Source organism: Adiantum capillus-veneris, chromosome 12, assembly GCF_014529385.1.
Source record: "Adiantum capillus-veneris isolate H3 chromosome 12, ASM1452938v2, whole genome shotgun sequence".
NCBI lineage: Eukaryota > Viridiplantae > Streptophyta > Polypodiopsida > Polypodiales > Pteridaceae > Adiantum > Adiantum capillus-veneris.
In genome coordinates, this window is record NC_140942.1 from 161,315,828 (window position 1) to 161,460,006 (window position 144,179).

Below are 144,179 nucleotides of genomic sequence, written 5' to 3' on the forward strand. Positions count from 1 at the left end.
AGCTCTTTTTTAGTTGGCCCGAATCTTTGAGAATTCTATACTTGGGCTTCTCAAACCAATTTTTCGCAGATTCTCGTGTTAGTCCTACTAGGCTATGAAATCTATGTTAGACTAAAAAATTTCCCCAATCGAATTCCTGTAGCTCATTTTGCAAGAATTCTACAAAAGTAGGTCTGGCGGCCTAATTTAGGCTTCCCGCTTCCATCTGCCGATTTGATTGAAAAATTTTGTGCTTGTTTGTCTTGTCTTTCTGATCACAAGCTTGTCTTCAGTTTTTCCATCTGAGCTCCTATGCTATTTATTATTAATTTTGGCCTTGTTTATTGGAAAATTCAAAGAAAATAACAAAATGCGCTAAAAAAGCAAAGTGAAAATCCAATAATTAAGAAAATCCATTGAAAAACATAGCTTTATTGTTTTTTGTTGGATTTCTCTATTTTTAAGTCTGACAATCGAGAAAATGATGAAGAACAACAAAAAAGGACTATTTTTTGATGATTTTTTGATATATACACTATTTACACTCATCGGGGAGATATTATCAGTTAAATTTTCCCTGTAGATGCTCAAAAAATCATAAAAAACAAGAAAACAAGTGTTTGTGGACACTTTCCACCACCCCATTGCATTAGAACCTAGGAGTAGGGTAAGTAGGTTCCGAGGTGGATTTCAGAACATTGCTCTCTCCAAAAGAATCAATTGTGAGTTGTTATTTGAAGTTGCAGAATTTCATGTCTATGGCTAGATATAGCACGAAAAGACTCCAAACCACTCAATCCAACTGGAGAGTATGCTTAGAAGTTGTATGAACTAGTGGGTAAGCTCAAGGACACATTAAGGTAAAAATTTCAAGAGTTTGCAAAAACTCAGATTATTTACTTTTTCTTGACATTTAAGTCCAAATTAAGTTTTGACTTGATTCATAGGCTTAAAATAGCTCATGAAAAGACTGTCCATTGAAAAAGTGCAAAAAAATGTTCATTTTAGGTCTAAAGTAAATAATCACGATTATTTACTTTTAGCTCAAAACTAACCAAGCTTGATAATAGTGACTCATTGCATGTGTACAAACAAATTTTGTAAAGGACCAAAGAATTTGGATCACCAAATTGACCAAAAACTAGGTCAAAACTAAAGTCTGTACTGACTTCCGGGAACTTGAGTGTAAATCGGAAATTTTTTTGTTCAAACTCAATGAAACTTGGTTCATAGTCTTATATTGATGTGATAGACATGTGTATATGCTCAGTTGACCAAAAAGATGCAAAAATTTGCCAGAAGTAAATAATCGTGATTATTTACGTCTACCCCGTTTTTCAACGTTTTTGACCAAGTTAGCATACCACTAGCTTTACCATGTTATAATAAGCCCATAAATCAAAATTTCTAAGATTTGGATCATTGGATTGAAAATTGTGGCCAATTTGCAAAGTCAGTCTACAGATATAAAAGTGATGACCATTTGAGCCAAAAATTGTCCAAACGTGATCAAACTTGGCTAGGGTGCTTAAGTTGAGATACCTAACAGATCTATGTCAAGATTAGGACAAAAACTTGGAAACACATAGTTGGAGTAAATAATTACGATTATTTACATTTGATTCAAAAATTGATAATCTTGCACATTTGAGTATACCACAAGGTCAAGCATATCAAGTAGACCACATAAATCAATTTTAGTGAAATTTGGATCACAAAAGTGAGACTTAAGCCAGATTCTTGAAATCAGAGTCTGCGGGCACGGAACAGTTGCTAAACTTAAACACATTTTGTCCAAACTTAGTCAAACTTGTCCAAGGACCTTAACAAGTTGAATACTTGGCAAACCAAGCCAAAAAGTGAAAAAATTTGACAAAAAGTAAATAATCGTGATTATTTACTACTGCAACAGAGAGACACCAATTTTGGCTTTTGAACTTGTAAAGTGTTAAACCAACATAATACAAGGCCATCGGGAAATTTTGGGTTCAATCGGATCCAAACGAGTACATGTTCGCTCAGTTTACAGATTGCATATTAGTCCTTTGAACTTTTGCAAAATTAGGGTCTGAAAGTCTCCACTGCTGACTCAATTAGCTCGATGTGAAGTGATACATATAGACCAATCACAATAGTTAGCAAAAACTATACAATCTTTGCGAAAGAATAGCTAACTTGATCAAAATTGATACAGGAATCAGGTTGCAGACAAGGAATTGGTAGCTTGACAGAAGTTGCAATCAAGTCAAGTGGAAGAAGTTGACAACAAGTCAATCCAACAGTAAGTACTCTATCCAGGGCTTCACAAGTCTTTATGAACCTTAGATCTGGTCGTGTACTAGGAGACCCATGCATATTTGGAGAAACCTCCAGTAGAGTATCCACCAAAGAAAGTGTGAATCAAGGCAATTACTTTCACACTATCCTTGAGGAAGTCTCACACACTTTTTCAGATTCAACATCTGAAATGTCTTCCTACTCGACTCACTCAAAAATCGGAATGACAATTCACTATAAGCATATACTCTCTTTTTATAAAACTAACCGCCATGGAGCTCAGGTTTACCTAGATCCTAACGAAGAGTATGCTATTCGCATTGATGACCATGGTATTGAGTTTGAAGAGGAAGTCACGGAAAACAAACAAGGAAAAATGTACATGGATAGAAACAGAACTCAGTATTTACAAGTCGAAAACCCTGACATGATAGACAAATGGGGGTTAGAAGTAAACACCATAATTCTAGATATGGCAGCAAAAGAAGGACCACCAGCTTTATAATTTGAGGGATACGATCAAGTTTATTTAAAGCCTTTGGAACGGCTTAGTACGGATAATCCTAGGATCGAAGTCTATTGTTGGGAGGATAGAAACGTAAAAGATCTTCTATGGACTTCGCATGCCAAATCAGGAAAACTAACACCCATGAAGATCATCTATATCTTCAAGATCAAAGATAAGGGTTCAACAAATCTATTAACCTACCTGTTTAGGAATTGTTATAATAATAACTTTGTTATGATGACTCTTGAGGAGGTAGAACAAACCAAATACCAAGGCTACTCCATAAGGGATTGGATGTTGGGTCAAGGACCAGAAACTATTCCAAGAGATGAACACCATGAGAGGTCTTCCAACAGTAATGTTAAGAAACCAAAAACCACCTCATCACAAAGAAAACCGGGTGACACTAAAGCCAGTCCAGGGCTACATGAGTCACTAATTCCAACAGACTGGTCTGAAGGACTCGGAATGGGACCAACTGCCAGGAGACCGAGAGTTAAACCAAATAGACACGTCAGACCAGCTGATTTTCAAAAATGGGTCAAAAAATACATTGGATCAAGGGATCCATATGACCACTTAGCAAGCTTTACGCAAGTGCTAAGAGCAGAACACATATTTGACTTCCATACTCAATTCAAGGGGTTTGGAATGACATTAGAAGAAAAAGAATTGACATGGTTCCAAAACATTCCACCAAGGTCAATCATGGATTTGAATACATTAGCTCAAGGATTTGTAGCTGCATGTTTCTACAGCTTTAAACAGAAACAAGGTGAGTATGTTAGGGATTGTGCAACTTGAATGAAACATTACATTGCCAGATGCCCAGAGCTAGAGATACCTATAGAAGAACGACTAGTATCATTGTTTCTAGAGGGACTGCTAAACAAAAAACTTCATGCTATACTGTATAGCAAGAAGCAGACAACCCTAGAAAAGTGTGTGTCAGATGCTTTTGACTTAGGAGACAATTGTGATATTTTCAAAACCAATACAAGTGGAAACGACTGCTACAACACCACTTTTAGCCATCGAAGACATGCTCAAAAGTATGAATGACATGATAAAGAACATGCAAAAAAGCACCTATGAGGGGACTAGGGCAAGGGATACCTCAACAAGGACAACCAATTAGGTCACAAAAATGGTGTGCAATAGAGGGTAAATGGACCAACCATGAGACCAATGAGTTCTATTACTGACCAAAGTATGATGGGAATGTTCAATACGTGCCTATGAGGCCACAAGGACAACCCACGTACAAATATCAACCTAATATGGCCCTAGCTCAAAGACCATCGATGGGTATGGAAATACCTCAACCCGTGTTGGGCCAACAACCTCCATATCCAACACATAATGCAGTGCTTGTAAAGTACATGCATCTAGAGGGAGTCATAGATGAACAAGCACTAGTGCCTGTTACACCCTATGCTGAGCCTAGTCCATCTACAGTAATGGTAGAAGGAGAGTGGTATAATTCACATCTACCACCTATGGAAGAACCTTTGACTTATACTCCACCAGAGCTTGCATCAATGTATTATGTAGCTAATCAAGGTGTTAGACCTCCTATGGTAAGACCCATTATTAAGCCGAGAACTGAAAACTCTCATAATTGTGGTGCAAGTGATCATTGGAAGAATGAATGCCTAGAGCTTGAAAAAAACCTCAAGCCAGTTGAAGCTTATTGCATACAATGTTGTAAAAAGGGAGGACACTTCCCAGAAGATTGTCCTAAAAATCCTTTAAACAAGGGTAAAGCAATAGTGAATGTAGTCCAAGTGATACCTAGTAGCTCATCTGAGAGCGAACCGATTGTTCCATTTAAGGTAATCACCAGAGCCAGGGTAAGAAAAAGAAACATAACTCCTCTAATGATTTGGAGAATACAAAAAATTCCTCTCAAAAGACCAAAAGAAGTAGAAACAAAAGGCATAAGATGAGAAAATAGAAACAACGGGCAAAAATCGAGGAGAAAGCAAAAAAGCTATTCCAGGAAAAGGTGAAAGAAACTGGAAGTGAAATCAAAGAAACCATCGTGAAATCCGGAGGATCAATTTTGGTTGATAAAATTTTGGAGCCTATTAATGCAGCCTTGGAAGCCTACCAAGCAGGTCTTAAAGCAGGCCAAAACATGGAAAACAAATGGAAAAACTATCCTTCTCTAGACATGGAAGTAGCTAAGCTTGAAGCTTATCAAAATTTGGTAAGAATCACGCAAGAGATGTTGGAAAAAAAAACCCAAGCTTGAAAGTATGACAAAACCTGAGGAGCTTGTGGAAGGAAACAATAAAGAAAAATCCAAAGTGGTGGTAGAACCCCACCTAGGAACAAAAGAGCCAGAACTTATAGTACCAGACATCGAAGATCCTTAGATGAAATTCCATTCGTAGAGGAAGACTGTCCAGGACACTTATGGGAGAAAGTTAGAGAGATTAATGATGGGAGTTTAACGTTGAAGTCAGCTCCTATAGAGGAAGTTTGGTTAGACAATCTACCTCCTGATGTGGACATGGATGTACAATCCTTGTATGGGCTTTGTGGATCTGAAGCTTCAGGAATGTCTAAACCATTGACCTTGAAAACATTACCCTCTTACTGGGGAGATAATAAAGATGAATCCATAGTGTGTAAGACCACGCAATTAAAGAGAGCAGAACAGACCCTAGAAGTAGACAACATCCATTCAATCATGTCTACACCCATCTAATGCACTCTTACTCTTAGAGAAATATTAAAAATCAGACCATATTTATGGAATGATCTATAGAAAACTCTAGAGAAGGTCAGAATAACGGGGCTAAGCGCATTTTTTTTGGGAAATTGAAACACGAAATGGATAACAAAGAGATTCGATCTGTGTTCCAATGAGCAAAGTCAAAGAATACTACGAAGGGGAAGAAGGAAACACGACCCTTCTAGTGAGGTATGATGATATAGAAACCATGGCAATACTGGATAGTGGGGCAGGCATAGCCATAGCCACAAAATCAGTATGGGAATCCTGGGAACAATCAGCCATTATACAAACGCGAATGGAATTGCAATTGGTTAATGCACATATCGCAAGACCCTTAGGACCGCTGGAAAAAGTGATAGTTAATTCATGTGGGATTGAATATCAACACACTTTTGCCATAGAAGACTCTAGAAAGGAACTCAATTACGAAATCATATTGGGAAGACCTTTCATGTGACAAGTACAACTCATCCAAGATTGGGGAGACAATTATCTGTACTTGAAGCAAGTGGGATCAATAACAAGGGTTAATCTAAAAGATCACACTTATAGAGATGTCATGAAAACTCCTGTACAAGAGTTTGATTCAGTCTCTTCGGCTGAAACTAATCTTCCATCTTGGTTGAACAAAGACACTCCTATTTGGATGTGTGGAGCTTCAAAAAATGGGAGCTTAAAAAGAGAAGAATGTATCTTAGAAAGGGATTGTACAGATCAAGCCTATGTACATGAACCCTTTCCAGAGCATTTATTTGAGCCATTTGAGTGGACTCAAATCTTAGCAACAATGGATGTATGTGTAAATACGTCTATGCCTACTCAATTTTGCAATGAGGACGGCTATGACATAATTCCTATACAAATGATCTCAACCCTCCACATTGAAGAAAAAATTCCAAGATCCAAGGACTTGATGAAAGCTCAACAAGTCTTTTCAAACCTCTACTATGATGCAACAGATGAGTTAGAAGAACATTCAACTACCTCAGATGATTCGGGGTCAAAAAAAGAACATGTCAGAGCTAAGCTCATGAAAGGAGGGGAGGAAAAGTTTTTTGACTTTCTAAACAAAAAACTGAGCAAACAAAAATGGTATAGACGAAAAAGAGACACCAAAAACGTGAAAGCTAGACCTATGCCATCAATCTCCAGTAGAACACAGTTCTTGATGCAGATAGATGCACATGATTGTGTCAAGGACAAATCAATGGTAGATATCCTTCAAACAAAGAGCATGAAATGACAAAAACATTGAGAAAAACGCTAAGGAAACTCAAGAAAAGCCAAAAAACAAGACAAGGGTTCAACCATGACACAAGTTGAGTGGAAAAAGAAGTATCAAGAGTTGAAAAAAATCTCTAAAGGAGATATATACGACCAAAATGGAAACCACAAAAGAGGATGGTACAGCTGTAATGAGTCTTCCATCCCATTACAACAAATATACTCTCCAGAACCAAAAAAACATAGTTGAACAACCTGTCAAGGAACAACGAAAACAGGGCGAGTCCTATGAAGGACCTAAAATTGCAAACAAGATAGATTTGGTCGAGCCAGGAGAAGAGCCTAGATCTGCCTACATTGCAAATGACCTAACAGAAGAAGAATAAGTGCTTTTGTTAAGCTTACTAAAAGAATACCTTGGTCTTATGAGGATCTCAAGGGTGTTGATCCAAAAATCTGTCAACATACCATACCTATGAGAGATGATGCAAAATCAAGTAGACAAAGGCCACACACATATAATGATACATTTTACAGAAAGATCAAAGAGTAGATTAAAAAACTAAAGGAAGCCAAATTCATTTATGAAATTGAACACACAGATTGGGTGTCTCCAATTGTGGTAATACCCAAGAATAATGGAATACTACGGGTTTGTGTCAACCTCAAGAAAGTGAATGAAGCTACCATTAGAGACAACTTTCCTCTTGCTATCACTGAGCATGTTTTAGAACGAGTTGCAGGTAAAGAAGCTTATAGATTTTTAGATGGATTTTCAGGATACAATCAACTTTTGGTTAACCCAAAAGATCAATATAAAACTGGCTTTGCAATAGAACGCGGTATTTTTGCCTATCAGGTTATGCCTTTTGGGTTAACTAATGCTCCTTACACCTTTCAAATATTGATGAGCCATGCTTTTAAAGAATATCTTAGGAATTTATTAGAAGTATATATAGATGATCTATGCGTACATTCATCAGTCCGGGCTGATCATTTTGAACACCTCAAAAAGGTATGTGAAAAATGTAGACTTTATAGGATTTGCTTAAATCCTAAAAAGTGCACATTTATGGGTGGACAAGGAAAAATTCTTGGACATTTAGTGTCTAAAAATGGCATAGCTACTGATATGAATAAAATTCATGTTATTGCTGATTTGCCTAAACCAACAACAATCAAGAGGGTTCAAGCCTTCATGGGACATTGTGGATATTACGGATGGTTCATTTACATGTACACTATAATTGCAAAACCCATGTATAGCTTGATTACACACTTTGAATGGACTGATGAGTGTGAAGAATCTTTCATGAAGCTTAAGCAAGCTCTCACTTCATCTCCAATATTGAAAGAACCAGATTGGAATAAGATATTCTACATACATGTAGATACTTCCAATTTTTTCCTCGGATGTATACTAGCTCAACCAGGAGACGGGAAAATTGATTTTCCTATTTCTTATGCTCGCTGAGAGTTGAACATGGCAGCAAAGAACTATACCACCACCGAAAGGGAAGGACTAGGAATGATCTATGCCGTGAAAAAGTTTAGACATTACCTATTAGCTAACAAATTTGTATTCTTTGTGGACCACCAAGCCTTATTGTACTTGTTCAACAAGCCATGCAACACAGGAAGAATAATGAGATGGTTCATCATTCTTATAGAATTTGATTTCACTGTAGTTGTGAAAAAGGGCACTACTCATCAAAGAGCAGATCATTTGTCTAGGATTGTTTTGGGGGAACCACCTAAAGGAGTAGACAATGATCTACCAGATGCATATCTGTTCTCCGTGGAAATGATACCTCAATGGTCGGAAAATATGGTATCATTGATGACCATAGCTCAAGTGGATTTGTAAATACCACTTCCTATTACAATCGATTAATTCAGCCATCGGCTATGTATCCGTTACTAGCCCGTTACTAGCTGGTAGGCTATACAAAAGAAATCAATATGGAATACTACTATTGTGCATTAATCTTGAGCAAAAAGTAGGATCTATCTGAATGTGCTGAGGAGCGTTGTGGTAGTTGGTTAGATCCTGTGGCCGCTTGTCCAGCCACTTCTACCTCCACTTTGGCTAATCTTCAATGAGAGCTTGAGCTTCTTGAGCTGTCACTGCTACTCCTTTGTAATCTCCATCTTTGTTTCGTGGCATGGTCGGCCGCATCTTTTCCTTCCATAGGATTGCTTCATGGCATATCAAGGGAAAAGGTAGGTATTCATGGCCAAACCCCTCCACCTGCTCTTCAGGCTGTAAGAACGCTAGGGCCACTGACTCCATTATCTTCTTTTTATACATCATGTAATCTTTTGATGGCCCCTCTGGCATGTCCTTGATGCTTTCAATGAGCTCATCTCTAATATCCAGGCCGGCCTCGGCCTATCCCTGTCCTTGTTCTCCGTGGTGGGATGTTTCTGGCAAGTCTGGCATTTCTTGTTCCGAAAGCAGCTGTTGCACTTGGGCTGCGTCTGTCCTGATTTGCTGTTGAGAAATCTGGTCTTCTTTTTCCTTCAGCAGTGTGTCATTGATCTGTTTCTGAGTCTCTAACTCGGTCCTTGCTTGTGCGAGTTGCAGCTCCAACTCTTTTACCTTTTGCTCATTGGCCGCCGGTCTAGGTCATCATTCCTGATAAGAGCAGCTGCCTCTGCAGTCTTTCTTGCTCTAGCTCCCCTTTCAGCGTTGCTAGGGTGTTCACTGCTGTGGCATTGTCTGACGTGGAGACCAATGCCCCAGCAGGTTCCTGATTAGCCATCAAGGTTGTCACAGTACTTTTGACAGTGAGGTATGAACTGCTAACTCTCTGAAACCTTGCGCTTTCGTAAGTAAGCTGCTCCATTGCTTTCTGTACCTTTTCTGTCAATCCTTGGCATTATTTCTCCTTAGTGGTCAACTTTGTCCTGACGTCCACCAGATCTTGGATCAATTCTTTCCTAGTTTTTTGCTTTTGTTGGGCTTCCTGTACCTGCTTTTCTCTTTCTCTCAGCACCACGTGCTGACATTGGAATTGTCTTTCTAAATCCTGTAAGGTTTTCCTGTAGTCAAAATAAAAAATAGCCTGACAGGCTTCTTGGTACCCTATTGCTTCTATAGGAGGCAATGACTCTTTTTGTGAGGATGAAGGAGGAGGAGGTGGCGGTTTTTTGGTTGATGGAGAAGGAGGAGGAGGAGATTTCGACGAAGAAGAAGGAGGTGGTGATTTAGGCAAGGGAGGAGGATGTGATTTCTCCGCTTCTTGTTCACGCCTCTTCTTAGATGCGTCTTCCCTTGGCTGTGAAGCAAAAGCTTCCGCTTTTCTTTTCTTTAAAATCTTTATGATCCTTTGGCGGGTCAAATCCGCCGCCCGTCGCGCTTCCACATTCCTCTCTCTTTGAGTTTTCTTTAATTGCTCTGCTTGGTTCATATCATCAGCCGCATCTTTCTCCTTTGTTCCTTCAGTGGACTGCGAAGAAATGTCCACTACTGCAAGCTCTGTTGTTCCATAAATAGATAGCATCGCCATCCAAAGCCACTGAATATTACGTTTAGTCCCCGCCTCTTGCACAACACTTTGTTTCCCAATGCATTGTCTCAAACATGAGGATAGGGCCACATTACACGGCCGTGCATAGACACAAATTTCAAAATCCATGCACATGCACACGACCTTCGTCCGGGACGACTCAGTTTAGGAAGGGGGGAGTAACTGCTGAATCTAACAGCAATAAGGACCATTGAGGGGTCCAACGTGTATATATGTACATAATGCGTGTGTTTGTTGTGTTCTTCACTTTTTAGAGTTCAATTTCGAACAAATTTGATCAAAATCTGGCAGTTTTTAGCGTTTTAATCATCCAACCAACATCATAATGAGTTGGAATGACAAAATCTGGAGCATTGGGATGCTTCTAATGAAAATATATGCTTAGGGGTGAGTATAAATTATTTTTGGCTAATTTTTGCCACTTAATAAGTATTTTCAATTTATTTCATTTGATTTTCGTTAATAATCTTCCAAAAATTAAAAAATATCGCCCACAGTGTCGGAATCAAGTTCTAGAAGCAAACGCCAAAGTATCATGATAAGGTTATCAAGCATGGAAGATATGAAGCTAATCTGAAGATGTCGAATTTCATCCTTAGTGAGCATGACCACATTTTGCCAGAATCGCATCAAATGGTCATAGACGCCAGAATGACGAACGGTTCAACCCACAAATGGTATGCAAATTATCTCGAGATCAAAGGTAAGGAAAATCAGCCCTATGTCACGAAAACCTCGGGGAGATATAGCTCAGGTAGGCCAAAATTCTAGCTCATTGTTCATTTTCACATTTTGAGAGAGAAGAAGAGAGCTTCTTGACCTAGAGCGAGCTGCCACATTTCTACCCCATACGGACGGTCAGAGCCAGCATTTCGTACCAGATTTCATAGGTATGTTCCTTATCAAGTAAAGATTGGTTCTATTACGCATGCAAGCACGAATCATTGCATAAACGGGCGAATGGATCAAATCAAAGTTGGATTGAGTCAAATAGGTCAAGGGCCCTTAGAGGCATAATTTTTTTTTTTTTGAAGCACAAAACACATCAGTGTGCTTCCCACAATGCCAGGAACTAGGCCATATGATCAATTCTGACCAAACTTGACACAGAATTTGCAAAAAACCTCCCCTCAGCTTCGTCAACAAACTACAGGTGTCAGAATTCAATTTGGTAATTATGGTACGATCGCGATCGGTGCCCCCAGATGCAAGTTTTGAAAATTTTGGCTTGGCCCAGGCTTAGAACTCAGTGAAAGATACATTCTCTTGAATTTTCATGGAAAATGCACAAATTTTTGCTCATAGAATGGGTCAAATTTATCAAACACAACCAAAACGGGAAAATTTGACCTACAACTAACCAAATTCAACAGAAAATTATGACAGGTGGTTTAAAAGGCATACCTGTCTGACTAGGAGTCAGTACAGTAGTGGAAAACCCCGAATGTATCTCAGAGTCTCCTACAACAACGCAGATGACCATTTCAGTTTCGAGTGATCACACAAGGGAAGAATTTGGCCGAACTAATGTCAAAGACTAAAAGGCGACTTAGAGATACCCAACTATCCCATTGGTATCCAAAGAATACGTGAAAAAAGCACAAGTCTGGAAAATCTCCAAAGATGGGGTAAAAAGTGCATGATCACGTCAAAATCAGACAGCAGAGTAGGCTGGTGATAGCAACACATTATGGAAGCAGTACAAGCTCAAATACTAACATCATCTAACTCCAGGCTCCAACCAGAAATCATCAGGAAAACCAAATATGGTTAGACTTAGTAAAATAAGGTCAAACAGTGAAAAATTGCTCTAATTTGTTCATTTTAAGTCCAAACTTGAAAATAAATCATCAGTGGGCTAGGCAGGCATAGGGGACCAAGGCCATCCAGTTTTCACCCAAAAAAGCCCATGTACTACGATCGCGATCGGTGTACCTCAGCATCAGAATTTGACCAAAACCTAACAGATCCCTTGTACACATCTTGTTCAAGTCACCCATCAAGTTTCAAACCAATTAGACATCAAGAACCCATGAAAAATCAAAGTCTAGTCTAAAACTCCCTTGTAACCCAAAATTGGGACTTACAAACTCAAAAGTGGTTCAAATAAAACACAGAGTGGATCAAAATGACCCTCTATCTATCAGCAAACCACTCATGTGATCACATCTCATTTTGGCCTCTAGACTACGATCGCGATCGGTGTACCCCAGGCCCAGATTTGGCTCAGATTTCAATCAGTCTTAGCTCTAGTCTCCCTAGTGCCACTGGTGAAATATGGACAAGAATGGATGAAATTTGTTCAAGTTATGATCAATTTTAACTTTTGAACTGCTTTTTACTAAAAGTCTAAATGCTACTGGTTGCGAAAGGAAAATCCTGATAGCTTGTGATTCTACTGACACAGAATGCCTCGCCAAAAGAAAGAAAGGCAGTGGAGAGCTGCACCATATGAAGTGGATGAGCTTGCTACAAATGAAAAAGCTCACATCTCGGATGAAATACTAGCTCAGATCCCGGTTGACATTTTCATCGCGAAGTTTAGGGATGCTGATGGTGACATGGTAAAGACAACTATCATGCCACGGGAAATATGGAATCTTTATCGAAGGCCACAGGTCACAGAATCAGTGCATGCTATACATTTGGAGCAGTTTTTTAGATTGCAGCCATGGGGAACACACTTCATGAGGGCCCACGAGCTCATGAGCTCGATACAATATGATGGGCAAGCAATGCTCACCGACAAGGATGGTTCGAAGGTAAAGGTAAAGATCACAAAAGAAATCATCAACGAAGCTTTACATTTCCTTCCACGGCAACACGACTTGCTGGCAAAGACAAAGTCACTGGATAACGAGAAGGCATTCATCAAAGCAAAAGGAAACAAGTACAAATACAGTGACATGATATACGGTGAGCTAGAATTACCAATGAGGTTGATCTCTTAGCATTTCAGAGTACAAAAGCCTTCTCGCTACACCGAGCCAATCCTGCACATCGCCGTGGTCATGGCTCTAGCAACAGCTAAAAATCAAACCATCCGCTGCGATTATGGTTCTTACATCTTGGAGAACTTGATCAAAGCAAATTTAAAAAGCTCGACAAAGAACAAAAGCTACATGAGTGCAGGGCCAATGCTAACAAGAATAGCATACCAAGCTTTGGGAATGATTGAAGATCTACCGGCGGCTTATTCTCAAATGGCCCTGATTCAGAAAGCAAAGCTGGTTGCTCATTCAGTTAGGACGACCACTAGCGCAACATCATCGCGCTCGGCCAAGGCATCCAACAAGAGCTCAAGCGATGAAGAAAAGACGGAGACTGAAGATGAAGAAAACTCTTAAGGGTCTAAAGACAAAGGACCATCGTAGTTTGAAGAAAGCGAGGAGGAAGACACCAGCACACCACTTGAGAAAAGAAAGAGGGAAAGAAGTACAGTGCCACAGTCTGACCTTCAAAAAGCATATGCAGAGGCCCAACAAAGAGTTGAGGAAAGAAGGACCAAGTTGCGGGCTCACAGACAGGCAAGGGCTGTCGCAACAAAACAAACATAAAAATGAAGGTTTGAGAAGGAAAGACAAGAAAGGATAGAAAATGCAGCTCGCATATGGGCTGAAAAGCAAAGGTTAGAAGCGGAACAAAAAGCTGCAGAAGTGGACATTTCTTCGCAGTCCATTGAAGGAACAAATTAAAAGGATGCGGCTGATGATACAAACCAAGCAGAGCAATTAAAGAAAACTCCAAGAGAGAGGAATGTGGAAGCGTGACGGGCGGCGGATTTGATCCGCCAAAGGATCATAAAGATTTTAAAGGAAAGAAAAGCGGAAGCTTCTGCTTCACAGCCAAGGGAACAAGAAGCGTAGAAATCACATCCTCCTCCTTCGCCTAAATCACCACCTCCTCTTCCTTCGCCAAAATCTCCTCCTCCTCCTCCTTCTCCATCAACCAAAAAACCACCACCTCCTCCTCCTTCATCCTCACAAAAAGAGTCATTGCCTCCTACAGAAGCAATAGGGTACCAAGAAGCCTGTCAGGCTATTTTTGATTTTGACTACAGGAAAACCTTACATGATTTAGAAAGACAATTCCAATGCCAGCACGTGGTGCTGAGAGAAAGAGAAAAGCAGGTACAGGAAGCCCAACAAAAGAAAAAAACTGGGCAAGAGGAGTTAGAGAGCCTACGGGCCCACTTGGAGCTCACAAAGAAGGAAAGAGACAATGAGCGATAGCAGGTTCAGTCGCTGATCCAAGATCTGGCGGACGTCAAGACAATGTTGACCACCAAGGAGAAAGAATGCCAAGGATTGATAGAAAAGGTACAGAAAGCAACGGAGCAGCTTGCTTACGAAAGCGCAAGGTTTGAGAGAGTTAACAGTTCATACCTCACTGTCAAAAGTACTGTGACAACCTTGATGGCTAATCAGGAACCTGTTAGGGCATTGGTCTCCACGTTAGACAATGTCACAACAGTGAACACCCTAGCAACGCTGAAAGGGGAGCTAGAGCAAGAAAGACTTCAGAGGCAACTTCTCTTATCGGGAATGATGACCCTGACGGCGGCCAATGAGCAAAAGGTAAAAGAGCTGGAGCTGCAACTCGCACAAGCAAGGGCTGATTTAGAGACTCAGAAACAGATCAACGACACACTGTTGAAGGAAAAATAAGACCAGATTTCTCAACAGCAAATCAGGACAGACGCAGCCCAAGTGCAACACCTGCTTTTGGAACAAGAAATGCCAGACTTGCCAGAAACATCCCACCACGGAGAACAAGGACAGTGATTGGCCGAGGCCGGCCTGGATATTACAGATGAGCTCACTAAAAGCATCAGGGGGACAACAAAATATTACATGATGTATGAAAAGAAGATAATGGAGTCAGCGGCCCTGGCGTTCTTACAGCCTGAAGAGCAGGTGGAGGGGTTTGGCCATGAATACCTACCTTTTCCCTTGATATGCCACAAAGAAATCCTATGGAAGGAAAATATGTGGCCGACCTTGCCACGAAACAAAGACGGAGATTACCAAGGAGTAGCACTGACAGCTGAAGAAGCTCAGGATGTCATTGAAGATCACCCAAAGTGGAGGCAGAAGTGACTGGACAAGCGGCCACAGGATCTAACCAACTACCACAATTCTCTTCAGCACATTCAGATAGATCCTACTTTCTGCCCAGTCCCAAGAAGATGCACGTGGAAGGATTTTGCCACATGGAAAGGCTGAAGGCAGCAAAAGTTGAACTACCCAGTCCTACTTTCTGCCCAGTCCTTAGAAGATGCACGTGGAAGGATTTTGCCACATGGAAAGGCTAAAGGCAGCAAAAGTTGAACTACCCAGTCCTGACAGCGTAGCATCCTCCTATAGTAGCGTATGTAGTCAACACACTGAATTCAACAATCATGTTGCTGCGGGATGTCCCCGATGTCAGTGGCATGTCAGATGCTAGTAAAGATAGCCCGGATGATCGTCGCCTACATCCAGGTGTTCAAAGACACTGAAGGCAACGATTACCCATGGAATCTGTTCTTGGAAGGGCATAGAGGGATCTTCTAGAATCTCCAAGATTTGCCGCCACGACATATACTGATGGCAATGTACTCAAGGCTAATGTACCTGCCTTCACACTACTTGCAGACTTTTGAAGAGGCCTTCGTCACAGGTTTCTTTGAAATCGACTCAAGGATCTTCCACCCTATGGCGAAGGACCTCAAGGCACGGTACGTAGCATACCAGCACACTTTAAGTGAAAATCCTTTTAGACAGCATCAAGAAGCCCTAGAAGCTGTCCTACGAACACGGAGCTTTTCGACAACACTTGCTTCCTTGGAGCCCCACCAACGACCGAAGCTCTGAACATGCACGAGGGCGTGCAAGGATAAGGAAGGGGGGAGTGTTTGGCGAACGAAACGACGAAGCTGCGGTTTCCAGAGAAAGAGTCACATTTTTCAGGGAATCTACATTTTTGCGGAAATCTCATCCTTTGTAAAAGAGCTTCTCTGAGCTGAGAACTTGTAAAAGAATTGATGATTATTTTTCTAGGAGAAATTGTATAGTAGAGAGCCAGTTAGAAGTTTAGGAGCTTTTTGGCCGGACAAGACATTTGTAAAGACCTAAACTATAAAGGTCAATTTTGTAAGTTTGAACATTATCTTTTTTATGGGAAACTGAGAAGACAACGTACGTTATGAGAGCTTCTTCTTGCTCCAACTTGTAATCTTCGCTACTGTGGCTACGGTAATCCAAATTCAGATTCGTTTATTGCATTATGTTCCTCATACTTTGCTCTTCCATTCAAGTGTAATCATTCAAGATTCGGTGTAAGTTCTTGACTACGAGTTTGAGATCATAAATCACTGATTTGAGTGCTTATATGCGTATTCTATGTTGTTTTGACCCTAGGAGAGGCCTTTCGGACCCTAAAACGACCCATTAGGATCACCTGTTCGCTGTTTTTGCTGAATTTGGGACAAACGATCGCGATCGTTGTACCTCTCTAGAATTTTGTGACAGTGATAGGATATGGTCTTGATAGTCCCCTGTAGCTTCCCTTCAAGTTTCGTGCGAATCCGACATGATTTGCATGGTAAACAGACGTGATGACTATAGAGTTGTGTAGAAGGACATAGGTAGATTAATTGGCTTTAGTGTGTTTGATTTGCTTGTAGAGTTAGAAGCTGCATCTCTTTGAGTTCACTTCATTAGGACTGACACCCTAGTGAGTTTCCATGCCTCATCATGGTCGCTTCCCGTGTATTGATATTTTATGTTGATGCGTGAGAGCTATGCTATGGACATCCGTCGCAGCGATGCAAACAGAGTATTTTGGCCAACTATGAGGAGTGATGTTTTCTCTTTTGTAAAGGATTGTCCTCAATGTCAAAAACAAACACCTATACCTCATGTAGCATTGTTTCAAATGTCATTTGTTCCTAAGTGGAGTAACTATCTAGTCACTTAATTATCGAGCCAAACATTTCCTGAGGATATGAGTACACATCATCAAAGAGCAACTGAAATTCAAGAAAAGGACTATGCTCTTATTGGAAACCAATTGTATCGAAGAGGTAAGGATCAACATTTGTGTCTTTGTGCAAATGAAAACGAATACATTCCTATTATAGAAGAAGCACATGCTGGGTTAGCTGGAGGTAACGTTTCTAGTGAGACCACCACAAGAGCAATCTTAATGGTAGGCATATGGTGGTCAACACTTTTTGTAGATGCCAAGGAATATGTTTGGAGGTGTGATGCTTGTCAACAAGAAAAAATGCCAAACCGTGTGGATAGCATGCCCTTAAGACCAATGATGGGGGCTAGAGCTTTCACAAAATGGGGTATAGATTTTGTTGGGCCAATACAGCTGCCTGCTTATAGAACCCAATCTAAATATATCATTGTAGCTATAGACTATTTGATCAAGTGGGCTGAGGCTAGAGCAACTCAAAATAATGATGCCAGAACCACTGCTGCATTCTTATATGAGTATGTATTCACAAGATATGGACTGCCAATAGAGATAGTCAGTGATAGGGGAACTCATTTTCTCAATGAGGTAATTGAGTATTTGCTTAATGAATTTATGGTCATCCATAACAAATCAGCTCCCTATCACCCACAAGCAAATGAACAAGCTGAGCATACGAATAAAATTCTTAGCTCGGTATTGACTAAAGTGGTTAGTTCAGGGAGGACAGACTGGGAAATGAATATCCATGCTTCTCTATAGTCTTATCGAGTTTCATTCAAAACGACTTTAAATGCTACACCCTTTAACCTTGTTTATGGTCTTGATGCCATACTGCCAATATAATTTCTATTGCCAACATTAAGGGTAGCTAAGAATCTTGAGTGGAGTGGACATGAATTGTCAGAGAGACTTGAAGATTTAGAAAAGCTAGATGAGCAAAAGCTAACTGTTGTAGCTCACATCTATGCACAAAAGCAGAAACAAAAGTAGTTTATTATTCCCATCTGATAACAAAAATCTTCAAAAAAGGGGACTTAGTTAGTCTATTCCCTTAAGCAACATATTCCCAAGTTTAAGAAAAAGGAAACAGAGCGTTTATAATTGAAGATGTATCTCCAAGTGGAGCAATTTAGTTGTCCACCCAAGATGGTGAACCGATGGCTAATTGGATTAGTGGATGTCGTTTAAAGAAGTACAACTTGCCACTGACCAACGAATTGCTAGAAAGAATGCATGCAGCTAAGCAAAGAAAGATAAAACAACAATAGATTATTGATGAAGCCCATGAGGAAGCTCGGCTTTGGATACTCAAAAGGAAAGATGCTCTCAAGAATCAACAAATAAAAAAGTATAGACATTACCTATTAGCTAACAAATTTGTGTTCTTTGTGGACCACCAAGCCTTATTTTACTTGGTCAACAAGCCATGAAACACAGAAAGAATAGTGAGATGGTTCATCATTCTTTTGAAATTTGATTTCACTATAGTTGTGAAAAAGGGCACCACTCACCAAAGAGCCTGAAGTCTTGTGTATTTTTCCAACGCTAATAACTTCTCCATTGTAAATAAATTCAACGTGTGCACCAACATCCCTGTTCTTGTCCATCTTCTGCTTTAGACGTTAATGCAAAGATAGAAAACTATACAAATCAACCAAAAGAAAAAACCATAATTCTACTTGTAAACATAATACAATATGATTTTTTATCATTATCTCAATAGAGAACAATCGAGACAAGGGGAGGGAGGTATGTCACGAGAGAGAGGGGGATAGTGGAAAATTCATTGATAAAGAGTGTATACAGTGAAGCTAACTTATTCACAGCCGCTTGATACTTACTTGGATGACTCAAGAATCTCCTAAGCCATACCCCTCTCTATACAATTTCAACCTTGTGGTATCCTTGATGACCATAGCTCAAGTGGATTCGCAATTACCACTTCCTATCACAGTCGAATTAATTGAGAAATCGGCTATGTATCAATTAGTAGTGGAAGGCTATACAAAAGAAATCGAGCTGGAATATTGATTTTTTGTATTAATTCTGAGGAGAAAACCCAATCCCTAAGTCAAGCACATATTACCATAGTGGGACTTCACTTTGCGGAATACCAAACTATGCAACTGATCTTGAGACTTGGAGTATTTTGGCCAACTTTATGAGGAGTGAAATTCACTCATTTGTAAAAAAATATCCTCAATGCTAGAAACAAGCACCCATACCTCATGTGACATTGTTTCAAATATCACTTGTTCCTAAGTGGAGTAACTTTCTAGTTACTTACTTATCAAGCCGAACATTTCCTAAGGGTATGAGTAAACACCACCAAAGAGCGGTTGAAACTGAAGCAAGAGACTATGCTGTTATTGGAAACCAATTATATTAAAGAGGAAAGGATCAACATCTGCGTCTTTGTGCAAATGAAGACGAATATATTCCTATTATAGAACAAGCACGTGCTATATTAGTTGGGGGTCATTTTTCTAGTGAAACCACTGCAAGAGCAATCTTAATGGCAGGCATATGGTGGCCAACACTTTTTGCAGATGCCAAGGAATATGTTCAAAGGTGTGATGCATGCCAACGAGCAAAAAATGCCAGCCTGTGTAGATAGCATGCCTTTAAGACCAATGATGGGGGCTAGAGATTTTAAAAAATGGGGTATAGACTTTGTTGGGCCAATACAACCACCTACTTATAGAACCCAAGCTCAATATATCATTGTAGCTACAGACTATTTGACCAAGTGGATAGAGGCTAAAGCAACCCAAAAGAATGGTGCCAGAACCACACCTGCATTCTTGTATGAGAATGTGTTCACAAGATATGGACTGCCAATAGAAATTGTCACTAATAGGGGAACTCATTTTCTTAATGAGGTAATTGACTATTTGCTTAATGAATTTATGGTCATCCATAACAAATCGGCTCCCTATCACCCATAAGAAAATGGACAATCTGAGGATACAAATAAAATTCTTAGTTCAGTATTGACTAAAGTGGTTAGTTCAGGACGGACAGATTGGGAAATGAATCTCCATGCCATTCTATGGGCTTATAGAGTTTCATTCAAGACAACTTTAAATGCTACACCCTTTAACCTTGTTTATAATATTGATGCCATACTGTCGATAGAATTTCTATTGCCAACACTAAGGATAGCTAAGGATCTTGAGTGGACTGGACATGAATTATTAGAGAGGCTTGAAGATTTAAAAAAGTTTGATGAGCAAAGACTAACAGCTGTAGCTCACATCTGTGCACAAAAATGGAAACAAAAACACTTTTTTGATTTCCATCTAGTTACAAAAATCTTCAAAAAAGGGGACTTAGTTTTATTCTATTCCCTTAAGTAACAGCTTCCCAAGTATAAGAAAAAGGAAAACAGACCGTTTATCATTGAAGACATATCTCCAAGTGGAGAAGTTAAGTTGTTCACCCTAGATGGTGAACCAATGGCTAATTGGATTAGTGGTTGCCGTTTAAAGAAGTACAATTTGCCACTAAACAATGAATTGGTAGGAAAGATGCATGCATCAAAGCAACAAAAGATAATATGATAGCAGGTCATTGTTGAAGCCCAAGAGGAAGCTCGGCTTCAAGTACTCAAAAGGAAAGCTGTTCTAAAAAATCAACAAATACCTATTCCCATCAACATTCTGGAACTAGATGAACGACTATGGGAAGTATAGAAAGATGCAGTGTCAACAGATGGGATGGTTAGATGGAATGGACCTTCTCATCAAAGTACAACTAAAAATCATAGCACAAATGTGTTGTTTGATATAGGAGCTTGAGTAAATGCAGTCAGTTATTCCTCGTACAAGAAAGCAACGAATCAGTCTTTGACTTCATGAATATCGACTATTAGAGGATGCAACAAGAACCCATCACCGACACTGGGAATAATCAACTTAAATGTGATAGTCCATGGATGTTCATGACCAGCTCATCAATTTCTATGATTACCTGACAAACACATGAATGAAACAATGATTCTTGGAATCTCAGGATGTGGACGTATAAGGCAGTACTAGATTGGGATACCAATCATCTCAAGCTATCACCTAAAGGCGGACAACTCATTGTTCCAATTTCACCGAGCAAAGAGGAATGGAAAGGAGGTTACCAGCAGAGTAAACCACAAATCAATCAATCTTCTCCATCCTATAGCCAAGAAAATGCTACAAGTAGCATGCAAGGAGTCAGGAAAATCTGGCTGCCCTAAACATCATCTACTGTACCAAAGACGGTTCCAAGGTTCAAAACACAAAGACAAGAATCTTCGAGCAGGGAACCTAAAACAAAATAGATTTGGAAGAAAAAGGAGCACTTATCTTCTCCACAAACTGTAAAACTGATGAAGCAATGGAGGGTTAAGCCTCAAAACACTCAACCACAACATTTTGTTGAAGAAAAACCAAGATAACAATGGCGAGTTAAAGCTCGACAACCATCATTATTGATACCGACAGCTCAGGAAATCAGTGAGCCAAAGCATCTTGACTGTACAATAAAGCAAAGAGCACACAAGCTACAAGATTTTCTCTTTGGGAGACAACAAAAGAAAACCTCGACCTCAGAAACCCTTGAGTTAATTACTCAAGACCCAACTCTTGCACAACATAATGGTTTGAATTTCATTGATCTTCAAAGCATGGTAGAGCCAACCAAGGCTATGCATAGACACGATTGTTCAACCCATACACACAGTCGTCCCGGAGTACGCCATCTAGGAGGGGTGGAAGAGAACTAAGTAATTAAGGGCAATGTTTGAAGAGGGAGGAAAAAAGTTGGATGTTAACGTGTGATTTTTTGCAATATTACCTAATAATTCCTTACAAAATCATCAACATGAGAAATTGAGCTGATAACATCTCCTTGATGAGTGTAAAATAGTGTATATACTATCAGAAAATCATCAAAAAACAATAAAGCAGTGTTTCTCAATGGATTTTCTTAATTATTGATTTTTCACTTTGCTTTTTTAGCACATTTTATTATTTTCTTTGATTTTTTTGATAAATCAAAAATTACTAATAAATAGCAAATGAGCTCAAATGGAGAAACTGAAGATACGCTGATGATCATAAGGACAAGGTGGACAGGCACAGAAAAGTTCAAATGAATCGACAGATGGAAGCGGAAAGCCTAAATAAGGCTGCCAAGGTCTACTTTTGCAAATTCTTGTAGAATGAGCTAACGGAATCCGATTGAAGAAATTTTTGAGTCTAACATAGACTTCACAGCCTAGTAGGATCAATAGGGGAATTTGGGGAAAAATAGTTTGGGAAGTCCGAGTATAGATATCCAATGCAACCAAAATCACCTCATTTCTACTAGTCACTCTTGGAGGAGAGAGCTCTCAACCTTCTTCGCGCGCGATTTTGGGAGTCCACAGTCGTCCATTTACAACACCGTCTCACACGAGACATGAGGGGAGCAATGCAAGCTGCTGAGAAGGCAAAGAAAAGGGTGTCCTAGAAAGAAAAGTTGCAAGAGTTTCCACCTTACCAATTAGATCCAAGGAAATCCTTGGATCCTCTGCTCCTTTCCTTGCAGGTTCTTGGTTTTGGGTTCCCTTATATATCTCGGACTCCATCTTTCATGGTCCTCACCTGCAGCTTGGCGAATTCTTTCATAAGTTTGCTTTTCTCTTTCAAACCTCACCTTCTTTTGTTGAGGTTCCTCTTGGTGTGCTGCTACTGCTTTCTTTTTCATTTCTTCAATTCTTGCTCGACTTTCCTCATTCTCTCAACTCTCAGTGCTATGAGCTTCATGGGAGCTTTTTGAAGATTCTTCGTTTGACTTATACACTCTCTTTGTTGAACGCGTGGTTCTTGGAGACGGTTGAGCAGACACAATCCAGGTGTTCTGATCTGGGGTTGGCAAAAAATTATCGGCCATTCCAATAGCATGATATGCTATTCTTGTCAGTACTTCAGGAGCATCTAGATATGTGATTTTTCCTTCTTTCTTTGTGCCTTTCAGTGTTGTCAGCACATACGGTGCATGATCAATTGCCTGCCTGGTTGTCGACTTTAATACTTGTGTGAAGGTGGTCGCAACCGCATGGTTTGGGGTGGTGTACCGTGGCGGTATCTTTGATAAGAAGTGGAAGTGTTGATGGTAGAGGTGAGCTGGTTCTTCCACTTGCCTTTAGATGAGATCAGAAAAGGTGGCAGCAGTAGTCTTGAAGATGAAGGAAGCTTAAGAAGCTGAAAGGAAAGCAAAGGAAGAAGCAGCCGAGCAACAAAGACAAGTAGAGGCTACAAAACAAGGTGAGTCACATCACGATCAGGGGGATGTGTCTCCAAAACCCACTTCACCCACTACAGAGCATGAAGACCATCCAATGCCAAGCCCGAGCCCTTCACCAGCTAAACCCAAGGAGGGCGAGGAAGCCAAGGGAAAAGAGAAGCAGCATGCAGAAGCAAATTTTGAACAGCCAAAAGAAATAGAACAAACTGAGGCATGACCTTCTACAACAACCCAACCAAAAATAGTCGAGGCATCCACAAAGCCTCAAGCAACAGAATCGGCCTAGGGAACCACAATTCCTCAAGAAGGAGAAGTAGAACCCCCGCCACCACCACAAGCAAAAACTATAGAACCACCTAAAGAACCACAAACAAAAACGGTCAAAACCTTTAGACATCCCCAAGTAGATCCTGTTGAATGGGAAACAAATTACGAATTCATCATGCAAGTCAATCAATATGCCAAGAAGATGTAGCTAATGACAGACAAAATGCGAACATCAGTACATCCGCAGTGCTAAGCCTAGGGAACTTGAACTCGTCATTGATGCTCTACAAGGAGAGCTGGATGATAGAATGAACATTATTTCAAATCTCCAAAGACAGATCAAAGAGCTGAAGGATGAAGCAGAACAACACCAGCTTGCCAAAGAGAAGCAGCAGAAAGAGACGGAAGAGCTAGGAGAGCTTCTACCCAATGCATGCAAAAGAAAAGATCAACACTTGATAGAAGTAACCCATGAACTTCTCACCACTACTTTGTCAGTACAAAAGATCCAAGTGCAGCTTGATGTAGCTAATGCTTCCTTGCAGTACTCCAAGCAACGAATCAATGATCAAGAAGCATTTTTGAAATAGATAAGAGAAAACCCTGTTGTCGCCTCAATCAAGGGAACAGATGAAGTTTATAAGACTTTAAAAAAGAGGAACAAGGACCTTGAGTTAGAGCTGAAGCTGGAACAATCACAAAGACGAGACCTTGCATTGATGCGGGTCAAACGAGAAGAGAAATTCTCAAAGAGATAACCAAATTAAAGAGAGTCAATCAGCTGTTGAGAGAGGGACAACCGGAACATCAAGAACATCTGAACAAACAACCATTAATATACCCTCACTCTCATTTGTTGTGATGGAAACACAACTGTCAGAAGGGCTAGCAGGAGAGTCGGAGTCGTACTTTCACATACCACTCACTAAAACTGAGCAAGTGCCCATGGTCCAGCTTTATAAAGCTAAGGAAGATGCACTAAAAGAGTAGATTGTCTAGGAAATAGATGCTAAATAGAAAGCAGATATGGATTGGGAGTTGAAAGTCCTCCACTCCATAAATGTAGCTCAACTCACTCCCAACCAAATCAATGCTCAATGTCATCAGCAATCACTGCCATACTCCTTGATCAAAGTGGAGTTACTACAGGTAAAGGAAAGACTATACAAAGATATACAGGTAGAAGGCTCAGAGGGTCCACCCCAAGTGGAGAGAGATCTGGTTAAACAAGAATTTGAGATATCTAATTCTGTTCACAAGAGCACCTGCAGCCCTCCAAAAAGATCTCATATTCTGTCCTGTACCAAGGGTAATGACATGGCAGGCATACGAAGCACTGAAAAATAAGAGGCCTACATGGCACAATTACCCACACCTACCAGCTCCAGAGCAGGGAGCACCAACGGAAGAATACATGGTGAAAACCCTAACGGGCGCCATGACTTTCTTCAAGAGCCTCCCTGACCTCTCATGTGCCATGCTTTATAAGATTTACAGAATGATTCTCACCTGCATTCAATCTTTTCACGAGCCTGAGCAAGCCGGAGCACCATGTATATCTTTTTTAAAAGGCAATAAAGGTCTCTGTTATGATTTAAGTGGACAGCCATCAGAAGAAGTCCTCTACGGCTTCTACACCCAATGCATGTTTTTGCCTCTAGCAATATGTTGGCGTTTGAGGAAGCATTCTATACAGGTTTCTTCACTTGGTTAATGAAGATATTTGGTCCAGTGATAAATAACCTTACATCCAGATTTGTTGGCTATTTAGCCATTGAACTTAAAAACAGAGTCACCATGCAGTTCTTGCAAGTTCCTGACAAAGAACAAAGAATCAGATATGAGAAAGCACTACATGTGCTTAAAAACCGCATCGCCAGCCATCAACCCAAGGACAACTTCAGTCCATGACGTTGTTTCAAGGGACTACACAATTGAGGAGGGGGGAAATGTTAGCAGCAAGCTAACTCAGATAACTCGGATAACATTTTTCGGAGCTTTTATTGTAAAAACACTTATTATTTTGATGAATCGAGAATGTTGTAACTCCTACTTTTTAGATAAACAATATAATTGATGAGCCGGGGCTACAAGCTTCTAGATTGCATCAACCTATTTTTAGTTAGAGCTCCTAGATTATTAGTTTTGACCATGTGCAAAAACCTTGGCTAAGGTATAAAAGCCAATTTTTGTAAGTATTTTATAAGTTTTGGATAATAGAAACATAGCGTGAGCTAATGGTGCTCACTTATCTCCTTCTAGTGCTTCCTACTTCCTTCCCATTTGTCACATTGTAGTGACGTCTGTTGCATTGCAACCGCAGGTAAGAGCTCTACGCATTGTTGTAAGCATTTCATGGTAATCTATAGCTTTTGGCGTCACCGACCCGCAGCCTAATTTTATCATAAGTAGGAATTTAAGCTTCAAAATCATAAACTAAGTATAGACGGGGTATTGGGATATCATTGCTAAGCGTTCAGATGCATTCTGGGTCAAAAACAACTAGGTCAAAAACTCACTGCTGTTAATACTTGTAATTTTTCACATGAGCTAAAGTGAGATTTGAGACCATAAGCATGTGTGCTTAGGTCTTAAAAACATGTCCTAGAAGTTTCGTGACGTTTGGATGTCGTTTGATGCTGTAACAATTATGATTTGTTTGCCGATGAGCGACTAGCTTTTGGTGATTTCTGTCATTTGAGTGTAGCTTGAGCTAGATGCGAGTTGTGTATTGGTTTCCAAGAGATTAGAAACCTCTTGTAGACTCTATGCACTAGTCGAGTCATCTTTGTCCCATGGATTGATAATTATATTTGTGGTTCTCGCTATGTCTGCAATAAGATAGGAGTGAAGTTAGACACCCGTCCCACACCTAGCACCAATTACTCCATCTTGCACCAAGGATGAGGAGACAATGGACAAAGATGGTAAGTACTAGGAAGTCAAGACAAAAGATAGCTGGGGCTATCTCTGGGAGGAAGCTAGATGACATCCTATCTATCATGGATGCCGACATCAAGGGGCAACGCATCTCAAACATCTACATAGATGGTGGCACACAAATATGCGTCATGAGTGAGAAAATGATGCACCATCTAAGACTGGAAGTAAGTAGGTTGACACCCTATCAAGCTAAAATGAGAAATAAAGTCAAAGTGAAGTGTGTAGGCATTGTGAATGCAGTCAAGGTGAAGGCATTCAACATGGAAGTGGAGGTAGAATTTTTTTGTCATGCCACACAAAGGGGAGGGCTACCCTATCATAAGACTATGGTTCATGGCTATGGAGGCTAAGCAAGACTGGAGTATCGGAATGATCCAGATGAAGGATGCTAACACAACATGATCTTGGAGGCATCGGAAGATGAATTCACCAGTGACTCTTTGACCACCTCGAGAGAAGAGATGACAACAACTGAAGAGAGCGACAATAGCATCAAAGTGATGGGAGTCATCCTCAGAGATCCAAAGAGATTGACACAGTCTGAAGCAGCACCAGAGAACCAAGAAGGACCATCAAGAACGCAACCCTTGGTGGATACAAGTAAGTTACATCGGATGCTCTCTAGTGAATTAGCTAGTGAAGAGAGAGAAGAGTACATCTCTATGCTGGGTATCTTCACCACACTTTTCATTGATGGCTATGACAAGATCATAGGCATCACAGTGGTGCAGCACCGCATAAGACTCAAAGAAGGAAGTAAGCATGTAGTGCAAGAGCTCAGAAGGCTTGGGGTAATTCAGCTAGAGGCATTGCTCAAAGAGGTAAGGGATTTGCTACAGGAAGGTTTCCTTTACCCCGTCAAAGACTTCAAGTGGGTCTCTCCAGTGGTGGTCACGCCAAAGAAGAACGGTCGTGGACGGTTTGTGTAGACTATAAACCTCTCAATGCAGCAAAAAGAGGGATCATTTTCCCCTCCCATTCCAAAACAAGTTTCTCAACGAGGTAGCAGGTCCTGAGCGCTACACAGTATGTGATGGCTACTCAGGCTACTTACAGATTAGCATTACAGAAGAAGACCAAAAAAAGAAAACCTTCATAACTCCATGGGGATGTTTTGCTTACAGAGTGATGCCTTTTGGCCTCACCAATGCTCCGACACATTCCAACGCTATGTAATTTTGTCTTCCAACCATACTTTGGTAAGTCAATACGGGTTTTCATAGATGAGTTTTGCATCTACAGCTCTCGCTCCCTTCATTTGAGCAAGGTCTATGATGGCCTGGCTAGGCTACAAACCTTGGGTGGCCAACATAACATCGATAAGTGTCACATTTGTGAAAGCAAGGTCACTCTTCTCGGCCATGTAATTTCAACAAAAGGTATTGAGGCTGACCCAAGCAAGTTTCAAGATTTAGTATCTTTGTCATCACCCACAATAGCTATGCAATTGGTCTCCTTCCTTGAGAAGGTAAGTTATTTGAGCAGGTTCATATACCTTACCTTCATTTAGAAGGTAAGGTATTTGAACAGGTTCATTCACTTTCTCTTTCAAGTGGTCCTTCCTTTACAGCAAGTCACCCATAGAGATGTCTTCCTATGGAGTGAAGAAAATGAGCAACAATTTAGCAAAGTGAAACAGATCCTGGCTTCACTTCCCACCATTGCATCCCCTGTATGGGACGAGCCATTTTATGTTAACCCCACTGTAGGAAGTGATACATTTGGGGCCGTACTAATGCAGAAGGACCCCCAAACCTCTTCCATGCATCCTATCTACTTCTCTACTCGTGTCATGACCCCATCAGAATAAGGATTCACCGTGATAGAGCACATGGTGCTTGCATTGATGTTTGCCACTATAAAGTTCCACTCTTATTTATTGCCTAGACCCTTTGTTCTTCTAACAATGGAAGAAGTCTTTCCGTATGTAATGCAACACATGGATGTCTCATCTAGAATCTCTAAGTGGCTTGTTAGATTACAAAACTTTGATTACACTATGCAAGTGGAGAACTCGACTAGAGCTAGTCTAGTAGGTATTCTTACTCATCGTCACTATGAGAAGAAGCTAAAGGTCAACACGGAAGGCAAAGGAGTGACACCAATGGTGGAAGTTCCTAATCTAGAAGGAGCTCACTCTCTTTTCTTTGATGGAGCTTACAAAAGGGCAGTCGACGAGGCTGCAACTGGCATCGTCATTTTCACTGAACAAAGAGAAAAGGTCTTCTCTATTGGGCAGCTACTACACTCCCACACAAAACAACGAAGCAGAGTACACGGCCCTAATTCTTGGATTAGAAAAATGTGTTTTGCAAGGGGTTCAATGCCTAAATGTGTTTGGCAATGCCCTTGCTCTTAATAAAGCAGATAAATGGAACTTGGGTTTGTAAAATCAGGTTTTGCTTGGCCAATTATGCCAAGTAAAGGATCTTTTAAGAAAGTTTGAAGTGGTGCAAATATTTCATGTCCACAGGGCAAAAAAAAAGAAGTAGATGCTCCAACCAATAAAAGGATACAAGATGTTCCCATAGGAGCAATCAAATTGAAGCTGCCCCTCTTTGAGGATAGCGATTATATGTTTGATATCATCAGCTTCTTAGATACAAGAGAATGTCCTGAAGGGTATACCAAGGGATAGAAACAATGGCTTGTCCAAAATGCAGCAACATACCGCCTTATAAACAAAACCTTGTACTGCAAGGGCGAAGACCAGATTCTCAAGCGAGGGCCAATCTCTAGTGAAATCATGAAGGTAACCTCAAGTTTCCATGATGGTGTTTGCGACGGCCACTTTGCTCTAGATATTACTACTAGAAAGATTCTACAACAAGGATTCTCTTGGCCTAGTCTGAACAAAGATGCACAACATTCCAAACATTAATAGGTTTCACCCCTTTCCATCTGGTATATGGAAAAGAGGCCATTCTACCCATCGAGGTGCAGATAGCCAGCTTGCGAGTCATGGCTAGCTAGTTACAGCGTCCAATTGCTCATCTCCACAACCACATCTTGGATCTAGAAAGGCTTTAGTTAGATAGGGAAGATGAAATCAACTACTATGTGATGCAAGAAGAATGATGTGGACTCACATTCAATCAAGGGCTTAAGGAAAAGTGTCTGAAGAAAGGCATGCTAGTATTGAGATATGAAAATAGATTTGACACTAGGAAACGTAAGAAGTTTCAGCCCAGATGGAAACGGCCATTCATCATCAAAAGGGAAGGCGATACACCAATGGTAGCTACAAATTGATGGAAGTAGATGGTCAAATTCACAAGACTAGAGTCAATGAATGGAGGATCAAAAGGTACTTCTTAAGGTTTGATTTGGAGTTTATGGTAGATATTCCAGAGGAGGGAGAACCCATAAACTCTGCTACTAGAGAATCAGAAGCAAAGCTAGAGGCATAATTGCCTCTAGCTAGAAGGGGAGGGCTAATGATAGCCGGTTTTTGAAGATCAAAAAAAAGAAGAAGAAGAGAAAAAATCGCTTCTTTTCCCCTCTGTCCGAAGCACGTGCACCATGGCTGATAGTCCTGACAATGCCTTGGTTGATCTAAGTGCCACAGCTGGCCCAATTCTAAGCGGAGGCGACAACTCAAAGCGTAGGCCACCCTCATTGTCATAATAATCAATATCTAATTCTTCTAAATGATTTTCTCATGTTAAACTGATCATTTAATATGGGGAAGTGCCACGGGAGAAAAAGTTGGTTAAGCTAGCAGACCGGCCACAGTAGGGATCCAAAGGGGGGGCCATCTGCAAAAGATCCATGTGCAACAATGGGCTAAAAAGACCCTAAGGTTCAGCCCATTAAGACTTCCAAAATGCTAAGGTTCCAAAATTCAAAGGTTGTGTCCAAAGGTCAACCCTAGGGGAATTGGATTTGTGTGTGTCTAACAAAGTCTTTGCACATCCCTACATAGGAGGGGCGAGCCTTGCATGTAGGGGATGAGAGAGAAAGCCACACACACACACACAAGCTCCCTTTACACAAAGGGAATGAGAGACACATGTCAGCTCCCTAGCCCAGATGCCCACAAGGTGTACCCAATTCCTATTGGATGGCCTTGGAGGTGGACCAATGAGAATTAGGCTAGAGTAAATCTAGTTTAATTAATTTAAAAACACTTAATAAAAGAACGAATGAGAATTAATTCCTTTAGAAGACTATTGGACAGCCTCCCAAGGGGTCCAATGAGCATTCAGCAGCCCAATGGCTTGCCTGATTCCTATTGGCCAGGAGGCAAAGGGGTCCAATGAGAGTTTAGTTGATTTATTAAATTACCTAAAGCTCTCACAAAAGGGGAAAGGGGGACACATGTCAGAAGGCTATCACTTATGCTGCTTAATAGTCATTGGCTAGGCCCGAGGAGGTCCAATGAGGGTAGAGTAAGAGGGCTCGCCCAAGAGAGAGAGGGGGCTGATTTTTGCAAGGCATTATCACACACACACTCACACAATCTCATGTGTGAAGTAAAGACTATCTCTTCCCAAGCTTTAATGGAGAGCTCATCACCTACTCCAAGCTTGTGAGATAGAAGCCTACATCGACACACTCTTGGCATGTGGATGCAAATCCAACCAAGAGCCAAGCTTCAATGCATGCTCATATCCTCTACCATGCTAATTACTAAGCTAAGCTATGATAATATGAGTGATTATGTGAGGAGATGTACATCTTTCTCGTAAGATACTCCTTCTTCCTCTCAATCTACTCTCATACCCTGCTAGCTCTCACCATCTTCGAAGGTGTGTGAGGTCTTGGGTCTGAGACGAGGATATTGATGTTGTGTTTGCTAAGTGTTTTGCTAGTGCATGAAGCTTTCATCTTCATTGCACTAGCTAGTCTTGAAGGAACACAAAGAATTGTATTGTACAATGTCTCTCTTGATGGGAGAAACCATAATACAAAGCCTTTTGGAGGGGGGACCGGCTCCATGCAAATCCGGTCCTCAATTGTTGTCAATAGCTTAATTTCTCTCTCTTTTGAAAGTATTGTTCATGCTATCTAACTAGGTGTTATGCTTTTTGTTGCTCTCTCCACCCAAGCACTCTTGTAATTCTCATTAGGAATCTATTCTAATGAAATGCCCACTATGTTCATGCTAATTTCGGCTACACACAAGTTTTTAGGCCATTAAATGTTACATTTGTATCAGAGCACAAGGTTTCTCTTTTCTTGCTCAAGAAGGGAGGTCCTCAAGCTAGCTATAAATGGTTGGTATTATTAATTGCCCTTGAGTAAGTAGAATATGGAATTTTCAGCCTTGCAGTGCGCCTGCCTTCGTGCAGTTAACGGGGCATCACCGTCGAGAGCTATGGTCTTAGTAGTGGAGTCCTACGGGGCTTGCCTACGGCTTAACCACTATTGAGCTATTAGAAGCTTGACAGGAGCCGGTGCTGTTTTGGTGTTGAAAGACCCTCTCTTCTATTCCTTGCAATTAATGGTATTCGAGCCACGGGTACAGTAGCTTGAGTGCTTTTTCTAAAGGGGTAAAGAGGAGTAGCAACTAGGGCTTGAAGTGCCAAAGTACACCTAAAAATTTTACACCTTAAAGTTGTTAGAATGGCTGACAATAGTAAAGAGAGTGAAATTAATGTTGATAACTTTGATTTTGCTAATGAGCAAGCTACTAATAATGCTCCAATGCTTGTTAACTATCTTGTTTCTTGGCTTCAACAAGCCATGGGAAATCCATCTCTCCAAAGTGAAGTGCAACGGCAGCTCCGTGCTCATGGGATTCTCCAAGCTTATCACCATGACGAGAGAACACCTAGGAAGCCTCCTTGTGAGACTCCCAAAATAGGTCTCTCTCCGATTCGGAAGAAGAAGAGAATCCATATGAAGGGCTCAAGAATTTACTTCTTGATGATGCATCTCCTTCCAAAAGGAGAACTCAAGAGACTCCATCAAAGGAATGAGAAAGAAGTGAGTCTCCCGCCACCTCGGTGGAGATGGCTCCACGAAGATGGCCGGCTAAACGCTCTCCATCACCACCAAAGCGGAGAAGGCCATCGCACCCTTCTCCACACCATAATTCAAAGAGGGATGATAAAAAGCAAGAGAAGAAAAAGGCGAGAAAGAGGACACCCTCTTCTCCATATTCTTCATCCTCTTCCTCTTATGAAAGTGATGGTGAAGACGACGAAGATCAAGACAAGAAAAAGGAGAGAAAGAGGTCACCCTCTTCTCCACCTTCTTCAAATTCTTCACCTTCTGAAGAAAGTGATGGTGCAACCTTTGAACCATCAAAAAGAAGAGGCCATAGGAAATCCTATGCCGCATGGAAGAGATCATCCAAGCTGAAGAAGTTCAAAGAGGGAGGGAAGAGAATCTCTTTCCTTACCTATGATGGCACCTTTGGTGCTACGGACAAAGTCTTGGCCTTTATCCAACAGTTTGATGCGGCGTTTGGAGATGAGGGCTTCACGAAGTCCTCTAAGCTACGCCATGTAGCTATGCACTTTCAAAAGTCCGCCAGGCAATGGTGGTCTAGCCTACGAGCCAACGGTGAAGCTCCATGAACATGGAAAGCTTTAAGAGCTTCCATTATGAAGTAGTTTTTGGCCACGGATGCCAAAGACAAAGTACTCACCGAATGGTGAAGCTTAAAGATCTCTCCCTATGAATCCATCCACAAATATGTAGACAAGTTTTGGGACCTACAACTCAAAGCCACTGTCTTCAAAAAGTTGGATTTTGGAGATCAAAAGCAACAATTTTGTGCGGGCTTAACCGAAGAAATGGCGGAGTATGTCAACTCCCAAAGGCCATGTACCATATTGGTGATAATACACCATACTATGGTGGCCTCTTGAATCAATTTCCAAACGGGGGCTAAAAGAAATAATAAGCCCACGGAAAACAAGGTTTCCAATGAGCCTAAGGGGAAGGACAATGTCCAAAAGTCTCCTAAGGGCAACTCCAACAAACCTAAAGAGAAGGGAGTTTACAAAGGTAAGAACAAACTCTCTCCTGAAGATCTTGAGCGTTATCGTAAGGATAACCGGTGTTTCAAGTGCAGCAAACAAGGGCATGCGTACCGCGCTTGTCCCCAAAAGAACAACCGCCAAGATCCACCTAGAGCTTCCTTGGTTGAAATCCAAGAGGAGGAGACTCACCAAACTCACCACAAAGGATCTCCTCTATGCCATGCTTGGGGAAAGGTAAGAGGACATGATGCTTTTATTCTCTTTGACCCTGGTTCTACTCACAATTTTATATCTATAGAGTTGGCCACCAAGCTAGGCATACAAGCCTACGAGATGGGAGATGTCCTACCCACAGACAATGCTTTCAAGGAGCAAGAAGCTTCAGTCACTCCCTTAATCGTGAAATTGAGGCTTCATGTTCAAATCTATATGGACAAAGAGGACTTCTTTATCTCTCCTCTCAAGCATGAGGATGTAATCCTAGGGGCACCATGGTTTGATCGCCTGGCTGCCAATGTTAAATTTCCTGAAAGGAGAATCTCCTTTAAGTTCAGGGAAAAAGACATGTATATAGATGCTAAGGAAATGGGTAACACTATCCCCATTGTACATACACCAGCTTTCAACAAGTCAATAAAGAGCTCTATTTCTGTGTACATGATTTTTGTTAAAGATTCTCAAAATGAACCTAATTCTTTAGCAAAAGAAAATAAAAGCAACCAAAAGGAATTAGAGTTATCCAATTTTCTCAAGGGGTTTCAAGATGTTTTTATTGACAACATCCCTTGTGAGCTAACTCCTAAACGAGGTAATGATGACCATGCAATTGAACTTCTTCCAGGAAGTTCACCGCCTAACAAACCTCGTTATAGAGTTTCTCAAGCTCAACAAGAGGATATTATGCGGCAAGTGCATGGTTACGCCTAGCTCATCTCCATTTTGCTCACCTGTGCTATTAGTGCAAAAGAAAGACGGCACATATCGTATGTGTGTCGACTATAGAGCACTAAATAGGATCACTATCAAGAATAGGTTTCCCGTTCCACAGGTAGAAGACCTATTTGATAAGCTACAAGGATCGACCTACTTAGTAGGATTGACCTAAAAAGTGGCTATCATCAAATAAGGATAGTTGATCAAGACATTGTAAAGACCGTATTTCGCACCACATTTGGTCTTTATGAATACATTGTCATGCCTTTTGGTCTTTATGAATACATTGTCATGCCTTTTGCTTGACCAATGCACTAGCCACATTCAACCGCTTGATGGAGAAGCTGTTCAGGCCTCATCGAACCTTCACTGGAGTGTTCTTTGATGACATTATCATCTACTCTAATTCATTAGACGAACACAAGCAACACCTCCAGGTAATATTTCAAGTTTTGAGAGAGAATAAACTTTATGTTAATCGAAAGAAAAGTGAATTTTTCTTGCAAGAGATTCAGTATTTAGGTCACATTATCTCTCAAGATGGCATCCAAATGGATCCATCAAAGTTAGAGGTAATAAAAGGATGGCCTAAACCAAGGAATCTTCATGAAGTAAGAAGCTTTATAGGTATGTGTGCATACTATAGACGCTTCATAGAAAAGTTCTCACAAATTGCGGGACCATTACATGACCTAACAAAGAAAAGCGTTAGGTATACATGGTCTGCTAAGGAGAACAATGCTTTCGAAAAGATTAAAGAAAAGCTTATCTCTCAACCCGTGCTTACACTACCGTATCTCTCAAAACCATTGGAGGTCCAATGTGATGCTTGTGGTGATTGCCTTGGAGCTGTTTTGCTCCAAGAAGGGCACACCATAGGCTACGAGAGTCGAAGGCTCGACCCTATTGAGCAAGCTCTAGGCATATATGAAAAGAAATCCTTGTAGTTCTACATGCCTTAGACTCATGGAAGCACTATTTATTGGGGACTCCTTTCATTCTGCGAACGGATCACCAAAGCCTTAAGTACTTCATGACGTAGGACAAGCTCTCCAACAAACAAATGAGGTGGGCAAATTTCCTTTCGCAATTTCATTTTCATATTGCTCACATTGCTGGCAAGCATAATCAAGTAGCTGATGCACTCTCAAGACGGCCGAGAGTGAATGCGGTTTCTATAGCAACTCACAATGATCTATCTTCAATGATAGATGAGTATGCTATTGATCCCGATTTTAGAGATGTGATTTCAAACCTTGCATTAGGGAAGAAAGAAGAACATTTACTTTACAAGATGGTTATCTTCTCTATGGCAATAGACTATGCGTTACTAACTCACTATGTGAAAAAGTAATGTATGAATCTCATGCTCCACCTTATGCGGGGCATAGAGGGATTCAGTCTACCTTAAAGGGAATTGAAACATATTTCTATTGGACTACCATGAAAGTGAACATACAAGAGTATGTTTCTAAATGTGTGGTATGCCAAAAGACAAAATTTGATAGAGGGAAGCAACTTGGATTGCTTGAACCCTTTCGAATCCCTAATTCACCATGGGAGAGCATATCCATGGATTTTATCTTTTGATTGCCTAAGTATATCCATGGGAATACGGGAATATGGACGATAGTAGAGAGGTTCAGTAAACAAGCTCATTTTATACCTGTCAAAAAGACTATCAAAGCCCATCAAATGGCAACCCTCTTTATTTCACAAATTTTCAAGTATCATGGCTAGCCAATGTCCATAGTGTCGGATAGAGATCCTAGAATGACCAGTAATTTCTGGAAGGGTCTCTTTGAGGATTTAGGGATAAGGCTAAACTTCTCTTTAGCCTATCATCCACAAACGGATGGAAAAAGTGAAATAGCTAACCTAACAATTCTCGATCTACTAAAAGCCTATGTAACGGAAGTAGATCAAAGATCCCAATGGGAGAAGTACTTACCCTTAGTGGAGTATGCTTACAATAACACTGTACATACTTCCATGGGAAAAGCACCTTTCGAGGTAATTGAGGGAAGATCAAAAAGTCCCTTGCTACTTAAGGTACATGGGAAGATCTTCGCTGCAGATGAATATAGCCGAGACCTACAAGAATATTTTCAAAAGATTAAGGATGCTATCTCTATCTCACAGCAAAGGCAAAAGGCTGCTCCTGACAAGCATAGAAGAGCCCAAGCCTTTAAAGAAAAGGATTGGGTCTTATTAAAGTTTCCCAAGGCTCGATTAAGGCACACGACGGGAAAGAATCCTACGGGCCACCAAAAGTACTATGCTAAACTAGAAAAAAGGTACTATAGTCCCTTCCAGATTCTTAGGCCAATCAATGAGATGGCCTATCAACTCAAGTTGCCCAACCATTGGCTCATACACAATGCTTTCCATGTGAGCCTATTAAAGCCTTACAAAGGAGAGCCACCTCAAGAACCAGCTACTGAAGACCCACCGGAGATCGAGGACCAAGAGGAGGTGCTGCAGCCTGAGTCCATTCTCCGACATGAAGACAAGGTATTAAGAGGCGGTAAGACTATCCGACGATATCTTATTAAGTTTAAGAATTATCCTTTTGAAGATGCTAGATGGATGCAAGGCATACAATTAAAGGATAACCTAAACCTTGTCAATGCTTACAATGCTTCCCAAGAGTAAGCAAATGTAAAAAATGTTAAAAATGAACAAAGTTTTTGTCTTATAAGACTCTCTTTTTCTTTATTGTGCACAAAAATGAAGTAGTATGCATGCTTAGATCAAGTTTGCGCAGACGACGTCTCCCAAACACCAAGTAGAGCTTGTCACTCTACTATGGAAGATTGATAGGACTAATGTGCATACATGCTTGCGGCAGCCTCAGGCTCTAAAGCGCCAAATGGACTAGTCATCCATTGTGGAATGATGTCGTAGGGTAACATAGGGATCCTTTACCCGCTAAGAAAAGGACTCATCAATATGCTTTATCTTCTCTACACCATAGTCCAGGACGACTATGATTTCAAGAGAGAGGTAATGTCATAATAATCAATATCTAATTCTCCTAAATGATTTTCTCATGTTAAACTGATCATTTAATATGGGGAAGTGCCAGGGGAGAAAAAGCTAGAATATTGGTTAAGCTAGCAGACCGGCCACAATAGGGATCCAAAGGAGGGAAAATAGGGATCCAAAGGGGGGGCCATCTGCAAAAGAGACACGTGCAACAATGGGCTAAAAAGACCCTAAGGTTCAACCCATTAAGACTTCCAAAATGCTAAGGTTCCAAAATTCAAAGGTTGTGTCCAAAGGTCACCCTAGGGAATTGGATGCTTTGTGTGTGTCTAAAAAGTCTTTGCACATCCCTACATAGGAGGGGCGAGCCTTGCATGTAGGGGATGAGAGAGAAAGCCACACACACACACACACACAAGCTCCCTTTACACAAAGGGAATGAGGGACACATGTCAGCTCCCTAGCCCAGATGCCCACAAGGTGTACCCAATTCCTATTGGATGGCCTTGGAGGTGGACCAATGAGAATTAGGCTAGAGTAAATCTAGTTTAATTAATTTAAAAACACTTAATAAAAGAACCAATGAGAATTAAGTCCTCTAGAAGACTATTGGACAGTCTCCCAAGGGGTCCAATGGGCATTGCCTGATTCCTATTGGCCAGGAGGCAAAGGGGTCCAATGAGAGTTTAGTTGAATTATTAAATTACCTAAATCTCTCACAAAAGGGGAAAGGGGGACACATGTCAGAAGGCTATCACTTATGCTGCTTAATAGTCATTGGCTAGGCCTGAGGAGGTCCAATGAGGGTAGAGCAAGAGGGCTCGCCCAAGAGAGAGAGCGGGCTGATTTTTGCAAGGCATTATCACACACACACTCACACAATCTCATGTGTGAAGTAAAGAAGACTATCTCTCCCAAGCTTTAATGGAGAGCTCATCACCTACTCCAAGCTTGTGAGATAGAAGCCTACATCGACACACTCTTGGCATGTGGATGCAAATCCAACCAAGAGCCAAGCTTCAATGCATGCTCATCTCCTCTACCATGCTAATTACTAAGCTAAGCTATGCTAATATGAGTGATTATGTGAGGAGATGTACATCTTTCTCGTAAGATACTCCTTCTTCTCAATCTACTCTCATACCCTGCTAGCTCTCACCATCTTCGAAGGTGTGTGAGGTCTTGGGTCTGAGAAGAGGATAATTGATGTTGTGTTTGCTAAGTGTTTTGCTTAGTGCATGAAGCTTTCATCTTCATTGCACTAGCTAGTCTTGAAGGAACACAAAGAATTGTATTGTACAATGTCTCTCTTGATGGGAGAAACCATAATACAAATCTTTTGGAGGGGGGACCGGCTCCATGCAAATCCGGTCCTCAACTGTTGTCAATAGCTTAATTTCTCTCTCTTTTGAAAGTATTGTTCATGCTATCTAACTAGGTGTTATGCTTTTTGTTGCTCTCTCCACCCAAGCACTCTTGTAATTCTCATTAGGAATCTATTCTAATGAAATGCCCACTATGTTCATGCTAATTTCCGCTACACACAAGTTTTTAGGCCATTAAATGTTACACTCATGGCCTCCAAGCACCTTGAAAATAAGGTTACATGACCTTCATCATAGGTACTGACGGGAGAAAAGCGAACCGGAACGACGGCCTCTAAAAAGGGGGCCGAATGGCTCGCCTTGAGCTTGTCACGGTAAAGCGAACAGGGGCACCAGCTAGCTTTGAGTGGCTAGGACGCACACCATGATGATATGAACATCGCAAACTTAAACACACACACATTCACACACACACACACAACACACACACACACACACACACAGATAGAGAGAGAGAGATTGACCAAATGATGAAAACCCTCGGGGGTGTGAGGGAGAATTATTTCTGTAGTGTTTAGAATGACCTTCCTTCCAGCAAGGTGGCACACCATGGTGATAGAGACGTAGGGAGAAAAGATGGTGCAACTACTTGGTGCGTTCTCTAAGACGACTCAATGATTGTGAAGCTTGCTACCAAGAGCGTGTTTGTGTGTGCATCGACCATTGGGGTCGAGAGGTGGACGTGGCTCCCTTCACATGGTGCAATTCTCAAGGCAAACCATCACACAAGCCCTCTCCCCGTGATGCCAATAGTTTCAATTCTTCCCACTAAACTCTATCAAGTGCTGACCTATCATGAACTCCCCCCCCCCGATAGTGACCTCTTAGTACCAATTTATATGTGTTGGCTGCTTGGATTAGGGTAATCCTGGTTTGATTAGGTAAGCTAATCGGGGAGACAAAGCAAGTGGTGGGCCCAGTGTGGTTGACCCTTGCTTTGTTTTGGGAGGTTATTAAAAATGAGAATCTCTAGGTGGGCCTTTATGACCATCACCTAGAGAGAGGGAATTTACAAATTGGGGAATTTTACAAGGCTTGGCTGAAAACTGAAGAAATGATGAACATAACCTACAAATTACTGAAAATGGCATCTTGGTTGCGTGATGCCGGCGAATGGTGTGTTGCTGGTGCGTCGGTGTAGCGCATACGTCTTTTCGGGGTCAGCCGGGGCATGCCTTTGGTGCATTTATTCTTTTTGTTGTTGGCGGAGAGTGCTTTGGGTTCCTCCTTATTTTTGTCCATGTCGATGGCCGTTCTTCCTTCTTTTTTGTATTTTTTTTTAATGTGGTGTGTGTGGTATGTGCTTTTATGCGTGTGTGTGTATGTATGGGTGCGTGTATATGTGTGAATATAGGTGTGTGCATACGCATGAATGTGTGTATATATGTAAGTGAATGTGTGTGCACGAGCGTGCGTGGGAACGGGGGGTGTGGTGTGTATATATAATGTGTGTGTGTGTGTGTGTGTGTGTGTGTGTGTGTGTGTGTGTGTGTGTGTGTGTGTGTGTGTGTGTGTGTGTGTGTGTGTGTGTGTGTATGTGTGTATACTTTTTTCTAATTTTTGGTTTTCGGCAGTGCAGTGGGCGACACAGAGATGGGGGGGTGAGGGTGGTGAATGGGGGGGGAGGGGGGGGGGGGGGGGGGGGGGGGGTGGTGCGCATGCACATTGGGTGTGTGTGTGTGTGTGTGTGTGTGTGTGTGTGTGTGTTGTGAGTATCAAGCGGCGCAACACGGGCTGTGTGTGCAGAGGGAGCGCAATCGGCGGTGTGGTGTGGGTGGGTGCAGTGCAGTGGGCGACATAGAGATGGGGGGGTGAGGGTGGTGAATGGGGGGGGAGGGGGGGGGGGTGTGCGCATGCACATTGGGTGTGTGTGTGTGTGTGTGTGTGTGTTTTGTGAGTATCAAGCGGCGCAACACGGGGCTGTGTGTGCAGAGGGAGCGCAATCGGCGGTGTGGAGCTGGGTGTGTCTGCGGGCGGGACACAGTGTGTGAGAGGGAGAGCATGGGGGGGGGAGATGGTGAGGGAGGGGAGAGAGAGATAGGGTTGGGGGTAGGCAACAATGGGCGTGACAAGGAAGGGGGGGGTTTGTGTGCTTAGTCAACGAGAGAGAGAGAGAGAGAGAGAGAGAGAGAGAGAGGAGAGAGAGAGAGAGAGAGAGAGAGAGAGAGATAGAGAGAGAGAGAGAGAGGGAGATTATGGCAAGGGGTGATTCCCACAAGGGAGAGGGGAGATAGGGTTTGTGAAGGGGGGGGGGGGGTGCTGAAGGCCGAAGGGAGTGTGGACGAGAGGGGGGGGGTGGGGGTAAGGCCCGTCGGGGCTGGAGTATGGACAAGCAGAGAGAGAGAGGGAGAATATTTGGAAGAGAGAGAGAGAGAGAATAATATTTGTGGCAGCCCGCCGTGGCTGGAGTGTGACAAAGATGCCAAAGGCACCTATCGTGCCGAATGTTGTAGCAGCAGAGTAGGAGAGAGAATATTAGCAGAGCCGGGCAGTAAGAGAGAGAGGGATCGTCCTTTGGTGATAATGGAGGGGTGTGGCCAAACTGGGGGCGCCCTATCGGTGGTTAACCTTGGGGGGGGGGGGGGGGGGCATGGTGAATGGTAAAGGGATTTTTTTGTTTTTTTTTTCTTTTTTTTGGTAACAAACCCTCCCTTCCTTAGGGTGTGGTTCTCATGGGCATGGTTTCGAAAACCACCATCATTAGCCCTCCCATCTAGCTAGAGGCATTCATGCTTCTAGCCCTTCCTCTACATCTTTAGTTGTGGAGTTAGAGGGTTCTCCCTCTTCTGGAATGTCTAGCATGAATTCTGGATCAAACCTAAGAAAATACTTTTCAGTCTCCAGCCATTGACCCTAGTCTTGTGAATTCTCCCATCTGCTTCCATTAGCTTGTAGCTGCCATTGTCATAACGTTTCTTGATGATGAATGGCCCCTCCCATCTGAGTTGAATTTCTTTCCTTCCTGGTGTTGAATCTGTTGTGGTATCTAAGCACTAACATACCTTTTTCCAGTCCCTTTTCTTTAAGCCCTTAATTGAAAGTGAGCCGACGTCGTTCTGCCTGTGTTGCATAGTGATTGATGGATTCTTCCCTATCTAGTTGGAGCCTCTCTAGATCCAGGATATGGTTTCAGAGATTTACAATTGGACGTTGTATCTGGCTAGCCAAGACTCATAAGCTGGCTATCTGCACCTCAATAGGTAGAATTGCCTCCTTCCCATAAACTAGATGGAAAGGGGTGAAACCTAGTGATGTTCGGAACGTCGTTCGGTAGGCCCAAAGAGTTGCCATAAGATGTTTATCCCAGTCTCCTGTGTGATTGTTCACCTGCTTTGTGATGATTTTACAAATCATTCCATTTACCTTCTCTACCAGACCATTGCATTGTGGATAGTATGGTGTGGAATGTCGGCATGTGATGCCTAACTTCTTCATCAGTTCTCCCACCAGATCGCCTCTGAAACCTGGTCCTCTATCTGATATTATCTCAAGAGGAGTGCCAAAACGGCAATAGATATGCTCAAAAATGAACTTTGTTACCTCTTGGACTGTAATGCGGGTGGTGGCTATTGCTTCTTCCCATCGAGTCATGTAGTCTACACCCACTATGATGTATAGTTTACCTAATTGGGCCCTTGGTAAATGTTTGGCGGACACAATGACGAAGTTGCGGTTTCCAAAGAAAGAGTCACATTTTTCAGGGAATCTACATTTTTGCGGAAATCTCATCCTTTGTAAAAGAGATTCTCTGAGCCGAGAACTTGTAAAAGAATTTATGATTAATTTTTGGGAGAAAATGTATATAAGAGAGCCAGTTAGAAGTTTAGGAGCTTTTGGCCGGACAAGCCATTTGTAAAGACCTAAACTATAAAGGTCAATTTTGTAAGTTTGAACATTATCTTCTTTATGAGAAACTGAGAAGACAACGTACGTTTGAGAGCTTCTTCTTGCTCCAACTTGTAATCTTTGCTAATGTGGCTACGGTAATTAATCCGAATTCAATTTCATTTATTGCATTGTGTTCCTCTTACTTTGCTCTTCTATTCAAGTGTAATCATTCAAGATTTGGCATAAGTGTTCAACTATGAGTTTGTGGCCTTAAATCGTTGTTTTGAGTGATTATATGCGTATTTTATGTTGTTTTGACCCTAGGAGAGGCTTCAGGGACCCTAAAATGACCCTTTAGTATCATTTGTTTATTGTTTTTGCTGACTTTGGGACGAACGATTGTGATCTTTGTACCTCTCCAGAATGCTGTGACAGTGATAGGATATGTTCTGATAGTCCCCTGTAGCTTCCCCTCAAGTTTCGTGCGATTCCAACATGATTTCCATGGTAAATGGGCGTGATGACTGTAGAGTTGTGTAGAAGGACATAGGCAGATTGCTTGGCTTTTGTGCGTATGATTTGCTTGCAGAGTTGGTAGTTGCATCTCATCGAGTTCACTTCATTAGGATTGACACCCTAGTGAGTTTCCATGCCTCATCATGGTCACTTCCCTTGTATTGATATTTTATGTTGATGCATGAGAGCTATGCTATGGATGTCTGTTGCTGCGACCCGCAAACATTGGGACCGTTTCTAGGGAATGCACCTCAGGTGATGAGTGACCGAGTGCGCAGTTGACTTCCTTAAAAGAAGACCGATCCACAAATCCATTTTACACCTCAGTTAGGCTGCTAGACAGGGGTTTAGAGCTTAGTGGAGTCTAGAGTCAGTGGAGCGACTAGATCCTCTCTTAGGAGATTTAGGGAGCTATGAGTGAGAGTGTTCAAAGTATTTTTGCTCTTCAATTTCTCTAATTCGATTGAGTATTGAAATCTCACCCGAAATCCGTCTTGTCTGCTTTGTTTGATTCATTTCTTTATGTTCTTTCATTTCTGTACTTAGGAGTAGGATAAATAAATCACATTCCAGTCAGATTTGGGGCTAAAATTAGAGTCGAGAAGCCAGAAAACCATAACTTTGGCAAAAAAGGCCATAAGACTCTGAAATTTGGAGAACTTGACCAAACAGGGTTGATATTGATTCAAATCACAAAGTGATAGCACAAAATACTGGAAGACACTTGTCAAAGGGAGCAGACAAAATTTCATCAGATTTGGCCCAGGTACTACAATCGCGGTCGGTGTACCTCTGCGCCATAATTGGACAAGATTTGTTGTGTGCCTTCCGGATAGAATTCTAAACAAGTTTGTCTAAAGCAACCACACTCAAAAAACATCAAAAATCAAGGAAATCAGGCCACTTGGGTAAAACTAGCCTGACAGACCCAGAAAATATAAAATCTTGACTTTTGGTGATCCAAATGCAAAAAGACTTGGGGGATAGCTTTAAAACATCAGTGTCTACAAGCATGCCAAATTTGGTTGAATTTGGGCTCAGAACTACGATCGCGATCGGTGTACCTAAGTGCTAGATTTTGACCAGATTTCATTTGTGAGATCCTCAGGTGTATACAAACATAAAAGTCTAAAGAACCTAGAGCCAGAAACTTCAAAATACCTGTCAAACTATTTTAAATACAGATCCAAGTCAAAAAGTGCTAAACTTGCATGGAAATTGACTTTCAGTGGACCAAAACACATCAAAACCAGGAAGAAACCATACAGAGGGATAGCTTGTACACAAGACAACCCCAGATAGCTTTCAAATCCCAAAACAAACACCAAAATCAAGTCAAACTGACACATTCAAGAAAACAGACACTTCCAACCAAGAACTGGTAAAGCTTGACTTTTAGGAGTCTGAATACAAAAGTATCAAGTGGTAGCCTTAAAATAGCCTAGTGAACAAGCTGGTGAAGTTTCATCAAATTTGGGCTCAGAAGTACGATCAGGATCGGTGTACCTTTGTGCCAGATCTGACTCATTTTTGACCTGTTCATAGACCTAGACTATTTAAGATATCAGGAGTTGTCAAAACCCAATTGGACATATTGTCAATAATCTGCAAGCAACATTTGTGTTGAAGTCATTGTGAAGTTGTTGAATCTGCTGACAGTTGGAATGATACAGTGATCTCATAGCCATCAAGTGTATTCATTTGCAGAGACTGATCAAGTAACATTCCATGCAATCGTGTGAGTTCGAAGATCACTCCATTTCCAGGTAAGAGGTTTGGATTCAGTCTGTAATTCCACTTTCTTCATGTTTTTGAGATTGGGAAAACAAATCAACAACCAACACCAAATTTAGTGGATCAAGCAAGTGTTTTATCAACGGAGGAGACTGTAAACCAAAGTGTAGTACGACCGTTAGAACCGATCCCTGAAGAAAGTATTTCCGATACTTCTTCAAAGAGATCCTACGAGTATTTCACGGAACACTTGGGACATTTAAACCTAAACAAAAGAGAAAAACATGGCAGCACGACCATCAGACCCTTCGGTCACAATGAAGCTATTGTTCATCAAGTATCAATATGACAACAAGCAAGGTGCTAAGATCTACAAAGATGATAAGGACCGCTACTGTGTGAAAATAGAAGATAGACCAAGTGAGTTACAGGACTTAGTGCCTGTGAGCTATAGCAGAGATAGGTACCTAGATGACGAAGGTATCATGTACTTGGTAGTCCTGAATCCTAACATTGTGGACAAGTGGGGATTAATGGGCTCGAAAGCCAAAGTAGATGACGAACCTGAGAGAAAGCACCAACAATGAGCTTCCCTAATGCAAGGTTAAGGCGAGAAAACGAAACTTTGAGAGTCAACACAGACAACATCTACGTGGGGTTATACAAATATAACAATGGAGAAGAAGATCTCTATTATAGATGCAAGGAACCCTAAGTCGATGAGTTGACGGTGTCGGGGGATATTTGTGCGAAAGGTGAGCGGGAAGGCACGGGCCTGTGGCTGTGAGAAGTGCGGAGAAACAAGGTGTAGCAGATGCAATTATCGACAAAAGTATTCAAAACAAGCAGTGCGTCTAATTTCCAGTTAATCGACAGAATCCATGAATAATCAATCTCTAATGGAAGCTTAAATGCTCTTACAAGGAAAAATATGGCTTAAACCAGGTGCTTAAACAAGAAATTGATGAAATTCTGCTTACTTTGCCTTCTGCACTTCGATTCAAGTGGTTCATAAGCTTTGAGCAGATTTCAAATGTCTAATGAGGCTTAGGGAGGTTCAAGATGGCTTAAGAGCGCTTATGACTCAGCTTAGAAGATTAGGCTTGGTTTAGGCGATAGAAACTCGATTAGGCTTAGCTTATGGTGATAGATTAGATTAAGAGAGGTTTAAAAAAATTAAGCTTGAGGGTTAACTCCGCTTTTGATAGCTTAAGAGCTTTGGATTATGGCTTATGAAGGGGTTTAAGCTTACGAGGATTAACCAAGTTGAAGATTTGGAGGAGAAGCTTAAGGAGTTTTAGAGCTCGAAGGCATGAGGAGCTTAAGACTTTTCTTAAGCGAGCTTAAGGGATGGAGCTTAAGAATATGTATTAAGAGCTTAAGAGCTTTCAGCTTGAGGAGGGATCTTCGAGCCCAAGGAGAGGAGAGAACTCACGATGATATCTTGAATAAGACGTTTCTTCCCTTTTTATAGTTGCATGGGACTCCCCTTTTGCTAAAAAAGGCGAGGCACCCATTAGCGATGTCGCTAATGGGTCCTCCCCCTTGTGACGTGGCAAGACCAAGTCGACCTGCACCGTTTGCGGGCGGGACCGGTGCCGAAAAGATGCGCGACCTCCCTCTTGTCCTTTCCCGTTTCGCGACAACCCGTCCCAACGCCATAGCGCACGCGATGAGCGTTGGTTTCTCTCTGCGCAGCTCGCTGTCGCCTTTGCTACGCCATGGTCTTCTTTATTTTTCTTGCCTTTACACCCTTTGATAGTTAGGGTGGCCCTTGGCCATAGTTTAGTGGGCGGCCGGTTTTATGTGCCCTTGGGTAACAATTGAGGAGGCCTTTGGGCGGGTCTCTTGGGCGGCCGACCTTCATAAGGGCGCCACATTAGGCAAACAACTTAACCAAGGCACCTTCGAGTCGAAATTCTCAATTCAATACACTCCATCATACGTCATTTTGGATGATGAGCTCATCAAGAGTTTTTTGTGCTTTCATAACGGCACCACATTTGGCATACATATCGGCTAAGGCATTGTCAAGCACAGCATTTCATATACATTCCGGCCAAGGCAGTCTTTTCCTTTCCCGACAATCATTGCATTCCAAAAAACGACATTTCGAACATGACATTTCTGTTCATGCACTTCGACCGAGCCGACCAGACTAGTACGGAACCGGCCCCCGGTAAATCTTAAACAGTCAATAATTTGGCAACCGTAAACCCGATCTCCGGTCTGAAAAGACCGACATGCTCCACAAAGTGAGCACTTCAGCTTGATGCATTCATTTTATTTTTATCGCCTCAGCTGCTATTGCCCAATCCGGCACAGATCTACAATCGACTTGAACTTTAAACTACCATAACTTCTTCATCGTAGCTCCAATCGACGAGCCGTAAAGACAGGCCGGTAGAGCACATCGAGCAGTGCATTTTTAGGGCACAATACCCATCTGTGTTCACTTCAAGCATCAAATTTTTTATCATCATTAAGGCATGTTTTGGCCCTTTCAGCCGCATTTGACATACATTCAGTATTGAACTCGACCTGCAGCTAGCCCTTAATCACTGTTCATTAAACATATAAGATTCAAACAAACTTAATGTGCATTTTTTTGGCATCTTTCTTTGCATGGGAGCGGAGCTGCACGACATTCACCCCCTCTGAACCTGCACAGCCTCCGGTCTGTGCCAATTGCACTTAATCAACTTCATTAAAATCATCATCAGACATATCATCTGACGCATACATAACATGATCCTCTGGAGGTAGATCTGAATGAGAATCTTCAAGAACAATCTCGCCTTCTCGCTTCTTAAACAACTTGATCCTTTTTCGTGCAATAGGCACTTTAAGCATAATACCATCTAGTTCACACAATTGATATGTCGCATTATCAAAAACATGTTGCACCACATATGGTCCAAACCACCGTTTCACCATTTTACACATAGCAGAGTATTGGTTCTCCAAGCTACTGTCATAGACAAGTGTGAGTGCACGGATGCGGTGCGTATGCGGAGAGTGCGAAGGGGAGAGAGAGAGAGAGAGTACACAGGATGTGGGTGGAGCTCCCAAATCTCACTGTGTGAGCATCATGTGAGAATGTAAGTGAGAGCTCCTTATTCTTTGTATGTATAAAGAATAAGAAGATAAATGTGGGCAGCCGGACACTGGCCGACAGACACGGGCAAAGCACGGTGAGGCACACCGCCTTTACCTAACATTCTCCCACTTATCGACAGCCTTTAGTGGGAGAATGTTAGGTAAAGGCGGTGTGCCTCACCGTGCTTTGCCCGTGTCTGTCGGCCAGTGTCCGGCTGCCCACATTTATCTCCTTATTCTTTATACATAAAAAGAATAAGGAGCTCTCACTCACATTCTCACATGATTCTCACACAGTGAGATTTGGGAGCTCCACCCACATCCTGTGTACTCTCTCTCTCTCTCATTGTGAGTGAGCGGATGTGGTGCGTGTGCGGAGAGTGAGAAGGAGAGAGAGGGAGACAGAGAGCAGGACACAGGATGTGGGTGGAGCTCCCAAATCTCACTGTATGAGTACCATATGAGAATGTGAGTGAGATCTCCTTATTCTTTGTATGTATAAAGAATAAAGAAAAATAAATGTGGGCAGCCGGACACTGGCCGACGAACACGGGCAAAGCACGGTGAGGCACACTGCCTTTACCTAACATTATCCCACTAAAGGCTGTGTGCCGATAAGTGGCGAGAAGACTAGCCTACAACTAGTATAACAAGAGGTGAGAGAAGACGGCTCTCAACCTATGCCCACTGGCTCACTCTGTAACCGCTCTAGTGTAGATGCAACATGCATACCACTACAGCTAGAGCTACGATGCTTCTAGTGTAGATGCATCATGCATAACCCATACAGTAGAGCTACGAGATGAATGAAAACTCCTGATGCAGGTTATCGAGTGACAAACCTGCATGGCTCCACAATGCACAATGCCAGTGAGTGTCAGTCATCGCATCGACTGACAACTCCCATTGCAACATGCACCAACCGCATAAGCAAGATCAGGTCTCAAGACCAAAAGGTCAGACATGAGAGACCTGAAAGCTGACGAAACATGCACTATGTGTGCCAACCTATCCCTGTCAGCAACCTCAGTGCCATATGCATCCTCATCAGGAACCACCTGACTATGCAGCACCATGTCAGCATCCTCTAGCAAAGGCATATCCGCTGAGAATGACTGCAAAACCAAAAAATCAGCACCACTGCAATCACACACAGCTGTCTGAAGGACACTTTTGCCCTCAAACGTATCAGATGCATCATAGAATAATGCATTGGTCTCTAGCTCAATCGATGTCATCTCAACTGATGACTGGCAAAGCTGTGCATCCCCACAGATACCACTGTCTGCGTGAAAATCACCACAAGACAGATGCACAACCTGCTGTGTCTCACAAGAGCCTGCCTGCTCTAATTGCCTAACCTCAGTAGGCACACACACAACTTTCTCACTGCTCTGCTGACACAAAGGCAAGGCAGCATGCAACCCACTAGCAAAGGAAACCCGTCTCTGCTCTCTACATGGCTGCAACAATGTCACAAAGATAGTGCCATCGCTCACGTGACTAACATACATCGGATATGTGATATCAACACTCAGCACTTTAGCTAAAACAAGCTGTCCACGATGCAAACTAAAACCGTGCTCATCTAGCACAACATGGCATCCACTGTCTCTCAACTGACTCACGGAGACCAAACTCCGAGTCAAACTCGGCACATGGCGAACATGCCTCAGCACTAGCATTTCTCCACTCGGCAATGACATCCGAACATCTCCTGCACCAACAATGTCATGGACTGAACCATCAGTCAAGCGCACATGTCCAAGAAAACCGCTAGCATACGAGCAAAAGTACTCGCGTCTCGACGAGACGTGAAATGAAGCATCAGTATCTAGCATCCACTACGAAGGTAATGTGCCATAGCATGACATGAGAACCTCAAGAGTAAACATGGAAGCAAGAACGACCTCACTATCGTGTGTAGCCTCATACACAACATCTGCCTCCGATGTAGTCAAAGCTGAAGCATCCAACCTGTACTGACGTTTGCGCTATCGCATCCTGTGAAAACAACGCCTCTGAATGTGTCCCGTGTGTCCACAATGACAACAAGTGTGCAGCCTCCGTCTCTGAGACCTGCATCTCACTCTAGGCGCATCTCTAGTTCTGAGGTGCCATATCTCTGACACAACAACTGCCATAAATCTCTAGTTGTACGTGCATGCATAACTATGTAATAGACTGACCCTACTAGACTCAACATAATCGTCGACCGCGCTAGTGCATCCAAGTCCTCCCACGCACTGTCAGACATGGACTCTGGCCTCACATCCTTGCCCTGCAGTGGCAATGCCTGGCCCAAACAAGTCAATGCATCAAGCATATGCGAGCTCCACCATGCGAAATTTGACCCATCAAATCTCGTAACAAAGAGCTCAAACTTTGACGTGCATACTGCCATGTCTGGCAACCTGTACAACCAAAGATCAGTAAAACCAATCCAAAAAACTGTCGGCAATCACACGATTGAGACAGAACTGAAAAAGCAAGTGCGAAATAGCTCGATCCACAAAGTATGCAGAAGGTCTCCCACTAGAACCACAATCTGCGGGCAAAAGAGATGGATGCGGAATATACACTGCAATCCAAACTGCCAAACACTATGGCAAATAATGCTTGAGATAACAAAACTCTCCCACCTGAGAGCAAACCACTGTCTCAAGCAAAGAAGGTGACCAAGAGGTCAAGCGCACTAGCCTCTACAATAGGCATACATATCTGGCAAAATTTTGGCAAAGTCTCCTCTGTAACTGGAGTAGTAAAAAACTCAACAGTAAATCGCAATGGAGACAACAACAATGCCCAAAATGGCCCAATGGCAATCGGGAATGTACTTGTCCGAATACCTCACCTCAAAGTCATACACAGAGCCAAACTGCTCTAGCCGGAGTATCACTCAACGGCGCTACAAATGACATACATATGTGAGTGAAAAGCTGCTGCCAAAATGTGTCAATGGATGACAAATGTGCCAGATAACCATAGCATACACAACTCCTCACTCCTACGAGAGTGGGTACAAGAACACCAAACTGTGTCCAACTGACAAAACCTGTCAATGTGAGAGCCAAGTTCGATCACAAAACTATGGCGAGTAATCTCCAACCACTCTCCCACAAAAGGATACACAAAGCAAAGAAGCTCAAGACACCTGCTGTGTGTCGAAACCGGTATTGCAAGCCAAAACACTGCAGAAGATGTCCTCAACTGCAAATGGCAACACCTGTGGGAGTACTAGACTCAACCTGTAGCCAGGAGTCAAAACTGGAAGCTCCAATGGTCAAGCACACACAGCTCAAGACCAAAAAGAGCAGAGCAAAATATGCTCGCAATGCACCACCCAAAAGGAAAAACACTGCACACAAATCCTGAGTGCTATAAGCAATCGCAATCTCGATCGCACCAACAATGCGCATAAAACTCCTGGGGAAATTTCGCCAGAGTTTTGTCAGTAAAACGGCCACAAAACCTGTAACCAAACTGACTGCATGCTCAAAACCATGAGCAACCAAAGCGCATCAAACCGCACTCCAAATGCATGCACCAATCTCCACACTTTGCATACATCATTGCAAACACCTGCAAATCTAGTACACAAATATCTGCTCTACCTGTGACTGCCCAAAAAACTGCGTCTCTCAAGAGACCGCTTCGATGGTGTGTAAACGTCTCTGTACTTCGTTGCCCAAGTCTACCAAAAAACCCTCAAACCACAAGCTTAACACAAGCTGCAATTGCATCTTCACCTCAAAATTTATGCACTCAAATTCAAGCATCTCCCATGCTTCCAAAAGTGCATCAAATTTGCACACAATGCGACAACATAAAATCTGGAATTTCTGTATACAGTCAGTCTGAGCTGAATATCAACAAAACGGTGAGGAATTTGCAAAAAGTTTCTTCTGCAAAGTTGTAGACCACGTCGAATCGGATGGGTGCCCAGAACTGAATTCTCGGATCTTCATTCTACAAAGAGAAAAACGAATCTAAAAACAGTGCTACTGCGCACACAGTTTTAGGGCAGCACCTTCACTTACACACAATCTTCCACACTCCTTTCTGAGCTTCCACAAGAGCATACATCACTCTCAACTGAGCTCACAAGCTCCCATTGCATTCTCACAAAGCTTCCAAGCTTTCTTAATCTCTCTACCATCAAGAGCGAGCGAGCTATCGCCTCGAAGCTCTCGAAGCCGTCGTGCTCTCCGCGGTCACCATGGCTCTGATACCAATTGTGAGTGCACAGATGCGGTGCGTATGCGGAGAGTGCAAAGGGGAGAGAGAGAGAGAGTACACAGGATGTGGGTGAAGCTCCCAAATCTCACTGTGTGAGCATCATGTGAGAATGTGAGTGAGAGCTCCTTATTCTTTGTATGTATAAAGAATAAGGAGATAAATGTGGGCAGCCGGACACTGGCCGACAGACACGGGCAAAGCACGGTGAGGCACACCGCCTTTACCTAGCAACAAGTACCCAGTCACCTTCCTTGATAGCATGTGGTCATAGTCCATGCTTTCCATCAAATGCTGCCTTGTTCTTCAATCTTGCCTCCTTAAGCTTCTCTTTGGCCTGCTCAATATCCTCTTGACGCCTCTCAAGCTGTCGAATACGTAGAGCAAGAAAGTCTTCAGTAAACATACCTTCTTCCCATGGCATTATGGTCCAAGTTGTAACTTCTTCCTCCGTAGGCATAATGGGTTTCTGCCCATGCATCAATTCGAATGACATAAATCCTAAAACTGAACTGTGAGTAGTGCGATCACCCCACAAAGCAAATGGCAAGAGTTTAGGCCAATCACCAATATGTCCTTCACACGCCTTTGCTAAAGCTTTAACAATAGGCGGATGTCCTCTTTCGCTCTTCCCGTTACCTTCTTGGATTATATGATGTGGTGAGGGCGAGTTTAATGCCCATACGAGCAAAAAACTCTCGAGCTTCATCTACATCCATCTCTCCTCTATCTGCAGTAATTCTGCCAACACATCCATACCTAGAGATAACATCTTCAAGAAAGAACTTGCATACTGAACTGGTCGCTTTGGTACGCAAAGCTCTGCCTTCAACCTGATTAGTAAGATCTTCCCTGGAAAGAACAATATATCTCATCTGCCACACTCCTACTGGCATTGTAATATGGTCCACCACCCACTTGTAGTGCATAGCTAGTGGATAGGTAGGATGCAACCCATCTCTATGTCGCACATTAGAGTACTGTTGACATATTAAGCATGACTCCACCAATATCGGTCTTTAATTTTGACAAAGGTTGCCCAGGCTCCTCTGTGTCCAGCCCATAGACTTTCATGAAACTCTTTAATCACCTGTTGTGGGGTCGCTTTATCACAAATAATTCATTGTGGTACCCCTCCCGGGCGCTTCGGTTGCTTCCATAAATGTCCGTATTTCAGGAAATAGCCATAGGCCCTTTTTCTGATCTTCTTGAATTCTTGATCACTCCATCCTTCTTGTTTAGTGAGAGTACTTAGGTAGCGGCCAATCATAAGACACTCTCCATCATAAAACTCTTCAGAAAAGACTTCAAAAACATGAGCAATACTACCACATTTGGCATGTAGATAAGAAGACATGTAGAAATTTAAGCCAACATCATCACTCGTGGTCAACATCTCTTCTTCATCTTCAAACATGGCTCTTGATAACATATCTGCAATAGGGTTATCTCTACCTGCAATATGACAAAATTCAAGGTTAAGAGACTTGATATACGCTATCCATCGTAGCATGGCAATGTTTGGAGTAGAGCAATTAGCAATCATCCCTATCAGTGGCAAGCAATCTATCTCTACCACAACGGAAGCTCCAATAAAGTATTCTTTATCGGTCCTTAGAGCAGTAGCAACGCCCCAAAGTTCCCTCTTAACCTGCGGGTATCCTTGTTGATGTGCATTGAGCACCTTGGCTCCAAATCTCACTGCATACCTGTGTCCTTCAGCATCATCTTGACCTATAACCCATCCAATACCTATTGGGCTAGTGTCAACTGTTAAAATAACTAGCGTGTTGCATTTATAATCAACTTTCCTCAAGGTCGGAGCCTCAAGAAGCATCTTCTTTAATTTCTTAATAGGTTGTGTGTGAACTTCTTCCGAAACAAACCTCTTACCTTTTTGTAGCAATTGATACAGCACCTCTGCAACATGGGCAAAGTGTGGCAGCCAAATACGATAGAACACACACGCGCCTAAGAATCGACGAATCTCAGTAACTGAAGAACATGTGTCCTTCATCTTTTGGATTGCTTCAACTTTTGCAGGACTTGGCCTTCTTCCTTCAGAACTGCACATGTGTCCCACAAATAAGACCTCCTCAGCTCCAAAAGTCGATTTTTGACCTGAAGGTGTTAAGTTAACTTCTTCAAGCCTTGATAATATAGCATCACAGTCAGTAAAATGTTGAGCAACAAACTGTCTGCACCCCCTCTGGTCTTTTGCTTCATCTTTTGAGCCTTCTTCACAGCCCTTAATTGGTAGATCATCAATGAAAGGCATGGTAACATGTGGGATAAAGTCCCTTAATACATTATTCACGCCGTTCATCATATGAGTTACTGAATTAGTAGCACCCTGTGGCAGAGTGCACATCCTTACCAAACCAAGAGGATATGCGTTGTAGTAAGATCCCTGCTCTCCAAAGCTAACTGGAATTGATCATATCCTGAATAAAGATCGCTCATGGAGTAAATAGATCTACCTGCAAAGGCCTCAGCAAATTCATCCACAATTGGGCCAATACCCACATTGCGGATTGTTACCTTGTTAACTGGTTGCATATCCTGAATGAACCTTAATGTACCATTTTTCTTCAAAATAGTAAACCATCGATTAGAATACGGAGCACATGACGGCTCCAAAATTCCCATTTGAATCTTTTCATTGAGCAAATTGATGAGCTTTGGCAAGTGAGCTTTAGGAACTGGAATAGGATGCAAGATCCATGGCATGTGTGGAACAATGAAATAACCATTGGTGAAACAACACTCGGATCTCCACACCCAATCTCACTCGGCTCAAAAGCGAAAGCTTTACCATGTTTTTCGAGCATACCTTAAAAACATTTGATCTCCTCTTCATTGAGGAAATCATCTTCTCCAACCTTCACTTGCTGCAGTGTCTCCTTAGTAAACTTATGCCCTATGTTCTTTGGATCTCTGAGTATAGGTTGCCGAGAAGCCTCCTTGATCATCCCATCACTTCCTTCTAGTAGCGGTGTAGCCACTGGCCTCATTTTCTTTGCAACAATCTTGTATCTGGTCTCTACCTGCGCTTCAACAGTTTCACCTGAATCATCTTCAATATGCATAAGGGCTTCATATGAACTTAGCTCATCATACATGTCCATTGAATGGACCTTGACTACTTCAGTTCCGCTTTGTAACCTGTTTCGCTTGATCTCTTCAATCACTGACATAGTATCTTCATAAGATACCTCTTCAAAGACTCGTGAAATCACATATTCAGATTCAAGCACATCACAACCCTGCAATTCACTTTGAATACCTGAAACATACTGTTTTTCGCACTTTGGCAGATCATTAAATTTTCTGAAAGAGATTTGAACCTTCAGATGTTAACCCCAAAACCCTCGAAGAGAAAGCTTCTCTTTGCGAGAACTTCTCCTCACTTGTACACCATAGTCCCGCTTTATAATGGCACTCCGAGAAAATCCTGTGTAAACCTGTGTTCTCTAAACTCCTTACGTATCTTCGGCATTGGATGATCACGTAGACTGTCCTTATTCCTAGCATGGTCAGCACATACATTCAAGAATTACACTGCTTTTTTACCATCACGCATAGGTTGAGCCATCATCCAGCACTTTGGTTTCCATTCGCACAGCCGTAATGTATGGTTGTCCCAGAATTAAAGGATAAGAGGAATGATCCTGTATAAAGAATTTTTGTCATCACAGACATCCCCTACAGTTACCTTAACATTGGCACATGCACCATAGAGGTCGCCTGGAAGCATATTGGCAGCTCGAATCTGCCAACCATGGTCCACATCAATAGGCCATTTGGCTAAAAGCATGCTTTGGTGGTACAAAAAGGACTGTCTTTGACAGCACCTTTGACAAATCTTTGAGTTATAAATCTACATGTCACATGAAAAATTACATATCATACTATATATCAGTGGATAGATCTTCAAAAGAAGAATCTTAAAACACAAGTCCGAAAAGTTTTGACCTAAACTACAAAAAGTTTACTAGCCCCCACTTTTTCATTGGTACAAGTAAAATAGGTCCTTTTCTTGTACCACCAAACCACGCTTTCACCCATTTCCCCTTTTTGTGCAAGCTTTTAGCCATCAAATTGATCTCCGATCCATGATCTATGAGTGCTAAGACCGGTTCTTCGATGTCACCAAGCTTTACAACAGTTTTGGTTGTTGCTCTTGCCCAATGAGTCCTTGAAAAGTGACTCCTTGGTATGCTTTCACTATCTTCATCTTCATTGAAATGAACATGCCTTACCTCAGGTACGGTTGGATTTGACACTACCACAGACCTCGACTCTTCTTCTTCTTCAAGATTCACCAAATACTCTTCATAGTCGTCTAGAATTGCTTCAATGTGACGAACCGCCTGGCTCAATGAGATGTTTGCAAGGAAGATCAAAGAGGAGATAGATAAGCTGAGAGGCGCAGAGTTTATCTACGAAATTGAGCACACTGACTGGGTTTCATCGATTCTGGTGGTCCCGAAGAAAAATGGAAAGTTGAGAGTGTGCATCAATCTCAAGAAAGTAAACGCTGCTACAATTTAGGACGACTATCCACTCCCCATTACTGATCATGTAATAGAAAGAGTGGCAAGAAAATAAGCCTACAGTTTCTTAGATGTATTTACAGGCTACAACCAACTCGCAATTAAGCCAGAGGATCAATACAAGACGGCTTTTGCAACCGAATGGGGCATTTTTGCATTCAGGGTAATGGCTTTTGGCTTAACGAATGCACCAGCCACATTTCAAAGGCTGATGGGTCATGCTTTTAAAGAATATCTAAGATAGTTCTTAGAAATTTACATGGATGACTTGTGTGTTCACTCTCTTGTAAGATTGGAGCACATAGAGCATTTGACCAAAGTGTTCAACAAATGTAGACTGTATCGGATTTGCCTGAATCCGGAGAAATGTGTCTTCATGGTAAGACAAGGCAAAATATTGGGACATATAGTGTCCAAAAACGGTATTTTGAAAGACATGGAGAAGATCAGCGTAATTGTTGATTATCACGACCAGTAAAGGTAAAGGAGGTACATGCATTTATGGGCCATTGTGGATATTATTGCAGATTTATCTACTCATACGCTATAATTGCAAAACCACTTTACGCATTGATAACTAAATTTGAGTGGACAGATGAGTGTGATAAAGCTTTTCAAACTTTGAAGCAAAGATTAATATCCGCTCCAATTTTGAAGGCTCCGGATTAAGAAAAGATATTCCATGTCCACGTAGATGCATCAGCATATGCTATAGGATGCATACTTGCACAACCTGGAGAAAACAACATGGATTTTCCAATCAGTTACTCCGGCAGACAACTAAACAGTGCAGAGAAGAATTACACAACAACTGAAAGGGAGGGTTTGGGTATGATCTATGCTGTGAAAAAGTTTAGACATTACCTACTTTCCAATAAATTTGTGTTCTTTGTTGATCACCAAGCACTGCTGTACTTGGTGAACAAACCTTGCAGTACGAGGCGGATTGTACGATGGTTCATCATACTGCTTGAGTTGGAATTCACGGTTGTAGTAAAAAACAGAACTACACACCAAAGAGTGGATCATTTATCTAGAATGGTGCATGGAGAAAACCCTGTAGGAGTTGATGATGATTTTCCAGATGCATATCTCTTCAGCATAGAAATGGTTCCAAGATGGAGCGAGGATGTAATTCCTTTGTTGACTACTGGGTCATTGAATTTGACAAGACAACCACCTACCATTGCAGCATCTAGATCATTGGTAATGCTGGCTGGAAGGCTATACAAACAGGGATCAGATCAAATCCTTAGGCTTTGTGTCGAATAAAGTGAATAGGACTTGTATCTACACCAGTCTCATATGCAAACCACGGGGATTCACAATGGGCACGCACAGACGTATCAAAGATTAATGAGAATGGGTGTATATTGGCAAAAAATGCAACAAAGTGTTCATATGCATATCACATCATGTGATATTTGCACTTTTCAAAAGCCGATAGAACACGCGACTCTATTCAAATTATCTGTAGCACCCCGTTGGAGTAACTACATTGTTGAATACCTCACCACCGGGATACTGCCTGAAGGGATGAGTAGATCATGCATCAAAACGATCACGAAAGAGGCAGAAAACTATATATTGATTGAGGACAATCTTTACAAGAGGGGAAAAGACAATCAATTGAGAATGTGTGCGACGGAAAAGGAATACGTTCCTATCTTAGAGCAAGCACATGGCGGACAAGCTGGAGGACATTTCTCAGCTGACAAAATGGCCAAAGCAATTCTTATTGCTGGCATATGGTGGCCTACACTATTCATGAACGCTGAAGAGTTTGTGAAACAATGTGACAATTGCCAATTCCTAGAGCACGAGATGACATGCTCTTGAGCCCATGATGGGAGCTAGAGCGTTTGCAAAATGGGGAATAGATTTTGTAGGACCAATTTCAGCTTCTGGATATAAAATGCACGCTCAATACATTATTGTGGAAACAGATTATCTCACAAAATGGGTTGAAGCGAAAGCAACAACCAAAAATGATGCGAAAATGACAGCACAGTTTTTGTATGAGAACATTTTCACCAGGTATGGCTTACCAATAGAGATAGTGAGCGATAGAGGGACTCATTTCGTCAATGAAGTGATCGAATTCCTATTGGATGAATTCATGGTAATTCACAAGAAGTCAGCTCCCTATCATCCACAAGCTAACGGCCAAGCAGAAAGTACGAACAAGATTTTAGTGACAATTCACACGAAAATTGTTGGTGAATTGAGAGCCGACTGGGATCAGAAGCTGCATTCAGCTTTGTGGGCATATAGAGTAGTTTACAAAACCTCAATCGGAACAACTCCATTCAACATGGTTTATGGAGTTCAAGCTATTTTGGCACTTGAATTTCTTATCCCCACACTTCGGGTAGGTAAAGAATTAGAATGGACGGGTCATGAATTATCCGATCAAATAGATAACCTCGAAAAAATGGATGAAACTAGATTGAGAGTAGTTGTATCAATCTACGTGCAAAAACGAAACATGAAATCATTCTTTGACCAACATGTTAGCAGCAAGGAATTTGCTACGGGGGATTACGTCTTAATGTATACCCTGAAACAACATTCCCAGAAACTCAAAAAGCAAGGCAATGGCCCGTATGTGATTCATGACATATCATATAGCGGTGCCATTAAGCTTGCAACATTAGAGGGAGAGGAGATGCCTAATTGGATTAGTGGCTGCAGATTAAAGAAGTACAACCTACCACTAATCTCAGAGATGCTTGCCAAAATTCACACTGCAAAGGAGCGCAAGAACAAAGCAAATGAGACAAAGGCTCAAGCATAGGAGGAGGCCAGAATCAAAATTTTAAAGCAGAAACAGAAATTATAGCAACAAAGACTTCCTCAACCAGCAGATACGGCTCAAATTCATCTTTCTATAATTCACACTGACTAGCAATGGGAAATAGGAATCGATGTTCGCATCAATATCAGACTTCCGAATGGAAGATATCAATGAGCATTGATTGACACAGGGGCAAGAGTCAATGTGGTCAACTTCTCCACTTACAAGATGCTTACCGACGAACCCCTAGTGTGACCCACCCGAGATTTACAAGCTGCAAACGGGCAGCAATGCCAACATTGGGGATAACAAACTTACCATCAATATTGATGGAAATAGTTGTCCTCATCAATTTGTCGTAATGAAAGACGGAGAAATCAGAGAATCACTATGTTTGGGAGTTCCATGGATGAGAACGTACAATGCAGTTAATGAATGGTTAGAAGGTGCGCTGATGTACAAACACAACTCTAACACGTACATGACTCCATTCGTGAAAACAAATCACTCGTGGCCAATTATCCCCGTTGACAAAAATCAATCAGCTCATCAGTCAGAAACACCGAAAACGGCTGTTCGAAAAGTATGGATAAAGAAAACCGTCGTGCAGAACAAACCAATACAGATATGGCTTCCCAAGGCACAACTCAAGACGACAACAACACCATATCAAAAACGGAGCTAATCCCGAGTGGAAATGGCAACCAAAGCTGAAGACAACCAACAATTCGGCGACCAAGATCGAAGGGAGACCAAAAAGTCAACACAGGAAGCCTGAACTAACAAAATGGAAATGGAAACCTAAGGAAATTCAGGAACCTACATTAAAATTTGCAACTATAAAAACCACAGAAAACAAATGAGTTCCAAAAATAGTTGCCATCAAAAAATCGACAATCAAGGAGAGAGCAATTGAACTACAAGCTCTTTTGTTCCATAAACAGCTAGCCTCAACATCCAAAGCCACTGAAAATTACATTCACTCCCCGCATCTTGCACAAAATTTTGTTACCCGATGCATTGTCTCAAACATGAGGATAGGGCCACATTACACGGCCATGCATAGACACAGATTTCAAAACCCATGCACATGCAGACAACCTTCATCCGGGATGACTCAGTTTAGGAAGGGGGGGAGTAACTGCTGAATCTAGCAGCATTCAGGACCATTGAGGGGTCCAACGTGTATGTACATACATAATGCATGTGTTTGTTGTTCTTTTTTTTATTTTTTAGAGTTCAATTTCGAACAAATTTGATCAAAATCTGGCACTTTTTAGCGTTTTTATCATCCAACCAGCATAATAATGAGTTGTAATGACTAAATCTGGAGCGGATGCTTCTAGTGAAAATATATACTTAGGGGTAAGTATAATAATTTTTGGCTAATTTTTGCCAGTTAATTATTTTCAATTTATTTCGTTTGATTTTCGTTAATAATCTTCCAAAAATTAAAAATTATCGCCCACAGTGTCAGAATCAAGTTCTGGAAGCAAACGACAAAGTATCATGATAAGGTTATCAAGCATGGAAGATATGAAGCTAATCTGAAGATGTTGAATTTCAGCCTTAATGATCACGACCACATTTCGCCAGAATCGCATCAAATGGTCATATGATGCCAGAATGACGAACGGTTCGACCCATAGACGGTATGCAGGTTATCTCGAGATCAAAGGTAAGGGAAATCAGCCCTATGTCACGAAAACCTCGGGGAGATATAGGTCAGGTAGGCCAAAATTCTAGCTCATTGTTCATTTTCACATTTTAAGAGAGAAGAAGAGAGCTTCTTGACCTAGAGCGAGCTGCCACATTTCTACCCCGTATAGACGGTCGGAGCCAGCATTTCATACCAGATTTCACAGGTATGTTCCTTATCAAGTAAAGATCAAGTCTATTACGCATGCAAGTGCCAATCACTGCACAAACGGGCGGATGGATCAAATCAAAGTCGGATTGAGTCAAATAGGTCAAGGGCCCCTAGAGGCATCAAAACAAAAAAAATTCAAGCACAAAACACGTCAATGTGCTCCCCACAATGCCATGAACCAGGCCATATGATCAGTTCTCAGTTTGGTGGTGGTACAACGATCGCGATCGGTGTACCCCACTGACCAAACTTGGCACAAAAATTGCAAAAGGCATCCCCTCAGCTTCGCCAACAAACTGCAAGTGTCAAAAATGAATTTGGTAATTATGGTACGATCACGATCGGTGCCCCCAGATGCAGGTTTTGTAAATTTTGGCTTGGCCCAGGCTTAGAACTCAGTGAAAGATACACTCTCTTGAATTTTCATGGATAATGCACAAATTTTGCTCATAGATTGGGTCAAATTTGTCAAACACAAAAAAACGGAAAAAATTGACCTACAACTACCAAAATTCGACTGAAAATTATGACGGGTGGTTTGGAAGGCATACCTGTCTGACTAGGAGTCAGCACAATAGTAGAAAACCTTGAATGGAGCTCAGAATCTCCTACAAGGATGCAGATGACCATTTCAGTCTCAAGTGATCACACAAGGGAAGAATTTGTCCGAACTAATGTCAAAGACTAAAAGGCGACTTAGAGATATCCAATTATCACATTGGTATCCAAAGAATGCCTGAAAAATGCACAAGTCTGGGAAATCTCCAAAGACAAGGTGAAAAATATCGGATCAAGTCAGAATCAGGCAGCGGAGTAGGCTGATGATAGCAACACGTCATGGAAGCAGTAAAAGCTCAAAAACTAACTTCAACTAACTCCAGACTCCAACCAGAAATCATCAAGAAAACCAAATATGGTTAGACTTAGTAAAATAAGGTCAAACAGTGAAAAATTGCTCTAATCTATTCATTTTAAGTCCAAACTTGAAAATAAATCATCAGTGGGCTAGGCAGGCATCGGGGACCAAGGCCATCCAGTTTTCACCAAAAAAGCCCAGGCTACGATCGACGATCGCGATTGGTGTACCTCAACATCAAAATTTGACCAAAACCTAACAGATCTCTTGTACACATCTTGTTCAAGTCACCCATCAAGTTTCAAGCCAATTGGACATCAAAAACCCCTGAAAAATCAAAGTCTAGTCCAAAACTCCCTTGTAACCCAAAATTGGGACTTATAAACTCAAAAGTGGACCAAAATTAACCTCTAGCTATCAAAAAACCACTCATGTGATCAGATCTCATTTTGGCCTCTGTACTACGATCGCGATCGGTGTACCTCAGGCCCAGATTTGGCTCAGATTTCAATCAGTCATAGCTCTAGTCTTCCTAGTCCCACTGGTGAAATATGGACAAGAATGGATAAAATTTGTTCAAGTTATGATCAATTTTAACTTTTGAACTACTTTTTACTAAAAGTCTAAATGCTACTGTTGCGAAAGGAAAATCTTGACAGCTTGTGATTCTACTGACATAGAATGCCTTGCCAAAAGAAAGAAAGACAATGGGCAGCAGCACCATATGAAGTGGATGAGCTCGCTACAAATGAAAAAGCTCACATCTTGGATGAAATACTAGATCAGATCCCTACTCACATTTTCATCGCGAACTTTAGGGATGCTCATGGTGACATGGTAAAGACGACTATCATGCCATAGGAAATATGGAATCTCCACTGAAGGCCGGAGGTCACAGAAGCCGTGCGGGGTGTGCACTTGGTGCAGTTTTTTAGATTGCAGCCATGGGGAACATACTACGTGAGGGTCCACGAGCTCATGAGCTTGATACAGTATGATGGGCAAGCAATGCTCACTGACAAGGATGGATCGAAGGTAAAGGTAAATATCACAAAAGAAATCATCAATGAAGATTTACATTTCCTTCGAGGGCAACACGACTTGCTGGCAAAGACCAAGTCACTGGATAACGAGAAGGCATTCATCAAAGCAAAAGGAAACAAGTACAAATACAGTGACATGATATACGGTGAGCTGGAATTATCGATGAGGTTAATCTCTCAGCATTTCAGAGTACAAAAGCCTCCTCGTTACACCGAGCCAATCCTGCACATCGCAGTGGTCATGGCTCTAGCAATAGGTGAAAATAGAACCATTCACTACGATTATGGTTCTTACATCTTGGAGAGCTTGGTCGAAGCAAATTTGAAAAGCTCGGCAAAGAACAAAAGCTACATGAGTCCGAGGCCAATGCTAACAAGAATAGCATACCAGGCTTTGGGAATGATTGAAGATCTGCCGGCGGCCAGTTCTCAAATGGCCCTGATTTAGAAAGCAAAGTTGGTTGCTCATTCAGTTAGGACGACCACTAGCGCAACATCATCGCGCTCGGCCAAGGCATCCAACAAGAGATCAAGCGATAAAGAAAAGACTGAGACTGAAGATGAGGGAAACTCTCAAGGGTCTAAAGACAAAGGACTATCTGAGTTTAAAGAAAGCGAGGAGGAAGACACCAGCACACCACTTGAGAAAAGAAAGGGGGAAAGAAATATAGTGCCACAGCCCGACCTTCAAAAAGCATATGCAGAGGCCCAACAAAGAGTTGAGGAAAGAAGGACCAAGTTGCGGGCTGACAGACAGGCAAGGGTTGCTGCAACACAATAAACAAAAAAACGAATGCTCAAGAAGGAACGACATGAAAGAATAAAAAATGCAGCTCGCATATGGACTGAAAAGCAATGGTTAGAAGCGAAACAAAAGGCTGCAGAAGTGGACATTTCTTCGCAGTCCACTAAAGGAACAAAGGAGAAAGATGCGGCTGATGATACAAACCAAGCAAAGCAATTAAAGAAAACCCAAAGAGAGGAATGTGGAAGCGCGACGAGCAGCAGATTTGACTCACCAAAGAGTCATAAAGATTTTAAAGAAAAGAAAAGAGGAAGCGTCTGCTGCGCAGCCAAGGGAAGATGCTTCGAAGAAGAGGCATGTACGAGAAGTGGAAAAATCACCACCTCCTCCTCCTTCACCGAAATCTCCTCCTCCTCCTCCTTCTCCATCTACCCAAAAACCACCACCTCCTCCTCCTTCATCCTCACAAAAAGAGTATATGCCTACAGAAGCAGTAGGATACCAAGAAGCCTGTCAGGCTATTGTTGATTTTGACTACAGAAAAACCTTACAGGAATTAGAAAGACAATTCCAATGCCAGCACGTGGTGCTGAGAGAAAAAGAAAAGCAGGTACAGGAAGCTCAACAATAGCAAAAAACTGGGCAAGAAGAGTTAGAGAGCCTACAGGCACAATTGGAGCTCACAACACAAGAACGAGACACTGAGCGACAGCAGGCTCAGTCTCTGATCAGAGATCTGGTGGAAGTCAGGATGGAGTTGACTACCAAGGAAAAAGAATGCCAAGAATTTATAGCAAAGGTACAGAAAAGCAGCTTAGCAGCTTTCTTAGGAAAGCGCAAGGTTTCAGAGAATTAATAGCTCATACATCACTATCAAAAGTACTATGACAACCTTGATGGCGAACCAAGAACTTGCAGGAGCATTGGTCTCCACATCAGACAATGCTACAGCAGAGAACACCCTAGCAGCGCTGAAAGGGGAGCTAGAGCAAGAGAAACTTCAAAGACAACTGCTCGTATCGGGAATGATGGGCCAGACGGCGGCCAACGAGCAAAAGGTAAAAGAGTTGGAGCAGCAATTGGCAGTGGCGATAGCAGAATTAGAGACTCAGAAACAGATTAGCAAGACATTGCTAAAGGAAAAAGAAGACTTGATTTCTCAACAGCAAATCAGAACAGACGCAGCCCAGGTGCAACCGCAATTGCTGTCTAGTCAAGACCTGCCTGATGTGCTTGAAACTTCACATGAAGGAGAACAAGGACAGGGATCGGCCTAGGGAGACCTAGATATTAGAGATGACCTCACTAAAAGCATCAAGGACATGGCAAAGGGACCAGCAAAAGAGTACATGATGTATGAAAAGAAGATAATGGAGTCAACGGCCTTGGCGTTCTTACAGCTTGAAGAGCAGTTGGAGGGGTTTGGCCATGAGTACCTACCATTTCCCTTGATATGCCACGAAGCAATCCTATGGAAGGAGAAGATGCGGCCGACCCTGCCACAAAAGACAGACATGGGTTACGAAGGTGTAGCGCTGACGGTTGAAGAAGCACAGGTACTCATCGACGACCACCCAAAGTGTAGGCAGAAGTGGTTGGACAAGCGGCCACAGGATCTGACCAACTACCATAACGCTCCTCAGCACATTCATATAGATCCTACTTTATTCCCAGTCCCTAGAAGACGCACATGGAAGGACTTTGTCACATGGAAAGGCTCAAGGCAGCAAAAGCTGAACTACCCAGTCCTCACAGTGCAACATCCTCCTACAGTAGCCTATGTAGTCAACACCCTGAACTCGACAATCACCTTGCTACGGGATGTCCCCGACGTGGCCTGTTAGATGCTACTAAAGATAGCCCGGATGATCATCACCTGCATCCAGGTGTTCAAAGACACTGAAGGCGATGATCATCCATGGAACCTGTTCTTCGAAGGGCATAGAGGGATCATCTGGAATCTCCAAGATTCTCCGCCACGACATATTTTGATGGCAATGTACTCAAGGCTAATGTACCTGCCTTCACATTACTTGCAGACTTTTGAAGAGGCCTTCGTCTCACAGGTTTCTTCAAAATCGACTCAAGGATCTTCCATCGTATGGCGAAGGACCTCAAGGCATGGTATGTAGCATACCAGCACACTTTAAGTGAAAATCCTTTCAGACAGCATCAAGAAGCCCTGGAAGCTGTCCTTGAAACACAGAGTTTTTCAGCAACACTTGCTTCCTTGGAGCCCCATCAAGGACCAAAGCTCTGAACATGCACGAAGGCGTGCAAGGATAAGGAAGGGGGGAGTGTTTGGCGGACGAAATGACGAAGCTGCGGTTTCCAAAGAAAGAGTCACATTTTTCAGGGAATCTACATTTTTGCGGAAATCTCATCCTTTGTAAAAGAGCTTCTTTGAGCCGAGAACTTGTAAAAGAATTTATGATTAATTTTCTGGGAGCAAATGTATATAAGAGAGCTAGTTAAAAGTTTAGGAGCTTTTGGCTGGACAAGCCATTTGTAAAGACCTAAACTATAAAGGTCAATTTTGTAAGTTTGAACATTATCTTTTTTATGAGAAACTGAGAAGACAACGTACGTTTGAGAGCTTCTTCTTGCTCCAACTTGTAATCTTCGCTACTGTGGCTATGGTAATCCGAATTCAATTTTTTTAATTGCATTGTGATCCTCTTACTTTGATCTTCCATTCAAGTGTAATCATTCAAGATTCAGTGTAAGTGTTCAACTATGAGTTTGTGACCTTAAATCACTATTTTGAGTGATTATATGCGTATTTTATGTTGTTTTGACCCTAGGAGAGGCTTCAGGGATCCTAAAACGACCCTTTAGGATCATCTGTTCGCTGTTTTTGCCGACTTTAGGATGAACGATCGCGATCTTTGAACCTCTCCAGAATGCTGTGACAGTGATAGGATATGTTCTTGATAGTCCCTTGTAGCTTCCCTTCAAGTTTCGTGCGATTCTGACATGGTTTGCATGGTAAACGGGTGTGATGACTGTAGAGTTGTGTAGAAGGGCATAGGTAGATTGCTTGGATTTTGTGCGTATGATTTGCTTGCAGAGTTGGTAGTTGCATCTCATCGAGTTCACTTCATTAGGATTGACACCCTAGTGAGTTTCCATGCCTTATCCTGGTCGCTTCCCTTGTATTGATATTTTATGTTGATGCGTGAGAGCTATGCTATGGACGTCCATCGCGGCGACCCACATTTCTCAAATGGACCATATGAGATGATAGGAATTTGTGGTTCATAGGTTAATGTGCGATCACTGGCCACTTGACAAGCCTTGCATGTTTTGCATCAATGGTGTACATCCCTGTTCAAACTAGGCCAAGACTATCCTGCTTGTAGAATCTTCCTACGGGTGATATCTAGAGCAAAATGACTACCGCAGACATCATCATTGCAACTTGAAATTAACTATGTCATCTCACTGGAGGTTGGCACCCGCCTAAGAATATGATCCTTGCCCTTACAATACAAGTGGTCGTTTACAAGGCGATATCTAGAAGCCTTCCTTACCAACCACTGTTTCTGGCCTTTGGTGTATCCTTTCGGATATTCTCCTGTATCCAAAAAGCTGTCGATAGTAGGCACAGCATCACTACCTTGAAAGAGGGGTATCTTCAGTTTGATTGCTCCTACGCGAACGTCTTGTATTCTTTCTTTTGCTAGAGCATCTGCCTCCTGATTTTCCGCTCTGGGGACATGAAATAGTTTCACTGCTTCAAACTTCCTTAGAAGATCCTTAACTTGGCGTAGTTGACCAAGTAAAACCTGATTTTTACAAACCCAAGTGCCATTTATCTGCCTTATCAAAAGAAAAGCATCGCCAAACACATTTAGGTGCTGAATTCCTTGTGAAATACATTTTTCCAACCCAAGAATTAGGGCTGCATATTTTGCTTCATTGTTGGAGTGGGAGTGTAATAACTGCCCGATGGAGAATACTCTTTCTTGTTGCTCATTGAAAATGACTATGCCAGCTGTAGACTGGTCCATTCCTCTCTTGTATGCTCCGTCAAAGAAAAGAGAGTGAGATTTTTCTAGCCTAGGACTCTCTACCATTGGTGTCTCTTCCTTTCCTTCCGTGTTGACCTTCAGTTTCTTCTCATAGTGGCGATGAGTGAGAGTTCCCGCTAAACTAGCCCTGGTGGAGTTTTCTACTTGCATGGTGTAGTCAAACTCTTGTAATCTAATTAACCACTTAGAGATCCTAGATGAGACGTCCATGTGTCGCATTACATAGGGGAAAACCTCCTCCATTGTCAGGATTACAAAGGGTCTAGGCAGGAGATAGGAGCAGAACTTTGTGGTAGCAAACATTAGTGCCAGAACCATGTGTTCTACTTCGGTAAATCCCTTTTATGACGGGGTCATGACACGACTAGAGAAGTAAATAGGACACATGAAAGAAGTTTGGGGGTCCTTTTGCATTAACACGGCTCCTGGTGTATCACTTCCTACACTAAGGTTCACATAAAATGGCTCGTCCCACTTAGGGGGTGAAATGGTGGGAAGCTTAGCTAGGATTTGCTTTACCTTAGTAAACTGCTGCTCATTCTCTTCACTCCATGAGAAGGCATCCCTCTGGGTGAGTTGTTGTAGGGGAAGGACCACTTGAGATAGCAAGTGAATGAACCTGCTTAAGTATCTTACCTTCTGAAGGAAAGAAACCTACTGCTTAGCGGTGGTGGGTGACGACAAAGATACTAGGGCTTAAATCTTGCTAGGGTCAGCCTCAATCCCTTTTGCTAAAATTACATGGCCAAGGAGAGTGACTTTGATTTCACCAATGTGACACTTATCCACGTTGAGCTGTCCACCCAAGGCTTGCAGCCTGGTTAAGCCATCATAGACTTTGCTTGAATGAAGGGCTCGTGAACAAAGGTCACATAGCGCTGAAATGTGGCCGGGGCGTTAGTGAGGCCAAACGGCATCACCCTGTAAGAAAAGCATCCCCAAGGTGTGATGAAGGTTGTCTTCTTCTGATCTACTTCCGTAATGCTAATCTGGAAGTATCCTGAGTAGCCATCGCACACTGTGTATCGTTCGTGACCCGCCACTTCATTGAGTATTTCATCCTGGAATGGGAGGGGAAAGTGATTCCTCTTCGTGGCTGCATTGAGAGGTTTATAGTCCACATAGACTCTCCACTTACCATTTTTTTTTGGTGTGACTACTATTGGGGAGACCGATCCTGAGTCTTCGACCGGGTAGATGAAACCTGCTTGTAGTAAAATTCTCACTTCTTTAAGTAGTACTTCTTGTTGGATTACTCTAAGTCTTTTGAGCTTCTGCACTACAGGTTTATTGCCTTCCTTAAGTTTTATGTGGTGTTGCACCACTGTAATTCCTGTGATCTTATCATATCCATCAATGAACAAAGTAGTGAAGTTACCTAGCATGGAAACATATTCCTTCCTATCTTCATCTGTTAACTCATTTGAGAGCATTTTTTGTAATTTACTTGCATCCTCCAAGGACTGCGTACCTAATGATTCCTCTTGGTTTGTCAGGGGTGTTTCAGAGTGTGTCAATCTTTTTTGGTGTTTAAGAATGACCCCCATTACTTCGATGCTAATGTCACTTCTGTCGGTGGTGGTTGTCTCTTCTCCTGAGGTAGACGTAGTCACTGGTGGACTCATCTTCTGAAGCCTCCAAGATCATGTTGTGTTGCTTCCCAGTCCTTGTGTCGTAGAATATGGACTTCCCTTTAGCGTCCTTCATCTGAATCATTCCGGTGCTCTAGTCTTGTTTAGCCTCCATGGTCATAAGCCAAGGCCTCCCAAGAATGATGGGGTAGTCCTCCTCTTTGTGTGGCATGATGACGATGTCTACCTCCACTTCTGTATTGAATGCTTTTACTTTAACCGCATTCACAATGCCCATGCATTTCACTCTTACATTGTTTGCCATTTTGGCTCGGCATGGTGCCAGCCTACTTACCTCTAGACGTAGATGATGCATCATCTTCTCACTCATGACGCATATTTGTGCGCCACCATCTATGTAGACGTTTGATATTTGTTGCCCCTTGATGTGAGCATCCATGGTTGGTAGGATGTCGTCAAAATCCCTTCCAGAGATAGCCCCAGCTATCCTGGGCCTTGATTTCCTGGTATTTACCATTTTTGTCCATTGCCTCCTCATTCTTGGTGCAAGGTGGAGTAATTGGGGCCAAGTTATCTTTGGGCCCTGTATTAACACATCCTGAACTAAGTCATAGGGTTTTGCATACTCACCTAGTGAGAAGTCCACGATGTCTATTTTTCGTCGTGGTTTAGATGCTTCCTTGCTAGACTCGCCCTCCCCTTTCATCTTCTCTTCTCTTTGAGAGGCTTCCTCATGCCTGGCACGCTTCACTCCCATAGCATCCACTTCTTCTACCTTCACTTTCCCTTTGTGCTTCTCTCGAACTGATTCTTCTACCTTTGCCTTCCCTTTAGCATCCAAGCTAATAACACTCACCACTTGGTTCACAGCAGGTGGTGGGGGTAGTGGTGGAATGAGAGGTTGGTGTGGTGGTTGTTTTTGTGCAGGTGGTCGAAGGATCTGGATCGGTGGGATCGAGCGTGGTTGCCTCGGTGGTGGTGGTCTTGCTCTTGGCGGAGAGATCTGATTCTGTCTCCCCCCTCTATTGAAATTCTGCCTCCTTGGATGTGGGCAGTAGTACATTCCATGGCCGTCTTCCCTGCAATTATAACAGTGGTACTCTTGGTTCTGCCTTTGTTGTCCTCTTCCTTGTTTTGGATTCCTGACAGGTGCATGCCCTTGCTACACTAGATGTACGGATAAACTCTCTAGTTGGGTGGTGATGCGACTCAGCAGAGGTCTTGCTGCTCCTCTGATGCCTCTTGCTGTTGGACTCTATGACTGGCTGTTGCAGTCACTGGGGTTGGTCGGGCTGAGCTTGTTTCCTCTGACTCGTTTACTCTTGCTTGCATGCGCAACTTCTTGTCTTTAAGACGGGCTACTTTGACTGCCAACTCATATGTTGCAGGAAACCTTCCCTTCACCTTCTCTCTAAGCGGCAACCATAGACCAACAATAAAACGGTCCTTCTTTAGGAAATTAGGTGCTCCTTCTCCTTCCTCGAGTGAGACAACCCATATCTCCCATAAGTCCACAAATTTGGACTCGTAGGTGGCATACTCTAGTAGACTTCCCTGCTTCAATTCTGTCAATAGCTGCCATAGATTTTCCGAGGTTGTGCCTCCACCAAACTTCTTCACAAAGGCAGCCCTTAACACATCCCATGTATTCTTGGTAGCCTGAGGCAATGCAGTATACCAGGACTTGGCCTCTACTTTCATCAGTAGAGGAAAAATTCGAAGTTGTGAAGCGTCGTCATCTTTGTTGGAGACGACACAAGCAATGTCGAAATCATCCAAAAAGTCAGTGGGGAGATCTTCTCCCTTCTTTCCACTGAATGTGGAGAAAGAAACACTTGCCATGGTAGTGACTCGGGATATTACAAACCTCTTTCTTTTTAGATTAATGACAATAGCGGCTCATAGCGGCTTTTTACAGGATTGGGTGGATAGGTTTAAACAGGATAAAGATAGAAACATTAAAGGAATGATGGTAATCCAATATGGGGATAATGATAGGGTTTGGAGAATTAAGCATTTCTCCTAATACCGTCGCACCGAATAGGTACATGATCTTTTGTTGGTAGAAGATCTTCCTATCTACATAGATATTCACATGCATATGCTGCAGGAATCTGAACGAGAATGCTGTCGGCCCGTTTTTCATCATGCACAGAGGGTGGAGTACTTACTTATACTCCTACCGTGCCAGTGTTGATGAGTCGGCACATCCACAGGAGGTCGTCGTCTTTCATGGGCTCTACCTTTCCTTCGTCGCTCAGCACGTACAGGGTGATGGCAACGTGTCTGACCACTCCTAGACTCTTGGCTAGTAGCAATTGCAGATAATTTCCGTAGTCGGCGTGTTGCATGAATTCTACTCCATTCAGTTGCAACTCGTCTCCAGCCCACTGGGTTTCACCCGTGGTAGAGAGATTCTTCAGGATAAGTTGTACAGGGAGAGGAGGGAGATCCTCTACTCGTCTTCCAAAACAGCGAGAGTAGTAGCCGGACCACTCTTCCCTAGGACATGGGAATCTTCTTACCACTTCTTCTTCAGGATTGTCAAAGTGGATTGGTAGCACTCGCATGCGTTGTGCAAATCGGTAGGCGACCTTCCGCCGCCTATCTTTGGATGACTTCCTCTTTGGCAAGCTGGGTACAACCCGAATTTTTGAGCTTGAAGCACTTGCTTGGCCAGATGCTCCTCCCTTTGGGGTCATGTGTTTCCAAACTGGCTTATTTTCTCCTTACCTTTGGCTTGAGTAGCCCCCTTAGGCCATTGTGGAGTAAAGGTTATAACTTTGACTACAGTTTCTTTAGGGAAGAGAGGCCTCACCGTTTTCTTTCCTTCTTTGATGTGAATGACTTCTTCGCGATGAATGTCGATGTAGACAATTTCAGCCCCTTCATTGCCTTCATTGCTGGCACTCATGACAGTGTGTTTCGGTTGACAACAGTGATGGCACCTCACAGACCTCCCACCTGATGCTCTCAATTTGTGGTTAGAACGAGCAACACGAGATGGATAATTTACCTCTTGAATACTGACGACACTGCAGCTTGGCAGTAGTACTTCAATGAAGGCGGCTAGTGCCTCCTTAGTCTCCTCTTCTTCCGTCCTCCAGTTAGAAAATTCCTTCAGCCATTCGTCCATGATTGATGGCGTGCGTTACTTTTAGAATTGTAAACCGAAGGTTTCTTAGAATCCCTCCTCAGTGGGGGCATCAAATCACGGGAGCAAAGCGAACCCCGAACCCCGACGGCCGCTAAAAAAACCCAGGGCCGAATGGCGCGCCTCGAGCCTGTCACGGTAAAGTGAATAGGGGGCACCACCTAGCTTTGAGCGGCTAGGACGCAGACCATGACAATATGAACACCGCAAAGTTACACATACACACACACACACACACACACACACACACACACACACACACACACACACACACACACACACACACACAGAGATTGACCAAATGATGAAAACCCTCGGGGGTGTGAGGGAGAATTATTTCTGCAGTGTTTACAATGACCTTCCTTCCAGTGAGGAAGAACACCGTGGTGATAAAGAGGTAGGGAGAAAAGATGGTGCAACTACTTGGTGCGTTCTCTAAGATGACTCAATGATTGTGAAGCTTGCTACCAAGAGCGTGTATGTGTGTGTGCGTCGACCATTTGAATCGAGAGGTGGACGTGGCTCCCTTCACATGGTGCAATTCTCAAGGCAAACCATCACACAAGCCCCCTCCCTGCCATGCCAATAGAGTCAATTCTTCTCACTAAACTCTACCAAGTGCTGACCTCTCATGAACTGCCCCCCCCCCTTATAGTGACCTCTCAATGCCCATTTATAGGTGTTGGCTGCTTGGATTAGGGTAATCCCGGTTTGATTAGGGTAAGATAATCGGGGAGACAAAGCAAGTGGTCGGTCCAGTGTGGTTGACCCTTGCTTTGTTTTGGGAGGTTATTAAAAATGAGAATCTCTAGGTGGGCCTTTATGACCATCACCTAAAGAGAGGGAATTTACAAATTGGGGAATTTTACAAGGCTTTTGTTAAAACTGAAGAAATGATGAACATAACCTACAAATTACTAAAAATGGCATCGTGGTTACGTGATGCCGGCAAATGGTGTGTTGCCCGTGCGTCGGTGTAGCACATACTTCTTTTAAAGGTCGGCCGGGGCATGCCTTCAGCGCATTTCTTCTTTTTGTTGTTGGTGGAGCGTGCTTTGGGTTCCTCCTTCTTTTTGTCGATGTCGATGACCGTTTTTCCTTCTTTTTGTATTTTTTTTTATGTGGTATGTGTGGTGCGTGATTTTATGTGTGTGTGTGTATGTATGGGTGCGTGTATATGTGTGAATATAGGTGTGTGCATACGCATGAGTGTGTATATATATGTAAGTGAATGTGTGTGCACGAGCATGCGTGGGAATGGGGGTGTGGTGTGTATATAATATATATATATATATATATATTATTTATTTATTTATTTATTTTATTTTATTTCTAATTTTTGGTTTCCTGCAGTGCAGTGGGCGACGCAGAGACGGGGGGGTGAGGGTGGTGAATGGGGGGGGGGGGGGGGGGGGTGGGGGGGGGGGGGGTGTGTGTGCATGCGCAGCGGGTGTGTGTGTGTGTGTGTGTGTGTGTGTGTGTGTGTGTGTGTGTGTGTGTGTGTGTGTATCAAGCGACGCAGCACGGCACGGGTGTTGCACAGGGAGCACGAGCGGCGGTGTGGAGCCGGGTGTGGTCTATGGGCAAGACAGCGCGCAAGAGAGAGAGAGCATGAGGGAGGGGAGATGGTGAGGGAGGGAAGAGGGGGATAGGGTTGGGGTGTATGGCAGAGAAGAGCGCGGGGGGGGTGGGATGAGGATGAGCGCGAGGCAGGCCAGGGGGGGTAGGTGACAGCGGGCGACGACAAGGAAGGGGGGGGGGGGTGTGCGCTTAGTCAACGAGAGAGAGAGAGGGGGATTATGGCCAAGGGGTGGTTCCCACCAAGGGAAGAGAGGGAGAGAGAGGAGATAGGGTTATGAAGGGGGGAGATGAGAAAGGATATGGTGGGAGGGGGGGGGGGGGGGGGGGGGGTGGTGGTAGGAGGATAGAGGAAGAGAGGTTTGAGAGATAGAGGGACGGAGAGGTGGTGCTTGCCCTAAGGCCCGCCGTGGCTACTTCCAAGAGAGAGAGAAAGCTAAGGCTAGGTGTAGATAAGGGGGGCGGTTGCTTAGGCGAGTGGTCCGCCAGGGTGGGGGGGGGGAGGGGGAGGAAGGAAACAAGGGGAGGGGAGGGGGGGTGCTTAAGGCTGAAGGGAGTGTGGACAAGAGGGTGGGGGTACGGCCCGCCAAGGTTGGAGTATGGACAAGCATAGAGAGAGAGGCATAATATTTGGAAGAGAGAGAGAGGATAATATTTGTGGTGGCCCGCCGTGGCTGGAGTGTGACAGAGATACCAAAGGCACCTACCGGGCTCGATGTTGCAGCAGCCAGAGTAGGAGAGAGAATATTAGCGGAGCCGGGCAGTAAGAGAGAGAGGGATCGTCCTTTTGTGATAATGGAGGGGTGTGGCCAAACCGGCGGCGCCCTACTGGTGGTTAACCTGGGGGGGGGGGGGGGGTGATGGTGGTGCCTTTTTTTGTTTTTTTTTTGTTTTTTTCCTTCTTTTGGTAACAAACCCTCCCTTCCTTAGGGTGTGGTTCTCACGGGCATGGTTTCGAAAACCGGCCATCGGTACTAACCCCAAAGGGGAGCCTTATCATGATAACAAAAAAGAAAAAAAGTTTTGTTTCCACAACAAGCAGGGCCGCCACCTTCCCCGCCTTGCGTTCGCAATGGGGCCATCACCCTCCCCCTCTCCCTCTTGCTTGGTGCCACCACCCTAGGCAACCACTAACTCTCTCTCTCTCTCTCTCACTCTCTCTCTCTCTCTCTCTCTCTCTCTCTCTCTCTCTCTCTCTCTCTCTCTCTCTCTCTCTCTCTCTCTCTCTCTCTCTCTCTCTCTCTCTCTCTCTCTCTCTCTCTCTCTCTCTCTCCTCGGCGCACTGGCCTGCCATCGCCCCCTGTACCCCTGCCCATCCTCTTCCACCGCCCCCTGTCACCATCCCCTCATCTCGGCCCCATGCTCTCTCGAGCCCTCTCTGCCCAACAACCCACCGCCTTCAACGAGCCTTCACGGCCCTTGTCACCCACACCACACCTTGCATCACCCTTGGCCCAAGTTGCATCACCCTCAGGCCGCCACGCCTAGACTCCCCAAACGCTGCCATATACAACCCCCCACACACACTCCCCCCCCTCCTCTCTCACTCTCTCTCTCGTCTCTGCGCACTCTTTGGCTGTATGAGCCAAAAATGGTTGGTCTCTGTCTCTCTCCCATACACACACACACACACACACACACACACGTCACACACACACCCCGCCTCTCTTACCCTCCCCCCTCTCACTCGCTCTCACCGTCTCTAAATCTGCCTGCCATTACTTACCCATGCACCACCCACACACCTCACACCACCCCCTGCACTCTGCTCGTTCACTCTCTCCCTCAACCTCGCTCACCCTCATAGCCCGCCCAAACAGTAAAAATGACCAAAACTCTTTCTCTCTCTTTCCATACACACACACACACACACACACACACACACACACTCATAAACATATACATAACATACCCTACACGCATAAGCACACGTACATAATCACATACACACCAACAACACACACACATGGCACACAAAAGAAGGAAGGAGGCAAAGAATATTGACATCGACACATCGACAAACGAAGAAGGAGGACGTCAAAAACACGCAATGGCGACAACAAACCAAAGAATGATGCCGAAGGCATGCTCTAGTCCGACACCAAAATTGAGGAGCGTGCTATCCCAACGCACCAGTGAAGTCTGTGATTCGCTTGCATCCCATCCATGACGCACTTCCTCAGTAACATCCGTAGTGTAATTTATTTTCCGTTTTCCAAGCCAAACTTTAAAAAAAAAACCATTTGTATATTACACCTTTCTCTAGGTGATGGTCACAAAGGCGCATCTAGGAGAATATCATTTTTTGATTTCCCCAAAACAAAGCACCAATCAACCGAACTGCTTGCTTTGTCTCTCCAGCTTAGGACCCTAAACCTAATTATTTTATACTAAACTAAGCAGCCTCCACCTATAAAAGAGCATTGAGAGGTCATTATCAGGACAATCACCACTTGAAAGAGAAGTCATACACATACATTGACTCCAAGGGGCCACTGCTCCAAGGCCACGGTGCTCACAGGAGTAGGATCTCCGCACACATGAAATTTCCCTAGAGAATGCACTATCATAGTTTCTCTCTCTCTCTCTCTCTCTCTCTCTCTCTCTCTCTCTCTCTCTCTCTCTACTCTCTCGTCTTCACCGCAGTTTCCATCTCACCAAAACGAAGGGTTTTGTAAATACCATCTTGAATCAATTTTTCCCTCACATTCCAAAGGGTTTTCATCTCCTCCGTCTATGTCTCTCTCTCTCTCTCTCTCTCTCTCTCTCTCTCTCTCTCTCTCTCTCTCTCTCTCTCTCTCTCTCTCTCTCCCTCCCTCTCTCCCCCCCCTCCTCCCTCCCCCCCCATTCCTGTGGTGTGCTGTGTTAGTGATATTTGAATTGTTGTTTGGCCGCGTCCTAGCCACTCAAAGCTAGGTGCTGCCCCCTTTTACTACCCGTGCGACGAGTTCTGCATGCATGTGCCCAGCGTAGAGGCTGCTGGGGTCTGTTTTGTGCTTGTGCTTGTCAACATGAACACAAGAATATCATTTAGTTCATATAAAATTACTTCTATACATCAAAAAATTACAGTGAATCTACAATACATCACAAAAATACATTCATCTACACAGTTTAAAACATAAATAGCACTACACAATGTTATCAACTTCATAGAAGTTGCCTCCAAGTAGTCCTAACATTTGCCTCTGTCGCATAAGCACTTCCTCATAAGACATTGAACGGTAGCCTTTTGAGATGAGCTATTCAAAGCCTGCTTGTAAAGAAATTGAGTCATAAGACTCCTCTGATAGGTTGTTGCATCCTTGCAAGGCCATGTAGGCATTAGAATAAATGGATGTGCTAAAACAAGACATGCACCAAAGCTAAGAATAGAAGTTTACCATCCACTCACCTCACCACCAACCACTAGCTCTAGAACTTTTGAAATTTATGCTATATTGCAACAAGACAATCTAAAGGATCTACCCTCCACACTTTAAAGTCACACACATAAATACCTGTTACAAACTTCCTTGCAGTCAAAGAGTCCTAAAAGAAATTTCTATTGTTTATCCACTTCCTTGTAGCTCATGAGACCATAGCCTTACATGCCAGGTAGCTGCTGGAACCAAAATGTTGCTCAAGAATACTCACATCATGACATGGGGCATCATCATCAAGATGTAGTACCATGCGAGGAGAGAATCTATAGAGGGATAAAAACATATGTATAGCATCACTAAATTTAGCAAGTTAAGGATTCTTTTGACAAGAGTAAAGATTACAAAATTACAATAGCTATAGTTCTGCATGAGATTTGCAACTTACAAGGACTTGATGCTCGATGCATAGCTTGAAAGTCCTTAAACCATGCCTTGCGGTGTATGGACCTTTATCCTTGATGCCATTTGCTAAGGATGGAAGCTTAAGCCTGCAAATGTAGGATTCACAGTTGAGAATGTAGAAACTCCAGGAGTTTGATGTCAAAAACAGAGTTACAACCTTGTAGTGTATGGGATGCCATTGTCAGCTCCTAAGAGAAACTTCACAGCAAATTTTTAAGCACAGAGAGAGAGAGGAGACGCAGATGAGAAACTCTTCCAATGAGGATGAAGATGAGAAACAGAAACTTCAAACTTAGCGTTCCAGAAAGATTTAAAGCACACGACAAAGTTAGGGTAGGCTGGAGATGTGAGATCTATGGCCCACAATCCATCCGCCAATATCAATGGACTAGATGGTCGTGGCATTTTAGGTGCATTGTAATCGCTTTTTGGAAAACTAAGTCTGAAGTCTGTGTTTCTCATCCACGTCCTCATAGGAAGAGTTTCTCATTTGTATCCCTTGTGTCTCTCTCTAAGCGAAAATCTTTGCTGTGAAGTTCCCATTACGAGCTGACAATGGATTCCCATGCACTGCAAGATTCTAACTCTCTACTTCTAACATCGAACTCCTGGAGTTTCTACATTCTCAATTGTGAATCCTACATTTGTAGGCCCAATGTTCCATCCTCAACAAATGGCATCAAGAATGAAGGTCCATACACTGCAAGGTATATTGCAAGGCATGATTCAAGGATCTTCAAGCTATGCATCGAGCATCTAGTCCTTGTAAGTTGTGAATCTCATGAAAAAATATAGCTACTGTAATTTTATGATCGTTACTCTTGTCAGTAGAAGCCTTAGCTTGCTAAACTTAGTAATCCTATACATATGTTTTTGTCCCTCTTTAGATTCGCTCCTCCGATGGGGCTACATTTTGATGATGATGCCCCAGGTCATGACATGAGTATTCTTGAGAAAAATTTTGGTTCCAGTAGCTACCTACCATCAAAAGACTATGGTCTCATGAGCTACAAGGAAGTGGATAAAGAGACAAAAACAACTTTTGGGACTCTTTGGCTGCGAGGAGGTTTGTAACACATATTCATGTGTGTGACTTTGAAGTGTGGAGGGTAGAGCCTTAGATTGTCTTGTTGCAATATTTACATAAATTTCAAAAGTGCTAGAGCTAGTGGTTGGTGATGAGGTGAGTGGATGGTAAACATCTATTCTTCGCTTTGATTCATGTCTTGTTTCAACCCATTTCTTGAGATGTTATCAGATTATGATGCCTACATGGCCTTGCAAGGATACAAGAACTTGCTTGCTTTGCAAGTAGGCTTTGGATACCTCAACTCAAAAGGATATGGTTCAATGTCTTGTGAGGAAGTGCTTAAGAGGCAGAGGCAACTGTTGGGAATTTTTGGAAGAGGCAACTTCTATGAAGGTGATAACATGTATTGTAGAAGTTTTTGATTCACTATATTTTTGTGATGTATTGTAAAATTTTTTGATTCACTATAATTTTGTGATGTATAGAGGTGAATTTATATGAACTAAATGACGTCCCTGTGTTCATGTTTACTAGAGCCAATAATGAGGAAGATGAATTGAATGTGACGGGGGTCTACGCAGGAGTGGAACTTGTGAAAGATGTTGATAACATGTATAAATTGTCAAAGATGCTGACAACAACAGGTTTGCTAAAGAAGATGTGGCTTTGTAATAGGCAATGGTCTTAAAACCGCATCGTAATTATGATTCACAGAGGCAACAATGGAGGAGGAAATAATGTGGAAAGTCGACCTAACTTGCCACATATGAATGGAGCAATTGTGGAGTGCAATCAATCAAAGAGAGTGAGAAGTAGCAACACTGATTTAAGAGGGTGAACATTTACCATACTGATTTGTGGAGAGTTGCCCCATAGACATTCATTCATTCATTCCCTTCGTCAGCAGGGGGGTCTTTTTGCTAATGTGTGTGCTAAGGTCGAGGCCTGGATGGACTTCAAGGTCTGATGTATAGTTGGATTTATTATCATGTGCAATAGCTTATTTTGTGCTTGAGGATTTTGTTCTTCATGTGGGTGAGTTTTGTGCATGACGTGAATTTACTTTCTGCCTTTGGCTTTAGTATTTGAAAACGGCTAATGGGGATTATATTTCCTTGCCCTTCAATAATATCACCATTTAGGCTGCAAAGTGCTCCATCGAGGGATTGTCTCCATCCAGGGTTAGCCATGTTTTTGTCTCCTCTTATGTGTTGTCTAATATCATCTTGAAAAGGTTTAGTTATGTTTTTTCTACTAGCTGAGACGAGCACTACTGTTATGAAAGAGCTTCAAATTCAAGGTGCTCGACTCTTGCTCCCTGAGGTATACCTTCTTGAAGCTGCACACATGCTCAAAAAGCGCGGCTTAGACCACTGTTTGCTAGCTCGGGTTTTGAATGGAATCTAAGAGGTTGTGTCAATGGAGAGTGCTAGCTGGAGCCGGGTCAAAGAGATTTATGATGCATACTCAACAAGATACAATGTGAGTATTGCAGATTGCTTTTTAGTGTCCATAAGGCCTATTTAGGAATTTTGGGAAAAATACATGAAAATGGGACTATTCTTCTTGTCGCTAGTACCGGGGAGAGTTGAACGGTGGTCCACAATGCACATTAATCTTGTCTCAAATTTTTGACCGATCTCCAGTGTTGACATGCATGCACTCACACAGTACACTTTATGCCACCACAACCACAAAAGGCAATGTGTGTATTTGAGGTTAGGATTGTAGGGCACATGACAACCTTCGATGATGATTGTTCTTTAATTTGAGAGTATGCAGGCTCAAAATCTTCTTTAAAACGGTAAAACTGCAGGCTATAGGTCCCTGTCTCAAAACCATGGAGGCTTGATCTTTGGGTTGAGAATCCTTACGGATCCATAAAATACTAGAAACTCAATGTAGTTTGTAGTGAAAGAAAGTTATGTACATCGTGCTTCTCTCCATGCACAAAATCAAAAGCACGAGTCAAAACATGTTCAAGCCTCAAACTTGAGGTCGAAGCAAAGGGCTTTGGAGTTTAGAGAAATTGTAAGTCTTATAAACGTGAATGTTTGAAACATTGTGAGAAGGTAGGTGGAGACATTAGGATGTAACATCAAACACTCAAAACTTCAAACCAAGGCATGACCATCCCAGGTGGCATCATGTGCCATTTGCCCCCACTGAGCATTAAACACTTTCAAACAAAGGTTCAACAAGTCATGACAAAATGCAAAAAGCTAAAGCCAAGCAATTTAATTTGAACATGAATTTGCACTTTAATTTGAGATCGATGTTGACGTTTAGCCTTGACATCACCCCTATCGGTCTTTATCTGCGGCGCATCACCACCATCTCCACCATGGTTTGCTTCCAGATTGAGTGTCATGATGCGCATGCTCGCATTGGCCATCATGTGTTTTTTGTTTTGATCTCTCATGTGCTACCTACCACTCTATCACTTCTCAGCCCATACGCTCGCCGCGATACAATGTTTGGACTATCCCGTTCTGCTTCCGCCTCAACCCTGGGCATCCTGCTACGCATGTTTAGCATGTCTAGCACTAATTGTCAAGCACCACGGCATGTGTGTCCTGCATGTTCTCCTAACCAGCATCATACTCAGGTTTGGGAAGAGCAGCACTGTCCTCGACCACCATGTTTGGATCTGATGACCTTGCTACATAGGGATTGACTGCTTCGGCTCCTTGGAACTTCCTTTTTTGCACAAAAGAAAGCACACAAGAACTATTAGCAGCACAAGGAAGATGAGTCTCCGAACACAATGCCTACAATGGCTCCTGCTAAGAGCTTCCTGTGACGCTTCTTAAAATCTTGTGCATGTCTTGCAGGCTGCCGCAAGCATGAACTCCTCTTGTGCATGTCTTGCAACTTTGATAAGCATGAATTACTCCTCTTCTGCATGTCCTATAGCTTCCGTAAGCATCAACTCCCCCTGAGTTCTACCTTGTGCATCCGCCATTCTGTGTTTCCTACAGTTGTTATAAGCACCACGTGTTGAGTTCTATTATGTGTATGTACCATCCCTGAAGGTCTTCCATATTGTGCATCCACCAAAGAGAGGTTGCCTGCGCAGTTTGTATTAGGCACATTCTGAACACAAATCTTGTCTTCAACTTTGCGGGCTACCATGGATGAGTCACCTTGTCCGTCCACAACCTACCATCCATGACAGTCACTGTGTGAGATATCTATGCTACACAGTAAGGAAAAATCAAAATGGACTCTCTCTCTCTCTCTCTCTCGCTCTCTCTCATATCTAAGAACATATTCCTTTTGCAAAACTTGTTTAAACTCTTCCCCAAGTCTTGGACTATTAGTGTTGATAAAACACCGTTCACTATTTATAGGCCATGCCTTCTAGGTAGAGGCTACTTTCCTATAGCTTGAAGGAATCCTGCATATTCTTTACATGATGTATGGTAGCCTACTAATGTAAACATGTGTTGACAACATATCTGTTGTGCTCTCAGTCCTCTCCTTGATAAACAGGAAGAAATTAGAATTAAGAGCGTCAACATTTGATTCCATTGTAGTCACTTTGATTGCCAATCCTAAAAAGTAGACATGCCAACAAACCCATGGTCACCCTGTAATTCCACTGCATCTCCAAAGTTTGCCATATGTGCATCTCCTTGCATAGAAGGCGACAACAGAGTTTCAAAGTTGCTATGGTGATATGAGGGAATCTCTTGATTATTTGACATTGTATGCCAAAACCAAAATTGTCAAATTTGATGAAAAGTACTTTCTGTTGTATTGTATAGAAAAAAAAACTTTGATTCAAGTATCCGTCAAAAACTATTCGGTTTATTTGTATTATATACAAGACAAATTTTGATTGTAATTACTTTATCTTTCACAAAATTTTTGTGATTAAATGAGTGCAAGATTGATGAATTTTGGTTGCCAATCACAAAATGGGCAACTTGATGCCAAGGAAAATCACCAAACCAAAACCCTTGTGTGGTTGTAGCCTTGGCACATTGTGCCCATTGCTTGAGGTTAATAAGAGCACTTGGTAGCTTGGTGGGAATGGTCCCTTAGGGTGGTGAAAGCTTCAACTTAGGGTGCTCAATATTAAATGTTATGTTTGAAAAGCACACGGTCTGCAGTAGGAGGACCGCAAGTAAGAAAAAGTTGAGGTAGAAAAATTGCTCATGCTGGCTTGTAAAGAACAAAACATGCCTCAGGCCTATGCATGATTGATGTAGAACACTGTGCTTTTGTGGTTGCCTTTCCGTACACAAGTTTACTGGCTGTGACGTATATTGGCCTAGTGTCAAATAAACACCCATCCTACTATGTATTTTTCAAGATAAAAACAGGTCGATTTGAAGTAGGCATGATTCCACCTATCATGTGTGTAAGGGGACTTTGCCACGTATCTTTCTCCCTTAAAAAATAGATTGGAGTGCTTGAAGTAGCACTTAGAATTGGTTTTCTTGCAAGACATTCCTGTTGTAAAGCTAAGCACGCTTTATTGAGGACACATTGCCCCTCCATTCTAATTTGGTCAGCAAAAGAGAGAAAAAGATCCTAGAGCTCTCATACTAGTGAGATGACACATGGCATACTATTTTCTTCCACGACACTCCTATTTTTGGAAAAGTAAGCACACTTTATTGAAGCCGTATTGCTCCTCCATGCTAAGTCTGTTAGCAAAAGAGAGAATTTAAAGATCCTAGAGCTCTAATACCAGAGAGAGAACACATTACATACTAGGATGATGCACATTGATATCCATACGACCTACTTCTTATATAGGGCCCCTGTGATGCCATATATAGAGGACCCCTTTCCATGAGTGCATGTAGGGATCCTAACGCTTCCTCTCTTAGGCTCCTATGACCTATGTCCTGACACATGTGGTAAAAGCTCATGTAGATTTTGAGTGCTTGTAAGCACAAATAATCTTGCATGGGGTGACAACCATATCCATGAATTCTGTCCTTTAATAATATCAGGCCCTATAGTGACCAAGAGTACTATCAAGGTGACTTATGACATGACAAATTCAAATCTTAAAGCAATATGTATGAGGTGACAACCAAGGGAAAAAGAGAGTTGATGTTGTGTTGCATGATTTATGGTAGACAGAGAGCATTTCAAAGAGGCAATTCAAAACTTAAAGGCCAAATTTGCCTCCCCTGCATCCATCATCCCCTTCTCTTCTTCCAAACTTGAGCATAGAGTGCTTTAATCTCTAGAGCTACATCCCATATAACCATGCACATGTGAGACAAACTAGGAATCCGTTCGTATTCCAAAGGCATATGGGGAGGGATGTGACTTCTATGGGGGTTGTACAGGTGTTAAAAAGAGGAAGCATCCAAAAATGATAAAGAAAAGTCAAGAAATATCTATTAATTCTTTTCATCTTTCAAAATATTACAACCAATTCATCATGGTTCATCCCCTTTATTATAAATAGAAAGATATCATCACCATGTATGTGATGTTCTCCACATAAATTAATTGGATGCATTTGGGGTTAAAAAATCGTATCTAGGCCTATATATAATTGTTTTGATATCATAGTTTGTAGGAGGGACAACCGATGACTAAGAATGCAACAAATGGAATTCTACTTGAGAGAGAATAGGAACTTGACATATCTAGTTATGTGCTTGGGTTTCCAAGTAGTAGTAAACTTGGTTAATTTTTAGACATGTATACAAGAAGAATAAAGAAAAAGAGCCAATATGCAAGATAAAAGTATTGAAGAGCTCCATAAATGATTTATGATGATTCACAATCCAATTTCATTATTTTAATTTATTGTGTTCTAGCTTATCGTGTTCTAGCTATGTCATGGTGTTTTCTAGAGATCAAAGGGACTTGAGTTCATTGATGCTTTTAGGCACACAACCAACTAGGCATTGAGGATACCCTGACCTTATTTGATAAATAGGTCTTTCCAGCACAACAACTAGTGCAACAACATGCATTAGGACCTTGTTTCAATTGTGGCGGACCTCATTTGGTGAGACATTGTCATAATTGCAAGCAACAGTTCAAGGTAACCCAAGGAGTGAAAACTACAGCTACACAAAGAATCCCACCTTTGGAGAGGTATTTCTTAGGATATAGTGTAGAGCATTTTCCAAAAGATTGTCTACTTAAGCCTATAGAGACTGCTACGCCAAAGAACTCGACAAGCCTCAACATAGTGTCGGTGATTCCTCTTTAACAACATCATAGAATAAGAGCAATGTTGTACCATTGTAGAGTACTAAAAAGAGCCCAACATAAGGACGTTCAAATTCAAACACAAGGGACAAGCCCTAGGGCTGAAATAGCCACAAGAGAACCCCAAGAAACAAAGAAACCTTCGAGAAGAAAAGCTTGAAGTTGATGAGGAAGGAAATCCAAAGGAAATTCTAACTTGGAAGTGGATAATCCTATTCCTAAGGAGTTACAAGGAGTTATCAAACTCAAGAATGACCCTGAAATGCAAACAGAGATAAATTGAGTGAACCAATCCAAATAGAGCAAGTCTTGAATTCTCAAAAGGATTTAGGAGGTTTTGTTATTGTAAAAAAGGTCAATGAGCCCTTAGATGCAACACTTAAAGCTCATGAAAGCAGGATAACAGCTCTCACTGAGCTACCAAAAAAAAATGCAAGAGTATCCTAATCCTCGTGAGGAGAAGATCAATGTTGCTCTCCATCAGCAGTTGATTAGGGATAAGCAGATGCTTTTAGAAAGACCACGATGTGCATACAAAAGAGGGCCAACATTTGTGAAACCAACCCTAGGAACCATCATTGGTACAAAACGGAGTGAAGCGGTGTCTTTACCTCCATTTTATGATGCACCAATTGAAGATACACCTAAAATCACTGAGCCAACAAAGCCTTTCAAACCTTTAGACCTTGGAGATGAGATTCTTGAGTCTAAGGAAGCATTGGCTTAAGAGATGTGGGTAGCGGTGCAATAACAAGTTGAAGAGCAAAATGTCTCTCCTAAGTCACCACCCTTCTCTATTATAGACTTCACTAGTTGAAAGGCTATGGATGAAGATAGTCTATCTCTGCAAACTGTAGCATCTACACACAACAGTCATACCCTCAAGATAATTCCCTCATACTTAGGCAAATATGAATGCTACATGCAAATCATGAAAGTGCCATCCAAAAGAAGGGATTTGTTGGAGAGAAAGAATGTTTTGAAACATTCATTGTTGACAACTCCAGGCACTTGTACACTTCTGTTAGCAGACCTCTTAAAGATGAAACCGGAGTTATGGGAAGAATTAGATGCCTGTTTGACAAGAGGAGGAGGTTTGAGAAACAATTTTCACCTCAAGAAGGGATGCAAAGAGGAAAGTTTGAAGCTTGATACAAACAAACTCATTCTTGAGAGAGAGAGAGAGAGAGAGAGAGAGAGAGAGAGAGACCTGCATGTGGTAGTTGTCTAGTAGCACACTAGAGAAAGACATAGAGAGAAAAAGTCTACGTACAATAGTATGCATACGAACAAAGAAAAGAACACGCTTGAAGTAAGAGAGAGAGAGAGAGAGAGAGAGAGAGAGAGAGAGAGAGAGAGAGAGAGAGAGAGAGAGAGAGACCTACATGTGGTAGTTGTCTGGCAGCACACCAGAGAGAGACAAAGAGAGAAAAAGATCTACAAACAGTAGTATGTATGCAAACAAAGAAAAAACACGCTTGAAGTACGAGAGAGAGAGAGAGAGAGAGAGAGAGAGAGAGAGAGACGTGCATGTGGTAGTCGTCTGGCAGCACACTAGAGAGAGACAGAGAGAGAAAAAGATCTACATAAGGTAGTATGCATGCGAACAAAGACAAAAACATGCTTGAAGTACGAGAGAGAGAGAGAGAGAGAGAGAGAGAGAGAGAGAGAGAGAGAGAGAGAGATCTGCATACGGTAGTCTACATGCAAACAAAGAAAAAAACATGCTTGAAGTACGAGAGAGAGAGAGAGAGAGAGAGAGAGAGAGAGAGAGAGAGAGAGAGAGAGAGAGAGAGAGAGCAAGGTGACTCAAAGTGTGTGAATTGGGGCCAAGTTGGATGGACATTCCAGCCCATATCACTATCCGGAAGGCAGTCATTTTAACATGAACAATCAACCGGTTAGAGGTATAATGTTGCCTTATTTGAGAGAAATAGGTGACCACCAGTTCCATACAAATATCACTATCAAGGAAGAAAAAAGATTCCTTTCAGTAAAACACATTACACTTATACCACAAAACTACAAATAATCATCATGGCTTGGTCAATTATATCATCACATTAGATACACCAAAGAAGGCCTCCTCAAAATACTTGGTATAAGTTAGTCAAAAACTCACATAATATCACACCAATATGTTTATGTGATGTTTTAAGCACAAAGCAAAGAAAGAAAAAAAAATCCGGGTAACAAGGATGGGGTGCTTTGTTTTGGGGAAATGAAAAAATGATATTCTCCTAGGTGCACCTTTGTGACCATCACCTAAACAAAGGTGGAATATACAAATGGTTTTTTTTTTTAAAGTTTGGCTTGGAAAACGGAAAATGAATTACATTACAGATGTTACTGAGGAAGTGCGTCGTGGATGGGATGCCAACGAATCGCGGACTTCATTGGTGTGTTGAGGTAGCACGCTCGTCAATTTTGCTGTCGGCTGGGGCATGCCTTCGGCATCACTCTTTGATTTGTTGTCACCATTGCGTGTTTTTGACGTCGTCCTTCTTTGTTTGTCGATGTATAGATGTCAATATCTTTGCTTCCTTCCTTCTTTTGCGAGCCATGTATGTGCGTTGTTGGTGTGTATGTGATTATATACGTGTGCTTATGCATGTAGTGTATGTAGGTGTGTATATATGTATGTGTTTATGAGTGTGTGTGTGTGTGTGTATGGAAAGAGAGGGAGAAAGATTTTTTGGTCATTTTTACCGTTTGGGCGGGCTATGAGGGTGAGCGAGAGTGAGGGAGAGAGCGAACGAGAAGAGTGTGGGGGGTGGTGTGAGGCGTGTGGGTGCGTGGGTAAGTAATGGCGGGAAGATTTTGAGAGGGTGGGAGAGAGTGAGAGGGGGGAGGGTAAGAGAGGCGGGGTGTGTGTATGGGAGAGAGACAGAGACCAACCATTTTTGGCTCATACAGCCAAAGAGGGTGCAAGAGAGAGTGAGAGAGGGAGGGGAGTGAGTGTGTGTGTGGGGGGTGTGTATGGCAGAGTGTGGGGGGTCAAGGCCTGGCAGCCTGAGGGTGATGCAACTTGGGCCAAGGGTGATGCAAGGAGTGGTGTGGGTGACACGGGCCGTGAAGGCTAGGTGAAGGTGGTTTGTTGGCCAGAGAGGGCACAAGAGAGCATGGGCCGAGATGAGGGGATGGTGGCAGAGAGCGAGGAAAGAGGATGAGCAGGGGTACAGGGGGTGATGGCAGGCCAGATGAGCTGCCACACAGAGAGAGAGAGAGAGAGAGAGAGAGAGAGAGAGAGAGAGAGAGAGAGAGAGAGAGAGAGGGATTTAGTGGTTGCCTAGGGTGGTGGCACCAAGAAAGAGGGAGAGGGGGAGGGTGGTGGCCCCATTGCAAGCGCAAGGAGGGGAAGGTGGCGGCCGTGCTTGCTGTGGATTTTTTTCTTTTTTGTTATCTTGATAAGGCTCCCCTTTGGGGTTAGTACCCATGGACGAAGGTCATGTAACCTTCTTTTCAAGGTGCTTGGAGGCCATGAGGGTGGTCTACGCTCCGAGTTATGGCCTCCGCTTAGAATTGGCCAGTTGTGGCACTTAGATCAACCAAGGCATTGTCGGGACTATCAGCCATGGTGCACGTGCTTTGGACAGAGTGGAAAAGAAGCGGTTTTTTCTCTTCTTCTTCTCTTTTTTTGATCTTCAAAAACCGGCTATCATTAGCCCTCCCCTTCTGGCTAGAGGCATTCATGCCTCTAGCTTTCTGATTCTCTAGCAACAGAGTTGGAGGGTTATCCTTCCTCTGGAATATCTACCATAAACTCCACATCAAACCTTAAGAAGTACCTTTTGAGCCTCCATCCATTGACTCTGGTCTTGTGAATTCGACCATTTGCTTCCATCAATTCGTAGCTACCATTGGTGTATTGCCTTCCCTTTTGACGATGAATGGCCCGTCCCATCTGGGCTGAAACTTCTTATCTTTCCTAATGTCGAATCTGTTATCGTATCTCAATACTAACATGCCTTTCTTCAGACACATTTCCTTAAGCCCTTGATTGAATGTGAGTCCATGTCATTCTGCTTGCATCGCATAGTAGTTGATCACATCTTCCCTATCTAACTAAAGCCTTTCTAGATCCAAGGTGTGGTGTGGAGATGGGCAAGTGGGTGCTGTAACTGGCTAGCCATGACTCACAAGCTAGCTATCTGCACCTTGATGGGTAAAATGGCCTCTTTTCCATATACTAGATGGAAAGGGGTGAAACCTAGTGATGTTGGGAATGTCGTGCGGTAGGCCCAAACAGTGGCCATGAGATGCTTATCCCAATCACTTGTGTGGTTATTCACCTGCTTTGTGACGATTTTATAGGTCATGCCATTTACCTTTTCCATTAGACCATTGCACTGTGGATAGTACGGAGTTGAGTGTCAGTGTGTGATGCCAAATTTTGCCATCAGTTCTCCCACCAAGTCGCCTCTAAAACCTCGCCCTCTATCAGATATAATACTCCAGAGGTGTGCCAAAGCAGCAACACATGTGCTCAAATATGAACTTCTCCACTTCTTGGGCTGTATAGCGTGTGGTGGTTGCTACTTTCGTCCACATCGAGTCATGTAGTCTACACCAACTAGAATGTACAATTTACTCGATTGGGGCCCTTGGTAAAGGAACAATTGCAGATATTCCCCACTTCTCAAATGGGCCATATGAGATGATACGAGTCTATGGCTCATATGTTAGTGTTCGATCACTCAATGCTTGACAAGCTCTGCATGTTTTACACCAATGATGTACATCCCTGTTCATACTACGCCAAGAGAATCCTGGTTGTAGAATTTTTCTACTAGTAATATCTAGTGCAAAGTGGCCACTGCAAACACTATCATGGCAACTTGAGGTTACCTTCGTGATTTCACTGGAGATTGTCACTCGCTTGAGAATCTGGCCTTTGCCCTTGCAGTACAAGGTGTTGTTTATAAGGCGGTATCTTGTTGCGTTTCGGACAAGCCATTGTTTTTGGCCCTTAGTATACACTTCGAGACATTCTCATGTATCTAAAAAGATGATGATATCAGACATAAAATTGCTATCCTGAAAGAGGGGCAGCTTCAATTTGATTGATCCTATGGGAACATCTTGTATCCTTTTCTTGGCTAGAGCATTTGCTTGTTGATTTTTTGCCCTCTGGACATGAAATAACTGCACCACTTCAATTTTTCTTAAAAGATCCTTTACTTGGCATAATTGGCCAAGAAAAACTTGATTTTTACAAACCCAAGTGCCATTTATCTGCTTTATTAAGAGCATGGCATCTCCAAACACATTTAGGTGTTGAACCCCTTGCAAAACACATTGTCCTAATCCAAGAAGTAGGGTCGTGTACTCTGCTTTGTTGTTTTGTGTGGGAGTGTAGTAGCTGCCCAATAGAGAAGACCTTTTCTCTTTGCTCATTGAAAATGACGATGCCAATTGCAGCCTCGTCCACTGTCCTTTTGTAAACTCCATCAAATAAAAGAGAGTGAGCTCCTTCTATCTTAGGAACTTCCACCATTGGTATCACTCCTTTGCCTTCCGTGTTGACCTTTAGCTTCTTCTCATAGTGACGATGAGTAAGAATACTTGCTAGACTAGCTCTAGTCGAGTTCTCCACTTGCATAGTGTAATCACTTGCACTAGCTCTAGTCGAGTTCTCCACTTGCATAGTGTAATCAAAGTCTTGTAATCTAACAAGCCACTTAGAGATTCTAGATGAGACATCCACGTGTTTCATTACATACGGAAAGACTTCTTCCATTGTTAGAATTACAAAGGGTCTATGCAAGCACCATGTGCTCTATCATGGTGAATCCTTATTCTGATGGGGTCATTACACGACTAGAGAAGTAGATAGGATGCATGAAAGAGGTCTGGGGGTCCTTCTGCATTAGTACGGTCCCAAGTGTATCACTTCCTACACTGGGGTTAACATAAAATGGCTCGTCCTATCCAGGGGGTGAAATGGTGGGAAGTGAGTCCAGGATCTATTTCACTTCACTAAAATGTTGCTCATTTTCTTCACTCTATAGGAAGACATCTCTATGGGTGACTTGTTGTAAAGGGAGAACCACTTGAGAGAGCAAGTGAATGAGCCTGCTCAAATACCTTACCTTCTAAAGGAAGGTAAGGTATATGAACCTACTCAAACACCTTACCTTTCGAAGGAAGGAGACCAATTGCTTAGTTGTTGTGGGTGATGACAAAGATACTAAAGATTGAAACTTGCTTGAGTTAGCCTCAATCCCTTTTGCTGAAATTACATGGCCAAGAAGAGTGACCTTGCTTTCACCAATGTGACACTTATCGATGTTATGTTGGCCACCCAAGGTTTGTAGCCTAGCCAGGCCATCATAGACCTTGCTCAAATGGAGGGAGCGAGAGCTGTAGATGCAAAAATCATCTAGAAAACCCGTATTGACTTACCAAAGTATGGTTGGAAGACAAAAGTTACATAGCATTGGAATGTGGTCGGAGCGTTTGTGAGGCCAAAAGGCATCACTCTGTAAGCAAAACATCCACATGGATTTATGAAGGTTGTCTTTTTTTGTTCTTCTTCTGCATTGCTAATCTATAAGTATCCTGAGTAGACATCACATACTATGTAGCGCTCATGACTTGCTACCTCATCGAGAATCTTGTTTTGGAATGGGAGGGAAAAACAATTTCTCTTTTTATTTGCATTGAGAGGTTTGTAGTCTACACAAACCCTCCACTTACCGTTCTTCTTTGGCATGACCATGTCAGGACAATGGTAGGACCACTCACGGCCATGGGCCAGGGCCAAGGGCCAGGACGAACATGCAGTCAAGGGGGTCCCTATATATAGAAGGTCAATGGCCTATATAGGGCATGGATGGGTGGTGATGAGCATGTTCTAGTCCCCTTGACCTTTCACTGGTATCAGAGCTAGGGGAGGGGAGTCCATGGAGGAGGAAAGAAGAAGGATCTTACTTTTTTTCATGCTTATTGCATGCTCTTTCTCTCTCTCTCTCTCTCTCTCTCTCTCTCTCTCTCTCTCTCTCTCTCTCTCTCTCTCTCTCTCTCTCTTTCTCGTCCTGGAGAGCAAGTCGAGGAGGAAGATTCGAAGGTCATGCAGGAATTGTCCCCTTAGGAGGGCTGAAATAGCGGTAGTGGGAATACCCTCTTGCAAGGAACACAAGCTCGGGGTCGACCTTCATAGAATTTCCAGCAGCTTGGCTCAGTAGGCGCACGCTACGACGGTAGAGGTTTCTCGACACATGGGCAAACGCCCTTGTGCTCTGCAGACAATTCCATCATCGTCTCTTTCCCCTGTGCTGCAGACCCTCCATGGCGTTTCTTTACTTACACATGGTGGGCGCCTTAAGGGTGCCCTAAGGTCACCATAGGGACCTTGTCCCACAGAAAATCCCTCGGATGTAGACATTACCTTGGGCTGCATGCAAGGTCGTAAGAGTAGTGAAGGACAATCTTCTCAGCTTGGGTTACTAGGATTTGCCAAATTTATGCATAACCACATAAAGGTTTCCATGTTATGTTTGCATGTCAATTCGGTATCGAGATTCAAGGAAATGCAAATGCATTATCTCAAATAAAGCATGCACATGCCTCACACATGGGCTCGGCATCACAAAGATGGAGAATTGTTGGCGGCGAACCCTCGTAAGATGCACATTTTTGCACGGTAGTATGGATTAGGCAAGCTGCACAAGGGCGTTTGCCCATGTGTCGCAAGGCTCCAAACCAATGAGACGTCAAATTTCCAGGTACGAAGTTGGAATTATTAATGGTTACAATCCAAGTACGCTTTATTTGCATGATTGCACTAGATATGGATTTTTTGAAATTATGTGCTTTCAATATGGCGTCTAATCGATGAGGTGGTAGGATCGACGTGGTCAAGTTTCTTCAAATTCTATTTTGATCTTGAACATGAACACACAGTCATATATGGGTATGTTGGCAATACATCATTCATTAGATTGGAGCAGTCTCCGTATGCCCAAGGTACATTGGTTATGGAAGCACATACATGCAAGGACTGTGCCTTATAGAGAATAGGAATTCGGCAAGGCCGAAGAGTGATGAACTATCATTCGTACTGTGAGGGAGCAAGGCTCTGTAAAGGGTGCTCATGTGGAAAGCTTGTGTAGCCAACATCATTGGGTTGGGCTACACAGCCAGGGTTTATTCCACCCTTCAGCGTAAAAGCAATTCAGGCATGGCCCGTGATTTGTAAGGTTACGGTATTCGGCAAGTCGGAGCGGTAAGTATAAACCAATTTGTGTCTCATGTCCAATGTTACTTTTTAACTTCCCTTGTTGTGCTATCTCGACGTAGAGGAAAGCAAGATGTTTTGGAGCACAGCTCCATGCATTGGATGCATACTCATTTCCAAGCCATTGCAGCTTGCTAGGGAGCAGGAAATATAGGTACATGAAGCACCGTGGATAAAACATTTCCATCCATAGCTAGGAGCTGACTGCAATATCAACCACCATATGAATTTTCACAATGCCAACTTGTCAAGCAAAGGTTGCTTTGAACAAGTAGTATTGGACAACTACCGACATTTGATAGCTCAGTTGTAGATGATATCTTTCTCACTATTGGGCACTGTTATGATTCTTAATCAGTAGCAAAATTGGACAAGGCCATTTCCTTATGACATTTTGACAAGGTCAATATTTTTTTGCTCAGACATATGTGTGTCACCAAGAGCATCTGTTAGCTATGAGCACTCAGGTTACATTCTTGTCTCATCCATTTGATGAACTTATGTGAAGCAAGGCTTCAATTTATACATCTTGCATTGAAGCTGGCCACATTTGGCATATGCTATGAGCATACAAGGCATAGCCAATATGTTTGCAAGTTATTTCTTAATGCAGGTTATTTCATCACGTACCAAACAGGTGTATAGGATATACGAGGGCGTCTGTACAGATATGGCTGTGAGCCGTTTTGGAGGACATCTCCAGGCAATTGGTTACATCAGGATGACCAGGTTAGACCAAATTCAGTTTTGTTTATTTTTACACATTTCATTTGGAAAATATTGTCGATTGTGTAAAGCAAAGTGCTTTGACAATTTCGCATGAAGCAAGGCTTCTCACGCGTGCCACACTACTGCCTATTGATTTGGTATCAAGGGCATTGGCATGCCAATTTGGGGAACTGTTATGATTAGAAATTTGTTCCCCTTTTCTATGTGGTGACATCACGTTATGATGCATCACTACCAATGCAGACTGTGCAAGGCACTTACGGCTTCGGCTCTCACGCTTGAGGCCATCATAGTAGCCAAGGGCTTACAATTTTGCATGCACGGCATGTTGGTCAAGTGGACTCAACTCCACTGCCTCATAAATTACGCTTTCGCTATAACACCAGACACTCTGTCAAGGATGAGGAAACTTCTGGATTCTTTCAACATGCTTTCTAAGTTTCAACATGCTTTTTGGTTGTTGTCAACACACAAAAACACTACAAGGAATCCAAATCTAAGACTTAAGACTTCATTCACAGGCAACGAGCCATTGTTAAGTCATTTTTGTACAGTCACGATCCCCTACACGATAGTGAGGCAATATGTGACTTGTGTTACCTCTCTCAATGCGAGTGTTATCTAGTCAGATTGTTGCAGGCTTATAGGATAAGCTGCACGCTACGCATAAGATGCACACAAGCATGGGGCGCAATACATACAAGGCAGTAAGTTAAGGAAAGTTCCTCAGGCCAGCATGCTCTCTATCTCTCTCTCTCTCTCTCTTATTTCTCTCAAAGAATAATGCACCCTTTCTCAGAAGCTGTTGCTAAATGTTTTGCTAGTGAGTCCTCTTGAGCCAAGGTGCTCTAACTCTTAGCTAGAAATTGGGCAATATGCCATCCACATTAGTCTTCATTGGTTTGACGATTGAACACTAATTTCCATGAGGGCTATGAGCCCCACACGCTGGCTAAGAGCCATTGTTTAATCTAGGGTAAGACCCAATTGTTGGTATTCCTTGGATGATTGTTCTCAAGATCGAACAGCTCTACCCAGTGGAGTACACGTTGACGTTAATTGACAAGCAAGAGTCTTGTCATTACAGATGTTTAGTATGTCATTTTGCACTACATGTTTTCCGTGCAACGCTCGAGTTGAGTTTTTGATAACCTTAAACTCCCATCAATTGATCTCTACCACGGAGTATAGATGCAGCAATAGGTTGAGACAGCATGGTTGTCCATAAGAGCTAGGCATTTCACTTGTGTGGATCTCCGGCTCCCGCAATAGCACTACAGATTGCTTATGGACATACTGTTTTGGGGTAAGACCCGGCGGGTGATTGCTACATCTCCCCATAGGGATTGAGGATCATAGTTTGATCTATCCCAGTTCTACTTTCAAGGAAAGAAGCCAGTAATCTACCATGGGGTAGCGTACAACTTCAACTTTTTAAGCTGATTCCAATCATTCTGTACACGGTTAACTATGTTGGTTACCGTTACCTGCTAGTTGAGCAGTTTCTACAAAGGGGCTTACCAAGGGATTCACTACATAGATTCTACCCAATGGGTTTGGATTGCGAAGGCAACACCCAGGGTTTCTAGTACAATTTTGATTATTTTTTTCACACATGGAAGACGTACTCCTGTGCATTTGAACACGGGTAACTGAACTTTCGGTTCAAAATCCCTAGGGCCATGCCAAGGGCATGTCGAAACAAGTATTTTGGGCCGTAGTGTCCAACGTACATTATGCTATTATAAATCCACTTGTAGGATTCAATTTGGCACATGTTGTCACATGGGATACAACATGGTCTAGGGACTCAAGGAGTTCGGTTTAGCCAGTGTGGAGCAATGAATGAGGGTCCCTCTCACTCTTGTCGCAGAGTGTTTAGAGTTACCTCCACACACAAGTACATCTTGTACTTGAAGGATGTTCTTTTACATACATATTTAGTTGAGACATATTCCACATGTGGCGAATATGAGTCTCTGGGACTGACACTAATGCTCCCTATTTCAAGTATGTGTCATGACAAAGTCCCTAGGTGCTGGTCACATCTGTTTTCTAGATCATTTTTAGCAGGACATATCAGGAGCAATTTCAGTGGCCAAAAATTGTCGGATACATAGAATGACTTGTTCAGCTACAAGTACTGCTAAACAAAATTACAGATGGTTGTTTATACATATACCAAGGCTATAAGTTGTTAATGAAAAAGTTTCATTTTCTATTCCTAGAAGTGATCAATGTTTCACCTTCTACTGTGATTCACACGTTTCAGCAAGGCTTGCAAAAGATTGCAACTAAAACTATTTAGTTTCTTTTCAAAACTATTTACATTCCTTTTTAATGTGTGCTAGGTGCATCACATTTGCCCTAAGTATTGGCAAGGATCACCATGGATATACAGGTGTGGATCTATTTCTTGCTAAATGCATGCACACTAGGTGTTATGGGCCCTAGTGTTTAGCAAAGGCTGATTTGGAATGGCATGCATATTCCTCAAGTTGTTGCTTATGAAGCATTTTTTCACTCTATGTGCAGTAGCTCTATGAGATTACTTTTGGGTCTACTAATCCCCAATAGAGGTGATGGCTCGGTTTGGGTGTTTGTGGATTTCTCAAGTTAACCACAATGGTTATTCTAGACATTGTTGATTCCTCAACAATGTTACACGATATTGTAATTCCCATTTACGAGTCACTTGGGACGACTGTCTGTACACCATGAGGGAATACACCTCAGTACTGTCAATTATCCAAGGGGATAGGTAGATTACAAAGTTTAATCTGGTGCTGAAGGATATGCAAAGTGCGTACGTTAACACCAAGCGATCCAACTAGCAAGCATTTATTGCTCTACTTAGAGTTTGCTTACTAGAAGTTAAAGCATGTTTGCGACTAGGTGTAGTCTCTTCATGTATAACTCAGGTTCTCAACCTTGAACACTCGTTAGGGTGGGGTTGTTTACTGATGATGAAAATTGGGAACAAGTCAAGGACTTAAACTTGGCTGATGAGTTATATCAACAAGTTACTTTCATGGAAAGTGACAAGAGGTACTCTTTTTGGTACACATGTGTTGTGATAAACTCGTTTACCATGCTCATGAGCGTTCTAAATGGAGTCTACACACTATGTTTGGATAGGAACCGGTACCATCAGATGGTTACAAATGGACAACAATGTAGAAAATCAAGATGTTACTCTTGGTTTCATTGAACCTCCTACTAAACCGGGTTCTGCCGCTCAAATGAACCGTTGGATCCACGAGGGATGTTACGGTAGAAAACATTAGTGTTCTTATGAAGATACAATCACTTGTGTTTTCGGGATGAAAACGCTTCTCCAAGGGGGGAGTAATGTGAGTACAATGGTAGGACCAGTCACGGCCATGGGCTAGGGCCAAGGGCCAGGACGGACATGTAGTCAAGGGGGTCCCTATATATAGAAGGCCAAGGGCCTATATAGGGCATGGCTGGGTGGTGATGAGCATGTTCCATTCCCCTTGCCCTTTCAGACCACCACTGGAAAGACCCACTCCAAGTCTTCGATGGGGTAAATGTAACCTGCCTGTAGAAAATTCCTTACCTCTTTGAGCAATGCCTCTTGCTAAAATACCCCAATCCTTCTAAGCTCTTGCACTACATGCTTACTTCCTTTTTTGAGTCTTATGTGATGCTGCACCACTGTGATGCCTGTGATCTTGTCATAGCCATCAATAAAAAGTGTTGTGAAGTTACCCAGCATAGAGATGTACTCTTCTCTCTCTTCACTAGCTAACTCACTAGAGAGCATCCAATGTAACTTACTTCTATCCACCAAGGGTTGCATACCTGATGGTCCTTCTTGGTTCTTTGGTGGTGGCTTTAGACTGTGTCAATCTCTTTGGATCTCTGAGGATGACTCACACCACATCGATGCTACTGTCTCTCTCTTCAGTTGTTGTCGTCTCTTGTCCCGAGGTGGTCAGAGAGTCACTGGTGAATTCATCTTCTGATGCCTCCAAGATCATGTTGTGTTAGCATCCTTCATCTAGATCATTCTGATACTCCACTCCTGCTTAGCCTCCATAGCCATGAACCATGGTCTTTTGACAATGATAGGGTAGCCCTCCCCTTTGTGTGGCATGGCAAAAAAGTCTACCTCCACTTCCCTGTTGAATGCGTTCACCTTGACTGCATTCACAATGCCTACACACTTGACTTTGATGTTATTTTCCATTTTAGCTCGATAGGGTGCCGACCTACTTACTTCTAGGCTTAGATGGTGCATCATTTTCTCACTCATGATGCATATTTTTGTGCCACCATCTATGTAGATGTTTGAGATGCGTTGCCCCTTGATGTGGGCATCCATGATAGATAGGATGTCATCTAGATTCCTTCCATAGATAGCCCCACCTATCTTTTGTCTTGATTTTCTAGTACTTACCATCTTTGTCCATTGTCTCCTCATCCTTGGTGCGAGATAGAGTAATTGGGGCCAGGTGCGGGACGGGTGTCTAACCTTATTGCAGACATAGCGAGAACCACAAATATAATTATCAATCCATGGGACAAAGCTGACTCGACTAGTACATAGAGGCTACAAGAGGTTTTTAATCCCTTGGAAAACAACAGACAACTCGCATCTAGCTCAAGATACACTGAAATGACAGAAATCACTTGAGTAGCTTCGACTAGCTTCCCTCTACACCGCTACAACTCCCACTATACTTGGATGCACCAAAGGAAGCAAGGAAACCAAGAAAACCAAAGTAAAAAATTAAATAAAAACAATGGAAATCTCTGCACTTTTTCTCATAAAACCAAGAGCTTCACTTTTTTTCAAACGCCCTTCCATGTGCTAGTAGAGACTCCATAGGCACTCTCATATATACACATAATTGGACCAAAATCCATCCAAATCAAGCTCACTTTGAAAACCCACAAAGTTCAAAAAAAAAAACTCAAAAAAAGTGATGGAAAAATTGGGAAAAACCTTGCCCTTTTGTGTATGTACAAGCAAGGAATTGCAGCGCATAGTCTACCCTCGACTAGTTGCACCAAAGGGAACCACACACAACATGGCTGACATACCTCAAACCGAGATGAAGAGAGGTCAATACGCAGAGCTAATCACCCACTTACATCAGCCCATTGAGGAAAGAAACACTCTCAACTCACCACACCAGGCTCTCGCAAGGCAAGAGGGACACCTCTACACCAAAACCCCCACTCTTCACCGCAGGCTGCAACAACACATAGTTTCTTCTTCACAGCTGAATATACCTCTTCACTCACACACTCAAGCTGATAAAAGTTCAGTTTTTCTTTATATTTTTAAAGCACTTTCTCACACTTTGAAGTCTCAACACTTCTATGTACAAAAACAGCAATATGTACCCCGCACAACTGGCATGCATGCGTAGAGACATCTAGCAGACACCGCCTTTGTACACTTTGTACAAGCATGCTTTATTTACATCGAAGGACCCCAAAAGCATTAAAGAACATATCTCAAAGTCTTTGGGGTGTCCGGCACCATTCCGCCAAAACACGTCACACCGTTACAGCATCAAACGACATCCAAACGTCACGAAACTTCTAGGACATGTTTATAAGACCTAAGAACACATGCTTATGGTTTCAAATCTCACTTTATAGGTGAAGTGAAAAAATTATAATTATTAACAGCAGTGAGTTTTTGACCTAGTCGTTTTCGACCCAGAATGCATTTGAATGCTTAGCAATGATGCCCCAATACCCCGCCTATACTTAGTTTATGATTTTGAAGCTTTAATTTCTACTCATGATGAAATTAGGTCGTGGGTCGGTGATGCCAAAAGATATAGATTACCATGAAATGCTTACGTCAATGCGTAGAGCTCTTACCTGCGGTTGCAAATGCAACAAACGTCACTACAATGTGACAACCGGGAAGGGAGTAGGAAGCACGAGAAGGAGAGAAGTGAGCGCCGTTAGCTCACACTGTGTTTCTATTATCCAAAATTTATAAAATACTTACAAAAATTGGCTTTTATACCTTAGCCAAGGTTTTTGTGGTCAAAACTGATAATCTAGGAGCTCTAACTAAAGATAGGTTGATACAATTTGGAAGCTTGTAGCCCTGGCTCATCAGTTACATTGTTTATCTGGAAAGTAGGAGTTACAACATTCCCAATTTATCAAAATAATAAGTGTTTTTACAATAAAGGCTCTGAAAAATGTTATCCGAGTTATCTGAGTTAGTTTGTTGCTAACATTCCCCCCTTCCTCGACTATGTTGTCCCTTCACACAACTTCATGGACTGAAGTAGTCTTCGGGTTGACAGTTGGCGAGGCAGTATTTAAGCGCATCTAGTGCTTTCTCATATCTGATTCTTTGTTCTTTGTCACGAACTTGCAAGAACTGCATAGTGGCTCTGTTTTTAAGTTCAATGGCTGAATAGCCAACAAATGTGGATGTAAGGTAACTTATCACTGGCCCAAATATCTTCATTCACCAAATGAAGAAACTTGTATAGAATGCTTCCTCAAACGCCAACATATTGCTAGAGGCAAAAACATACATCGGGCGTAGAAGCCGTAGAGGACTTCTTCTGAAGGTTGTCCACTTAAATCATAACAGAGACCTTTATTGCCTTTGAGAAAAGATATCCATGGTGCTCCGGCTTGCTCAGGCTCATGAAAAGTTTGAATGCAGGTGAGAATCATTCTGCAAATCTTATAAAGCATGGCACATGAGAGGTCAGGGAGGCTCTTGAAGAAATTCATGGCGCCCATTAGGGTTTTCACCATGTATTCTTCCGTTGGTGTTCCCTGCTCTGGAGCTGATAGGCGTGGGTAATTCATCCATGGAGGCCTCTTATTTTTTAGTGCTTCATATGCCTACCATGTCCTTACCCTTGGTACAGGACAGAATGTGGGGTCTTTTTGGAGGGCTGAAGGTGCTCTTGTGAACAGAATTAGATATCTTGAATTCTTGTTTAACCAGCTCTCTCTCCACTTGGAGTGGATATCCTCTGAGCCTTCTACCTGCATATCTTTGTATAGTCTTTCCTTTACCTATAGTAACTCCACTTTGATCAAGGGGTATGGCAGTGATTGTTGATGACATTGAGCATTGATTTAGTTGGGAGTGAGTTGAGTTACATTTACCGAGTGGAGTACTTTCAACTCCCAATCCATTGCTGCTTTCTATTCAGCATCTGTTTCCTGGGCAGTCTGCTCTTTTAATGCATCTTCCTTAGCTTTAGAAAGCTGGACCATGGGCACTTGCTCAGCTCTAGTGAGTGGTACGTGAAAGTCCAACTCCGACTCTCCTGCTAGCCCTTCTGACAGCTGTGTTTCCATTTCAATAAATGAGACTGAGGGTATATCAACGGTTGGTTGTTCAGATGTTCCTGCTTCTTCCTTATGTTTTGGTTGTCCCTCTCTTAGCAGCAGCTGATTGAATCTCTTTAAGTCGGCTATCTCTTTGATCAATCGCTCTTCTTGTTTGACCCCCATCAATGCAAGGTCTCGTCTTTGTGATTATTCCAGCTTCAGCTCTAACTCAAGGTCCTTTTTCCTCTTTTCTAAAGTCTGGTAGACTTCATCCGTTCTCTTGATTGAGGCGACAGCAGGGTTTTCTCTTATCTGTCTCAAAAATGCTACTTGATCACTGATTCGTTGCTTGGAGTATTTCAAGGAAGCATTAGCTACATCAAGATGCACTTGGATCTTTTGTACTGACAAAGTAGTGGTGAGAAGTTTATTGGTTACTTCTATTAGTTGTTGATCTTTGCTTTTGCTTGCATGAATAACTTAGGTAGAAGCTCTCCCAGCTCTTCCATCTCTTTCTACTGCTTCTCTTTGGCAAGTTGGTGTTGTTCTGCTTCATCCTTCAGCTCTTTGATTTGTCTTTGGAGATTTGAAATAATGTTCATTCATCCAACTCTCCTTGTAGAGCATCAATGACGAGTTCAAGTTCCCTAGCCTTAGCACTGCGGCTAAGTACTATTGTTCTCATTTTATCTGTCATTAGCTGCATCTACTTGGCATATTCATTGACTTGTGTGATGACTTTGTCATTTGTTTCCCATTCAATAGGCTCTACTTGGGGCTGTCTAGAGGTTTCAGCCATTTTTGTTTGTGGTTATTTAGGTGGTACTGTGTTTTCTGCTTGTGCTTGTGGCGGGGATTCTACTTCTCCTTCTTGAGGCATTGCGGTTGCCTCGACTGATTCTGCTGCTTGAGGCTTTGTGGATGCCTCGACTGTTTCTAGTTGGGTTGTTGTAGAAGGTCGTGCCTCAGTTTGTTTTGTTTCTTTTGGTTGTTCAAAACTTTCTTCTGCATGTTTCTTCTCTTTTCCCTTGGCTTCCTCGCCCTCTTTGGGTGAAGTGGGTTTTGGAGACCCATCCGCCTAGTCGTGATGTGACTCACCTTGTTCAGTAGCCTCTGCTTGTCTTTGTTGATCGGTTGCTTCTTCCTTTGCTTTCCTTTCAGCTTCTTAAGCTTCCTTCAGCTGCAAGACTGCTGCTGCCACCTTTTTTGATCTCATCCAAAGGCAAGTGGAAGAACCAGCTTGCCTCTACCATCAACACTTTCACTTCTTATCAAAGACATTGCCACGGTACACCACCCCAAACCATGCGGTTGTGACCACCTTCACACAAGTATTAAAGTTGACAACCAGGCAGGCAATTGAACATGCACCATATGTGCTGACAACACTGACAGGCACAATGAAAGAAGGTAAAATCACATATCTAGGTGCTCCTGAAGTACTGACAAGAATAGCATATCATGCTATTGGAATGGCCGATAAATTTTTGCCAACCCCAGATCAGAACACCTAGATTGTGTCTACTCAACCTTCTCAAGAACCATGCGTTCAACAAAGAGAGTGTATAAGTCAAACGAAGAATCTGCAAAAAGCTCCCATGAAGCTCATAGCAGTGAGAGCTCGGACAATGAGGAAAGACCAGCAAGAATTGAAGAAATGAAAAAGAAAGCAGTAGCAGCACACCAAGAGGAACCTCAACAAAAGAAGGCGAGGTTTGAAAGAGAAAAGCAAACTTATGAAAGAAGCCGCCAAGCTACAGGTGAGGACCATGAAAGATGGAGTCCAAGATATATAAGGGGAACCAAAACCAAGAACCGTGCAAGAAAAGGAACAGAGGATCCGAAGGATTTCCTTGAGCGCATGTATGCGGAAGCAAAATCTCTTTGGTAAAACTGCCTGTTGTGTTTCTATCTCTGGCCCGCATCGTCATACCTTCAGTTGGCAACTTCAGTGCCTCGGCCACTATCTCCTTGGTGATTACTACTTCTACCTTCTGCCCTTGTTGATCAATGATTTGGGAGGACCCATCTTCTTTGATTGTAGATAGTAACTCATATGCCTTCTAGAAATCCACGCCGCATGGTTCCTGGTCATAGAAGTCTCTTAGGCCTAGCTTTCTATTGGCTTCTTTGGTGTTTGTCTTTGCAGCTACATCATATATCTCCTTTGGTAGCATTTGTAGTTCCACTTGGTGTCCTTCTTCACTCTTGAACCTGCCAGTGAAAATAGTTGTGTTGTTGTTCTCAAGATGTTCTTTTGACAAGTAAGTTGCCTTTGTCGTCTTCACTGAACTTGGATCTAATTGGTAAGGTGGAAACTCTTGCAACTTTTCTTTCTGGGACACCCTTTTCTTTGCCTTCTTGGCAGCTTGCATTGCTCCCCTCATGTCTCGTGTGAGACGGTGTTGAAAATGGACGACTATGGACTCCCAAAATTGTGCACGAAGAAGGTCGAGAGCTCTCTCCTCCAATAGTGACTACTGGAAATGAGGTGATCATTTTGGGTTGCCTTGGATATCTATACTCGGACTTCCCAAACTATTTTTTTCCAAATTACCCTATTAGTCCTACTAGGCCGTGAAATCTATGTTAAAATCAAAAATTTCTTCAATCGGATTCCGTGAGCTCATTCTGCAAGAATTTGCAAAAGTAGGCCTTGGCAGCCTTATTTAGGCTTCTCGCTTTCATCTGTCGATTCGATTGAAATTTTTTGTGCCTGTCCACCTTGTCCTTCTGATCATCAATGTATCTTCGGTTTCTCCATCTGAGCTCCTTTGCTATTTATTATTAATTTTTCACCTATTTATTGAAAAAATCAAAGAAAATAATAAAATGAGCTAAAAAAGCAAAGTGAAAAATCAATAATTAAGAAAATCCATTGAGAAACACTGCTTTATTATTTTTTGGTGGATTTCTCCATTTTTATGTCTCAATATCAAGAAAAATACTAAAAAGAACAAAAAAGACCATTTTTCTAATAGTATATACACTATTTACACTCATCGAGGACATGTTATCAGCTCAATTTCCCTGTTATGATTTTGTAAGGGTATTATTAGGTAATTTTGCAAAAAATCACACGTTAACATCCAACTTTTTTCCTCTCTCTTCAAACATTGCCCTTAATTACTTAGTTCTCTTCCACCCCTCCTAGATGGCATACTCCGTGATGACTATGTGCATGGGTTGAACAATCGTGTCTAGAGAGAGAGAGAGAGAGAGAGAGAGAGAGAGAGAGAGAGAGAGAGAGAGAGAGAGAGAGAGAGAGAGAGAGAGAGAGAGAGAGAGAGAGGGAGAGATTTAGTGGTTGCCTAGGGTGGTGGCACCAAGAAAGAGGGAGAGGAGGAGGGTGGTGGCCCCATTCCAAGCGCAAGGAGGGGAAGGTGGCGGCCCTGCTTGCTGTGGATTTTTTTCTTTTTTATTATCTTGATAAGGCTCCCCTTTGGGGTTAGTACCCATGGACGAAGGTCATGTAACCTTCTTTTCAAGGTGCTTGGAGGCCATGAGGGTGGTCTACGCTCCGAGTTATGGCCTCCGCTTAGAATTGGCCAGTTGTGGCACTTAGATCAACCAAGCATTGTCGGGACTATCAGCCATGGTGCACGTGCTTTGGACAGAGTGGAAAAGAAGCGGTTTTTTCTCTTCTTCTTCTATTTTTTTGATCTTCAAAAACTGGCTATCATTAGCCCTCCCCTTCTGGCTAGAGGCATTCATGCCTCTAGCTTTCTGATTCTCTAGCAGCAGAGTTGGAGGGTTATCCTTCCACTGGAATATCTACCATAAACTCCACATCAAACCTTAAGAAGTACCTTTTGAGCCTCCATCCATTGACTCTGGTCTTGTGAATTCGACCATCTGCTTCCATCAATTTGTAGCTACCATTGGTGTATTGCCTTCCCTTTTGACGATGAATGGCCCTTCCCATCTGGGCTGAAACTTCTTATCTTTCCTAATGTCGAATCTGTTATCGTATCTCAATACTAACATGCCTTTCTTCAGACACTTTTCCTTAAGCCCTTGATTGAATGTGAGTCCATGTCATTCTGCTTGCATCGCATAGTAGTTGATCGCATCTTCCCTATCTAACTAAAGCCTTTCTAGATCCAAGGTGTGGTGTGGAGATGGGCAAGTGGGTGCTGTAACTGGCTAGCCATGACTCGCAAGCTAGCTATCTGCACCTTGATGGGTAAAATGTCCTCTTTTCCATATACCAGATGGAAAGGGGTGAAACCTTGTGATGTTGGGAATGTCGTGCGGTAGGCCCAAACAATGGCCATGAGATGCTTATCCCAATCACTTGTGTGGTTATTCACCTGCTTTGTGACAATTTTATAGGTCATGCCATTTACCTTTTCCATTAGACCATTGCACTGTGGATAGTACGGAGTTGAGTGTCAGCGTGTGATGCCAAATTTTGCCATCAGTTCTCCCACCAAGTCGCCTCTAAAACCTCACCCTCTATCAGATATTATCTCCAGAGGTGTGCCAAAGCAGCAACAGATGTGCTCAAATATGAACTTCTCCACTTCTTGGGTTGTATAGCGTGTGGTGGTTGCTGCTTTTGTCCACATCGAGTCATGTAGTCTACACCAACTAGAATGTACAATTTACTCGATTGGGGCCCTTGGTAAAGGACCAATTGCAGATATTCCCCACTTCTCAAATGGGCCATATGAGATGATAGGAGTCTATGGCTCATATGTTAGTGTTCGATCACTCAATGCTTGACAAGCTCTGTATGTTTTACACCAATGATGTACATCCCTATTCATACTAGGCCAAGAGAATCCTGGTTGTAGATTTTTTCTACTAGTAATATCTAGCGCAAAGTGGCCACTGCAAACACTATCATGGCAACTTGAGGTTACCTTCGTGATTTCACTGGAGATTGTCACTCGCTTGAGAATCTGGTCTTTGCCCTTACAGTACAAGGTGTTGTTTATAAGGCGGTATCTTGTTGCGTTTCGGACAAGCCATTGTTTTTGGCCCTTGGTATACAGTTCGAGACATTCTCATGTATCTAAGAAGATGATGATATCAGACATAAAATTGCTATCCTGAAAGAGGGGCAGCTTCAATTTGATTGATCCTATGGGAACATCTTGTATCCTTTTCTTGGCTAGAGCATCTGCTTCTTGATTTTTTGCCCTCTGGACATGAAATAACTGCACCACTTCAATTTTTGTTAAAAGATCCTTTACTTGGAATAATTGGCCAAGAAAAACTTGATTTTTACAAACCCAAGTGCCATTTATCTGCTTTATTAAGAGCATGGCATCTCCAAACACATTTAGGTGTTGAACCCCTTGCAAAACACATTGTCCTAATCCAAGAAGTAGGGTCGTGTACTCTGCTTTGTTGTTTTGTGTGGGAGTGTAGTAGCTGCCCAATAGAGAAGACCTTTTCTCTTTGCTCATTGAAAATGACGATGCCAATTGCAGCCTCGTCCACTGTCCTTTTGTAAACTCCATCAAATAAAAGAGAGTGAGCTCATTCTAGCTTAGGAACTTCCACCATTGGTATCACTCCTTTGCCTTCCGTGTTGACCTTTAGCTTCTTCTCATAGTGACGATAAGTAAGAATACCTGCTAGACTAGCTCTAGTCGAGTTCTCCACTTGCATAGTGTAATCACTTGCACTAGCTCTAGTCGAGTTCTCCACTTGCATAGTGTAATCAAAGTCTTGTAATCTAACAAGCCACTTAGAGATTCTAGATGAGACATCCACGTGTTTCATTACATACGGAAAGACTTCTTCCATTGTTAGAATTACAAAGGGTCTATGCAAGCACCGTGTGCTCTATCATGGTGAATCCTTATTCTGATGGGGTCATTACACGACTAGAGAAGTAGATAGGATGCATGAAAGAGGTCTGGGGGTCCTTCTGCATTAGTACGGTCCCAAGTGTATCACTTCCTACACTGGGGTTAACATAAAATGGCTCGTCCCATCTAGGGGGTGAAATGGTGGGAAGTGAGTCCAGCATCTATTTCACTTCGCTAAAATGTTGCTCATTTTCTTCACTCTATAGGAAGACATCTCTACGGGTGACTTGTTGTAAAGGGAGAACCACTTGAGAGAGCAAGTGAATGAGCCTGCTCAAATACCTTACCTTCTAAAGGAAGGTAAGGTATATGAACCTACTCAAACACCTTACCTTTTGAAGGAAGGAGACCAATTGCTTAGTTGTTGTGGGTGATGACAAAGATACTAAAGATTGAAACTTGCTTGAGTTAGCCTCAATCCCTTTTGCTGAAATTACATGGCCAAGAAGAGTGAACTTGCTTTCACCAATGGGACACTTATCGATGTTATGTTGGCCACCCAAGGTTTGTAGCCTAGCCAGGCCATCATAGACCTTGCTCAAATGGAGGGAGCGAGAGCTGTAGATGCAAAAATCATCTAGAAAACCCGTATTGACTTCCAAAGTATGGTTGGAAGACAAAAGTTACATAGCATTGGAATGTGGTCGGAGCGTTTGTGAGGCCAAAAGGCATCACTCTGTAAGCAAAACATCCCCATGGATTTATGAAGGTTGTCTTTTTTTGGTCTTCTTCTGCATTGCTAATCTGTAAGTATCCTGAGTAGACATCACATACTATGTAGCGCTCATGACTTGCTACCTCATCGAGAATCTTGTTTTGGAATGGGAGGGAAAAACGATTTCTCTTTTTTGTTGCATTGAGAGGTTTGTAGTCTACACAAACCCTCCACTTACCTTTCTTCTTTGGCATGACCATGTCAGGACAATGGTAGGACCACTCACGGCCATGGGCCAGGGCCAAGGGCCAGGACGGACATGCAGTCAAGGGGGTCCCTATATATAGAAGGTGAATGGCCTATATAGGGCATGGATGGGTGGTGATGAGCATGTTCTAGTCCCCTTGCCATTTCACTGGTATCAGAGCTAGGGGAGGGGAGGTCATGGAGGAGGAAAGAAGAAGGATCTTACTTTTTTTCATGGCTTATTGCATGCTCTTTCTCTCTCTCTCTGTCTCTGTCTCTCTCTCTATCTCTCTCTCTCTCTCTCTCTCTCTCTCTCTCTCTCTCTCTCTCTCTCTCTCTCTCTCTCTCTCTCTCTCTCTCTCTCTCTCTCTCTCTCTCTCTCTCTTTCTCGTCCTGGAGAGCAAGTCGAGGAGGAAGATTCGAAGGTCACGTAGGAATTTTCCCCTTAGGAGGGCTGAAATAGCGGTAGTGGGAATACCCTCTTGCAAGGAACACAAGCTCGGGGTCGACCTTCATAGAATTTCTGGCAGCTTGGCTCAGTAGGCGCACGCTATGACGGTAGAGGTTTCTCGACACATGGGCAAACGCCCTTGTGCTCTGCAGACAATTCCATCGTCGTCTCTTTCCCCTGTGCTACAGACCCTCCATGGCGTTTCTTTACTTACACATGGTGGGCGCCTTAAGGTGTTGAGATGTCGAGCTCTACACCTTGAGCTGGCATCCACTACGGGTCTTGGCCGCTTACGGCATTTACTCACTGGCGCGTTAGGTGACCGACACGGAGGATCTCTGCCAATGATTCTACAGCTAGACTACACTTATAGTGCCAGCCTAGTACGCTTCTAGCGAGTTCACACTTAGTGACCGCATGTACATATGTGCTACTTTTCAGCTTTAGCACTTAGTCATTTTGTACTCTCTTTTCTGTGAAGAAGAAGAAGAAGCTTTCCATCTCTGTGTGCTTTGTGCTTCTCTTGTGTAGCTCTCTTGCATCCTCATTCTTTACATGGTATCAGAGCCTGGTGCAGGCAAGAGAGGCTAAGAGAGCAAGAGCATCACAATCCCTTCGTTCGCAATCCACGACCAGATGCCAAAGTGCAGTATACAGAGATTTACTGTACAAGTTTAGGGGTTTTTCGCACAAGTTTCTGAACAGGTCTCCAAAGTGCAGTATACAGAGATTTACTGTACAAGTACAGTGGTTGTGAAACGCTTGATTGTGGACACTCGTTGAGTGTAGAAAGCGTTACAGGAACCACGATAGCAGGTTCAGCAGATTTGCAGGTTTTTACAGATTGCAGCTATTTTGTCTTGGTGCTTCAAGATGTCTGACGGTTTCAGTCAGATTGTTACTGAGAAGCTTGAGAAAAATAACTACCCTGCATGGAAGTTCAGAATAACAAATTTCCTAAAAGGAAAAGGTTATTGGGACTATGTAGAAGGAGACAATGAAAAGGAACCAGAGATTCCCGAGGCAAATGCTACAGCAGAACAAAGGAAAGCTTTGAGGGACTGGCAACAAGGCCAGAGCAAAGTGATGTATTGGCTTTCTATGAGCATCACAGATGGCATGATGGGCTATCTACAGGATGCTGAAACCCCCGCCATTGCATGGAAAACATAGGCAGAGTGTTCGAGGTGAACACCAAGGCCAGGAAGCTTCAACTAAAGTCGGAGCTAAATCAGGTTAAGAGGAACAACCTCTCCATCAATGATTATGCTTTGAAGATCAAGAGTATCATTGAGGCTCTTGAATCTATTAAAGTCTCAGTGGAAGACGATGACATTGTCCGTGCATGCTTGGATGGTCTAGGAGATGAGTATGTACATTTTAGGTCTTCCATGAATACAAGAGACGACATCCCCGTGTTCCAAGATTTGATTTCTATGCTTATTCTTGAGGAGAAGAACCTTGACACATCTTCTTCTCATGGCAGAAATAATTCTGAACAAGCCTTCTATTCTAACTCCAACAGAGGTAGAGGTAGAGGTCGTGGTCGAGGCCCAAGGGGTTGCAGGGGCCAATTTCTGGAAGGTCAATCAAATCAAAACAATACAGGTGGCAGGGGAAACCAGTCTCAAGGCAGGGGGAGTCAAAGAGGTCGTGGTGCAGGATCAAGCAGGCAGCAACATACTCCAGATAGTAGAGAATGTTGGACTTGTGGTGAAAGAGGTCACATGTCACGTGACTGTCCAAAGGGAAAAGCAAGTAGAAAGAGAGAACATGGCAACTATGCATCTACTAACAGAGATGTAGATGACAGCAAAAACGAGCGCATGTTTGTTATGCAGCATGTAATGAATACAATGACTGCAGAGAATTCCACCCAAGATGATGTTTGGTATGTGGATTCAGGTGCCTCTAATCACATGACGTCTCGTGGAGAGTGGTTTAGAGATATGCGCAAACCAGATGTGTCAGGCTATGTGCAGACAGGAGATGACACAGCTCACCCCATTGCTCATGTAGGGGACATACCTCTAAATACGAAGAGTGGGAAATCAAAGTACTTAGCAGATGTACTTCATGTCCCAAACATTACAAAGAATCTTGTTTCTGTTGAACAAATGGTTGAGCAGGGTTTGCAGGTTCGCTTCAATCCAAATGGCTGTTATGTAGAAGATTTCCAGAATGGCTGTAAGCTGATCACAGAGGGCAAATGTGTGGGAAGAATGTTTACGCTGAATGTAGACATGCCTGAGGTAAAAGCTGCATTATTTGCACAGGGCACAGGTGTTGTGGCTGATGTTGACATTTGGCACAAACGCATTGGCCATGTCAATGAGCAGAGATTGCGCAGCATGCAATCAAAATAGATTGTAAAAGGTTTGCCCAAATTCAAGGTGGATGGTATGCATAAAGTGTGTGCAGCATGCCAGTTTGGAAAACAGTCAAAGGGCTCATTTCCACATGAGCGCAATGTATGTAAAAGGCCACTTGAGGTGGTGCACACAGATGTTTGGGGTCCAACCGATACTGCAAGTATACATGGTTGCAGGTATTATGTCTCTTTCATTGATGACCATACAAGGAAAGTATGGGTCTACTTCATGCGTAACAAAAGTGAAGTGTTTGGTCACTTTCAAGACTTCAAAGTCATGATTGAGAAGGAGATAGATATGCAAATCAAGACATTGAGGTCAGATGGAGGGGGAGAGTACTTCTCCAATGATTTTTCAGATTTTCTGCGAATGCATGGTATACACAGGCAGTTTACATGTAGATATACTCCACAGCAGAATGGGGTTGTAGAAAGGAAAAACAGGCACATTGCAGAGGTTGCACGTGCATTGATGAATGAGAAGAACATGCCTCACCATTTCTGGGCTGAAGCTATAAATACAGCTGTGTACATTATGAACAGAACACCTACAGCTGCGGTGCATGATGTAACACCTAAGGAAAAGTTTACAGGTACAAAGCCTGATTTGGCACACTTGAAAGTGTTTGGCTGCATAGCTTATGTGCATGTACCAGATGAGTTGCATAGGAAATTGGATCCTAAAGCAGAGAAATGTATTCTTGTGGGATATTCCCTTGAACAAAAGGGGTACAGGTGCTACAATCCTACTACACGAGAATTACGAGTGAGCAGAGATGTAGTCTTTGATGAGATGAGCAGCTGGTACAGTAATGCACATGGCACTATTGGGGCTGATGTAAAAGATGATGTGGTTGTACAAAATGTGAGGCCACAGTCACAGGTTTTGAGTGGACCACAAGAGTCCTCTTCTCGTGGCTCTGTTGAGAAACCATGGAATGGTAGACTACGTACGCAGGTTACTCCACCAACAGGTACAGGGAATGTATCACGAAAAGGAAAGGAAAAGGTTGATGAACCTCCCTTTATGGTTGATGCATCATCAGGTTTTTCACATGTAGACATGGATTCAGATGGTTCTGAACAAAGTCTTGATGAGGAATTTGGAATTATGGCTTTCAGGACACCTGGTGTAAGGAAAGTACAAGAAGATGCTAGAGGGCAAAGGAGTGACCAAGGACCGCGCAGATCTAATAGAGTCAGAAATCCAGTTCAGAAATTGACTTATGATGGGTATCTAACGCATCACCAAGCCTACATGGCTAAGGTGATACAGGATGTGGAGCCCACATGTTTTGAGGATGTAGTTGGAAATGTGCATTGGGATGATGCAATGAATGAAGAGATGGCTGCATTGGAAGCAAATGACACATGGGAGTTGGTGCCATTGCCAAGTGGCAAGAAAGCTATTGGCTGTAAATGGGTGTATAAAACCAAGCATAAGGCTGATGGTAACATTGAGCGTCACAAGGCAAGGCTGGTCGCAAAGGGTTATGCACAGACGTATGGCATAGACTATGAGGAGACCTTTGCTCCAGTGGCAAAGATGACGACTCTGAGAGCTGTCATAGCAGTGGCTGCATCTAGAGGATGGATTATGCATCAAATGGATGTAAAGAATGCCTTCTTGAATGGTGAGTTGCAAGAGGAAGTGTATATGGATCAGCCACCTGGTTATGTCGATCCAGGTTACCCAGATTATGTATGCAGACTTCTCAAAGCTTTGTATGGTTTGAAGCAGGGCTCTAGAGCATGGTATGACATGATTGCCAAGTATCTTGTCAGTATTGGTTTTAGGAGAGCTCATGCTGATCATTCACTCTATGTACGTGAGAGTGATGTGGGGATTGTGGTCATTACCATATATGTAGATGACCTTATTATTGTTGGTGACAATGCTATGGAGATTGACCATGTGAAGGGTCTTCTCAAACAGGAGTTTGAAATGAAAGATTTGGGCGAGTTGCGCTACTTTCTTGGCATTGAGGTGATCAGGACTCCAGAGGGTGTATGGCTGTCACAGAGACAATATGCTTTGGACATGTTGTCAAAGTATGGTATGGCTGATTGTAAGCCGATTTCCATTCCCTTGGATGTGAATGCAAAGCTGAGTGCAGAGAAGGGTGATGTTGTTGAGGATGTCAATATGTACAGGAAGATGGTGGGTAGTCTAATCTACTTGACTATCACAAGGCCAGACTTGAGCTACACAGTAGGCTTGGAGAGTCAGTTCATGCAGCTTGCGAGGAAGCCACATTTGGATGGAGTACGACGCACACTTAGGTATGTGCAAGGGACTCTTGACTACGCATTGTTCTATGCAGCAGATGCACCATTAGCATTGTATGGGTATACAGATGCACATTTGGCAGGTAGCATTGTTGATAGGAGATCTACGAGTGGCTTCATGTTCTCTTTTGGGAGTGCTGTTGTTACTTGGAGCAGCAAAAAGCAGCCTACGGTTGCTTTATCGAGCACAGAGGCCGAGTACAGAGGTGCAGCAGTTGCGGCGTGCGAGGTAGCTTGGCTACGCACATTACTTGAGGACTTGGGAGTGCAGGTGGACCAGCAGATTGTCATTCATTGTGACAACCTCAGCAGCATGCAATTGGCTAGGAACCCAGTGTTCCTTGCTAGGACCAAACACATAGAGGTCCATTACCACTACGTTCGAGAGCGAGTGTTGGCGGGCGACATCGACTTGGTCTACGTCAGCACAGAGGAGCAGATAGCGGATATCTTTACCAAGGCCCTCGGAGCTGAGAAGCTTCGACGTTTCCTGACTATGCTTGGACTCTGCGACATGCAGAGCTCCACGGGGAGTGTTGAGATGTCGAGCTCTACACCTTGAGCTGGCATCCACTACGGGTCTTGGCCGCTTACGGCATTTACTCACTGGCGCGTTAGGTGACCGACACGGAGGATCTCTGCCAGTGATTCTACAGCTGGACTACACTTATAGTGCCAGTCTAGTACGCTTCTAGCGAGCTCACACTTAGTGATCGCATGTACATATGTGCTACTTTTCAGCTTTAGCACTTAGTCATTTTGTACTCTCTTTTCTGTGAAGAAGAAGAAGAAGCTTTCCATCTCTGTGTGCTTTGTGCTTGTCTTGTGTAGCTCTCTTGCATCCTCATTCTTTACATAAGGGTGCCCTAAGGTCACCATAGGGACCTTGTCCCACAGAAAATCCCTCGGATGTAGACATTACCTTGGGCTGCATGCAAGGTCGTAAGAGCAGTGAAGGACAATCTTCTCAGCTTGGGTTACTAGGATTTGCCAAATTTATGCATAACCACATAAATTTCCATGTTATGTTTGCATGTCAATTCGGTATCGAGATTCAAGGAAATGCGAATGCATTATCTCAAATAAAGCATGCACATGCCTCACACATGGGCTCGGCATCACAAAGATGGAGAATTGTTGGCGGCGAACCCTCGTAAGATGCACATTGTTGCACGGTAGTATGGATTAGGCAAGCTGCACAAGGTGCAAGGGCGACATGAAGAGAGAAGCAAGGCTCCAAACCAATGAGACGTCAAATTGCCAGGTACGAGGTTGGAAATATTAACGGTTGCAATCCAAGTAGCATGATTGCACTAGATATGGATTTTTTGAAATTATGTGCTTTCAATATGGCGTCTAATCGATGAGGTGGTAGGATCGACGTGTTCAAGTTTCTTCAAATTCTATTTTGATCTTGAACATGAACACACAGTCATATATGGGCATGTCGGCAATACATCATTCATTAGATTGGAGCAGTCTCCGTATGCCCAAGGTACATTGGTTATGGAAGCACATACATGCAAGGCCTGTGCCTTATAGACAATAGGAATTCGGCAACGCCGAAGAGTGATGAACTATCATTCGTACTGTGAGGGAGCAAGGCTCTGTAAAGGGTGCTCAGGTGGAAAGCTTGTGTAGCCAACATCATTGGGTTGGGCTACACAGCCAGGGTTTATTCCACCCTTCAGCGTAAAAGCAATTCAGGCATGGCCCGTGATTTGTAAGGTTACGGTATTCGGCAAGTCCGAGCGGTAAGTATAAACCAATTTGTGTCTCATGTCCAATGTTACTTTTTAACTTTCCTTGTTGTCCTATCTCGACGTAGAGGAAAGCAAGATGTTTTGGAGCACAGCTCCATGCATTGGATGCATACTCATTTCCAAGCCATTGCAGCTTGCTAGGGAGCAGGAAATATAGGTACATGAAGCATCGTGGATAAAACATTTCCATCCATAGCTAGGAGCTGACTGCAATATCAACCACCATATGAATTTTCACAATGCCAACTTGTCAAGCAAAGGTTGCTTTGAACAAGCAGTATTGGACAACTGCCGACATTTGATAGCTCAGTTGTAGATGATATCTTTCTCACTATTGGGCACTGTTATGATTCTTAATCAGTAGCAAAATTGGACAAGGCCATTTCCTTATGACATTTTGACAAGGTCAATATTTTTTTGCTCGGACATATGTGTGTCACCAAGAGCATCTGTTAGCTATGAGCACTCAGGTTACATTCTTGTCTCATCCATTTGATGAACTTATGTGAAGCAAGGCTTCAATTTATACATCTTGCATTGAAGCTGGCCACGTTTGGCATATGCTATGAGCATACAAGGCATAGCCAATATGTTTGCAAGTTATTTCTTAATGCAGGTTATTTCATCACGTACCAAACAGGTGTATAGGATATACGAGGGCGTCTGTACAGATATGGCTATGAGCCATTTTGGAGGACATCTCCAGGCAATTGGTTATAGCAGGATGACCAGGTTAGACCAAATTCAGTTTTGTTTATTTTTACACATTTCATTTGGAAAATATTGTCGATTGTGTAAAGCAAAGTGCTTTGACAATTTCGCATGAAGCAAGGCTTCTCACGCGTGCCACACTACTGCCTATTGATTTGGTATCAAGGCCATTGGCACGCTAGTTTGGGGAACTGTTATCATTAGAAATTTGTTCCCCTTTTCTATGTGGTGACATCAAGTTATGATGCATCACTACCAATGCAGACTGTGCAAGGCACTTACGGCTTCGGCTCTCACGCTTGAGGCCATCATAGTAGCCAAGGGCTTACAATTTTGCATGCACGGCATGTTGTTCAAGTGGACTCAACTCCACTGCCTCATAAATTACGCTTTCGCTATAACACCAGACACTCTGTCAAGGACGAGGAAACTTCTGGATTCTTTCAACATGCTTTCTAAGTTTCAACATGCTTTTTGGTTGTTGTCAACACACAAAAACACTACAAGGAATCCAAAGCTAAGACTTAAGACTTCATTCACAGGCAACGAGCCATTGTTAAGTAATTTTTGTACAGTCACGATCCCCTACACGATAGTGAGGCAATATGTGACTTGTGTTACCTCTCTCGATGCGAGTGTTATCCAGTCAGATTGTTGCAGGCTTATAGGATAAGCTGCATGCTACGCATAAGATGCACACAAGCATGGGGCGCAATACATACAAGGCAGTAAGTTAAGGAAAGTATCTCAGGGCAGCATGCTCTCTATCTCTCTCTCTCTCTCTCTCTCTCTCTTATTTCTCTCAAAGAATAATGCACCCTTTCTCAGAAGCTGTTGCTAAATGTTTTCCTAGTGAGTCCTCTTGAGCCAAGGTGCTCTAACTCTTAGCTAGAAATTGGGCAATATGCCATCCACATTAGTCTTCATTGGTTTGACGATTGAACACTAATTTCCATGAGGGCTATGAGCCCCACACGCTGGCTAAGAGCCATTGTTTAATCTAGGGTAAGACCCAATTGTTGGTATTCCTTGGATGATTGTTATCAAGATCAAACAGCTCTACCCAGTGGAGTACATGTTGACGTTAATTGACAAGCAACAGTCTTGTCATTACAGACGTTGAGTATGTCATTTTGCACTACATGTTTTCCGTGCAACGCTCAAGTTGAGTTTTTGATAACCTTAAACTCCCATCAACTGATCTCTACCACGGAGTATAGATGCAGCAATAGGTTGAGACAGCATGGTTGTCCATAAGAGCTAGGCATTTCACTTGTGTGGATCTCCGGCTCCCGCTATAGCACTACAGATTGCCTATGGAAATACTGTTTTGGGGTAAGACCCGACGGGTGATTGCTACATCTCCCCATAGGCATTGAGGATCATAGTTTGATCTATCCCAGTTCTACTTTCAAGGAAAGAAGCCAGTAATCTACCATGGGGTAGCGTACAACTTCAACTTTTTAAGCTGATTCCAATCATTCTGTACACGGTTAACTATGTTGGTTACCGTTACCTGCTAGTTGAGCAGTTTCTACAAAGGGTCTTACCAAGGGATTCACTACATAGATTCTACCCAATGGGTTTGGATTGCGAAGGCAACACCCAAGGTTTCTAGTACAATTTTGATTATTTTTTTCACACATGGAAGACGTACTCCTGTGCATTTGAACAAGGGTAACTGAACTTTCGGTTCAAAATCCCTAGGGCCATGCCAAGGGCATGTCGAAACAAGTATTTTGGGCCGTAGTGTCCAACGTACATTATGCTATTATAAATCCACTTGTAGGATTCAATTTGGCACATGTTGTCACATGGGATACAACATGGTCTAGGGACTCAAGGAGTTCGGTTTAGCTACTGTGGAGCAATGAATGAGGGTCCCTCTCACTCTTGTCGCAGAGTGTTTAGAGTTACCTCCACACACAAGTACATCTTGTACTTGAAGGATTTTCTTTTACAGACATATTTAGTTGAGACATATTCCACATGTGGCGAATATGAGTCTCTGGGACTGACACTAATGCTCCCTATTTCAAGTATGTGTCATGACAAAGTCCCTAGGTGCTGGTCACATCTGTTTTCTAGATCATTTTTAGTACGACATATCAGGAGCAATTTCAGTGGCCAAAAATTGTCGGATACATAGAATGACTTGTTCAGCTACAAGTACTGCTAAACACCATTACAGATGGTTGTTTATACATATACCAAGGCTATAAGTTGTTAATGAAAAAGTTTCATTTTCTATACCTAGAAGTGATCAATGTTTCACCTTCTACTGTGATTCACACGTTTCAGCAAGGCTTGCAAAAGATTGCAACTAAAACTATTTAGTTTCTTTTCAGAACTATTTACATTCCTTTTTAATGTGTGCTAGGCGCATCACATTTGCCCTAAGTATTGGCAAGGATCACCATGGATATACAGGTGTGGATCTATTTCTTGCTAAATGCATGCACACTAGGTGTTATGGGCCCTAGTGTTTAGCAAAGGCTGATTTGGAATGGCATGCATATTCCTCAAGTTGTTGCTTATGAAGCATTTTTTCACTCTATGTGCAGTAGCTCTATGAGATTACTTTTGGGTCTACTAATCCCCAATAGAGGTGATGGCTCGGTTTGGGTGTTCGTGGATTTCTCAAGTTAACCACAATGGTTATTCTAGACATTGTTGATTCCTCAACAATGTTACACAATATTGTAATTCCCATTTACGAGTCACTTGGGACGACTGTCTGTACACCGTGAGGGAATACACCTCAGTACTGTCAATTATCCAAGGGGATAGGTAGATTACAAAGTTTAATCTAGTGATGAAGGATATGCAAAGTGCGTATGTTAGCACCAAGCGATCCAACTAGCAAGCATTTATTGCTCTACTTAGAGTTTGCTTACTAGAAGTTAAAGCATGTTTGCGACTAGGTGTAGTCTCTTCATGTATAACTCAGGTTCTCAACCTTGAACACTCGTTAGGATGGGGTTGTTTACTGATGATGAAAATTGGGAACAAGTCAAGGACTTAAACTTGGCTGATGAGTTATGTCAGCAAGTTACTTTCATGGAAAGTGACAAGAGGTACTCTTTTTGGTACACATGTGTTGTGATAAACTCGTTTACCATGCTCATGAGCGTTCTAAATGGAGTCTACACACTATGTTTGGATAGGAACCGGTACCATCAGATGGTTACAAATGGACAACAATGTAGAAAATCAAGATGTTACTCTTGGTTTCATTGAACCTCCTACTAAACCGGGTTCTGCCGCTCAAATGAACCGTTGGATCCACGAGGGATGTTACGGTAGAAAACATTAGTGTTCTTATGAAGATACAATCACTTGTGTTTTCGGGATGAAAACGCTTCTCCAAGGGGGGAGTAATGTGAGTACAATGGTAGGACCAGTCACGGCCATGGGCTAGGGCCAAGGGCCAGGACGGACATGTAGTCAAGGGGGTCCCTATATATAGAAGGCCAAGGGCCTATATAGGGCATGGCTGGGTGGTGATGAGCATGTTCCATTCCCCTTGCCCTTTCAGACCACCACTGGAAAGACCCACTCCAAGTCTTCGATGGGGTAAATGTAACCTGCCTGTAGAAAATTCCTTACCTCTTTGAGCAATGCCTCTTGCTAAAATACCCCAATCCTTCTAAGCTCTTGCACTACATGCTTACTTCCTTTTTTGAGTCTTATGTGATGCTGCACCACTGTGATGCCTGTGATCTTGTCATAGCCATCAATAAAAAGTGTTGTGAAGTTACCCAGCATAGAGATGTACTCTTCTCTCTCTTCACTAGCTAACTCACTAGAGAGCATCCAATGTAACTTACTTCTATCCACCAAGGGTTGCATACCTGATGGTCCTTCTTGGTTCTTTGGTGGTGGCTTTAGACTGTGTCAATCTCTTTGGATCTCTGAGGATGACTCACACCACATCGATGCTACTGTCTCTCTCTTCAGTTGTTGTCGTCTCTTGTCCCGAGGTGGTCAGAGAGTCACTGGTGAATTCATCTTCTGATGCCTCCAAGATCATGTTGTGTTAGCATCCTTCATCTAGATCATTCTGATACTCCACTCCTGCTTAGCCTCCATAGCCATGAACCATGGTCTTTTGACAATGATAGGGTAGCCCTCCCCTTTGTGTGGCATGGCAAAAAAGTCTACCTCCACTTCCCTGTTGAATGCCTTCACCTTGACTGCATTCACAATGCCTACACACTTGACTTTGATGTTATTTTCCATTTTAGCTCGATAGGGTGCCGACCTACTTACTTCTAGGCTTAGATGGTGCATCATTTTCTCACTCATGATGCATATTTTTGTGCCACCATCTATGTAGATGTTTGAGATGCGTTGCCCCTTGATGTGGGCATCCATGATAGATAGGATGTCATCTAGATTCCTTCCATAGATAGCCCCACCTATCTTTTGTCTTGATTTTCTAGTACTTACCATCTTTGTCCATTGTCTCCTCATCCTTGGTGCGAGATAGAGTAATTGGGGCCAGGTGCGGGACGGGTGTCTAACCTTATTGCAGACATAGCGAGAACCACAAATATAATTATCAATCCATGGGACAAAGCTGACTCGACTAGTACATAGAGGCTACAAGAGGTTTTTAATCCCTTGGAAAACAACAGACAACTCGCATCTAGCTCAAGATACACTCAAATGACAGAAATCACTTGAGTAGCTTCGACTAGCTTCCCTCTACACCGCTACAACTCCCACTATACTTGGATGCACCAAAGGAAGCAAGGAAACCAAGAAAACCAAAGTAAAAAATTAAATAAAAACAATGGAAATCTCTGCACTTTTTCTCATAAAACCAAGAGCTTCACTTTTTTTCAAACGCCCTTCCATGTGCTAGTAGAGACTCCATAGGCACTCTCATATATACACATAATTGGACCAAAATCCATCCAAATCAAGCTCACTTTGAAAACCCACAAAGTTCAAAAAAAAAAACTCAAAAAAAGTGATGGAAAAATTGGGAAAAACCTTGCCCTTTTGTGTATGTACAAGCAAGGAATTGCAGCGCATAGTCTACCCTCGACTAGTTGCACCAAAGGGAACCACACACAACATGGCTGACATACCTCAAACCGAGATGAAGAGAGGTCAATACGCAGAGCTAATCACCCACTTACATCAGCCCATTGAGGAAAGAAACACTCTCAACTCACCACACCAGGCTCTCGCAAGGCAAGAGGGACACCTCTACACCAAAACCCCCACTCTTCACCGCAGGCTGCAACAACACATAGTTTCTTCTTCACAGCTGAATATACCTCTTCACTCACACACTCAAGCTGATAAAAGTTCAGTTTTTCTTTATATTTTTAAAGCACTTTCTCACACTTTGAAGTCTCAACACTTCTATGTACAAAAACAGCAATATGTACCCCGCACAACTGGCATGCATGCGTAGAGACATCTAGCAGACACCGCCTTTGTACACTTTGTACAAGCATGCTTTATTTACATCGAAGGACCCCAAAAGCATTAAAGAACATATCTCAAAGTCTTTGGGGTGTCCGGCACCATTCCGCCAAAACACGTCACACCGTTACAGCATCAAACGACATCCAAACGTCACGAAACTTCTAGGACATGTTTATAAGACCTAAGAACACATGCTTATGGTTTCAAATCTCACTTTATAGGTGAAGTGAAAAAATTATAATTATTAACAGCAGTGAGTTTTTGACCTAGTCGTTTTCGACCCAGAATGCATTTGAATGCTTAGCAATGATGCCCCAATACCCCGCCTATACTTAGTTTATGATTTTGAAGCTTTAATTTCTACTCATGATGAAATTAGGTCGTGGGTCGGTGATGCCAAAAGATATAGATTACCATGAAATGCTTACGTCAATGCGTAGAGCTCTTACCTGCGGTTGCAAATGCAACAAACGTCACTACAATGTGACAACCGGGAAGGGAGTAGGAAGCACGAGAAGGAGAGAAGTGAGCGCCGTTAGCTCACACTGTGTTTCTATTATCCAAAATTTATAAAATACTTACAAAAATTGGCTTTTATACCTTAGCCAAGGTTTTTGTGGTCAAAACTGATAATCTAGGAGCTCTAACTAAAGATAGGTTGATACAATTTGGAAGCTTGTAGCCCTGGCTCATCAGTTACATTGTTTATCTGGAAAGTAGGAGTTACAACATTCCCAATTTATCAAAATAATAAGTGTTTTTACAATAAAGGCTCTGAAAAATGTTATCCGAGTTATCTGAGTTAGTTTGTTGCTAACATTCCCCCCTTCCTCGACTATGTTGTCCCTTCACACAACTTCATGGACTGAAGTAGTCTTCCAGTTGATGGTTGGCGAGGCAGTATTTAAGCGCATCTAGTGCTTTCTCATATCTGATTCTTTGTTCTTTGTCACGAACTTGCAAGAACTGCATAGTGGCTCTGTTTTTAAGTTCAATGGCTGAATAGCCAACAAATGTGGATGTAAGGTAACTTATCACTGGCCCAAATATCTTCATTCACCAAATGAAGAAACTTGTATAGAATGCTTCCTCAAACGCCAACATATTGCTAGAGGCAAAAACATACATCGGGCGTAGAAGCCGTAGAGGACTTCTTCTGAAGGTTGTCCACTTAAATCATAATAGAGACCTTTATTGCCTTTGAGAAAAGATATCCATGGTGCTCCGGCTTGCTCAGGCTCATGAAAAGTTTGAATGCAGGTGAGAATCATTCTGCAAATCTTATAAAGCATGGCACATGAGAGGTCAGGGAGGCTCTTGAAGAAATTCATGGCGCCCATTAGGGTTTTCACCATGTATTCTTCCGTTGGTGTTCCCTGCTCTGGAGCTGATAGGCGTGGGTAATTCATCCATGGAGGCCTCTTATTTTTTAGTGCTTCATATGCCTGCCATGTCCTTACCCTTGGTACAGGACAGAATGTGGGGTCTTTTTGGAGGGCTGCAGGTGCTCTTGTGAACAGAATTAGATATCCTGAATTCTTGTTTAACTAGCTCTCTCTCCACTTGGGGTGGATATCCTCTGAGCCTTCTACCTGCATATCTTTGTATAGTCTTTCCTTTACCTATAGTAACTCCACTTTGATCAAGGGGTATGGCAGTGATTGTTGATGACATTGAGCATTGATTTAGTTGGGAGTGAGTTGAGTTACATTTACCGAGTGGAGTACTTTCAACTCCCAATCCATTGCTGCTTTCTATTCAGCATCTGTTTCTTGGGCAGTCTGCTCTTTTAATGCATCTTCCTTAGCTTTAGAAAGCTGGACCATGGGCACTTGCTCAGCTCTAGTGAGTGGTACGTGAAAGTCCAACTCCGACTCTCCTGCTAGCCCTTCTGACAGCTGTGTTTCCATTTCAATAAATGAAACTGAGGGTATATCAACGGTTGGTTGTTCAGATGTTCCTGCTTCTTCCTTATGTTTTGGTTGTCCCTCTCTCAGCAGCAGCTGATTGAATCTCTTTAACACTAGGTTGGTAACCTAACAGGACATAAAAGTGTCCTTTCAGGGTTTTGAAAAAAACCTCCAAAACCATAGTAGATCCACTCATTTTGTAAAATCCTTTCATGAGGTTATAGTTCAAGGCCCACAACACATGGAAAAAATAAAAAACTTGTAAAATTTCTCATCTTTTGCTCACACCAAGCCTCCAAAGTTGATGGACCAGTACATTTTCATCAAAACAGTCATTTCTTACGTTTTGTTGCATAAAAATAAGATTAGGGATTTTTGTAGGACTTGAGATAAATTCCCTAGTTAACTTCAATGGGTTGGTGATCAAAACATAGGATTGCTTCTCACTCACTATTTTTTGTTTTGCCAAAAGAAATAGGTACAAAAAAGTTGAATTTTTACCATTCTGCAAACCTATCATCAAAGTTTCTATAGCCACACTCAATACAAATAATATATGCATGTTTTCGTAGTTCCCTATTGTCCTTTAGGTTCATAAGGAGCCATGGAGCATGTCAAAAGAATAATACATCTCTTACCAAGGGGAATCTTCGGGACAAAGATGAAAACTGGGTTCAACATTATGAGTTGTAGAATCCCATAGAAACTATTCAATTTCTAGGCAAATTTGATCCTTATGACTAGTTATGGCTACTACGTACAAATGCATGTAGTTGTCACAAGAAACTAACAATATTGAAAAAGCTATACTTGATATACTAGAATGTTTTGTTTTCTTCTATAATTGAAAAAATCAACCATCGTTGTCTACTATGCAAAATAGGGTATTAGGTGCCCCAAAACTCAAGGAATATTAGCTTTATGTTACAATATGTGATATAGAAAATCAAAACTGCATTTGGATATCATGAAAGCCACCAAAAAAATCATAGAAGAGCTAAAATTGGCTAAAAAACAAGATTTGACAATTTTTATAATTTGGTCATAACTTACAACTTTAACATTTATTTCTCCCTAGAAGCATCAGGACATGTTGAGGACTACTAAAGATAGTTCTGTAGCATTATAGACCTCACAAACATGAATTCTAGAGTGGTATAGTTGCAAAAAGTTGAAAAAAGCCAAAAACAGGACCCGTTTTTTCACACAGTTTAGGTTGTGAAATGTTGTGCAAGGACAAGGTTAAAGATGGAATTGATATTCCAAAAAAATATCGAGTTTTTTTCAACTCATGAGATAGCTTTCTAGACAGATAGCACCTCAAAATCCATTTTGAAACTCTTGAAATAATTCAAGGAAAATGGTCACTTAACAGGACATAAAAGTGTCCCAGGACATAAAAGTGTCCCATTACCAACCTAGTGTTAAGTCGGCTATCTCTTTGATCAATCGCTCTTCTTGTTTGACCCGCATCAATGCAAGGTCTCGTCTTTGTGATTATTCCAGCTTCAGCTCTAACTCTAGGTCCTTTTTCCTCTTTTCTAAAGTCTGGTAGACTTCATCCGTTCTCTTGATTGAGGCGACAGCAGGGTTTTCTCTTATCTGTCTCAAAAATGCTACTTGATCATTGATTCGTTGCTTGGAGTATTTCAAGGAAGCATTAGCTACATCAAGATGCACCTGAATCTTTTGTACTGACAAAGTAGTGGTGAGAAGTTTATTGGTTACTTCTATTAGTTGTTGATCTTTGCTTTTGCATGCATGAATAACTTAGGTAGAAGCTCTCCCAGCTCTTCCATCTCTTTCTACTGCTTCTCTTTGGCAAGTTCGTGTTGTTCTGCTTCATCCTTCAGCTCTTTGATTTGTCTTTGGAGATCTGAAATAATGTTCATTCATCCAACTCTCCTTGTAGAGCATCAATGACGAGTTCAAGCTCCCTAGCCTTAGCACTGCGGCTAAGTACTATTGTTCTCATTTTATCTGTCATTAGCTGCATCTACTTGGCATATTCATTGACTTGCGTGATGACTTTTTCATTTGTTTCCCATTCAATAGGCTCTACTTGGGGCTGTCTAGAGGTTTCAGCCATTTTTTTTTGTGGTTATTTAGGTGGTACTATGGTTTCTGCTTGTGCTTGTGGCCGGGGTTCTACTTCTCCTTCTTGAGGCATTGCGGTTGCCTCGACAGATTCTGCTACTTGAGGCTTTGTGGATGCCTCGGCTGTTTCTAGTTGGGTTGTTGTACAAGGTCGTGCCTCACTTTGTTTTGTTTCTTTTGGTTGTTCAAAACTTGCTTCAGCATGTTTCTTCTCTTTTCCCTTGGCTTCCTCGCGCTCTTTGGGTGAAGTGGGTTTTGGAGACACATCCCCCTAGTCGTGATGTGACTCACCTTGTTCAGTAACCTCTGCTTGTCTTTGTTGATCGGTTGCTTCTTCCTTTGCTTTCCTTTCAGCTTCTTAAGCTTCCTTCAGCTTCAAGACTGTTGCTGCCACCTTTTTTGATCTCATCCAAAGGCAAGTGGAAGAACCGGCTTGCCTCTACCATCAACACTTTCACTTCTTATCAAAGACATCGCCACGGTACACCACCCCAAACCATGCGGTTGCGACCACCTTCACACAAGTATTAAAGTTGACAACCAGGCAGGCAATTGATCATGCACCATATGTGCTCACAACACTAACAGGCACAAAGAAAGAAGGTAAAATCACATATCTAGGTGCTCCTGAAGTACTGACAAGAATAGCATATCATGCTATTGGAATGGCCAATAATTTTTTGCCAACCCCAGATCAGAACACCTCGATTGTGTCTACTCAACCTTCTCAAGAACCACGTGTTCAACAAAGAGAGTGTATAAGTCAAACGAAGAATCTGCAAAAAGCTCCCATGAAGCTCATAGCAGTGAGAGCTCGGACAATGAGGAAAGACCAGCAAGAATTGAAGAAATGAAAAAGAAAGCAGTAGCAGCACACCAAGAGGAACCTCAACAAAAGAAGGCGAGGTTTGAAAGAGAAAAGCAAACTTATGATAGAAGCCGCCAAGCTACAGGTGAGGACCATGAAAGATGGAGTCCGAGATATATTAGGGGAACCAAAACCAAGAACCTGCAAGAAAAGGAGCAGAGGATCCCAAGGATTTCCTTGAGCGCATGTATCCGGAAGCAAAATCTCTTTGGTAAAAGTTCCTGTTGTGTTTCTATCTCTTGCCCGCATCGTCATACCTTCAGTTGGCAACTTCAGTGCCTCGGCCACTATCTCCTTGGTGATTACTACTTCTACCTTTTTCCCTTGTTGATCAATGATTTGGGAGGACCCATCTTCTTTGATTGTAGATAGTAACTCATATGCCTTCTAGAAATCCACGCCGCATGGTTCCTGGTCGTAGAAGTCTCTTAGGCCTAGCCTTCTATTGGCTTTGGTGTTTGTCTTTGCAGCTACATCATATATCTCCTTTGGTAGCATTTGTAGTTCCACTTGGTGTCCTTCTTCACTCTTGAACCTGCTAGTGAAAATAGTTGTGTTGTTGTTCTCAAGATGTTCTTTTGACAAGTAAGTTGCCTTTGTCGTCTTCACTAAACTTGGATCTAATTGGTAAGGTGGCAACTCTTGCAACTTTTCTTTCTGCGACACCCTTTTCTTTGCCTTCTTGGCAGCTTGCATTGCTCCCCTCATGTCTCGTGTGAGACGGTGTTGAAAATGGATGACTATAGACTCCCAAAATCGTGCACGAAGAAGGTCGAGAGCTCTCTCCTCCAATAGTGACTACTGGAAATGAGGTGATCATTTTGGGTTGCCTTGGATATCTATACTCGGACTTCCCAAACTATTTTTTTCCAAATTACCCTATTAGTCCTACTAGGCCGTGAAATCTATGTTAAACTCAAAAATTTCTTCAATCGGATTCTGTGAGCTCATTCTGCAAGAATTTGCAAAAGTAGGCCTTGGCAGCCTTATTTAGGCTTCCTGCTTTCATCTGTCGATTCGATTGAAATTTTTTTTGCCTGTCCACCTTGTCCTTCTGATCATCAATGTATCTTCAGTTTCTCCATCTGAGCTCCTTTGCTATTTATTATTAATTTTTGACCTGTTTATTGAAAAAATCAAAGAAAATAATAAAATGAGCTAAAAAAGCAAAGTGAAAAATCAATAATTAAGAAAATCCATTGAGAAACACTGCTTTACTATTTTTGGTGGATTTCTCCATTTTTATGTCTCAATATCAAGAGAAATACTAAAAAGAACAAAAAAGACCATTTTTCTGATAGTATATACACTATTTACACTCATTGAGGACATGTTATCAGCTCAATTTCCCTGTTATGATTTTGTAAGAGTATTATTAGGTAATTTTGCAAAAAATCACACGTTAACATCCAACTTTTTTCCTCTCTCTTCAAACATTGCACTTAATTACTTAGTTCTCTTCCACCCCTCCTAGATGGCATACTCCGTGATGACTATGTGCATGGGTTGAACAATCGTGTCTATGCATAGCTTTGGTTGGCTCCACCATGCTTTGAAGATCAATGCAATTCAAACCATTATGATGTGCAAGAGTTGGGTCTTGAGTAATTAACTCAAGGGTTTCTGAGGTCGAGGTTTTCTTTAGCTGTCTCCCGAAGAGAAAATCTTGTAGCTTGTATGCTCTTTGCATTATTGTACCGTCAGGATGCTTTGGCACACTGATTTCCTGAGCTTTCGGTATCAATAATGATGGTTGTCGAGCTTTAACTCGCCATTGTATCTTGATTTTTCTTCAATAAAATGTTGTGGTTGAGTGTTTTGAGGCTTAACCCTCCACTGCTTCATTAGTTTTACAGTTTGTGGAGAAGATAAATGCTCTTTTTTTTTCCAAATCTATTTTGTTTTAGATTCCCTGCTCAAAGATTCTTGTCTTTATGTTTTGAACCTTGGAACCATCTTTGGTACAGTAGATGATGTTTTGGGCAGCCAGATTTTCGTGACTCCTTGCATGCTACTTGTAGCATTTGCTTGGCTATAGGATGGAGAATATTAATTGCTTTGTGGTTTGCTCTGCTGGTAACCTCCTTTCCATTCCTCTTTGCTTGGTGCAGTTGGAACAATGAGTTGTCCGCCTTTAGGTGATAGCTTGAGATGATTGGTATCCCAATCTAGTACTGCCTTGTACATCCGCATGCTGAGATTCCAAGAATCATTGTTTCATTCATGTGTTCGTCTGGTAAGAATATAAATTGATGAGGGCATGAACATCCATGTACTATCACATTTAAGCTGAATATTCTCAATGTCGGTGTTGGGTTCTTGTTTCATCCTCTAATAGTCGATATTCCTGAAGTCAAAGACTAATTCGTTGCTTTCTTGTACGTGGAATAACTGACTGCATTTACTCGAGCTCCTATATCAACCAATGCATTTGTGCTATGATTGTCCAGCCATACTTTGATGGAAAGGTCCATTCCATCTAGCCATTCATCATCTGTTGACACTCCACAAATCTGTAATTCCCATAGTCATTCATCTAGTTCCAGAGTCTTGATGGGAATAGGTATTTGTTGATTTTTGAGAGTAGATTTCCTTTTGAGTACTCGAACTGAGAATCCTCTTGGGCTTCATCAATGACGTGCTGTCATTTTATCTTTCTTTGCTTTGCTACATGCATCTTTTCTACCAATTCATTGGTTAGTGGAAAATTGTACTTCTTTAAACGACAGCCACTAATCTAATTAGCCATTGGTTCACCATCTAGGGTGGACAACTTAACTTCTCCACTTGGAGATACGTCTTCAATGATAAACGGTCCGTTTCCCTTTTTCTTAAACTTGGGAAGGTGTTGCTTAAGGGAATAGAATAAAACTAAGTCCCCTTTTTTGAAGATTTTTGTAACTAGATGGGAATCAAAAAACTATTTTTGTTTTTGCTTTTGTACATAGATGAGAGCTACAGTTGTTAGTCTTTGCTCATCAAGCTTTTCCAAATATTCAAGCCTCTCTGATCATTCATGTCAAGTCTACTCAAGATCCTTAGCTACCCTTAGTGTCGGCAATAGAAATTCTATAGACTATATGGCATCAAGACCATAAACAAGGTTAAAGGGTGTAGCATTTAAAGTTGTCTTGAATAAAACTCTATAAGCCCATAGAGCAGCATGGAGATTCATTTCCCAATCTCTCTGTCCTGAACTAACCACTTTAGTCAATACTGATGTAATGGAATTAGCCTTTTAACTTGAGTTGGAGCGGAAAGTGAATAACATATTGAGCATTTCCTTGAGTGTTCCTTTGTGTGTAGATGTGGCTTGAGAAAGAAAGTGCTTGGATGGAGAGAGCAACACTAACACATTACTTCATTAACATGACATGATCAATACTTGTAAAAGAGAGTGAGAGTTTACAGAAATTGACACCAATAGAGGACCAGATTAGTTGGATCCGGTTCCCCCTCCAATAGGCATTTGTATTATAGATTCTTCCATGACGGAAGACTTGTTTACAATATAACTGTTTGTGTTTCAAGAGACCTTCTTGATGAGATGAAGATGATAAGCTTCACTCACCAAGCATTAGCATGGTAACAAAAATAAACATTATTAGCATGAACTTGGAAAATGCCCAACCTTAATCCCAAAACCTCAAACACCATGAATGGTGAGGAGAGCTAGCAAGGAGTGAGGAAGAAGAAAGAAGTAGTAGTAGCTCTACGAGAAAGCAATAACCCCTTGCACATAATCACTCATAGCTCTTGTAGCATAGCTTATCATAGTGACAATGGAGATTAGAGAGATTGATAAGCAAGCATAAGCATTCTCTTGTGTGAATTTGCATCCATAGCCAAGAGCTTGTGGTAGTAGGCACTCAACTTCTCAAGCTTGGAGAAGGAGATGGAGTTCTTGCTTCACAAGAGTGTGTGAAGGGAAGAATGAGAGTGACAGAGCTCATGGGAGGCTCAAATGAGAGAGAGAGAGAGAGAGAGAGAGAGAGCTAGATTGACCCCCTTCCCTAAGCTTTCCTTCAAGCTTTTTTGGGCCATGTAGCCCTCTAGCCAATGAGAGCTTGGCTCCCTTTGGAGCAATATGTGTAGTCTCTTGACAAGTGTCCTTATTTCCCTCTTGTGACGTTAAGCTAGCACCCCCCTTGCTTAAGCACAACCTTTGCTTAAGCAAGATGCCCCCTTGCCTACTTGAGTAAGGTGCCTCTACACTTGACGTGTGGCCCCTTTCCTTTCATAAGAGTATGGGTCCTTGGTGAGGTGCATACTCACAACACACATCCCTCCTTTGTAGGGCTTGCCTCCCTCTTTGTAGCAAGATACTTGATCTTGGTAAGCAGGCAGGCCCTCTGCTTAAGCACAGCCCTAGCTTAAGCAAGCTGCCCCCTTGCTTGTTTGGACCTTAGTGACTAAAGAGTAAAAATTAAAGACTATGTCTTAAGGCTTTTAACACTTACCTTTGGAGGCTTTAATGAAGACAAACCTAAGGTATTTTGCTCCATTGGTTAACCTTGGTCTTTGATAGACCTTTTCTCATTTGGGTCCCTTTACCATTGGCCCCGTGCTGAAATAGATCTATAAGCACATCTATATCTTAACCCTTGTTCCCGTTTTTTTCCCCAAATTAAGTGATCAGTTTAATATGAGAAAATTAGTTGGGTTGGTTAGATATTAGATTTTATGACATTATGTCTCTCTTGAAATCATAGTCGTCCTCGACTATGAGGTAGGAGAGATAAAGTCGTAGTCATTAGTAAATTTTACTTAGCGGGTAGAGAATCCCTTTTTACCCTACGACATATTTCCAAGATGGATGACTAATCCATTTGGTGCTTGGGAGACATACCTGCCGCAAGCTTGAGTGATAATTTCTACTTGGTGTTTGAGAGACGTCGTCGTCACAAACATGATTCTAAGCATGCATACTATTTAAATTTGTGCACATTAAAAAGATATTAGTCTTATAAGACAAAAACATGAATCATTTCTAAAAAGTTGTACATTTGCTTATTCTAATGTAGCATTGTAAGCATTGACAAGGTTCATACTATCCTTAAGCTATATTCCTTGCATCCATCTAGCATCTTCAAAAGGATAATTTTTGAACTTAATAAGATACCGTTGGATAATCTTACCATGTCTTAGTACCTTGTATTCATGCCAAAGGATAGCTTCGGGTTGTAGACCTCTTCTTGGTCTTCAACTTCGTGAGGGTCTTCAATAATTGGTTCACTTTTGGCTCTCCTTTGTAGGGCTTAAGTAGGCTTACATGAAAATCATTGTGTATGAGCCAATGGTTGGGCAACTTGAGTTGATAAGCCGTCTCATTGATGGGCTTCAAGATTTGGAAAGGACCATAGTATCTTTTTGCTAGTTTAGCATAATACTTTTGATGGCCCGTAGGATTTTTGCCCGTCGTTTGCCTTAATCGAGCCTTAGGAAACTTGAGTAAGACCCAATCATTTTCTTTGAACATTAAGGCCCTTCTGTGCTTATGCTCTACACATTACAGTAGAGCGAGTTCACCATATCGTCGTGCTCTTCTTCTCGCACTCTCTCTCGCGTCGCACTTTCGCTCGTACTCCTTCAACTTGTATCAGAGCTCAGATCGAGGCTCGGGGCAGCATTTGCAGGTATCCAGAGTCACCTGCTCAGATTGGAGTGAGATTCGACAGGCGAAGACACGGCCCCAAATCCTGTGGGAGAGCCCGAAGGCCTGGGTGTTCTCAAAATTTCATTCTGAGGTCATTTCGCCACCGTTTGGCTTCGACAAAGGTCTGCGCAGGCCATTTTCGACTACGTGGTCTCGACGGGTGCAGATCCGACTCTACAAATTTGGGGTTTTCGGTCTAAGACTGCAGATGCTGAGGATATCGACACTCCCAGAGTGTTGATTTGTGGCTGTCTACACATCGAAGGACGGCTCACAGTTCTTGGAGGCGTGTCACATACGACACGGGCGCATCTACACACAGACCGTAGGCGACATCCACTAGTTCATCAGGTAGCTTGTGTTTGCTGCTTGATATTCCAGATTTCATCCTGACATTGCAGGTACTTCCACATGGGATGTATTGTCAGAGATGATGTATGTCTGTTGAGGGTTTGCTGGTTGTGAGTCACGCAGCAAACAACCGCCGCAGCGGTTACAGCATACAGTGGGAAATTTGTGGATGTATGACTTTGTGGGAAGTCTATGTACTGTCAGATTTACTGCAGCCTTTGTTGAGGGTCGAGTGAGGTTTTATTGAGCTGGGGGATTCTCGAATGTTGAGATCCTTTCGGTGATACAGGTCTTGGAGCGATCCCTCGAGCACCCTTAGATAGGCAGCTAGGATGTATTGACTGTGAGTTAGACAGTTGGGATTGCATCTTTGCTTTACTGCCATTGAGGCATTGTCGTAGTCTATGCTTATAGGACAGTGACAGGATAGTCAGAGACAGTACAGGTGCAGGACAGGTTTACCCACAGTTTACAGTGTTAGAGAGACAGTGGTTTTTTGAGCTGTTTTTTGGTCTGTTTTTAGTACACCAGAGCCATTTTACAAAGGAGACTCTGCCAAAATTTATGCAGAATCTGAAGCTTTCTTGGTTTATTTGACAGGTTGATATTGGTTCAGAGGTCAGTTTACAGGGGAAACTCTGCCGAATTTTTCCCTGGAAAGTAAACCATTCTGAAGCGTAGCTATGGCTGGATCACAGGACACTGCTCTTTACAATATCAAGAAGCTGGATGGAACCAATTTCCCATTGTGGAAGAATCAGATTTGGCACGTGTTGGTACAAAAGAAGCAGATAAAACCTAAAAAGCTCAAGGGGATAAAACCAGAAGATATGGACGAAGATGAATGGAGCGAAATGGATGAATTGACACTTTCTACCATTATGCTAACTTTGGCAGAAAGCGTTTACTTCAATGTAGCAGACAAGATTTCGGCTTATCAAGCATGGTTAAAGCTGAGTGATCTTTATGAGAAGCAGAGTGCAGCTTCACAAGTATACTGGCTTAAGAAGCTTGTTGACTTGAAGATGAAAGAAGGGACACCTATGTCCAATCATCTGAATGAATTCAACACAATCTACAGTCAGTTGTCAGCTCAAGGTGTCAAGGTGTCAAGGAGTGGTTTACCTCTTATGTGACCACTAAAGATCATGTTCAGCTAGGCAATGGGCAGACATGTGAGATCTTAGGTGTTGGAGATGTTCAATTGAAGTTTCAGAATGGCTCTTCTTTCACGCTGAAGAATGTGAGACATGTTCTCGCAATTACAAAGAGCTTGATTAGCACAGGGTTACTTGATGATGCTGGCTACATCACCACTTTTGGACAGAACATGTGGAAGATATCCAAGGGTTCTATGACAGTAGCGCATGGAGTAAAGTCTGGAGGACTTTACATGACTTATGTATCAAATGTCTCTAAAAATGTAATCAATGTAACCGAGCAGCCGAACGTTTCTTTGTGGCATAGCCGGTTAGGACATATGTCCAAGAAGAGAATGGAAATCTTGTCTCGTTCTGGTTATGTGCCTAGATTTTCATTTAATGATTTTGAATTCTATGAACATTGTCTGTATGGTAAGCAAACACAACAGCCACATAAGCATAGAAGCAGTAGAAGAGATACACAGTTGGCACTTGTTCATAGTGATTTGTGTGGACCGATGCCTAACCTATCTCTAGGGGGAGCTTCTTACTTTATGACATTTATAGATGATTACTCAAGGAAAGTATGGGTTTACTTTCTCAAGCACAAGGATGAAGCGTTTAGTGTTTTCAAAACGTTTGTGACACTTGTGGAGAATCAGAGTGGCAAGAAGCTTAAATGCTTACGCACTGACAATGGTGGAGAGTATGTTTCAAAGGCCTTTCAGGACTTTTGTGAGTCAAAAGGTATAAAACGTGAACTTACTGATTCTTACAATCCTCCTCAAAATGGTGTTGCTGAGAGGATGAATAGGACCATACAAGAGAAGGTCAGAAGTATGTTGTCTAATGCACAGCTGCCAAATGGGTTTTGGGCTGAAGCTGTATCAACAGCTGTTCATCTTGTAAATAGATCTCCTAGCAAGGTTTTGCAGAAGGATTCAGTGCCAGAGATGGTATGGTCAGGCAAAATGCCCTCATACAAGCATCTCAGAGTCTTTGGCTGTGAGGCATATACTCACGTTCCAAAGGAATTTAGGAACAAACTTGAGCCAAAGAGTAGAAAGTGCATCTTTCTAGGGTATGGTAATTCTGGTGAGATGGGGTACAGACTTTGGGATCTCGAATCCAAAAAGGTTGTCCGCAGCAATGATGTTGACTTTAATGAATCCAAATATCATTCTAAACCAGAAAGGGTTGAGGAGATCAGAAGAGTTGTCTTCCAAGAAGATGGACCTGCACGTGCAAGACAAAATGTCAGGGCTCAAGAGGAGCAAGGACAGGATAGAGTGGAACCATAGGTTGTGGCTGAGCCTGAGCCACCTATTGTGCGTAGATTTGGATGTGTCACGCGACCTCCTGATAGGTTTTTTCCATCTATGAACTATGTCGTGTGGACTGATTGCAATGAGCCTTCATGTTACAAGGAAGCAGTGCAAATGAAGGACTCTCGGAATTGGCAATTGGCCATGCAGTCAAAGATGACAGCTCTGCATAAAAACCAGACATGGAAGCTAGTTAAATTACCACAGGGCAAAAAGGCTCTACCTTGTAAATGGGTTGACAGATATAAGATCACCTCTCATGATAACCAGGTGTGAGGTCCCCACCCTGTCGTATCAAACAACGGATCTGATGGTAAACCTGGTGGCCACTAGATCTATAGCGGAAGCAAACAAAATGGTTCACGGTTCAACTAGCGGACGATCTCTCATCACAAAGTGAGTCGAGTTCGAGCCTACTAACAACGAGATCTAGCTCCACCTCGCAGGGGAAGCGTACTTAACTATCTAGCGATCCTAAGACCCACCTTCCAAGAGGAGAGAAACCCCGAGTGCCTTTTTCCCCATGTTTCAGAGGCACGTACTCTCGAGGATTCGCCGCTCTAGGGGCAATGAGTAATACCAATATCGAGTAAGCACTATGGGGATAGAGAGTTCCCGAGCCAAGCCCCCACTTTCCACCCCCACACTCACACTTCCTCGTGTGACCTAATTACTACCACAAAGGTTGTTCAACATAGATATTCCTTGTTTAATTCCGAATCACATGGTTCGTTAATACAGTCCTTCAACCAGTATTGCAAACAACACCAAGATAGAATTCTAGTAAAAATTCTACTCAAACTTATTCATAAAAGTTCCAATGTGCTGGAGGTACAACATCCCCCCTCCAGCGAGAGTTCACTCCTCCCGTTGTCGCCTAGCTGCCCATACAACTAGGTATGTCCACCGCATAGAAAGCACGTCATGGACACTCCCACCGCATAGAAAGCAAGACGTGGGTTCCCACCGCATAGAAAGCAAGTCGTGGGTATCCACCGCATAGAAAGCAAGTCGTGGATTCAAGAGCCCTTAACGAGGAACTCTGCCCCCTGTGATCAGTAGGGGGGTCAGGACTGATTCAACATTGGAAATAAAATGAACATGCCGAGCTAAATTTTTCCTAGCAGACATTCTTTCCTCTTGCAAACAGCATATCCATCAAACATTACCTTCCTACTTTAGAGCTTAATGTACAATGATTTCAATGCCGAGGTTTCCGTCGGATTTCTCCAACATGTTTGGGGATATGAGCATTCCTAACTAGCGTATGCAATGTTAATTTAAACAACTTTAATAAAAATATGATCTACCTCTTCCACTTCTTCATCGATGGCCCGTGAGATGGCCGGTATTTGTTCCTCCATGGGAGCCTTCCCCTTCCCGTTGACATTGCTCGTTCCTGCCTCGCGATCATGGGCACCAGTGAAGCGCTTCCTCTTAACCGGGGCCATTTCTCACTACTTTAAATGATTAGCTTGGAGAAAGAGCTAAGGTTCACAAGCATCATAACAGTCCAATGGGTAGATTAGTGACATCAATTAATCCCTCCTATATGAGAGTCTAGATTTTTTTCATAAAGAAATCATTAAGGATGGCACATAATCCTATGGGAACCGGCTCTAAGATAATTATTCGGCTTACATGATCAAGAATAATTAGGATTTCACTATTGGAATTACCAGAGAATTGGATTAAGTATGATTAAACTATTTCCTAGCAATTAGATGATGCAGATTTACCCTGTGCATATGTGTGAGGAAAAACCAATTCTTAGAGACTTATTGACGGATTAATTTCTCCTTAATTACGTCTTAATGCATCAGAGAAATGAATTCAATTAAGCTACAATGTTAATGAGTGATTACAAAAGTGATTCTCTTCAATCTGCACAAATACTAGCTTACCGATTAATTACTATGCTATCTAGAGAGAGAAGATTCTGATAATTATTCTCTAATCCTTAATCGAGAGTGAAGAATGGCTGATAATTCAGCTATGGAATGATGATTACATAATAGAGTACGAATAAGGAGAATTTAGAGAGTAGTCATAGAGATTTTCGACTAGGAATAAACATAATAGACAAGGAATTTAGATGGTAGAGAAAAAGATTTACAGATGGCATTAATTAAACTGTCGTTACGGTGATTAAGAGCTGGTAATCTTCTCGATTTTCTGATCTAATCGAGCTTCTTGAGATGAAAATTCGACAGCACCTCCCTCCTAGCTTCTTCTTCAATAGGTGTGTGATTCAGCAGCACCTCCCCAATGTATGTGGGTGTGTGTGTATGCACTGTGTGTGTGTGTGATCATAAGTGTGTGTGTGTGTGTGTGTGTGTGTGTGTGCAGGTCTTTAAATAGGCTCCTACAGGCTGAAAATCGATCTGGGTTGCTAAATGCATCTGGGAGCTTCTCTAGTTAAGCATGGCAAGTCCAGTTCTCTGCCCACCAAGTGTCAGGTTGGCTTGGTTAACTGGTTCTGAGACTGAGTTGCAGGCTTCGCAGATTTCCCAAGACTCCCACAAAGAAGGAGGGCGTCCCCTAGCTGCTAAAGCTGATCTGGAGTGGCCTGGGACCTGTTCCCGCACAGTCCCGTGCCCCCGGTGCCTCCCTGGACAATTTTTAGGAAATTTGGTTCTAGGCTACAACGGGTCATACGAATCGGACTTTGATGCCGTAAATTGCCATACGAAGCTCTAACTAAGGCGTACTGGCCCGAGTACCTGCCATATTTAGCAGCCCCGGGGTTCAAAAATGCATTTTTCTCAAATTTGGGATACAGGTGCAGATTTTCGAGACGGTCGAGACTGGATGGTTCGGGTGACCAAAAATTTACTATTTTTAGAATTTTTTCACAAAAATTATTTTAATTCACATTTTGAAGCTTTATAACATTATAAACATCATAGCACTGACAAAATCTGGAAAACTGCTAAAAATAGTAACTTATTCCATTGTATTCATTTCGTGGTACAAGGGTGCTCTTGTGATCGGGTCAGAGACCTTACAACCTCCCCAACGTGAAAAAATTGAGATGTCCTCATCTCAAGAATGAGTTTGGGTAATCTTTTAAGAGCGTCGATTCGTCCTCCCAAGTTGCATCTTCTTCAGGGTAATCCTTCCATTTTACTAGATGCTCCGTGATAGTTCTGTTGCGTTACTTTCTTTCCCTTGTTTCAAGTACATAGTGCTGGCATGACTATTGGATCTGAGTCCAAGAATTGATCAGGATTGGGAATATAGGGTTTGAGTAAGCTGACATGGAATACATCATGAACCTTCAAGTTTGCAGGTAACTTTAGCTTGTATGCCTGGTCACTTATAACCTTAACGATCTCAAATGGTCCACAATACCTTGGGCTTAGCTTCTTGTATCTGCCTAGCGATAAATTGCTTTTCTTAGGTCGGACTCGGAGAAAAACCTTATCTCCTTCCTTGAAAGCTCTATCTGAGCGGTTCTTATCTGCATAGTGCTTCTGCCTATCTTGAGCTGCCTGAATGTCCTGGCGAATGGCTCTAGTCTGTGCTTCCATATCTTCTAACATTTTTCTAGAGGCTTCTACTCTGATGGTTGGATCTGAAAAGTTCAGTGGTGCTAAACAGTCCTGTCAATAAAGAGCTTTGAAAGGTGACATTCCAATGCTTCTGTGTTCGGAAGAGTTATAAGCATATTCTACCAAAGGTAGATATTGTAACCACTTCTTTGGATCTTGTGAACAATAGGCTCTGAGAATGGCCTCGATGACTTGATTAACTCTTTCGGTTTGCCCGTCAGTCTGCGGATGATACGATGTGCTGAAGGCTAATTGTGACCCAATAGATTGGAAAAGAGAGGTCCAAAATTTTGATGTGAACTTGGCATCTCTATCACTGACAATACGCTTGGGTAGACCATGTAGCCTGAAAATCTCCTTGATGAATACCCGCCTAATATCTGAAGCAGTAAAGGTTGTCTTTACGGGTATTAGATGAGCCACTTTTGTGAGCATGTCAACAACCACGAAAACAGAATCATACCCTCCTGTAGAAGGTAACCCTGTAACAAAATCTATACTGATGCATTCCCACTTCATCTGGGGTATGTCAAGAGGTTGAAGTTGCCCTGGTAATTTGATCCTTTCGGCCTTTATTCGCTGACAAGAAAGACATTGCCTCACATAGCGAAGTATGTCTCCTTTCATTCCAGACCAAAAATAACTCCTTCTGACGGCGTGAAGAGTTTTAGCATAGCTTGGGTGTCCGGATGTAGGGCTATCGTGTGCTTCATATAGAATGGCCTTCTTTAAAGCTAGGTCTCGGGGTACATAGAGTCTATGTCTGTAGTAAAGACATCCTCCCATAAGAGAATAATCTTTAGCTTCAGGCATCTTATTCTGCTGGACTAATGAAGCCATACGTTGGTACTCTGGATCTTCGAGGGATGCTTCTTTGATTCTATCCCAGATAGGGTTATTTGGAATAGAGATAGCTCTGAGAAACGATTTTCGGCTAAGACCATCTGCAACTGCGTTTTCCTTCCCTGGTCTATACTTTATGTCAAGGTCATATTCCTGTAATAGCTCTATCCATCGCCATTGTCGCATATTGAGAATGGGTTGAGTAAAAATCCACTTTAAACTCTTGTGGTCAGTAACCAACTGAAACTTGCGTCCAAGAAGATAATGTCTCCATAACTTCAGTGCATGTATAACTGCTAAAAGTTCCAGATCATGAGTGGGATAATTCTTCTCATGATCCCTCAGCTTTCGCGAAGTATACGCCACCGGTCTTCCTTCTTGAGTAAGAACTCCGCCTAGAGCGAATTTGCTAGCGTCGGTCGCTACTTCAAATTCCTTACTGAAATCTGGAAGCTTTAAAATAGGATCTGAGACCAAGAATTCTTTTAGCTTAGCAAAGCTAGACTCGTGCTCGGTCTTCCATTTGATCCTCATTCCTTTCTTCAGGAGTTCCGTCAAAGGTGCAGCAATACGTGCATAATCCTTGACAAAAATCCTGTACCATCCCGTTATTCCAAGAAATCCTAGTACTTCACTGATAGTGGATGGTTGAGGCCAATCAACGATGTCTTTGACCTTATCTGGGTCCGCTAAAATCCCTTCAGCCGATATGACAAATCCAAGATAGTTGACCTTTGGTGAGCAAAAAGTGCACTTGCTCTCCTTAGCGTAAAGTTGGTGTTTCCGAAGAAGATCAAGTACTTTGCGAACATGTTCTTCGTGATCTGCCTCGTCTTTGGAATAGATCAGAATGTCATCAAAGAAAACCAAGACAAAATCATCCAGGTAAGGTCTGAAAATATCCTGCATAAGTCGGTTGAAGCTTGCAGGAGCATTTGTTAGACCAAAAGACATTACTGTGAATTCGTAGTGCCCATACCTAGTATTGAAAGCTGTCTTCAGAATATCTGATTCCTTGATCCTGATTTGGTAATATCCTGACCTTAGATCAATCTTTGTAAATATTTTGGCTCCGTGGAGCCTGTCCAAGAGTTCGTCGATCCTTGGAATTGGATACTTGTTCTTGACAGTTACCTGATTCAGCCCACGGTAGTCTATGCATAGCCTTAAGGTCCCATCCTTCTTCTTCTGAAAAAGAACTGGAGCACCCCAAGGAGAAGTACTGGGTCGAATGAATCCTTGCTCAATGAGTTGCCTAAGTTGTTCTTTGAGTTCGATGGCCTCCGGAAGTGACATTTTATAAGGTCTTTTTGAGATAGGTTCACACCCAGGGATAGTCTCAATCCCATGATCTACCTCTCTGTGTGGTGGAAGATTCGTAAGGTCTTCGGGGAATACGTCATCATACTCCCTCAGCCAGTCTGGTCGAAGTGAGGTATCTGATTGGTCCACCTTATTGAGTTTAACTGCATGTATTTGCTGACCCTTCCTTAGTCCCTTCAAGAGTCTGTTGGCCTTAACTAGAATAGCCCTAGGTCTCCCATTTTCCCCCTAAATTAAGGCTTCATTACCCAAGTTATCTGTAAATGTAAAGTTTCCTTGTGCACAATGGATATGGGTCTTATTTTGCTTTAACCAGTCCATCCCTAGTATCCCATCAAAGAATCCTAAGGGTAGGGTTCCAAATTGGGCAGAAGTTGGGTGTCCCCCTAAATCAAAGTCAATTTTTCCTGCAGAATGCTGAGATACTACCTCCTTGCCGTTTGCTAACTCGACAACTAGCTTGCTTGACGGATACTTATCTAGCTTAAGCTTTCTCATGCATCTGGGTGAAAGAAATGAAAGAGTACTGCCACAATCTATAAGGAAGTTAACTTGTTCACCTCTGAGAGATCCTGGCGTATGAATGACTGCGTATTGCTCGCAACCATTGGGATTGTCAATTGCAGCATGTAGGGTTGCTCTCTCCACTGCTTCGTCACTCACAGTTGGTTGTACCACTGCGGCATTCACTCTGACGGTAGCTCCACGCCCTCGCCCTCTGTTCATCCTTCCTCGTCCTCCTTTTCCATTAGCTTGGCCACGCCCACGGGTATTCAAGGGTATGGCATTGGCGTTGGTTGCATGAATGTTCTTGGGGCAATTGGATCTGTAGTGTCCATGCTCGCCGCAACCATAGCATCGAACATCAGGGAACTCCATGGTTGTGGTGGTAGCCACAATAGGGCACTGGTTATAGGTTTTTTGGTTGGCTTGTCTATTGTCCCAAGGAGTGTTCCTTGCCCTCTTTGCCCAATGATTCCTCCTATTTTGATTAGCCTTTTGTACTTCGAGAGCTAGAGGTTTAGCCCTCAACAAGGCATCCTGTAGTGTTGACGGCCTGAGAGCCTCCAGCCGAGTGTTCAAGGGATCGATTAGTCCTTGACAGAACCTTGCCACTTGTTGTTCCAAGGTCATCTTACGAGCATATCTCCGAAGAGTGACAAACTTTGCATAGTATTCTTCGACAGTTGAATTCAGCTGCCGAAGTGAAAAGAATTCATTCATTCTCAAGGTCCTATAGGCAGGTGGTAAATAACGCCCCATTATCGCAGCTTTGATGTCTTCCCAAGATTGGGAAGATCCTTTAATGTCTAGGTCTCTGGAATGTTGCTTCCACCATATCTTGGCATCGCCAGTCAAGCGGAACATCGCAAGCATGGTCTGATTTACGGGTTGGGTTCCCGCAGCTTCAAAGTAATCGTCCATGGCTTCCATCCATACTTCCGCATCTCTCTCCACATTTGCCCCCTCGCCCTTAAAGATCGGAGGTTGGGCTTGTTTGAGGAGAAGCTTCTTCTCTTGTGCCGCCGAGTACAGAGCAACAGGCGGTACCTACATGGGTTATACGAAATTCTTGATACCATTACTTGAATTTCAAGATAGACACGAGACTTTAATAAAATTCAGAATTCCACTTTATCAAGAGACAGAGATTCAGAGACAAAAAGCACTTTATTGGTGGAAATTTATTACAATCGAAACTCCTCAAGGTTTAGAATGACTGATGACCGCTTAATACATGGATTTATGGATTGCGTATAACATACGCCTAGGAAATGGTATTGACATGATGCACTACTTCATTCGTGTAATAGTTCTTATACACATTCTTGAGGGGATAATAAACTAAGATATCGGGCCAGAGTTCCGCTTTTAGTAATCCAAAGGTCTTGACTCGGTTTGCTGGAATCACATTGGTGACCTTCTCCAAGAGCCAGTCGTTGATGGTTTGGTTGGATTTGCCCGAAACAGTCTGGTCCAATCGTGCGGGCACCAAGTAGAATATCTCTATTACTCTCAGCTCTTCTCCCCAACGTATCTTCTTCAAGTCGGTAGCCAGGCACCCTAGCTTCCGAGCATTGATGTAGTAAACCCCTCCTAGAAATTTCCAATCAAGTTCCCATCCTTTATCAATGCGAGTGGAGTGTGGAGTATAAGCCTTCAACAGTATCTTCATGACATCTCGCATGAACTGGTAAACTGGGGATCTTCGAGCTTGCTCATAAATAAGCTCAAACACTTGGAACTTCCGATATTCGAGCACGGGGTCTTCCTGCAACACCAATGCAAGGAATTCGGATCAACTACCTATATACTTTTAGTTCCTTTTAAATGTTCAAACAATACGACTTTATTTCCCAGTCTAACCTAGGCTCTGATACCAGGTGTGAGGTCCCCACCCCGTCGTATCAAACAACGGATCTGATGGTAAACCTAGTGGCCACTAGATCTATAGCGGAAGCAAACAAAATGGTTCAGGGTTCAACTAGCGGACGATCTCTCATCACAAAGTGAGTCGAGTTCGAGCCTACTAACAACGAGATCTAGCTCCACCTCGCAGGGGAAGCGTACTTAACTATCTAGCGATCATAAGACCCACCTTCCAAGAGGAGAGAAACCCCGAGTGCCTTTTTCCCCATGTTTCAGAGGCACGTACTCTCAAGGATTCGCCGCTCTAGGGGCAATGAGTAATACCAATATCGAGTAAGCACTATGGGGACAGAGAGTTCCCGACCAATCGGGACCACCCATCTCGTAGGCATTGGCAACCCGAGCCAAGCCCCCACTTTCCACCCCCACACTCACACTTCCTCGTGTGACCTAATTACTACCACAAAGGTTGTTCAACATAGATATTCCTTGTTTAATTCCGAATCACATGGTTCGTTAAAACAGTCCTTCAACCAGTATTGCAAACAACACCAAGACAGAATTCTAGTAAAAATTCTACTCAAACTTATTCATAAAAGATCCAATGTTCTGGAGGTACAACATCCCCCCTCCAGCGAGAGTTCACTCCTCCCGTTGTCGCCTAGCTTCCCATACAACTAGGTATGTCCACCGCATAGAAAGCACGTCATGGACTCTCCCACCGCATAGAAAGCAAGACGTGGGTTCCCACCGCATAGAAAGCAAGTCGTGGGTATCCACCGCATAGAAAGCAAGTCGTGGATTCAAGAGCCCTTAACGAGGAACTCTGCCCCCTGTGATCAGTAGGGGGGTCAGGACTGATTCAACATTGGAAATAAAATGAACATGCCGAGCTAAATTTTTCCTAGCAGACATTCTTTCCTCTTGCAAACAGCATACCCATCAAACATTACCTTCCTACTTTAGAGCTTAATGTACAATGATTTCAATGCCGAGGTTTCCGTCGGATTTCTCCAACATGTTTGGGGATATGAGCATTCCTAACTAGCGTATGCAATGTTAATTTAAACAACTTG